Genomic DNA, 121,896 nt, shown 5'->3' on the forward strand with positions numbered 1-121,896 from the left:
CTGATGGCTCATTCTCTGTCTCTGTCTCTGTCTCTGTCTCCATCTCTGTCTCGTACTCACCTGGAGCTCGCTGGAGCGCCCGAGGCCCCCTCTCTGCAGGGAGGACGAGGAGCCGGAGCTGAGCTGCAGTGCAAGAGGGTCCCGCCCGGAACTGGAAGCACAGCTCGAGTGTATCTCCATCCCCGACTGTGCCTGGGCTGCCGGAGTCACACCGGTGGACGGGGAGGTAATACTCCCTGCACTGTCGCACTGCTGTGTAGGACACCCCTCGCACACCCAGGTCGTTGCCCTCGGCCCCACCCCTTACTCCAGCCACTGCCGCGGTGACAGTTCCGCGTGGACTCCCATCTGCGGAGCCACTGGCAAGTGCCTTGTTTCCTGCCCCCGGGATGTCCTCGCTCGGTGACACGGGATGCCCACGGGGACCTGCCTGGTGCACACGCATGTGCAACCCGCAAACGCAAACGTGTCCGTGCCCGTGAGGCAACCCTTGGACGGTGGAAGTTGGGAGCCACCAGGCGAAGGCTTCCTTCCTTCCTCGCCTGAGCAGATGGTCTTGAGACACAGCTCACACACTTCTCGGAGGTCCCGAGGAATCAAGCAGCCAGTCATCCGGAGCCGCGACAGATTCAACAAGAAAACTTTTTGTTTTCCAAAGACTCAGTGGCCTAAAACAGTAAACATTTCAGATTCGTTTCTGGAGCCAGAGATTTGGGAGCAGCTTCGCTGGGTGGTTCTGGCTTGGAGCCTCTCAAGCTGTCATCTGGGGCTGTGCTCATCTGAAGGCTTGCAGGGGCTGGAGACTCTGATTCCAGGACGGCAGACTCAGCGCCTTGGCAGAGGGCTCAGTTCCTCACCAAATGGGCCCTCCCATGGGACCGCTTGAGTGTCCTCAGGACATAGCAGCTGGCTACTCCCAGCAAGGTGACCCGAGAGGGCAGGATGGGAGCCCCGGCGTCTCTTGTGACCTAGCCTGGGAAGCCACACGCTATCATTTCTGTAATTATGGTTCAAAAGCTCAGCCCTACTCTACCGTCTGCAGATTTGCTATGTGTCAGCAGATGCCTTCGCACTGCCTACTTCACAGACGTGTGAGGTGATTAGACTTGTTCGTATGGGTCGGCCGCGTAGCGTGGTGTCTGGCGTCGCACGTGCTCAACTAACGTTAGTTAGTTATTATCTTAGGTCAGGTTTTCCAGAAACAGAGCCTGGGATGGGATTTGCATGCAAATGGATTTCTCAGGGGAGAGCTCCCAGGAGAAACCGGCCAGTGGGGGAGGGAAACAGGACAGGAAGGCAGGTTGTGAAGCAAATAGACCTGGTTCAGATGAGGCGCTAGATCCTATGGAGAGTTCGAGAATGTAAACTGCATGGCACAGTTTGTCCCACTCTAAGACAAGGGAGCTGGGTTTCCAGTGCCTACACGCGTGTGTGCACATGCACACACACACACACACACAGCCCAGGTAGTCACTGGCCAATGGCCACCCTTTGGGCAGAGGCATAACCTCCCTGGTACCTCCGAGTTAGTGGCTCTAGTCACCCATGGGCTACCCTCTAGTGAGGAGGTGCTTTCAGCAGCATCAGCCCTCAGCACCCAGGGGACGGGCACACATACCCAGGAAGAGAGGTCCCAGGGCATCTAGGCAGATACCAACAGCATCTCCGAAAACTATCACCAAACCCATGAGGAAGGTGTGATGATGAGCCGCCCTGGACGGATGAGGAAGAGGCAGCGCGGAGAGGTCCAGTCCCTGGTCCAAAGTACGCAGCTGGGATGCGTGGAAATAGAATTCCGAATTCCTGGCCGTGGTTAGCACCTGCTGGCAGAGCTCTGAGTGGACAGCCCCAAACCTGGAGCCAGGAAACGGGATCTGGTCCCAGCACCACCACTGTCTACACGGTTTGTCATCCAACTACTACTGTGAGGTTTATTCATCTACACGATGGAGGAGAAACCCAACCAGGCAGCCACCAGGAGTCCAGAAGACCTGGGCCCTCGGCTCGGGGAAGGAGCAGGATTAGAAAGCACCGCTCCCCAGGAATCGTGTCTTATCCTGTCCAAACTGCTCCCTGCTGCCCACTGGGTGGGAAACGCAAGCAAGCAAGCAAGCAGTTAGGCACCACGCTGGTTGTCCATGGAAAGATCCTCACTGCTGGGTCTCCACTCAGGCCCTGGCCCTGGACAGGGAGGCCCTGGGGCTCAGGGCAATACGCCTGAGTTAGGGGCAGGGGGCCTTGGGGGTGGGGGGGCTCCTCAAGCCTGTCTGGGACTCTGGATCCCAGCACAGCACCTCAGTGGAGCTTGGAAGACAGATTCCCCCCCAAACGCAGGGGAACTACATTTGTTGGCACCTCCTCTGCGTCGAGCTTCAGCCTGGAGCTGGGACTTGGAAGCTGCAAGGATGCATTTCTTCCTCAGGCAAAGTACGTCCATTTCTGTTTCATTATGGAAATTTCCTCTATCAACTTCTGGGAGGCTGTAGAAAACTGTTCTCTGAGGGTTGGAGGAGAATTTGAACCCAAGGAGAGATGTCAATGGTCCCGAAGGGTCCAGCCCAAGATAAAAATGCGTAAAATGGTTTAAGAGCATAAGACAGGCCCTGGGGGAGTGCCAGACACCATTCATGAAGCACGGGCCACGTGCTTTTCCCACGTTGCCCCCCGTAATCCCGATGATCCTAGAGAGAGACGTGCTATCCTCACGTTACATGAAGGGGAAGCGGGGCTCAGCGACAGCTGGTCGCTTGCCCCCCGTCACCCAGCCAGTGAATGGCAGGCCTAGTTGCTGAACCCAGAAGCTTCTGTTTCCAAAGCCTGTGCTCATGACCTGGAGATTCTCCACATGGGGAAGCAGAGTTTGGGGGTGACCTGGGGGCCAAGGTGTTAGGGGGCCTGCAGTTCGCTGGAGGTGCCCAGGATGTGTCCACGCCTCTGTCCTTGTGTAGAGCTGGAAGGGGACAGCCGAGAGCTTCTGGGCCCCATCGGAAGGGTGGTGGGGCTCTCCCCTGGTGGAGGTGGGGGATATCCGGCACCCGTGAAGGCAAACACTATTCACTGCCCTGCTGCGCCCTGATTTCTCTGTGTGGAGAGACTCGGTGGCCAGGGACGGAAGGGGGCCAGGAAGAGGGGCCAGGCTCCGGCCGCTGGCAGAAACGAGACAGGACACCACAAACAACTGAGGACTTCAACCAGCATCTGGCATCTGAGGAGCATGGGAGGTCAGAGCATCTTGGGAGGTGTGAGATGAAGGGGCAAGTCCCAACCCAAGTCCCGACAGCGGAGTCACACCTGGATATACTGAGGCCGCCTGATGGCCTGTGGCCTCCTCCATACCTGGGCCTGCCGCCCACCTGCTGGGACCAGCCTGGCGTGGAAACAGGGGGACGCCGAGAGCCTCCTCCGGGGTGGGCTGTCTGCTAGCTGGAGTCGGGGGCTGGTCCCTGATGTTTACTGGGGCCCCAAACTGTCCTTGGAGAAACTTTCCAATATCACTGCCTCAGCCTGACTCCTCCTATCCTACCACCTACCAGCACCCAGGTCAACCCCTGCCACGTGCCAATGTTCACACACACACACACACACACACACACACACGCACACCCCTCGCGTCATCCCCATGAGCCACCTGGGCACCGTGGACGGGGCGGTTTCGCCTGCCACCGTCACTTCTCCTTCGGGAAACAGCCCCAGGCTTCTCCCCCCGGGCGGGCGGGGCGGGTGGGCTTGTGGCCAGGCCTGGCCGCTCCGCGAATTGCCTCCCACCGGCTCAGCGACTGGCTCGGGGGTGGGCCTACGGAGACGGGTGGCCGAAGGAGGTTGAGGGACTTGTCCCGGGAAACACGGTCAGCAATGCCAGCCCTGGAATTACACTCGCGTGTGCCTCAGCCCCCCAAGCCGACGTGTTTGCCCGCCGCATGTTTCTTCTCCAGATTATGATCTTGAGGGTCGGGCAGCCTCAGAGCCTCGTGACTTTCAGTTGATCTACTTGGTGCAAAGGTGCCGCCGCAAGGGAGGGGTCACCTGGGTGGAGTATCTAACAGCTACGGGCTACCCGTGGGCTTTCTTTAGCACCGAGGGACGGGCGCTGAGTTCGCGGACTGACTTGCAGGGAGCCGTGGCCTCGCTCAGTCCTCACGGAGATACCCCAGTGACTCCACTCCCTGTAACAGGCTGAACGGTGGCCCCGAGGATGCCGGGTCTTAATCCCGGGGAACGACCAACTGTGACCTTATTTGGAAAACGGTACAATGATGCCTGTAATGTTGGTATTTGATGAAAGCTCTTTTTGTTTCATTACTCGTGTTGTCAAACAAAGTGTCTCCCCCTGCACCTGTCTTACATCCTCCAGAGCCCCAGCTCCCAGAGCCCTGCATGGCACCCCAGGCTCCCACAGCTACGCCCAAGCTGACAAAGCCAGGCAAAGCTCATTGCCCAAGAGGCAGGCAGAGGGGCAAGGTATAGAACGTTCTAGCTGGAAGGGACTTTGAAGAATTACTAACTGACCTTGCCACGCTGTAGATAGACAGCAGAGTCCAGAGGGAGACTTGTCCAAGGTCACATAGTGCTTTAGTCAGGACTCGCTTGTCTCTCTTATGACAGAAGCCGGCCCCGCATCAACTTAAATGACCACAGAAATAGCTGGTCCATGTATATGAGAAGCCCAGCATCACACCTTCAGGCTTGGCTTGATCTAGGGGCTCAGGTGCACCGTGAGCTCTGGTCTCTGCAGCCCAGCGCCGCCCTTTCTGCAGGACCAGAATCACCTGGCAGCCTGCTGCAGGCTCACACCCTCCTAGGTTAGCAGCCTGGGCCCCTCATCTGACTGGCTGGGGCCATGTCCTCTCCACCCCAGAGAGTAGATCCTTCTCCATTCACTGATTTGTTCGCCTGGCCCTTGCTGAACACTTACTGTACACCCTGCCCTGAGCCCCGTGCTGGGCGGAAGCCAAGCTGGGCCTCAGATGCACCTCTGCCTTCCGGGTCTCCAGGTCAGCCACCCCCAAAATACATCATCAGCATCGTCATAAGCCTTATGTAGCCCCTACTTTATGGTGGGCCTTGGAGGAGGGGTGCTATTGACTTCCCAGTTTATAAAGACAAAGGTTGGCTGGTCTGCCCGTCACGGGACACATCAGTGGGGGACCTACCAGGTAGCCTGGCTCCAGAGTTAGTGCCTGAAGGAGTGAGCGCATGGCCTGGCCCAAAACTTCAAGTCTCAAGTGTGGGGTATGGGGGGTGGGGGGCAGGGGTGAGAGATGAGTCTGGGGGGGTGTGGCTGCGAGTCCACTTCCCAGCGGAGGCCCATGTCTGCCAAGGGGAAGGGCCTCAAGTTCTTGTCCTGCAGGCCCTGGGGGTGAGGGAGGGGCAGCAGCTGGGCAGGTTTAGAGACCCTCTGACTGCACGGAGGTGGGGGTGAGCCACCCAGGAGGTGGTTCATGGGGTCTCCGTGCCCGGGCCCAGAGCGAGAGGTGGCATAGAGAAGGGATGGGTCCTGGAGAGGCCAGGGGCAGGTGGGCAGCCACGGAGCCGAGCCCCTGTCCCTCCCTCTTGCCCTTGTGGAAGAGAAGGGAGCTACTCGGGCGTGGTGGGGGCAAGCCCCCCAAGTCCTACTCTGGAGTGTTGGGAAGGATGCAGTGCTCACGGCCAGGCCAGGCCCCCTCCGCCCACCCGCTCACCCCAGTGCACGTCCATCTCCCTCACCTACATTCTGCTCGTGCTCCTCACAAACACAGGGCAGGCGGAGGGCTGCTCCCTGGGGCCTGGAGGTTGGGGGGGGGAGCGTGAGGGACGGGAGGTGGGGAGAGGAGAGGAGGTGGGAAGGAGGGGTGGAGGCGGGGAGGAAGAGGGGACGGAGGGAGGAGAGCCCCTATGGATGAGCAGTTGGGGCTGTGCCCGCCCCCCCACCGCCTCCTCCACGGGACCTTGAACAAGTCTCACCTGAACGACACTCCAGCAGAGCCTCTGTTTTGTCATCCGGAAAGAGGCCATCGGGCTGGAGCAGCCCAATCCCAAGGCCACAGCCCTCCACGACACCAGGTCACCCAGTGTCCCCACCCTCCTGGGAGCCCCGGCTCTCCGCCGCAGGGGGTGGGGGCGGCGGGACCACCCCACCCGGTGCCCAGCAGGTGGGAGCAGAGAAGGTGTCAATGAAAGCAAGTGGCCTCCAGCCTCAGGGGACCCTCCTCCCCCAGGTGAAGGCGCCCACCCCTTCCCTGTGCCCTCCCTGGGAGCGGAGCCCCTCTGCCACCTGCTGTTGCAGAAGCGCATGAGGTGCCTTTTACACCCTCCCGTGTACTTCTCTGATTGCCCCACAGTCCTGGGAGTCGAGAAAGTTCCACCCCGGGCCCTGCCTCCTTGAATCTTTGCAGCAGTTTCCCGGAGCTGCAGCCTGTGCTCCCTCAATCCATCTGCTGAAGCCCCCCCCCGCCAAGGTGGTATTTGCAGAGGCGGCCTCGGGGAGGTGAGCGGGGCCAGATGGGTCATGGGGTGGGTCTCCCGTGATGGGATGAGTGCCCTTCGTTGGAGAGACACCCGAGAGCTGGCTGTCGCTCCACTCCCTCGGCCACCAGAGGACACAGGGAAGCTGCATCTGCTCCCATGTCCCGGCTCCAGAGCTGCGAGGAACAAACGTCGGTGGTCTCTGTGCCCCCAGTCCTGGCGTTTTGTGACCAAACTGCATGTGCCCACAAACAGGCCCAGGTCTCCTCTCAGAACCCCCCCCCCCCACCGCCTCGTATCAGACCACCTGTTGCTCCTGGACATGCTGGGCCGAGGCGAGGCCCCCCCAGAGGCCCGCACGTGCTGTGCCCTCTGCCCAGAACACCTGCTCCCTGGTCCCCTCTGCCCCAGCGCCGACCTCGTATGTCAGGACGACAACACAGCCGCCACCTCCCCCCCAAGCTCCTCCTGACCTCTCCCCACTCTGGTCCCCATGAGGCCTCCCAGATGCATCGGGGTGAGGGCAGGTGTCACCAGTCCTCATTAGAACCTGGTAACCTTGGGGGCCTCAGGGTCCCCACCCGGGAAATGGGGTCAGGGCCAGTACACATCCTGTTGGGCTCTTGGGAGGATGACATTACTTGATATACCAAGTGCTGACACATCCTTGGCTTTATTATTATTATTATTTATTATTATTACTCTTTAAAGCCCCATGGTTCATGATTACAGGGGTGAGTCGTTATCCCCATTGTACAGTTGAGGAGAGTGAGACTGGGGGGAGAGGGGACTGGCCCTGGTCCTCCAGCCAGCCGCCAGCACAGCACCGTCCGACCCGTGTCCAGGCCGTGTCCCCAGCTCCTCGCGCCCCCAATCTCGGGAGGAGACCCCGAGGCCCGGACAGGAGCAGGACCTCGCCCGGCATGGAACTGAGGCCACAGGGCAGCCCACGGCAGCCACGCAGGGGTGCTTGTCGGGAGGTGACTCCGTTCGCCTCTCAGGGCCCCCGCGACAGGTGACTGAGCGGGAGGTGATAAACACATCCCCCAACTTCCGTGAACTCCCATCCAATTTGCTGTTCCCGGGCTTGTGCCAAGAGTGTTTGTGTTAATAAACCAAATGGACTTTGCAGAGTCCACCCGGAGTGACGGATGATGGAGGCAGCCAGGCGCCAGCCCGAGGGGCGGGCAGCGTGGGACACAGACTTCCAGTCGAAGCCTTCGGGGGTTTCCCGGTCCCAGGGACCCTTGGGGCCAGGAGGTCACGGGAGGTCACGCGTCTCCCAACACCCTCGGAGCACAGGTGAGAAAGCGGAGGCGGGGGCGTCGGTGGGACTAGAATCCAGGATTACCGGGCCTGGGGCTGGTGCGGTCAGACCTGGGGTCTGGGGTAGGGGGTGGTGTTTCTATGAGCCTGAGACCACAGGGCAGGGACACAGAGTAGAAAGAGGGGTCGCAGTGGGGAACGGACACTTGAGGCTCAAGCATTTATCAGGAGGGGGAGTCGGGTGGAGCAGTGGAGACTGACCACAAACCGAACCCCAAAACAGAGCTGTTACTCCCACTTCCGGGGGGATTTGACTCGTCCTCCAAAATGACCTTTCCCAGAGCATCCCCGGAGGGGCTCTCAGTCTGAAGCCCACCCCCCACCCCCCACCCCACGTCCTGAGACCCTCCTCTCAGAGCCCATGCCCACTTCACTGAACCCTTCATTCTTTTCTGGAACTTGCCCGTCATCTCCGGGACCAAGTGGCAGGGACTCCAGTGGAAGCCCAGGGGAGATCTTGGCCCCCTCCCCACAATCCCCCAGGCCTGGCACCTCCCGAGGCCAGATCCGTAGCTGTGCCACCCCACCCTTTGAGGGCCCACTTCGCCCCCCAGCCCTGGGCACCTCACTCTAGGCCCCCCCAGGCCTCCCTCCGGGCGCACCTGAGTTTACCGTGTGCCTCGAAGGCTCCGGGTGATGAGCCTCAGGGAGGATGGAGAATCAGGACCCCCCACCCCCCGCCACAGTCCCCTCTGCTTCTACCGTCAGAGGGTCAGAGGGCAGGCAGTGACTCCCCACTGCCCCTGCGAGGCCCCTCTGGAGGCGATGGCTGAGGGTCCCCTCCCTGCCTCCATAATCCCCAGGCCCTGGGTGTCCCCACGCAGAGGCAGGTGGTAACCCTCAAGTGTGGCCCGATCCAGGTCCTTCCTGGAAAACCCCGCAGGTTCGGGATCCCCTTCCAGCCCAGGAAGGTGGGTTCCTGACCTCCCAGGTCACCAGGGAGGGGTGACCCTCAGCCCCACGGAGCCCTGGCTGCAGCAGGGTGGGAGCGAGGCGAGTCGGGAAGGGCCCCCCCGCCCCCCACCCCCCCACCGCCTCTCCCCACTCACCCCTCCCCTCCCCAGCTTCAGTCAGACCCACTCTGCTTTTATCTGTTTCCCGTGGAGAATTTCAGCGTAAGATTTTGTTTGAACAAAGCTTCCCTCTACTACAAACACTTTACAAACCTGTGATCCCGCCCGCCCCTCCCGTTGGCAGCGGCAGAGGTTGGCTCAGGCCGCTGGGGCTGCGGCCTATTTATAGCACGCGCTGGCTGGGGGGTCTCTTCCCCCGTCTGAGCCCCAGTTTCTCTGCCTGTAAAATGGAGAACTTTGCAGGCTTGTTCTGAGACTCTGAAACCGCGTAAGGAAGGTGCCTGGGGCACAGGAGGCTCCCAGGGTATCGGGGTCTGGCTGCAAGGCCGCAGGAGGCGGGCAGGGTCCACCCCCCACCCCCACCCACCCCCGGCCCAGGACCCGGCACCCACAGCCCGGCTCCCCCCAGCTGCCGCCTCGGAGATGCTCGCGGGTCCTGACAAAGTGTGAGTACTAAGCGGGCCCGACAGGCCTTCTAGAAGGGCTTCTGCAGCGGCGAGGACGGGAGGCAGGATATGGCCAATAAGCCGGTGCATTGTTCATGGAGCCCATCTCGCCTGTTACTGCTGCTATTTAGCACTTAGATACGGCTCTATATTTCCGCAGGGTTTGCCGCCCGGGCCTCCGCTAAGCAGCCAGGGGGTGGGAGTCGCCGGCTCCCAGCGAGCGGGAGAACCGGGCGAAGCAGCCTGTCTCCCCCGAGCCCCACTCCCGCTCGTGCCTTCATGCATGCATGCATTCAACACACGGGAGCAAAAGCTTCTAGAACATTCCACGTCCTGCCCTGGGCACATGACAGTGAGACCCAACGCCTTCCCTCCAGGAGGGGGACGTTCTAGAGAGGGGGACACCCCGGGCCTGGAAAACCTGGCTCAGCACCCGCCGTCTCTGGGAAGGTCCTGGATCCCCCACACCGTTAAGACAGACACACTCGGGTGTACACACACCTGGGGCCACCCCCTCAGCGCTTCGGGGTGGTCAGAGGGCAAAGCCATCAGCAAGAGGTAAATGTTTTCAACTCGGTCTCCGGGATGTTAACAGACGTGGAAGGCAGCTCCTTGGGTGGTGGGAGCAGATTATGTCGAGGCATAGGCATCCGGACCCTCTTGGGCCCCCCTGGGGGGCCTCTGTGTGCTCCCCCCCGCCCCCCCTGCTAATAAAGTGGCGGTGCCCATGGACTTTGTGGAGGGCAGGATCATGAATGAGCAGCATTGCCAGGCTTCTCTGAGGAGCAGCCTACAGGCCTGCTCTCTGACCAAGCTGGGGGCCAGTCTGTGGCCAGGGTTGGGGTCAATGGAATGGGAGATGTCCATTAAAATAGAAGCTCCACGAGGGTCAAGACGTTGTCTGTCTTGTTCACCTCTGTAATCCCTAGTGTCCTGAACAATGCTCGGGGCTCAATAAGCAGACACGGGAGGGAGGGAGGGAGGGAGGGAGGTGGGGGGAGGGAGGAAGGAAGGAGGGAGGTTCTTTGTGGACCTGGGCCCTGGCTGAGAAGTGGTGGAGCCTTTCTGTAGCGAGCATTAGGCCAGGGAACTGAACAGAAACCAAAGTGGACTCGGTGATGAAGCCACCACCCTGGTCGCTGTCCCACACTGGCTCCCAAATTCCCTGACACCTGCAGCCCCTGAAGCCCCACCGTGGGACAATACCCATGCCTCATGGGTCTCTGGCCATTTTAAGCCTTCCCCTCCCACCCTCACCCTTCTCACCTGCACAAAAGCTGATACCATCAGGTGTCTCTGAACTCGCCCTCATCCCAGCTGTGTGCTCAGTACTTCCCCATCGATGCAAGAACAAGACCAAACTCCTTGGCATGGCATTCGATGCCCTGCGTACCTCTCCAGCCTGTGCCTTACCACCCCAGCCCCAGCCCAGGCTTCGTGCTTAGGGACAGTGAACACCCTGCCATTTCATGCCTCCACACCACGGCACGGGTGGTTTCCCCTCCATGCAATGCCTTTCGTTTTCCTAAAAATAATGTTTTTTAAAATAAGTATTTTCTTGAAGAGTTGACCACTTCAGCCTCATGCTCCTCATAACTGCTCTTGTCACACAAAGTATGGTAATTGCCAATTAGTGCTTATCTCTCCTGCTTCCCTTTTTAAATCTCCATATCACCAGCACCAAATCCCAGGCCTGGAACCACATCACCATTGTCGTCAACACCACCGCCATCATTTCTATCCTCACCACCACCATCACCACCACCACCATCACCACCACCATCACCTCCATCCTTTCCACCACCAACACCATCATCATCACCTCCATCCTCACCACCACCTCCATCCTCACCACCACCATCACCACCATCCTCACCATCATCACCACCATCACCACCATCCTTACCACCACCATCACCACCATCTCCATCATCACCACCATCACCATCATCACCACCACCATCTCCATCATCACCACCATCACCATCATTGCCATCACCTCCAACCTTCCCACCACCATCACCACCATCACCATCATCATCATCAGTATCAGCATCATCACCTCCATCCTCACCGCCAGCATCACCATCATCCTCACCACCATCCTCACCACCACCATCTCTACCATCACCACCACCATCACCATTACCACCATCACCTCCATCCTTCCCACCACCATCACCACCACCACCATCATCATCGCCACTATCAGCATCATCACCTCCATCCGCACCGCCAGCATCACCACCACCGTCCCTGCCATCACTGTCGATACACCTAACACTCACTAAGCACTTACTACGTGCCAGGCAGGGTGCTAACATATTCACATGATTTTTCTGCTCATCTTCATGGCATCCCCGATGAAGAGGACGGCGTTCCATCATTGTCTACATTGTATGGATGAAGAGACCGGGGCTCAGAGAGCTTTAGTAACTAGCTCAAGGACTCAAATTCAAGCTGTTTCCTCCTTATCCAGACCAGGCAGTGCCTGGAGCCCGGATAATCCAAAATTCCTCATAACATAACATCCATTGTGTTTGACCTTAGGCTATCTTGAGAGGTTAACACTCAGAGGGCCACTAATTTCTGTGGATTCCAGTACAGCCCGGGGTGCCATATCCCAGGATGTAGACCTGGGACAGAGCTCTGAGTTGCCATCTGCCCCTCTCCCCGCCCCCACCCCAGGCTCAGGGGCAGCACCAAGCTGGCTGGCCCACAGAACCACTATGAGGGGCCCACCTCCGGCTCTGTGCAGCTGTACCACGAGGCACTCAGACCTGGACGGGTCAGTTCCAGGCAAGATCCAGCTCCTTGAGCAGCGTGATGGATGCTCACAAGAGAAGAAAACCTCCCTCCCAGCCAGCCAGCCAGCCAGCCAGCCAGCATGTCCTCCTTCTCTCCCTTGGTCCAGGCTGGAGAGAGATAGGGAGATGCTTTCCAGGTGATGTCACCCTCCTGCGCAGCATCCCAACATCCCCTGGCACCCACTCCTACACGTCCACAAGCCTGCTGAGGCCTCCTGCCCACCCGTGGCCTACCCACAGCCCAGCTCCAATGCCAGGAGCCTCCTTCACTCCGGGGTTCTCCAAGCCAGGGAGACAGGAGAGGGCCTCGGCCCACAGCTCTCAGGTTTCACAATAACATCAAGGCTCCCTTTACTCAGCACTCTATAGTCTATAACTTACCACAAAGCACATTTTCTCAGAAATCTTGAGGACAAGCGGGGTCGCTATGCCCCACTCCACCCCCTTCCAGAATCGGATTATATTACAGAAGCATCAGGATGGAGTTTAAGTTCCCTTGCCTTTCTACTGATCCTGAGCCTTGCACAGAAGGGATGAGGCGGCTAATAAACATCGGAGACGAGAGTAACTAAGCTTCTGTTCCGAGCACTTGACGGGTATTAAATCTCTCCATTCACACACAGACCTAAGACCGAAGATGTCTCATAATCTCCATTTTACAGGTGAGAAAACAGGCTCAGAGAGGCTAAGGCACTCGCTCCAGGTCTCCCAGCTGGGAGGTGGCAGTTCCAGGATTACCTTTATGTGCTTGTTGGAGGAATGGCCTTGCCGGCTTTCCTGTCTTCTGGTGATTCCCCCTCCGCCAGCCTGGATCCCTGAGTCGGGGATGGCACGGAGCATGTGCAGATACACTCCACCTGCCTCGGCCACCCTGCCTGCAGAGGGCGCCCTCGGGGCCCCGGAAAGGGGTAGGGCCAGAGATGCTGCCTCTGCGGGCGCTGAGCAGCTCTGCAGGCGAGCGGAGCAGTAGGAGGCCGGCTCAAAACCAAGCCCCCTCTCCACACACACACACACACACACACACACACACACACACGGCTGCATCAGGCTCAGGGTGACATCTGACCTCCTTCCGTTGGAATCAGGCATCTGTTTCTCCATTGGTTCCAAACTTGGACTCATAAATACAAGATTGGGTTCACCCCATTGGAATTCATCACCTTCTAAATATGCTCCCTTCTAAACATAAACATTGCCATTCTACATTCACCTCGCATTTCATTTAATAATAGAAATAATAGTAATCGGAAAAATCGCGGCTGTGTTGGGTGTCTGCAGAACACCAGGTGCGGCGGGGTTATTACTACACCTAATTTCAGAATTCTCACATGAGTAGACCCCATTGGCCCCACTTTTGCAAATGAGGAATTTCAGCTCCAACAAGATAAGTGGCTTTCCCCAGGGTGCCCGGCTAGCCTGCGACAGATTAGCATCTCTACCGGGGGGTTCAGCAGTACCTCCCCAAAGTTTAGGTCTACACAGAACCTCAGAATGAGATCTTATTAGTTAATAGGGTCGGTGCAGATATAATGAGGTAAGATAAGATCGTCCTGGACTGGGGTGGGCCCTATCCAGGGCCTAGTTCTTCCAAGGAGACAGAGGCTTGCAGAGACACAGAGAGAAGCAGAGGAGCACCAGAGGAGGAAGGTCGTGTGATGACAGGGGCAGGGATCGCTGGCAACCACCAGCATCTCAGACTTGGAAGACAGGAATCTTCTAGACAAAGAAGGAATTTCCCCTGGACCCTTAAGGGGGAGTATGGCTCTACCAGCACCTCAACTTTGGACTTCTAAACTCCGGAATCATGAGAGAATAAATTTCTGTTGTTTTAAGCCTCTGGGTTTGCAGTACTTGGTTACAGCAGCCCCAGGAACCTAATCTTGAATCCTGGAATGATTATTCTGATCCCTCTCCCAAGGAAGCAAACCCCTTCCCATAGTCAAGGTCACACAAGTGTTTACCAAGAGCCAGCAGGTGCCTGGGAGCTGGGGACACAGAGAAGATACAACCCCTCCTTCAAGGGGCTCACACGCAGGCAATGACAGCACAGTTGTCATCTCTTGTCCTCGTTGCTTTGGCCTCTCTCGGGGACCAGGAGGAGGCCGGGGCTGTGTAGACAAATCCTGCTTTTGAGTCTCAACCCCGTCACTTCCTGACTGTGTGCTCAATGGCAGGTCATAGCTCACCTCTCTGAAACTCAGTTTCTCCATCTGTAAGATGGGTACTTATGCCCACCTGCTTCCCTCAAAGTAGGTAAGGGATACAGAAACACTTTAAGGACTGCCTGGCTGCGTGATGGGAGTGCTTTTGCTGGAACCGACGGGGGCCGGTGTGTGCGTACCTGAGTGTACCCACGTGGAATTACACTTTTGAAATGCAAGATAAACTCCCAGTGGTCAGTAAACAGAACTCAGTTAATGTCATGTGCACCTGTCTGCGCTTGGAAATACCTCACACTCAATTCAAAAGACAAAGACAAAGGACGTGGTGATGGAGGACACCAGGCAGTGCGGTTTTGCACTGGATCTGCTGCTCCCTCTGGGAGCAGAGTCATCCTCAAAGGGCATCTTGACTTGCAAACAGCCTGAGCCACAAAGGGAAGAGAAGGCCCGGGGGAAGAAGGCACATTTGGATGAGTCCCCAGGCCCCGCCACTGCCAGCTGGCCAATTTCGGTTCCTCCTGCCTCAGCTGCCATCATCAGCCATGCCAGACACAGTGCAGTAATCCCGAGATTTGTCAGAGGTGGTGCGGGATGCCTGCCAGTCAAGTAGAGGGGGAGAGAGACCCAAAAGATCAAACAAGACTCCTCTGAAACCCGCTCTGTGCGGGGAAAGCCATGGAGTGGGGGCGTCAGAGTGAGAGCTTGCAGGCTGGCTCCAGGTGGGAGGGTGGGGAGAGTGCGGGGTGCTGCAGGGGCTGGGGGTTCAGCCTGCAGAGAGGGCTTGGCAGAGGCTGGCACCACTAATCCAGGACTCAGCAGAGCATCATGCTTCGAAGCCTCTGGACCACACTGGGCAGGCCGGGCTCCGGGGCTTGGAGCAGCTGGCGGAGGCCGTGCTGCTGGCTCTGCTTGGAACCTTGTCAGGGCCTCCCTCGTGGGAGCGTGACTTCACTCCTGAATCACAGTCCAAGGGAAAGACGGGCATGGTTGCTCAGACCCACAGGGGATCAGGAAAACGTCGCCCCCAGCAGGCCCAGCAGAAATCACTGGGGTGATTCAGTCTGATTCAACCACTATTTATTAAATAAACAGACAGTTGAGCATAATGGCTAAGAGCAGGGACCCTGGAGCCAGGCAGACTGGGTTCGAATTCTAGTTCTATTGCTTGACCTGTCGCTCTGCCTCTCTGAGCTCATTTTCTCATCTGCAAAATAGGGATAACAGTAGCGCTTCCTTCATAGGGGCCATATGAGGCCGAAATGCACGAGTACTTGTCAAGCACTTTGAATCATTTCGGGCATACCGTAAGCGCCAAATAAGAGCTGCATCGAGGGACTGGTAAATGAAGCCGCGTGGAGCAGTGGGATACGCAGAGGCCCTAGACATCCCGCAGTGTCCCCACACAGACGCCTGGGGCAGGAGAGAAGCAGTGCTCCGTCTACAGTGGCACAGCTCAGCTGTCGAGGCAGGATCTGAACTCAGAGCCTGAGCACAGAGACCCCACCCTAAACACTAAGTAACAGAGAACCCGGGTCCACTCGTACTGCCCCCCTCCCCACCTCTCTGCCAGCGGGATCACGGAAGACACAGACTCTGAAGGAATCACAACGCCACGCGTGTGAATTGTCATCCTTTCTCTTCCTCTGCATGTGACCTTGGGCATGTGACACTGTCTGTCTTAAGCGTCAGTTGCTTCGTGCGTGAAAACGTGTGTCCGAAGATCCAATCCACAGGGCTGCTGGTGAGAAGCACACGCCAGCCCCGATGCAAACGCGCCCCGCGGGGTGTCGGACGGTTAGTCCATGTTAAATAAATGTCATCTTGATTCTGTTTCATGTCCTTGACTCTGCGCTCAGTTCCGCCCAAGGACCCGTGGGGAACACAAGAAAAGAGAAAATATATTCTGGTCCTGAAGGACTTTACACAAGATGGAAAAGTAAGAAACCGTTCATTTAAAGGACAGACTACAATTAGGTGCCAAAGTAGAAATCACCTGGGAGTTCAGAGAGCTCTGCATGGACAGGGGCAGTCTGGAGGGCCTCTGGGAGGCGGTGTTTGAAAGAGCCATCCACCTCATTATCTGCCACGCGAAGGGCCTCATGGACCGCGTTCCCATTAGGCGAGGCTAGACCAGCGATGCAGGCAAGGACATGAAAACGCTGCCTCTCAGGGGGAGAGACCGGCTCTGATGAATTCCTTCCCATCAAAGGGTCCAGGATGGCAGTGGAACCAACCAGAGTGCTGGCAGCGGGCGAGACGGAGCGAGTGATGTTCAAAACCACACGCTTTAGGCCTAAACATTGATGTCCTTCCAGAAAGTGCCCTGCATGGATGTGAGGAAGAACAAAAGGAGGGAGGAGATAGAACATGCTCAGCTGGGAGAGTCAACCCAGGGCCCAAAGAAGCCAATTGCACGATGGGAGGAACTTGAGCATCACCAAGTCACAGATTTCAAGGCTGAGCCGCTCTCCAGGCCTTTTCATCCCAAGGACTCCTCTACAGGACCCCCATGTCCAGCATGAACTGGAAGGACATCGAAGCCCAGGTTAGCGGTGATGGGCAATCGCTAGATTGTTGGGCGTGGCACCCAGTCTCCATCCCTAAGGTCAGCCCCCGCGCAATTGACTCCAGGGATGGACACGCACTGAGCTGATGACCAGTCCAAGCCCTGAAACCCCCTGAACACAGTAATTCATTCCAGGAGAATCTCACAGAGTTGAGCAATGAGATACAAGGTCTGAGACTTTGTTCATACCAATAGGAGGGCAGTACACAGCCTTTTATGGGAAGGGGAGCTCTCGAGTTGCTGGCAGCCATATTGCCATCCCATGGGGCCAACAGAGAGGAAGGCAGAGAAGGGAGCTGGAGAGAGGAGGCCCTGGTGGCATCTCCCATGGTTAGGGTAATACTAGCTGCTGTAACAAATAAACCCCCAAATCTCAGTAGCTCGGGCCAATAAAAATGTATTTCTTGCTCACATAACAGCATGACCTGGGTCTTTCAGATCATCTGGGATCCAGGAATCCTTCTACCTTGTGTCCCACCCTCCCCTAGTGCCTTGGGGTTCTCTGCATTCAGCCCTTGGGGGGAGATGGGGTGGAGGAAGCATATCTGTTTCCTAAGCTCCTTGGTCTAGAAGCCACACCTACCACTTCTACCCTCTTCCATTGGTGGTAATCGGTCACATGTCCATGCCTGCGTGCAAGTGGTGTTGGGTTCGTGGCTGGCCTGCTCCTCAGCCACAATTCTGCACTAAGGAAGAAGGAGCTTAAATCTTTAATGACTAGGGAGCCACCTCCATCTCCATATCACTGAGCGCTCAACTCAAGCAGCTCCAAAAGTTTGATCTGCCCTTGATCTTATTCACTTAAACAAGCTATTCGATTTCCTATTTCTGCTAGAGCCAGTTTGGGCTGGAATCTCTGCCATTAGTGCCCAGAGTCATGACCGTTTGATAGAGTCCTGCAGCCCATTTGTGCAGATCAGAATAAACCCAGTCTTCCTTTCCCCAGTCCAGTGCCTGTCCCATGATACCCCAGAACCTCCCCTCCCCAAAGCTCCATGGTCTAGTCCACATCCCATGGAATCAGTTAATAAAACAGTAATGCCCAAGGAAGAAGGGAGCAGGTCCACCTGGAGAGCAGAGGCCAGAGGCTGTCCATCATGCTTTCCACTACATTCCCACATGGGAGATACACATAAGAGAAGAACCAATGGACTTTTTTTTTAAGTGAACTGTTTAGGTAACTGTTCAGTTACCCAAAGAGAAATGTTAGACGTGGTCAGCTTAAGGACAAAACTCCAGAAAGAACATCAGGAACTTTCTACCCCTCTGTGTGCTATCAGCTTCCAGGCCAGGTCTGAATGTAGTGCTACTAAGATATGTCCACAAATTCTTTAACATCCCTTCCTTCTAACATCCTGAGTGTGGGCCATCCTTAGCAACGTGCTTCTAATGTACAGAATATGGAAGAAATGACAGACTGTAGCCTGCAAGGAAGATTATAAAAGGCATCATGATTTCCCTCTTTTTTTCCCTTGGATCACTTGCTCTGGGGGAAGCCAGATTCCATGTTGTGAGCAAACCCAAGCAGCCCTATGAAGAGACCAATGTGAGGGGGCACTAGGTCCCCCTGCTGATAGGCACTTGAATGAACCTTCTTAGAAGCAGACCCCCAGCCCCAGTCAAGCCATCAGATGACTACAGCACTGTCCAACATCTTGACTGCAACTTCATGACAGGCTCTGAGCCAGGACCGCCCCGCTACACTGCTCCTGAATTCCAGACCAACAGAAACTGAAATAATGAATGTGTGTTGTTTTAAGTCACTAAGTTTCAGGGCCATTTGCTATAGAGCAACAGATGCAGAGTGCAGATGAGTAAGGGGATAGTTGAAAGAAGACTTCCTGTCTTGATGAGCCTTAGGAGCCCACAGACACATTGACTGAGCCTAGGTAACTGCCATGACATAGGGACTTATGGAAATGCAAGCCAAACTGACATATCCATGCCCTTCATCAAAACAGAGGCCAAGGGGTTGGTAAATCATCAGTAACAAGGTCAAACTAAAACACAATAGATGGGTTTGCTGTCATTAGATAAAGGGTAAATTATATAAACTGAACCATCTGAAACAGCCGAGAGACAGCCATTTTTTTGATGTACAAAATATTGATTCCATGTAGTGAACACGAGCCTTCACTCTCTGAGCTCAGTTTCCCTTTTTATGAAATAAGAGTAACGACATTCATGGTGATGATTGAGCTGATAACCAAATGGGCCATCCCGGAGCACACAGGATAGCCTATGAGCATTGTGTGACTTGACAACGCCACAGAAATAAAGCTGATGGGACCTAGAGAACAAAAGTGAGTAGTTGCCGGTGGACAGAAATTTGAGATCTGCCCTTGGGTCTCCTAAAGTGAGAGAGAATTGGGACCTGAATGGAAGATCCCGCCTCTGTCTTCGCTTCTGTGTAATGGAGAAGTTGCATGGTGGCCTCCTGAGCCAGACTTGCCCCTTTGGCCCATCTCTGGTCTTTGGGAGGAGGAAGCCAGAAAAGGCAGAAGGCTGTGTCCGGGCAGCCTGCCCTCCATCCCAGCCAGGGGGAGGGGGTGAGGGCCCTCATTGCTAAGGCAGGCCTCATCCCAGAGGCTGGATTTAGCCGGATTGTTCCAGCAAATGGCTCAATTCCCTCTGGTTTTTGTAGTACAAACAATCCCAGACAAGCCTTAGAGGGTGGGAAAAAAAGAGTAATTGTGTGGCATAAAACGTGAAGCATTGAGCATGGCCTTGCAAGGCATTTGCATTTCTAAACAAGAAACACTGTCGCTGAGTGTGGCTTTCTTCCTTATCTTGTTAACTCCCTCCTGACCCAGGCAGGCAAAACAGTAGGCTCCCAGCCCCCTGAGAGCCCAGGATTTAGAAGAAGAGGCAGATGAATGCCCTGAAGACCAGAGCTCAAGTCCAGCATTGCCACAAAGCCTGGAGGTGTCCTTGTGTGGTCTCCTCTTTGGCCCTCAGTTACCCTTCATTCTATAATACAAGGATGTTGGACCAGGTGAACTCTAATGGCCTTTAGAAATGACAGACCCTGGTTACAAAATCTGGGAGTCAGGAAACCTGAATTCGAATTGCGGCTCTGGCACTAACTGACCAAGTGACCCTGAGCTCTGTGCTGGAAGGAATTTCTGGTGTGAACTGGTTCAGCCCTCAGCTCCTTTCAACACCTTCCCAGCATCCCTGAGAGACGACTGTCTAACTTCTGTGCCAATACCTCCAAAGGCAAGGCCCTCACTTGCCCTAATGGAGAGGAGGACACCCATTCTCTTGCTAGACAGCTCCAAAAGTTACAAAGTCCATGCTTAGACTAGCATTTAGATCAACTTTCATGAAACCTCTGCCCAAAGGGAGTCCCTGGAAAGTCGGGTGAGCAGTTGCACATGTTTACAAGTGGGTAACTCTCTGTTCTAACCCCAGCCAGGTGATCTGAAGTGACTTCAACCATCTGTGTCTTGGTTTCCTCTTCTATAAAATGGAGATAATAATTCAGCCCACCTCCTCGGGTCATTGGGAGGATTAATCAAGCTTGGCACTTAGCACAGCATTGGCCAAGTTGCTCGATGAAGCTGTCTAGAGCAGTGACAAGCATATGTCTGTGCTTCTCCACCCTTTTCCCCCTGCTGGCATGCAGAGCACATGATGTTCACAAGTGCAAAAGCACTGTTCAGACCTTCCACTTAGAAAAGATAACATGAAGCTACAGGTAACTCCCAAGAGTCCATGTGATATAAATTGGCCCTCTCTGTCCTCCTCGGAAAGCCCATCGGTACAGCTGACTGCTGAGCATGACCATCCAGGAACAACCTGGCATCCACTCTAACCCTCTTTTTTTTTTTTTTTTCAATTTTTATTTATTTATGATAGTCATAGAGAGAGAGAGAGAGAGAGGCAGAGACACAGGCTGAGGGAGAAGCAGGCTCCATGCACCGGGAGCCCGACGTGGGATTCGATCCGCGGTCTCCAGGATCGCGCCCTGGGCCAAAGGCAGGCACCAAACCGCTGCGCCACCCAGGGATCCCTAACCCTCTTTTTTTTAAAAGACAAATCATTCACATACTTTGGTACGCGTGGTATATTGGACATTATTCACAATCCTTCTTGCCCTCCCCCTGTTAAAATTGCACATCCACACCCTTTCTCATGTGCTCCTACAGAACCACCCACCAGACAGAGCAGAGCGCATTTCCTCCCCCTTGGACGTGTGACCCCATTGGCTGATGGGTTGTGGACAGGAGCAATAGTGGAACAATTGTGGGATCAAGCTTCAATCATGTCCCATGTTTCTACTCACTCCCTGGCACTCCAATAAGCCAACTGGGAAGCTGAGCCCCAGTGGAAACACATGGGGCAGACTTGAGCCCAGCCTGGAGTGCAGCCTGGAGCCCAGCCCACTCAACCTCCAGGTGGAAACAGAGCCATCCGACCAAGCCATCCTGGATCAGCAGAACCGTGGTTCTGTGAGCTTGAGAGGAAATTCTTGCAGTTGTAACCCAGATGAGTTCTCAGATGATTTGTTATGTAGTCCTATTGGGGCAATAGCTGGTACCTTATTATTTACCAGTAGCAACTTACTTATGAGACCCCCAGCTGAGTAAGACACCCAGTGAGTCCAACCACCACTGATAAAACCAAGGCTTAGCCTGACAGCTCTTCAGAGTCAGTCATAAGAAGGCCCCAGTATGATGGGAGAGGACAAAGTCCCCTTGACTTGAACTTAGATGACAGCCTGGCTTAGTGTCATCTCCCAGTTCTGGTGCACCCCCACCCTGTCTCTGGACCCCAACTTCCCCATTTATATCACCAGAAAGATGAGAGAAGAACCTGAGGGAGTTGATGGACACCTTGGAGGGTCAGTGGTAAAGGCCCTCACTAGGCCCCATGAGCATCCGTGTCCATTGGGTTGTAGTCAGGCTCCAGGATGGCCCCTGTGATCTCCCCTCCTGGGACTCATGCCCTTGCATGGACTCCTTCCATACCGTGCCTGGGCTGGTCTGTGTGACCAAAAGAATATGGAACAATTGATGATGAGACACTTTCAAGAATAGGTCTGAAAGACATGAACATCTCCCCTAGATCCCAACAGGCCTTTTTGTTGAAATTGGTAAACCAGTTCCAAAGTCTATATGGAAATGCAATGCAAGTGGAAGAGCCAAAACAATTCTGAAAAAGAAGCACAGAGATGATGGACTTAACACCAGTCAATCTCAAAACTTACTGTGAAGTAAGACACGGTAAACAAGACAGTGTGGTCTCATCACAAGGATCGACATATAGAGCAACAGAACAGAATTAAGAGTCCAGGAATGAATCCTTAAATTTCCGGTCAACTGATGTTCAATGAAGGATCTAAGACACCAATGGAGAAAAAAGTGATCTTTTCACCAATTGGTGCTAGGACAGTTGGATGGCCACATGGGGAAAAAAAAAAATCAGCTTAAGCTTTGGGTTATATCATACACAAAAATTATCAACAAATGGGATCACAGATCTAAACATAAGAATTGAAACAATAAAACTCTCAGAAGAAATTATAAGAGAAAATCTTCAAGACTTCGAGTTGGACAAAGAGTTCTTATGTATCACACCAACGGCATGATTGATAACCTGGACTTTATTATAGTTCAAAACATTCACACTTTAGAAGCCACAACCAAGAGAATAAAAAGACAAACCACAGACTGGGAAGAAATATTTGCAAACCACGGATCTGATAATGGACTCGTAATCAGAATATATAAAGAACTTTTATAACTTAACAATAAGACAGAAAGCCCAATGGGCAAAAGATTGGAATAGACATTTCATCAAAGAAGATGTATGAATGGCTAACAAGCCCAAGAGAAGACGCTCAACACAATTAGTCATTAGGGAAATGCAAATGAAGACCATGACGAGAGAGCACTCCACATCCATCAGAATGGCTTTCATCAAAAAGACAGATCATACCAAGCTTTGACAAGGATGCCAAACAACTGGAACCCTGACACTTAACTGGTGGGAATTTAAAATGGCAGCGCCACCTTGGAAAACAATTTGGCAGCTTCTTGTAATAATAGATAAACGTAAATGTATCGTGACTCAGCAACTCTGCTCCTAGGAATCTACTCCAGAGAAAGGAAAACATTCATCCGGCACGAAGACATGAGCCTCAATGCTCGCGGCTGCACAATGATTCACCCCAGGCAAAAACTGGAAACCATCCAGATGTCCATCAGCTGACGGATGGATAAACAAAAATGTGGTATATCCATACAGTGGAACGCTCCCCGGCCAAAAGGAAGAAGCGAACTCTTGATCCACGCGACCACGTGGATGAACCTTAACCACATTTTGCCAGGAGAGAGGATCCAGGTGGAAAGCACCCATCTCTATGAAATGACTGGCAAGGGCAAACGTATCGAAGCTAGAAAGCAGACTACTGGTTGCCTGCAACTGAGAAGAGGAGCTGGGGTGAACTGTGAATGGGCACAGGGTGACTTCTGGGGTTGATGGAAATGTTCTAGACTGGATTGTGGTGATGATCGTGGAGCTCTGTGAATTTACTGGAACCGCTGGTGGCGGGGAGACAGTGGGGCTTCCATGTGGGTGGGTCTCTTGGTCATTTGCCACACCCCTTATCTCACGGTGCCCCTCCCAGCCAAGTTTGGGGGGAGTTGCCTGCATCCCCATTACGGAGGTCCAGGGACTGAGGCTCGAGAGTCTGGCCCCAGAGTATGCAGCTATCAAGAGGGACAGATGGCGCTTAAACCGGGCTGGCCTGACTCCAGGCCTGCGTCTTAGCATCCTGGACCAGGGACCATGGGAGACACCATGGAAGGAGGAAAAGCCAGACCCCCTGCTCGGCAAGACCTCTCGGTCTCAGGGGGGAGGCAGGGCAGCCGAGCACAAGGCCCTCTTGACCGTGTTCAGTGGCTGCCCCCACCCGCGGCTCCTCGCGGCCCACGGTTCAGCACCACAGCTGCCAAATCCATGCCGTGCAGGTCTGAAGAGAGCTCGGGGCACCCTGAGTGGGGGCTCCTGCCTCCCCCTGGAAGCAGAGAGCAGCAAAATTGGACAGTAATGTGCTGTCGTTCAAACATTTCAACTGGAGCCGGGGTGAATTATGATGCCATCCTGCTTTATTCAGTGCAGCATCTTTCATAAGAGTCTCAGAAACACTTTGGAGAAGGAAATAATAAATAATTGCCCAAAGGGACAAAACAGGAGATGAAAAGCTCCAGGCTGGTGGGGAGGGGGAGGGGGAATTCAGTCTTGAGGAGCTGGTGTGTCCAGGGAGCTCGGGCTGGGCAGCTGGGCCTTGGCGAGCAGAACTTCGGGCTTGAGTGCCAGGTTCCAGATGTTTCTGGGAGAGGAGGCTACGGGACGCTGCACCTGTGCACTGCATCTCTCCACTGGAGACCACGGGTAAGGAGTCCCAGTCCTCCTTCCATGTGACACGGGGCCCTGGATGGGTGACTCTGCCTCTCCTGCATCCACGATCCCTCCACTCAGAGCCCCCCTCACGCCCCCAGGGCCACTCAGAGTCAGGCCCAGGTCCTTCTCTCACCCCGAGCCCTAATCAACCTTGCCCTCGGGGTTTCTCTTGCTCACTGCACTCCAGCCCAGCTGGTCTCCTCGCTCTGCTTTCAACACGCCAAGCACATGCCGGCCTCAGGGCCTTTGCACCGACTTTTCCCTCAGTCCAGAACGCTCTTCTCCCCAAACACCTATGCAGCCAATTCCCTCACCTCCTGCAAGTCTTTGTTAAAATGCTGCCTCCTTGGTGAGGCCCACCCTGACCTCACCATTCAAAACTATTCTTCCCTTTTCCTCACTCCCCATCTCCTCCTCGGCTCTGTGCTCCCTCAGCCTTAGACCCGTCACCTTGCATACGTTCCGTAGGGTGTGTACTATTAAAATTATAATTGTTCCCCTGCTGCTAGATCATAAGAAGCACGGCGGCAATGCCTCTGTCCCCTCGTGGTGCCCAACCACCGCGGTGCTCAGCAAACATCTGCTTCATGAGTGCAAGCATGCTCGCGCGGAGCCTGGAGCCCCCGTGTACAGGTGCACACTTCCATCCTCCTACCCGGGGACCCCTCCCCCCGCAGTCTTGCACACACATGTGCCCTCAGTAAAGCACCTGTGTGTGCAAGAAGCCACCACGAGTTCCTCCTCTGGGAAGAATGGTCTCTGACCCGGGAGACCGTGACACACTATAGGTCAGAGCCTGGGCTCTGGGCCCCAGAATACCTGGGTTTTAATCTCAGCTCTACCACCTGCCACCACGTCACCTCGGATGAGGCACATCGCCTCGTCTGCATAGAGGATTAATTGTGATTCCTGCCACTCTGCTAGGTAGGAACTATTTGTGACGTCCATTGTGTGTCCAGGGAAACTGAGGCATAGAGAGGCCAAGCGAGGATGCAATAACATACTCAGTAACGGAATAACCACCGCGGCCCGGGTGTTTGCCGAGCCTAGAAACTGAAGCTGAGAGGAGGCGAGAGGCAGAAGTCTGTAGCGGAAACATCGAAACACAGACAGTAAGGCTGACCTGGAACCATTTTGCCCCAATCGCTTTACAATGGAAAATGAATTCGCCTGAGCAAAGCAAAGCAAGAGCCGATCCAGTCATCCCGAGTAAAAATAACCCTCAGCCATCAGAGCAGGAAGGTTCTTAGAGACAATCAACCCACATTCCCACTTTCCTGGTGAGGAAGTGGGGTTCGGAGAGGGGAGAGTCACTTACTGACAATCGCATAGCAGATAGAAGTGTGCAATCGGGATCTGAACCTGCTCTGGCTGACACCAAGGCCCCGTTCTTCTCATTGCTCAATTTCTCGTTCATTCATTCAACAGCAGCCGGCTCTGGCCCAACTCCCCGGTCAGCCAGGCACCCGGGGCCCCGCTGGGGAGGCCCCAGAAGCCGTGAGGATTCCAGGTCCTGGGTCTGCACTGAAGGTGCCAGAGGCCACGGAGCCAGGAGACGGGGTCCCTGGGGTACGGGGCAGGGGATCTGCACGCTCAGGTGTGTCTGACTCACAGCTGCAGCAGCCGGAGAGGGGGGAGAGGCCAGCGGGACCCCAGGAACATCTGGCTTGAGGCTTCTCAGAGACATTTTTTTTCTCACTCATTCAGAAGCACAGCTTTCTAGTTGGGGGGCAAGGGACATTTCTCAGCACGGCCTGAATTTAAAATAATTAAAGATAATAAGACGTTCCTCGGGGCCTAATAGGCAGTGTGGGACTAGGTCCTAGAGTGAGCTTCTCATGCCATGGGGCAGGGGGAATGAAGCAGCCTCTGTTCTTTCATTCAGGCTCCATTCAACTGAACGGTCCCAGCAGGCAGGGTACGGGGACACCAGGCCAGGCCCTGGGGGCCCAGGGATGAACCAGATGTGGCCCGAGCTCTCACGGAGCCTGCAATCTGTTTAGTAATAGGATGCCTTCATGTGTTGGTGTCTGATTCCAGGCAGCTGTAGGTCCCTCCAACTCCATGCTTCTCAGCTGGGGTGATTTTACCCCCCCTCCCCCACCCAGGGGACATTTGGCAACATCTGGAGACATTTTTGGCAGGGGGTGGCACGCTTACTGACATCCAGTGAGGCTAAGGATGCTGCTAACTGTCCCATGATACATTGGACAGACTACAAAAAGAATGATCCAACCCAAAACGTTGGTAGTGCCTATACTGCAAAGCTCTGCTTTTAACAAAGAGTCTTTAACCAGGAGTTCTGGGACCCCTAGAAGGCCCGTGGATGTCCTTGCAAAATTCAGGCAACTCCCTGAGATCATAAGCAAAATTTGGGACCTCTGTGTACATGGTAATTGTTCTAGCACTATCTTCCAAAATCCCATCCAGATTGAGGCCAGATATGATGCTGAATTGTTGGACTGTTTTGTGTTCGGGACACAGCGTGGGGCACAACACACGGTAAGTGCTTGGTACATACTGTTGAGACGAATGGCAGGGGGTCCTTAATAGACCCAGAAATAGTTCTCCTCTTCTCCACCCAAGTTCTGAACACATTGGGAAATAAGACAAAAGAGTAGCAGAAGGAGGCCAACATGTCACCTTTGGTATGGATGAAGGCTAATTTGGAGAACAGAACACAGCTCTCTGTGAAAGCCAAATGGGTGTGCTCAGTGAACCCCAGAATTAAGCAGACCAACCCACCTTGTCACAGACATCTTGGGGTGAAGGCAGGCCACCCACCTCCCAGCCCTCATCACAGGAGCAAAGCCTATGTCTGGACTAGCAGCCTCCAACAGAAATAGAATACAAGCCACAAAAGTAATTTTAAATTTATTAACAGACATATTTATTTTTTTACTTTTTTGTTTTTTAGATTTTATTTATTTATTCGTGAGAGACACAGAGAGAGAGAGGCGGAGACATAGGCAGAGGGAGAAGCAGTCTCCATGCAGGGAGCCCAATGCGGGACTCGATCCCAGGACCCCGGGATCATGACCTGAGCTGAAGGCAAACACTAAACCACTGAGCCCTCTGGGCGTCCCCATCAGCCATATTTTAAAAAATAGAGAAGCAGGTGAAAGTACTTGTAATAACTTATTTTATCTAACCTGATATTCCCAACATACGATCATTTTAACATATTATCAGTATAAAAAATTATTAATGAGGCATTTTACATCTTTTTTTTTTCCTACTATGTCGTCAAGTTGCCAAGTGTATTTTATAACAACAGCGCATCTCAATTCGGACTAGCCACGTTTCAAATGCTAATAGCCATATGTGGTGAGTGGCTGACATGTTGGATGAGGAAGGTCTTAGAGGATCAGGGAATGATGCTTGTGCCCTCTGGACGAGCTCCAAGTGGGGAGAAGAGGGGAAGGACCAGGCTCTATGAGCAAATCACTAAGCAGATACATCACTCTACTTCTCCTGGGACAGAGTAGGGAGAGGACACGAATTACACTAATTGAGCTACTTTCACATAGAAGGAAATATTTGAATTGGAGGTGCATTCCTCCTGGATGGATGGATGGATGGATGATCAAGGATCATCATCATGTGAAATCCAGGTAAGACATACAGCACCAGGGCAGGAAGTCAACTTCTATTTTTAAAAAGCTACAAATGTCAAGCCCATGAAAGAAAATGCTGCGGTTTTGGAAGCAATTTATCCTTGTTTTGAAAATCCAGAATCCCATCCACTGTCACCCCATCCAACCTCTGTGAGTGGAAGAAACAATAACATCTGAGTGCTAAGTCTTAATAATATCAATAATAACAATAATAGGGGATCCCTGGGTGGCGCAGCGGTTTAGCGCCTGCCTTTGGCCCAGGGTGCAATCCTGGAGACCCGGGATCGAATCCCACGTCGGGCTCCCGGTGCATGGAGCCTGCTTCTCTCTCTGCCTGTGTCTCTGCCTCTCTCTCTTTCTTTGTGACTATAATAAATAAAAAATTAAAAAAAACAATAATATCTAAAGAATAGTCACCATACCTACTATATGGCAGGTAATTAAATATTCTGGCAAGAACAGAAGCTATATGCAAAGGGGGGTTTTTGTCTAATTGTTTACTGCTCTATTTCTAGTATGTAGCCTACAGTAGGTACGCAATAAATAGTTGTCAAATTAACAAATTATTTGATTTATTTAAGAGGCTCAAAGAGGTTGAGTACCTTACCTGAAGTCGCACTACCATCCAATGGTAAAATTCTACCGCCCGCCCTTCTGAATGATACAGAAAATCACATTTCCCCATCTGTTCTTCATGAACATGACACCTGGTCAGCCCTGCACATTATTCACCCCAAGCACCCCAGCAAAATTTCAAAGCCAAGGTGGTTTTCTCTACTTCTCCAACTCAAACATCCGTATGATACTCTTCCCGTGTCCCCAAACCTGATAGTGTTAGGGAATGTCGAATTCATTTGAACTAAAACTAGGTGGAGCTGGTTCACAATGGCCCAAGAGAGTCGAATGCTACATTTTCAAAAACGTTGTGAGCCAGTTGTTAAACACACCCATCACTAAAGAAGTAAAGTATATAAACTTACAGTTAAATAAATTAGATAGTAAACACCCAAATTCATCACTTCCTAATTATTTTACTTTATTTGATTGCTATCTATGCTCTTTTTGCTCAGTTTTTTAAAAATTTTTATTTATTTATGATAGTCACACAGAGAGAGAGAGAGGCAGAGGCACAGGCAGAGGGAGAAGCAGGCTCCATGCACCGGGAGCCCGACGCGGGATTCGATCCCAGGTCTCCAGGATCGCGTCCTGGGCCAAAGGCAGGCGCTAAACTGCTGCGCCACCCAGGGATCCCATTGCTATCTATGCTCTTAAGGTCATTCATGTCTATCGTATCTATACGGTGGAAATGCTCCTACAACGGTGTCTGATTGAGCATCTCTTCCCAGCCCCACAGTCAATGGCACCTAACCTGAAACCAGCCACAGTGGGAGCATTTACACCACGGAAACTGGCAAATGCTGCAAACCAGGTCCATTTTTTTATTAATGCCCCAGAGAGATTGCTACTCTACGTTTACTAGCGTTCTATGGCTGGTTTACAACCTAGGATGTGATCACAAATCAAAGAACGTGGTTTCAAGATTCTCCACTACACCACTAGATAGCTACGAGAAAGCCATCTTCACTCAAAAAGGACATCTTACTTCAGAAAAGAGCACCAGCTATAGACTTTCTGAGTCTCCCTGTGGGAGGTGGGAAATTCAGTACACATTCCCTCTGGGGTCCAGCTCATCTCAGCAGGGAGCCTCCGGGACCACGGGGTTCAGTTGAGGGGCCTTCTCGCAGACACCCAGCTCCCTTTGGAAATAGCAAAGCTCAGCCCCCTGGAGTCATTACTATGCATGGCAAGCAGGTCTCTTGTCTCTAATGAGCAGTTGGCATGATGCCCATGGTTTGGTCCTGGGCCCCCTCCCGAGATAAAGTTGATTTAACCATATCCTGCTGTCCATACCACCCACCCTCTGTCTCTGCTTTTAATACCTCTGGTGGGTATATCAATGGTTGGAGTGGGAACCATGGGAAGCAGAGAACAAAAGCCTCCGGAAGCGTGTCTGCACAGCCAGGCATCTTAGCTCTACACTCGAGAGTCTAGGAGGTCTTTAATTAGTTTTACATTTCTTCCTCGGAGGAGTGAACATTGTTGAGCATCTCTTGGGTGCCACGTATGTCACTGGGCACCTTCTAGATAATCTTATTTAAAGCTTTAACCACTTTCCAAGTAGGTAACACTAACCCCTTTTACATATGAAGAAAATGAGACCTGGGGAGGTTGAGCCCCCTTCCCAAGGTCAAGCAGCTAGTGAATGGCTAAGCCAGAATTACAACAGCCATCTCTCTGGCTGCAGATTCACATGTTCGCTACTAGGCTTCGTTCACCTGAAATAGATACCCTAGAATAAAACTTGACAAGTGGGTACAGTTTCAAAACTTGGGGCTGAGGAGGAGGACACTAATGGCTGGTGGGGAGTGTACACAAACTAATGGAAGCCCGAGATGCGGGGGTTCATCGGAGAACGCTGGGTGGGCTAACGGTCTCCATAGAAGAAGATGCAATCCATGTGGCTGGAAGGATACGTGGACAGAGGTGGTAAGAAGGAAGGGCGGATGGGTAGAAGAATAGGTGAGTGGATAGTTGTGAGAGCAAACGCGAAGAATGGAGAGATGAGGGATGCAAGGGTGGACAGTGAACAGTAGATGGGTGGGTAGTGAATGGTGGATGGTGGACAGTGAACAGGTGGTGGCAGGTATGAGAAGGAATGGATGTGCAGAGGGTGGAAGAAGGAAGAGGAGGGAAGGAGGAGGGGAAGTGGAGGGACAGACAGGAAGGGAAGGGTGGGAAGAGACACGGGTGAAGGGAGAACTGGTAGGCAAGTGGCTAGGCGGGAGGGTGCACAGTGCAGGGCGGGTGTGCGGATGGGCAGACCGAGAGACTGTGAAAACGCAGACGGGTGGAGGTGGATACACGGTGGGTGCTAGCGTGGGCAGGTAGAAGGGTCACGGATGGACGTGCGGATAGTAGAAGACTAAGGTGGGCAGCCAGGTGATGGAGGAGGGACCATGGATGGGAGGGAGAATGGGGAAGCAGGCAATCGAGTGGGTAGGCGTGTGAGGGAGTGGACAGTGTTGGGCGGGTGGATGGATGGACTGGAAGATTGGATGGATGACAGGTTTGGGCAAGTAGGGAGCATGATGGAGGCGATGATAGAAGAAGGAAGGGACAGAGGGGGAGGGAGAGAGAAGAAAGGAGGGAAAGAAAGGAGGGAACGGCTCATCCCAGCCCATGAGCGCCACAGAGGTGACCCCTGGGGAAGGGGAGTCACCCTCACACGGAGTCCAAGAACCAACCAGAGTCGGGGCTGCCAGGGCAGCACAAGCACCTGACAGCTATGCTTCTTCCCCCCCCCCCCCCGGCAGCCCCTGGGGAGGCTCTGTACCTCTCCTTTCTCCGCCCCTCCCCAACCCCCCCACTCCCCGCCTCCCCACCCCTCCTCCCACTCTCCTTCCTCACCCTGCAGCCTTGTCTTGGCAAGAGGCTCGCTGGAGCCCAGCAGTGGGACCAGATGCTTTGACCTTCTCTGTTCTTGGACATAATTACTGTTATCCCACATAATCGCTTTGAAATAACTCTGTGTCATTACGCACCTTCGTGCTATTTCACCCATTTATCTGCGAGCAGCCCGGTGCTGGGGAGCAGGGACATGGACAGAACAGCCTGCTGGGTTGTTTCTCCTCCTCCTCCTCTCAGGCCCCGTGCTTGACTTAACCCTCAACGTGGGGCTCAAACAATGGCACCGACAGCCCCTCCAGGCCAGCGTCCAGGCACCTCTGGAGGCATGAGGAGCCAGTGGGTCAGGCATGGCCTCGGGCACCATGGTGGGCAGGTTACGTGCTCTGAGAGGCCAGGCGTGGGAAGAGGTAGGAGGGTGAGTCTAACGCCAAAAGCAAGAGCTTTGTGTGCGTGTGTTATCTAAAGGGAAAAGCCACCATCTGGCCCAGGAGAGAACCAGGAGGCAAGTCCAAGATGAGGACCCCGGTGGGGCCTGACCCAGCGAGGCCTGGATGGTGGTTGACATGATGCACGTGCTCACAGGTTCCCGATACGAGCAGGGGGGCTGGCTGTGTCGGGAGCACTGCAGGGCACGCGCCAGGGAGAGTGGACTTGAAGGAGCCCGACCAGGAAGGGACCCGTCCCGGGGGCCCAATCAGCCGGGCCTTTGAGCCAGACAAGCCCCACCTCTGGGTCTGTGGACAGGATGAAGGTGCAGGTGCAGGTAAAGCCTGCCCAGGAAGAGGACTCCAGCTTCCTGTGTCTTGGTTCCGGCTCCTGCACATCATCAATGTTCCCGGGAGGGTTTGACCCCAGCCTGCCCGCGGACTTTCCTTCCAGGTCCGGCCGGCTGGATACCCTGCCTTTGGAATTCTCCAGGCTCATACCTGGATCCCGGCTCCATCGCAGAGTGGCTGTGCGACCTGGGGAAAGGGACTGAACGTCTCTGTGCCTCAGTTTCCTCACCTGTCAAAGAGGGATGACAATGATACCTGCTCGTAGGGTGGTTGGGAGGTTTCCGTGTGATCCTGAACCGAATTGGCATGGTACCCAGAGCATAGCACTTGCTGGATAAATGAAAAAAAAAAAAAAAAAGGAGGAAAGTACCCATGGGTGCCTCCCCAGTTCCCAGCCCCTGTTTCCGCCGAGTCTTCTCTCCTACCATACTGGATGGTGGGTCTCTGGCCCTCCCCCCCAACTTCCCATTGGAGCTCCACCGCCCCAATAACAACAACGCCCATCACCTCCACCTTGGGGACCCAACCCCTCAAGGACTAGGGAGTTTAAATAGACCATAGGGGATGGTGGGTCACCCAGGCCAAGGCCCAAGAAGCCAGCCAAGGAAGCCGGTCAGGCAGCATCCAGCCATGCAGCCTGCTGACCCAGCCACAGAGAGGGAGCTCCCAGGAGCTTTGCACCCAGTCCGGGAGCCTCCCAGCCTCCGCGGCCACCCCAGCTCAGGGTCTCAGCACTCGTCCACGGTGTGTGTGAACGCTCCCGCCTCTGTCGCTGGTGGCGACTCCCGCGCCCTCTGTGTCCTCACTGGACTTTGTCACAGCAGGTGAACACGGGTTACCGATGTGGCCTTCGTGGGACGGATTCATAGGCAGGGGCAAGGGGGGCATTTGACTCAGTGGCTTTTCCAGTGTCAGCGGGCCCCTCTGGTGGGCACCTTCCAGCTCCTTTAATTACCTTCATTGCACTTTTCCTTTGCTACCCCTAAACACGTCCTCTTGCCTTGAATGCATCATCAGTCCTGAGCTGCCTGGCTTAGCTGCCTCAAAGGGGGCAAGGAGAGGCAAAGAGGCCTGGAAAGCCTGGGCGGTCCGGCAGCTGAGATCCTCCAGGGGAACTTGGAAGGGAGCCTGAGTCCTCCAATTCCAGCCTCAGAGCTCTCCTCCTGCAGGAAGCCCTCTAAGATTTAAACTTGCCCAAACAGGGCGCCTTGGTCAGTTAAGCATCAGACTCTTGATTTTGGCTCAGGGTCCTGAAATCCAGCCCCTAGTCTGCTCTGTGCTCAGCGGGGAGTCTGCTTGTCCCTCTCCCTCCCTCTCTGCCCCTCCTTCTGCTCTCTCTCTCTCTAATAAACAAATAAAATCTTTTTTAAAAAAATGAAAAATAGGGCACCTGGGTGGCTCAGTGGTTGAGCGTCTGCCTTCCGCCCAGGCCATGACCCCAGGGTCCTGAAATCGAGCCCCGCCTCGGGCTCCCCTCAGGGAGCCTGCTTCTCCCTCCACCTGTGTCTCTGCCTCTCTCTCTGTGTCTCTCATGAATAAATGGGTAGAAAATCTTTTTTAAAAAATTGAAAAATAAAAAATAAATAAAATAAAATAAGCTTGTCCAAATAAAGTGAATCAGAGTAGCTACTATAATCTGAGGGCTCACGCCAAGCACAGTGCTTGGGGCTAAATGAGTATTAAGTCACTTAAATAATATCCCTGTATTTAGTGAGAACACAGGCTCAGAGAGGAACAGTAACACAATCAGGGTCGCACAGCTCGTCACTGGGTGGGCGGGGATTCCAACCAAGTCCGTGTGACCCCCACCGAGCCACGCTGTCCATCACGTCACCCCTCGATGCAGGTGCCACTCTTCATGTTTTAAAGCCGGGTTCTCGGCAACTGAAAACTGTATTAAGGTTTTCTAATATTTTTCTCTTGTCTTCTCCATACGACTGGGAGGTGTCCAGGGGCCAGTTACCCCCTCACTAGACTGGGAGCCCTTGAGGGTAGAAGTTGTGTCTCTCCTATCAGACTGGGAGCTCCAGCTCTCTCTCCCCCCAACCCCACCCGCAGGCCCCTGCCTTCCCCTGCCCTCCATCTGGCAGGCAGCTCTCCACCCTCCTTTCCCGGCGTGTGGCCCTGGCGCTGTCTCCTCCCTGGGTCCCCCTCCCCTGGCTCCTTCTCTTCAAGGCCTAAAGCACATCCATCATCTCAAAGAGAGTCCTCCCTGCCCCACGAGTACTCCTCAACAGCCCTGCGTTGAAGTCCTCCCCTCTCATCTAATTTATCAGCTGCGTGGCCTCGGGTGATTCCCCTCTTGGCCTCAGCCCTGCCTCCCCTCTCGGCCTCAGCCCTGCCCCTCCTCTCCTCGTCTGCAAGCTTACCCCTCCGTGAAATGGGAATGATGACCTCCGGCCCCTCCCTCACAGGCTGAGAACAGGCCAGGCTGAGCTTCCTGAGGCTCCGGGATGGGCCAGGTTGTGACCACGGCCCATGGGCAGCGGCTCCTGCCAGGTTAGGATGACTGCCGCCCTGCACCCCAGGCAGGATGCTCCAGGAGGGCATCCAGGGGTCATGCCGCCACCTGCTTTCCTGGGTGCTCCCTGTGCTTTGGAGTCCGGGACATATTTGAATTCAAATCCTGCCTCTGGTATCTGTGCAGTCATAAAATGTTATGACCCTTGACCCACGGTCGCACTTCTAGAATCGATCCTTAGACCTATAAACGCCGTCACCCACGGAAGTCCGTTCCAGGTCGGCTACCACGGTAGTGGAGCAGAAGCCTTGAACCGGCGAGGATGCAGATAAAGGGGGGACCGGTTAGATGCGCTCTGCGGTCCGGGCCACTGGCTGCTGCAAAACTACAGACTCAGTATCTTGCACCTGCCACATTGACCCGAGACATGGCACCTGCCACGTTGACCCGAGACATGGCACCTGCCACATTGACCCGAGACGTGCAGAGCACAGCATCAAGCACGCAATATACTGCTAAGGAAAAAGGACATTAAAGAAAACAGAGTTATGGGAGTGGCACAGGCCACAGGATGAGCACCCCTCAACCTCCCCAGCACCCCTGGGCCCCTGCCTACAGGTCAGTGCACATTCATACGTGCGGGAGGGGGATCGGTTACCTCGGGCGGGAGGCAATGGGAGGGAGGGAGACTGAAAGGAGGTTGGGAAAGTCTGATCCTATTTCGGGGACTTTACTGTTGTTTACACCGTTTTGATGAGCCTGTAGTAAAAACAAAAATAAGGCAACAGGAATGTTTAAAACTCCCCTTTCTCGGTCACTGATTGACAGGGGGACTCGGGCATATCACGTCAGTGAGCCTCGGTTGTTTTGTCTGTAAAATGGAAACAACAATGTGTGTCTCACGGACCCACTGTGTGCAGGAGGCGGATCGGGACGCCCGGTAGGTTCTCTTCCCTCACGGGGCAGGTGAGTGGAGGTGGGGAGCCTGCGCCCCAGCAGCCAGCAGCCCAGCTCTTGAGGGGCAACTGCTTTGACTCAGGTGGGGGGGTTCCTGCCTTGACCCCCAGCCCCAGGGGTGCCCGATGCTCCCCACCTTCCAGCGGTTGTGAAAGCCAAGCAGCCTCTGTCCCTCCTGCCGAGTCACGCACCGAGGTCCATCGTCTCTGAGCGCCCGCGGCCCCACTTGGGAAATGGCAGGTGTGTCCCCCCGCAGTCCCGGCCCAGATCCCGGGTGTTGGGGGGGCGTGACCTCCGACGTGGGCAGGCTCCTCTACGCAGCAGCTCCGAGCTCTCCCAGGGCGAGGCTCACCTGAGACGTAGCGGTGAAGAATCTCGAAGTGCTCTGCAAACACAGGCCCAGCCGGCAGCTGCCCCCTGGGAATCGGGTTAAAGTCTGGGCTTCTGCTCCGAGGAGCCCCGCGCCCTGCCGGCGTCCTCCCCTCTTCTCCCCCTCAGGAGCCCCAGCTGAGCCACAGTTCCCGGACTCCTGGAGATCGGGGAGGGGCGTGGACACCGGGGCGGTGGGGGGCAGGCCGGACCCCATCCCCCGGGCGGAGACCCCTGGGGAGGGACCCCGAGGTCGGGGCGCGGCGGGGGCCTGCCGATTCCGATTCCACGAAGGCCTGGAACTTAGCGCCCGGGGAGCAGGCGGGGAGGGCAGTCCCCAGCCCCCCAAGCGGGAGCCTGGGACAGAAATCCCTTCCCGAGAGAGAAACATGAAGTCACACTCCCTGGCACAGCACAGTACCTGGCTTGACCACTCACCTTGCCATGCACGGGGCCCCTAGATTTGAAAATAATGAAAAGCGTCGCTGGAGCAGCCCCGGACCCACCCCCACCCCAACTCGGCCTCCCTCTAGTCCCCCAAGGAGGCTCCTGAAAGCACAGTTTGAAAACTTGGAACCAGACCAAAGAGGGGGTGGCCGCGTGCAACCCATCCCTGCCCTCCGTGCCTCCCTCTCCCCAATCAGAGCAGCCTGGGGGGCCCGGGACCTGTCCTGGGAGCGGACTACGGGAGCACACATCCATCTGGAACCCCGGGGCCCCCCCAGGACTGGCAGAGAAGCAGTGCCCACCCCCCTACCCCCCTGCAAGCTACCTGGGTGCCCCTCGGGACCTGGCTTTGGCCTCCTACCTGCCCCACCTCCGGTTCTGGAGCCACCTTCGACCCTGGGAGATGGGAACCGGGGCAGGAACCCATGGTGTCTCCTTGTCCTTCTCCTCCAGTCCTCCCAACTCCATTTCTCAAACGTCTCCCGGATCCGGGGCTCCCTGCCAGCCCTGCACGAGTACATGCGGCCCCGATGTCGGCGGGCCTCCCGGCCTCCAGGGAGGCCAGGGGGTAGTAGGCACAAGACTGTGGTAGGTTCCAAACCTAGCTTCCCTGTGACTATCAGCTGTAGGATTCTGAGCAAGTTTTCCAACCGTGTCCAAATCTTCTTATCTTTAAAATTAGCACGATGGGGCCCCTGGGTGGCTCAGTCGGGTAAGCGTCTGCCTTCGGCTCATGTCTTGATTCCGGGGTCCTCGGTTTGAGCCCCGGGTCGGGCTCCCTGCTCAGCGGGGAGCCTGCTTCTCCCTCTCCCTCTGCTGCTCCCCCTGCTTGTGCGCGCTTGCTCTCTCTCAAATAACTAAATTCTTTTAAAAAAAATAAAATAAAAACAAAATTAGCATGATAATAGCACCTACCTTATAGCGTTGTTCAGAGGATTAAATGAGTGAATAGTCGGAAGCACTGGAACATAATAAATGAGCCCCAAGTACCAGCTCGTATCATTCCCCCTCCATGCTCCCTGCTGCGGCTGGGCGGTCTTCCTAACCTGCACATGTGACTTCACCTCCCATTACAGGCCCCCCACTAGACCCTTCGCAACTGGGGCTCTGCTAAATGACTCTTTCTTTTTTTTTTTTAAGATTTTATTTATTCATAAGAGACACAGAGAGGGAGTCAGAGACACAGGCAGAGGGAGAAGCAGGCTCCCCCGCTGAGCAGGGGAGCTCAGGGAGCCTGATGCAGGACTCGAACCCAGGACCCCGGGATCACAGCCTGAGCCGAAGGCAGAGGCTCCACCGCTGCGTCACCCAGGTGTCCCTAAATGACTCTTATTATCATTCACTATGTAATAAATTATCCCAACATGTAGTGGCTTAAAAAACAAAAGCTGTTGACCATCTACCTTAGGGTCTGCAGGTTGAGGTCGAGGGTGGCCACCCATGCAGTTGCAGTCCATGTGTCCCCTGGGCTGCAGCCACCCACTGGTTTGGCTGAGGCTGGTGGATCCCTAAGACGGCCCATTTCTGTGGCCATCGTCAGGAGGCCTCAGTTGTCCCCACCTGGGCCTCTCCACAGGACGACAGGAAGTGGCAGCTGGCCTCCCCCAAAGCAACTGAGCCAGAAGCAAGACAGAAGCCATCGACCCTGCCCGAGAGTGACATCGCATCACCCCTGCCGTGTTCCATCGTCACACAGATCAACCCCAGGACGGCGTGGGAGGGGATACGCTAGAGCATGACCGCTTTGGAGGCTGCCTTCCACACCCCTCCAGGCCGCGTCTTTCCCCAGTCCACGACATAGGCAACAGTCCTGGAGCACGCTGGCACTGCCCACACAGCGCCTCTGTGCCTTTGCATGTGCTGTTTCCGCTTCCCTCACATCTCCACCTACTTATGTTTAAAGACTTATCTAAGTCTTTAATTTCCAGTTTTTAAGAATATTTTTAGAAATTTATTTGAGACTGAGAGAGAGAAAGAGAGAGAGCACAAGCAGGGGGAGGGACAGAGGGAGAGGGAGGAGCAGGTTCCCCACTGAGCAGGGAGCCCGACGTGGGGCTCGATCCCAGGACCCCAAGATCATGACCTGAGCTGAAGGCAGATGTTTAACCTCCTGAGCCACCCAGGTGCCCCGGATTTAATTTCCAGAAATGCTTTTCTGTCCTTGCTAGGCCAGGAAAGTCTTTTTCCTGTGACCGTCACAGCAATTGGCCGGCCAGTAGGGATGACCATACTACCACTTGTGGAGCACTTGCTATGTTCCAAGCACGGTACTAAACGCTCCACGTGTCATCACTCGCTGGGTCCCCGACAGCTCCGGGGGCGGTGCTCCTCCACAGAGGAGGGAACTCAGGCGCAGAGAAAACAGGAAACTGTGCCCAAAGTCGCGCTGCGCGTGGGAGGTGGCGTCCAAAGTCAGGCCTGGCTGTCTGGCTCTTGCGTTATGAACACAGTGTTACGTCTCGCTCCTTGATGGACGGAATCCGGACTGACTGACCCTGTGCTTCCAGTGCCCGGCCCACTAGAGAGGAGGAAGGGTTTGAGAAGGAGGAGGGAGGGAAAGGAAGGTTAGAAGAGCAGACAGGTCTGGATCCGGGCCTGTGGGGTGGAGGTCGAGGCAGGCTCCTGAGCAGGAGGGCTTTGGCCATCCAAGTCAGTTCCTCTTCCTCCTCTCCTTCCTCCACCTTCCTCCTCCTCCCCCTCCTCCTCTTCCTCCTCTTCTTCTTCCACCTTCCTCCTCCTACCCCTCCTCCCTCCTCTTCTTCCTCCCACTCCTCCTCCTCCTCCTCTTCTTTCCACCCCTCCTCCTCCTCCTACCTCCTCTTTCTCCCACCCCTCCTCTTCCTCTTCCTCCTCTCCTTCCTCCACCTTCCTCCCCCCCTTCCTCCCTCCTTTTCCTCCTCCCACTCCTCCTCCTCCTCTTCCTCCTCTGAACTGTGAGATTCCCAAGGCCCAGCCCGTTCGTCGAGCCCCTCCCCCTGGCGGGAGAGGGAAGTGCACCCTGCCTCATCCCACCTGGATCCTGCAGACTTTTGTTTCACAGGTTCTTAATTTTTATGTGTGCTTAGCCCCTTGTCCTATTAAAGGAGTGATTTAATTAACTCCGAGAAATGTAATTAATTTTAATTGTTCACGATAATTCATTGTTTAATACTCTATTAATAATTATAAAAAATCCTAATGCCCAGTTACTGTCCTATAATAAGATAATTAAACACTTGTATGGGAGACACTTCATTTTCAAGTGCTCCCACATCACTCCAGTCTCTGGAGCAAAGCTTCCTTGATTCAACCAGCAGCATGGTCACGTGGAGTCTCCCGAAGGTGGTGACTTTACATGGACTTTGGAGAAGGACAGGGTGGCCCAGAAGTTGGTAAAGAGCTTTACAGCAGGCGGAAGAGACCGAGCACTGCTGCGTCAGAGGAGGGAAGTCCCAGGAGTGGTGTCCTGTGCACTCGCCAAAGCCAAGGCAGGCCTGCCCTGACCCGGCCACACCACGTCTTTGTGATGAGCAGGTTAATGAGGCACCAGTTAACACGTGTTATGGAGCAGTTACCATGCCCACTGCCTGCCTGCCATCATTCTTGATGATGGGGCCATGCTAGTGATCAAGACAGACAAAACGATGCTCTAGTGGAGCTCAAATTCCAGAAGGGAGAGTTAGACCATAGATGGATGGATGGATGGATGGATGGATGGATGGATAAAGGAACAAATAAACAAATAAGTAAATTCAAAGAATACCAGTGTCGTGAAGAAAGTAAAACAAGATACAGTTCAAGCAAGACTTGGTGTGTGGGTATGTGGGATGGGGAGTGCTCTTCAGCTAGACTAGTCAGAAAAAGGTTTGCAAGGAGAGGACATTGGCCCCAACATCTGCATTATGACAGGAAGTCAGTCTTACTTAGATCTCGGGGAAGAGTATTCCAGGCAGAGGCAAAGGCCTGGGGTTGGGCTGAGCCTAGAGGATCTGAGCGGCATGAAGGACAGCGTGGGCTGGCAGAGACATTAGGAAGAGAATGGTGAGTCATGAGCGGGGCGAGGACTGGACCATGCAAGACCTTGCAGGTCAGGGGTCAGCAAACCATAGCCGGGGGGGCCAAGTTCAGTCCACCACCTGTTCTTATAAGTAAAGCTTTATTGGAACATAGCCATGCCCGTTCAATTGCGAATCACGGCCACTTTTGCGCCATAAAGGCAGTGTTGAGTAGTTGCGACAGAGACCATATGGCCCACGGAGCCGAAAATATTTACTATCTGGTCCTTTGCAGAAAAGGTTGCCAACTCCTGTTGCAGAGCATTGGATTTTATTTTAACCGTAATGGGAGCCCCTGGAGGGTTTTAAGCAGGCGAATGTCATTATCTAATTTATATTTTTAAACTATCATTCTGGCAGCTGGGTGGAGAGAAGACCGGAGGGGTGGCAGGGAGGGAGTGCAGCCAGAAGAGGCTTTCCAGCCGAGGCTCGGGCTGATGGAGGATCACTGCTGTGCGGAAGTCAGGGTAGAGGAGGTGGAAGGGTAGGCCTCGGAGGAGGCCCAGCAGCCTCCCAGCGTGAGGTGATGGGAGCTTGGACAAGGATCAAGGTTGCCAGGAGGGAGAGAAGTCTGAACTGAGAGGTCTTCAGAAGGCCTGGTTGATGGGTCTCATTGAGGACTGAGATGTCAGGAGTCCAGCCCCCCTGCTGCCTCCCCTGTGCCCCCCCTGCGGTGCTCCCCTTCACGGGGCCTCAATCTCCCCTTTGTGGAAAATCCAGAGGTGGGACCTTCCAATTGGGCCCTCTTGGTTCGCTCAGCCTAGCCTGGAAGCTGAGTCTGGAGCAGTCACTTTACCCCGCAACCCAGTGGTGTCTCCTATGGCCATGCACCTGCTACAGCTGCAGAGGAGGACAGACAGGGGGCAGTCGGGGTGGGGTGGGTGGTTGGGGCTGGCTGCGGTGGGGACTTGCTGGGGCAGCTGGGCCAGAGCCGACCTCAGAGGACCCGCCAGACTTGGCTAGGCAGAGGAGGAAGAGGAGGGGGGCACCCCAGGCCAACCAGAAGATGGGCTGTAGACTCAGGCTAGGGGTTCAGTCCAGTTTCTTGGAGTAAAAGAAGGAGGAAGTAGCAGAAATCCACCTGGACCTCTCAACTCCGAAAACATCTCAGGAGCAGTCATCCATTCATTCCAGAAATATCTGTTGAGAACCTAGAGAACCTAATGTGGATATAGCAGTTAGTAAAACAGACGAGGATCCCCCCCCCTCCTCTTTGTGGGAACTTATATTGCACAAAAACCTAGCAAGCACCTACTGTGTGCCAGGAGCTGGGTGCTGGTGAACGAGACACACTCCGTGCTCATGGGGAAGCCATTGCCCTCGATCGTAAGTACCCACTAACGCCTGAGAAGTAGAATTCGGTGAGTCCAGGAGGACGTGAGGACCCAGAGCAGGTGCCATGTCACCTGGAGACCAGGTGGGCCGATGGCTGATTTCACGTCATAACTTGGCTTGGCTATGGTGTCCAGCTGTTTGGCCAAACACCAGTCTGGGTGCTGCCGTGAAGGTATTTTTTAGATGAGATGAACGTGTAAGTCCGTAGCTTCCGAGTAAAGCAGATCGGCCTCCGTAAGTGGGTGGGTCTCATCTCATCACCTGAAGGCCTGAAGAGAAGCTGAGGTTTCTGGAGAAAGAAGCAATTCTGCCTTTAAAATGCAACACGAAAGCTCGCTCGAGTTTCCAACCTGCTGGCCTGGGCCGTGGATTGCAGACTCCGCAAACCTTACCTGTACGTCTCACCTGCCCTACGAATTTCAGAGCCGTGTGTGTGTGTGTGTGTGTGTGTGTGTGTGTGTGTCCTATCAGTTCGATTTCCCCAGAGATTCCTGATTAATACAGGGTCCTGTGGTCCACCTTCACCTGAGCTGACGACTCCTAGAAGACATCTGGGCCAACGCCCCGGGATACAGGTTGAGAAACTGAGGCCCAGACCCAGTAAGGGACTTTATCAGCATCACCAGGGCAGACCGGACTTGAGCACGGGCCTCTTGGTGCCATCAATGCCCCCACACCTCCTCAGTCTGGAACAGCTCGCATTTCATCTGAGAGTCCGGGATGCCCTGGTAAGAGGGAGATCCGAGAGCCCGGAACATTCCATAAGGAGGCAGAGTCACACTTGCCCCAAGCCTGCCTGCCCCGCCTGCAACCCAGCCTGCCCAGGGTGATGGCTGCAGGGCAGGCCCTAGATTGGGGACCAGGAAAGGGCAGAGGGAGGGATTCGGTGAGGGGACAATAGGGTGACGTGGGTCACTCCCATAGGGGCTGGTGTGGCTGCAGCTGGGAGGAAGGAGGGCACAAGGGGGCTGGGCTGAGGGCTTGTTTCTGAGGCAGCCAAGTGCCCTCTGTGTGCACACCCCCTCCGGATATGGGTGCAGGGGGCATAGAGGCAGAGAGGGACGAAGGTCTCTAGACACCCAGAGGGAGACACAGAGTCAGAGAGCCCCAGAGAAGGACGTCGTGAACACGCACACATGCACGCACACGTGGGGGCCTAACAGCAGCCAACTAGCTTCCCGGAAACTATCCTCCCACGTATCTATCCCAGGCCCTGGAAAGTATGACGTACTTGCACCCTTGAAAGGGACAAGGATGGGGAGGTCTCCGGAGCCCTAGCCCCCATCCCTGCCTCGGAACAAACCAAGACCCTACCCTTTTCAAAGCAGGCAACAGGTTGGAAAGGTGGGGCCAGGGCCACCCCAGGCAGTTGGGCCCCAGCCTCCCCGTCCCCAGGTGGAGTCGGACCTGGGGCCGGAGCTGGGGTATAGGGTGCAGGGAAGGACCTACCGTCCCCATGGCCCCCTGGGTCCAGAGAGCCCACTCCCCACCCTGCCCCAGAGGCCACCTGGGAGACTCAGGGCTGAGAGCATCGAGGGGGCACAGGACCTACCTCCCCCTGAACCCCTACCTGTGCCAGGGGCCGGCCAGCAGTCTACATGACCCACCTCTGTGGATCGCCTTAAAATCCCCTGAGCCAGCCTGACCTACTCCGCCTTCTCTCCATGTCCAGTCAATGTGTACTTAGTGAGCACCTGCTGTATACCTCATGAGCAAGCCAGGTGGGCCCCTGCCCTCTTGGAGTTCCACAAAGCTTGGGGATGCTGCTGTCCCCTGCAGATCCTGGGGTGGTGGGGGAGGCCGGAGCCCAGAGGAGCCCTGGGGAGACTGTCCCTTCCGGGGTCGGGGGTGGTGGAGCACAGGCCCTTGAACCCTCCACTCCTGACCCCGTCTTTGGGGTCAGACACTGCCACCTTGGGGGAGAGCCCGGGGGACCCCGTCCTGCCTCGGAAGTCAATATGGGGGAGGCCACGTGCCCCTGCCTGCCCCCAGCAGAGGCTGAGCACCCCTCCCTGCCCCCGGCAGGCGCTCCGGATACAAGAGCCCAGCATCTTCCTCGGTTCCACATGGAAGCCAGTAAGCGGCTGCATCCCCACCCTAAGCACTTAAATATACAATTTGCTTGAAGGAATTATACACTGCCGGCTGCTTTTAAAATCGAGAAAAGACCCCCCACAGAACTGTTTCCTTTCCTCAAGTGGCATCATCTTCGGCAGAGAAGCTGCCCGATTCTCTAATTGCGCCATCTGTGCTGGGGAGGGCGGGGGCTGGGCTCGGAGTCTGTTCCCTCCAATTCCGTCCTCAATTCCACATCCCCACCTGCTGGGCTCTTGCTGGGTGGCCCTGGGGCTCTGACCCCCAGCTGCCGGCCGCCCCCCAGGGGCTGGACACTTCACCCCCCGACGCTTCTCACTTTGAGATCGAGGGGGGTTAACCCCTCAGCCCCTGCGCGGAGGGATCCCCCCCGCCCAGATTGGGCTCGGTGGTGTCTCTCCTAAATTCTGCTGCTTGCAGAATCTTCTGGAAGCCCAGCTGGGCATGACCCGCAGGGACCTTCTGCTGCCCTGTAACAAGACCCCAGAGTAAGGCTTTGACTCCAGAGAGCCGGCTTCTCTTTCCTCGCCCCATGTTACCTGCCTGGGACTCAGGGACCAACAGAGACCTGGGTTCAGAGCCCGGCTCTTCCCCTTCCCAGCTGGGTGACATGGGGGAAGCCTCTGGACTTCTCTGAACTGGTGTTTCTCCATGAAAACACACACACACACACAGAGACACACACACACACACGCACAACCTGTCTTCTTCTATTCTCCTGACCACATTTCTCAGTTTGGGTTCCCCCCAAAGCAGACAAAGATTTGGCTACAGGTCAATTAGGAAGGAGGTGACCCCAGGACACCACGCTCACGGCAAGAGCCCCAAAGTGACAGAAGGAGGAAGGAAAGCCATAAAGGATGGGCACTGAGCAGTTACTCCTGCAGGCAACCAGGGCCAATCCCGCTGGGACCCTCTGAGAGGCTGGGTGGGGCACAGCTCAGAACCGCCCCCCCACTCCCACCCCCACCCCCAGGTGAGGAAGCTGGGCCTGCGGAGGGTCACTCCTGGAGCATCGGCTCCCAGGCCTGCCCCAGGCGGGGACTGACCGCAGGGCAGGGCTGCAGAGCGCCTGGGGAGTGTCTGCAGGCAACCCCGGGGTGCCTGTGCCCAAACCCTCCTTGCCTTCCTGCAGGGTGGTGACTAGCATAGCACCCAGCACATAGTAGGTGCACGGCTGCCCCCTTCTCCCCTGGCTAAATGGCCTCATTTAAACATCCGATCCCAGTAGGATTAGGACAAAGGAAGACGTCCAGTGCACGAGTCCCAGGCCCCGAGGCCCCATCCTCCACAGGAGCTGGAGCCAAGCCAGCCGAGGGAAGCTGAGACCGGGGCTGTGGCCCCTGAGAAACCGCGTCTCCATCCCTTTCTCCCAGGTCTAAGCTGGCTTCCTCCGCCACACCTCCCCCCACCCCTGCCCCGGGGCCCCGCTGGCACCACCTCCTCCCGGCAATCCCATCCCTGGTCAGGTCAGCACCGCCCGTAGTCCAGCCTCTTGTGGCAGCTGGCTCCCCCTGGTCGAAGCTCCACCTCTCCACGCCCCTGCCCCCACCAGCCCCACTCACAGGGGATTCTCCTGTCACTCCAGAGCCATCTCAGGGACCTGCATGGCCTCTGTCTGGGCAGGGGGAGTGGTCAGCAGCTCACTGTCACCTGCCCAGGTCACCTCCCTGCATCTTCCTGTCTCAATATTCACACTTACCTCCCCTGGCCCTCAGGTTCTCTCTCGAGGTCTGAGCGTCAGTCCTAGTTCAGGACCCGTCAGTGTAGGAGAGGACCCAGGGGAAGCTGGACAGGCCGGCCCATGGCGTTCTGAACAGCAAAGACCTTTGCCACCCGCATCAAATAGGTGCACAGAGCTCTGCAGTCCCTGCTACCTTGGCCCCTTCCAGATGTCCTGGTGCCTTGATCGAATCCTACAGGCCCGACTGTGGACACTGTCTGCTGGGGAGGGGAAGCACATGACAGGGTGACATATGGGAGGTCATTGTGAGGCCTCAGCCATGCAGGGATCTGAGGACAAGATATTCAGACAGAGGAAGAGGGAGCAGTGTATGCAAAGGTCCTGAGGTAGGAATGCTCAAGGGATGTCTGAAGGTAAGTAGATGTGAAGATGGAACTATTTCGGCCTCAGTTTGGACGGGGCTCCAAGACAATAGACACCAATCACACCCACATTTCCAGCTGAGGCATAGAGACCTCCCAAGCATGATTTGCAAAAGAGGCGGTAAGAACTGGCCTTGCCACCCTTCACCAGTTTCCTACTTCCAGCTTAAAAGAGGCTGGAAAAGCCAAGAAAGGGGCTGGAGAAGAGGGGAGTTTGGGGGCGGGGACTGTTGGGAGTTCTGAGAGCTTCCCCCCTGCCAGGGTGGAAGTACCTGCCCTACCCTGGCGCTTGGGGTGGGGGTGGGTGGTGGGTGGGGGGTTCTCCAGCAAGACCACTTGGAGGGGTGGATACGGCTCCCCTGGGTGCTCGGTGGCTGCGCATGCACAACAATGGTACACGACTCACCTGGGAACTGTTAAGACGATAACTTGGGGGAAGGTCAGGGCTAAGTGTCTCCCAGGGACAGGAGGTGGGCCACAGAGGGAGGGGCGGGGAGACCTCCTTGGTTACCGGGCATGGAAGGCTGGCGGGGAAGCCCACGGGCCAGCCCACACGGCACTGCAGGTGGGTGGGGGTGACTAAGGTAAAATGAGGTCCCTGGGGCAGGCCCTAACCCAACCTCACTGACCAGTGTCCTTGTGAAAAGAGGAGCTCAGAACACATGGGGGGCAGAGCTTGCAGAGGCCATGAGGTCTCAGGGACACGGTGTCACCTGCAAGGCAGGGAGGGAGGCCTTCCGCCGGCCTTCTGCTTGGCCCTGGACTTGCAGCCTCCAGGAGGGACAGGAACATCTGTCGTTGACGCCCCCCGGCTGTGCAGCCCGAGCGCACTAAGATACCCCAGCAAGTTGTACCGAATCCCAGAAAGGACACCCAAGGGGCTGTGGGGGCTGCTGCTGCCGAGCCACCTAAGCTCCTAGCAGCTTTGCCACCTGCTGTTCTGGGGTCAGGGACAGAGCCGCAGAAGCTCCGCCCCCTTCGAGGGAAGGCCACGCTCCCCAGTGAGGCATTCAAGGCCCCAGGCCCACACCCACCCACCACCCACCCCCTCCTGGGTCCCTTTGGCTGTTGACAGAACTGCCCGCCAGCCTTCGGACCCCGCCAGGCTGTCCTCTGTGCCTCCACCCAGAGTGCCCTCCCTCGTCTAACACCTCCTCTCAGGCTGGGCCCAACAGCACCTCTTCCAGGCAGCCTCCCTGGGCCCTCCCTTGTGCTTCCAGGGGGCCCTGGGCTGGTCTAGTGTCACCATCAGCTTCCACTGCTGCACCTGAGAGTCTAAAGGGCAGATGCCGGGGCCTTGGGTGCAGGAGGGACGCACAGGAGGAGGAAAGCGGGGCTCCCTGGAGCGGGGGGCATCGTTGCCTGTCGGAGCTGACGGAAGCTCGGGAGACCACCTGCTGCAACCCGCTCACCTGCACACGGGGGGTGGGGGTGGCTCGAGGCCCAAGGTCACAGGGGTCAGACGCCCCAACAGGCCGTCTCCGGCCCAGCGCTCCCCGCGCGCTGGCGAGCCTTCGCCAACCCCCCTCTTGACAAGTGGAGTTTAATTATTTACGACGGCGCTTTATAGCTGCGGGTGAACCCACCAGAACATATTTTGTAAAAGTAATGAAGGCTCAGTAATGCGAGACCTCGCTACAGCTCCCGTCACTAAATCTTGGCCCAGGAGTCGGCCAGACTGCGTAGGTGCTTTTTCCCCCCCTCCTTCTCTCTTTCGGAGAATTACAGGGTTTGCAGATTAGGATTGGCTGTGGCACAAGGCGTAGCCGAGACATTTTTTCTCAATTAGGCGGGGGAGAAGAGCGGGCTTGAAGGAACCAGAGTCTGAGCCCCTTAAGTGGGGATCAGGAGGGGGAGTTGGCCACGGCCCCCCTGCCATGGACACCACCGTGCCAGGTGTCATCTGGGGCAAGCGGGGACCCTGCCGCGGAGCCCCCACTCAAGCCCTGGGGGCAGAGGAGACAGGACATGAGCAGCGAGGGCAGGCCTGGGAGTCTCTGGGCCTCGGTGTCCCCATGTGAAATTAGGAAGACACCGCCTCTTCTGTTTCCTTCTGCAACGTTCCAATCTTTCTCCCTGGCAGTGACAATGGTGAGACGACAGTTGTAATTCAGGGGGCACTTGTGCCATGGGTGAACTTGAGGAGTGCCCCCAAGCCCCCTCAGGCAGGCATTAACTCCAGTTGGCAGAGAAGGGCAAGTGACTCACCCAAGGTCACTGAGCTGAAGGGCTACAGAGGCAAGATTTGAACCCAGGCCCTCTGGCTCCAGAGAGCTTCGCACTGACCACCTACGGGACCAGGTGCTGTAATGGGCTCCTCATGTGCTATGGCTCATTACGTCTTCCTGAGAAAGATGAGGCCTGTGGTCTCCCCTCATTTATAAGTGAGAACACCAAAGCTCCTAGTGAACCCTGACTTGGAACCTGGTCGCCCACCTAACGACACACCCCGGGTCTCTCTACTCAGTGTGGCTGTGGCCCCAGCCCTCTGGGCTAAGTTCCCTGGACTCCAGGAGACACAGTGCAGCCTCCCCAAAATACCAAAGAAGCAAAGATGACGCCCCCCCAACTTGTTGTATGGGAGGGCCGGTGGGGGGGGTGGAGGGGCCCAGATTGAGCTGGCAAGTGATGCTGTTTTGAGCCAGACTGGAGAGAAAGGGAGAGAGGTGGGGGCGAGGCAGGGAGCGTTTACCTGGAGGTTGTGCCTGGAACATTCCAGCGTTTGGGAGGAAGGTTGCAGAGCCTTCAATAATAGAATTTGGGGTGAAAAACTCAGACGGTGAGGTGGAGGGTCTGGACTGTGAGTCCCGCACAGAAAGGAACCATTCACCTGGGAACCTTCGGTGTGTACGGCAGAGAAGGTGCTGATTTGGGCCTCGTTCTGCGACTAACAAGGGGCAGCCTCGAGCATAGCCTCACTTCTCTGGGTTTCCTCCTTCTCTCTCTAATCAGGCCCATCTCCCCACAACAGAAAACCGTAGCAGGCAACTACCTAAACACATCGTCGTGCAGGTGAGAGGCTTTCAAAGCTCCTTGAGAGCCAGTTCAATAAAAGTACTCACAAGACCATGCCAGGAGTTAAGGCAATGCCAGAAAATTCTGCAAGCAGCTCATCCAAGTACATACCGCTGGATATTGGAACCACATGCTTTTGCTTGGTCCTCAGGAGGGAGTGCAGAGCTAGCTGACCATTCGGGGTGTTGATTATAGACCTACTCTCAAGGAAAGAAGATCAAATCATCCGTTCATCCAACACTTACTGAGGAGGGACCATGCGCTTGCCCTGTCGCAGACACTGGGGATATATGGCAGTGAACAAAACACCACAAGTCCTGCCTTCACGGAGCTTACAGCTTAGTGGAGAGACAAGCTTGTATTTTAAAAAGTGAAGCAGGGAAAAAATAAATAAATAAATAAATAAATAAATAAATAAATAAATAAATAAATAAAATAATAAATAAAATAAAATAAAATAAAATAAATAAAAAATGAAGCAGGGAGAGGAAAGAGGCGGGTGGGGGTCAGGGAAGTCCTCTGCAGGAAGGTGGTATTTGAGCAGAGGGGAAGCAGCCGGAGAAGGAGCCGGCGACGTCTGGGCATGTCTGGGGACGGTGCTCCAGGTGGAGGAATCAGCAAGGCCGAAGCCTGGGTGGGAGCACCCTGGCCCGATGGAGGACTGCTGGGGAGGCCAGTGGGCAGGGACGGGGCGGGGGGTCTGAGTGTCACAGGAGCCACACCAGGCAGGGCCTCATGGGACACAGTGGGGACTCTGGCTTTCACTCTGAGCCACATGGGAACCAGTGGAGGGGCTTTCGGGCAGGGTGTGATCGGCCAGGCTGTCGAAGGCTCCCGTCGGCCCGCAGAAGCACGGAGCACAAACCGCACTGAGGCCAAGCCAGGGCGAAGCAGGTGGGAGCCACTCGCAGGAACCCAGGCGAAAGCTGCGGGCCGGGGTGGTCTCTGCGGAGTGGGTGAGAAGCAGCTGCTCAGGGATGATTTTGAAGTCAGAGACAACAGGAAGGCCATTTATGCTGCTCTGATTTACAGTCCAAGGTGAATCTGGCCACCGGGTCAAGAGCTTTGCATACAGGTGTCCTCGGCTGACACCAACATTCTCTCTTCCGATGCTAATCTCCAGAAACTAGAAGGAAAGAGGCTTTTCCACCTGAAAACGGTTACGCACCTCAAGGCAGGTGGGAGCAGGAGAGGGGCTTGCCTGGAGCAGAAGCGGGCCTGCTGTGCTGGTCTAAGATGTACTGTCCTGGGGGACCCAGGTCTTCCCGGAGGCATCCGTCTACCTCTGGCAAGACGCTGGCACGCGGCAGCCAACCCGCAGCCTCCGACACGGCCAGTAACCTCAGGGGAGCAACAGGGGCTGTTGGTGCCAATGACCCCCCGTTAGACTACATGCCAGGCACTGTGCTAAGCCCTTGGCTCACAGTAGCTCACTTAGCCCTCTATACACCAGGGGGTAGGTACTGTTATTACCTTCACTTTACAGATGAGAGTTTGAGGCTCAGAGGCACTAAGTAATCAGCCTAAGGTTGCAGTTAGGACGTGACCGAGCCAGGGTTAAAACTCTGGTTTCTGGAGCTGCCCCTGCAGCCTTCGCATGCAATGCCTGGCCAACCAGCCTGCGGTTGCAAGGCAACTCCTCCCAGGGTTCACCACCCAGACCCTCTGATCACCTGATGGCCCTTGGACCTGGACGGTCCCCCCCCCTTCCTGGGCCTCAACACCCACCAGCTCCATCCACACGCACCCCCACCCCCAGATGCCCTACGGCAAAGGCTCTACAGTCCACTGTTTCCTACCTGCAGTGAGACCACCTCAACGCCAAGGCCGCACGGTTGGAAATGGGCACTATTTTTAGAGAGACGAAAGCCAGGTGGGTTGCATATGGCAAAGACAACAAACTAATACCTTAGCAAGGCCTCCGGGGGATCCTTCTTAATGAAGATGTAATGACTACGGAGTTAAATAAAATAGCACGACCAGAGGGGATCCCCTCACTGCCCCCCCACCCCGGCCGCCGCCACCTGACACTGGACGGACGGACGGCCTCCGATGGGCCGGCCGAGCATTTTGCTGAGTGCATACCCTCAAAACCCTGCAGGAGACGGGGCCTGTGGCCCGTCAGAACCAGCTTCCCCCGGGGAACGGCCTCAGCAAGGTTGAGTAGCCTGCCCAGAGGTGCACGCAGGCAGGAGTCACGCAGAGGTTCACTGCCCCCGTGGCCCTCTCTGGACCACCGTTAGGCAGGCGGGATAGGGGGCAAGAGGCTGAGTCTTCCCTCGGCAAGTTAAACATCACACCTGCAATTTGGCTCTATTTACTTTCAAGGAACCCAGTCTTTCCTCCATAAATCACACAGCAGTCCTGCCCTTGTCAGAATCATCAAAGGTCCAATTAACCCAGAATACCGTGGCCCCTTCCCTGCAAACTCCGCGCGCCCCCCACTCTCCCGCCCCCCAACCCACGGCTTTTCAGGCTGGGAATATTACCAAGCTGGTAGAAAAGCAGCCCAGCAAGCAAGCACTTATTCTATAGCGACCCTGTGGGGGGAGGGGGGAGCCCACATGCACAAGAAAACCACCCACAGCAGCTAAATTCCAACTGCCAAGCCTTTATTAGCGGTGATAAAAGGCAGCAAAAAACAGCACAGGGCTTTCGGCTCCCAGGTGGGGGCTGCAGTCCCAGGAATTAGCCATGTTTTGACTGGTAGAGTTATGGAATTTATAATGGAGGCCCTGGAGAAATTAAACACGGATTACGGCCAGCTCCCTCCCCAGCTGAATGTCTCCGGTGGGAACAGGCCTCCTCGGGCCCCCTCGCCCCCTCCAGGAGCCTGGTTTGTGGGCCCAGGGGGCTGGGTGAGGACGGTGGCCGCCCTCAGCGCGGGGTCACGGAGGAGGTTAGGAGGTGGCTCTCACCTCCCTGGGGTGCTGTCCACCCCCCTGCGGTGCCCTGGGCCTAGGCATCGGGATATGCCGGGCGGTCCCGAGCACCCAGCCGCAGTCCTGCAAGGCTCACCAAAGTGATTCTGTGTCCTCCACCTTCGCAGTGTCTGCCCTTGCTGGGCTCAGCATCGTCGTCTCCCTGGAGGGAGGCAATCGTCGAGGGTCAGCAGAAGCGGCCTGAATCGGGGCAAAGCCGGCGCACTCTGTCTTAATTAACAAAAAGAACTGGACCCACCTCTCACACTCTGATTTTAGGGCCTCTTTAAGAAGCCAAAGATGCCTGGCAGGGGTTGTATATCAAGATCCTAACATCTTAGTGGAAAAGTTCATCAAAAGGACAGGATGAAAAGGAATCTTGGCGAGCAGCACGCCTAGAGCTTCCGGGCAGGCGTGCTTTGTGATGCCGGCGTGTGGCTGATTGCTCCTGGAGTCCTTGGTGTTGCCCACTCAGGGAAAAACTGAACCCTTCCCGAGCACCTACTATGTGCCAGGCACTGTGCGAAGCCACTTGATAAACATTCCTTAATTTAACAGATCCTGGAAAAGAGCTCACAGCACAGGGTAGGTGCCTAGTAAATATTGATTGGATGGGTTAAAATGACTTTAAGCCCAGTGACAGGGCGTCATAATCATCTCTTTACAGGTGAGGCAATAGAACCAGAGAGGGCCAGTTCCTTGCCGCCCCCCCCCCCCCCCAGGCAGCCCAGCACGCAGAGGGAAACAGATTCAGGCCCCTGCCTGACTCCCAAGGGGGAGATCCCTCAGGCCGGCCTGGCCTCCTCCTCTCTGGGCAGGGGTGAGGCGGGAGGGAGGAAGTGAGAAGCCGGGAGCTGTCCAGCATTTGCATTGCTGAGAGGAGAGAGCACGGGAGACCCGCCCCTGTGACAGACTCCCAGGTGAGGCAGGGCAGTCTCCTGGCCCTCCTCAGGAGTTCATCTGGGCGTCTCACCTTGGAGACTACTCTCCCCACGTCCTGCACCACAGGCCACCCCTCCTGCCACCCAGGTCGAGGTGCTCTAAAACACACAGCGACCAGACAGGTGCCAGATGATAGGACGGGAAGGTCTGCTGGTCCCTCAAACCCACGGCCACCCCAAGGGCCACCAATACTAAATCCCTAGTCTGACGCATCAGAGCGGAGCAGGGTCTGGATGGCACAGAACCGGTTTCACCTCGAGTCTAACGGGATGTGTGTTTTCCTGATGTATGTTATTGCTCCACTGGGGTCCCTCTCCAGGCCATTCTCCTGGCTCCACCCAGAGCTCTCCCATGATGTCATGACTCTGCTTACAGCTCTGCAGTCTTCACTCCTTGGTGTGACACTCGACGCCCTTCAAGAGCTGGCTTCACCGACCTCCACCTCCATCTGTCCCCGCTCCCAACGCCTTCATTGTCCAGCCATTCTAAGTGCCCCGCCTCTATTTAACCCCTGACGCCAAGTTGTCAAAGACAGCTCTGGGGCCGGTAGCAGGGACAAGCATTCCAAACAAAGGGAACAGCGTGTGCTAAGTCCTGCTCCTCTGCAAGAGTCATCGCAGGAATCCCTTCCTAAGGAAGACCCCCTCTAGCTGACCGCCTCTCCCTGGAGCCCGTCACTCACCATCCCTGTGATACCTCTGTGTACAGAACATGATTCTGCTCTGACACTCAGGCAAGAAAATACCCTGCAAACATGTCCCCCTAGAAGATGAGCTCACACTTTGTGAGGTTTTATCCATTTTGTATCACTAGCACCTGCCTGCATGTGAGCAAGCAAAAATAAACAGAAGAGCCAGGTGTCTTTTTTTTTTTTTTTTTTGCCTGGGGACTTGGTTAATAGAGCCTGGTGTATATAGAAAGAATAACAGTTATAATTATAATGTGTGCTAATAACGGCTAACCCCTCTGTGCCTGGCACCTGCGAAGTGTCATATATATGTGAACTCACCACGCCCATATGATAATCATCAAAACCACCCCGAGGGAAGCATCGTCACCGGGTCCATTTCACAGATGAGAGAAAATGAGGCACAGCAGGTAAGTATCCCTGCCCGGAGGCAACAGAGCCAGAGAGCAGCAGAGCAGGGAGGCCAAGCCAGACAGTCTGGTTCGGAGTCTGGGCCCTTGTCCGTCTCGCCAGCTGCTTCTCTAACGAAAGGGGACCTCAAGGTGGAAGAGGTAAGGACGGTCTCCCCGAGAGCCGGGAGGATCCTGGTGTTTACTCTGTTCTCCACATCAGCAGATCCTAAAGCGCCTACCAGGGTTATCTCAGGGAACGTGGGCATCCACACCAACCCAAGGGTGCCAAGCCCCAGCCTCGGCAGCAGAAACTGGCAGGACTGCACCCTCACAGCTGGGAACAGCCCGCCTTGGGGCCCTTCTCTTTGTCCCCTCCACCAGCCCCCCCAGCACCCCCCTACTCTCCCCAGCTGCCAAGACCCTGCCTCCCACCCCCCTGCACCTGGCTGCCCCTGGCAGGCAGCCCCAGACCCCTCGTGGAGGAGAAGCTTCCCCCAGCTCCGAGCAGCTGCCAGGCCATGCCGGAGCCGGCAGGCATCTTCTGGGCACCACTTGCCGCCCCGCCAAGCCTGGCACGCCAGCGGTTCCACGTTAGGTCGATGGCCCTGCACAGCCCCACGGAGCTGCTATTTTTAATTTAATTGGAGAGTCGGAGGAGAAAGATGGTACCCAGCGAGAGAGTTTTAAAAGCTTTCGGGGTGGGGGAAGGGGGAGAGAACGCGAAGAAAAGTTCGTAATTATACACCAGGCAGCCAGATTTGATGCTTGAACAGAAAGGTTAAATGTTACATTCAGAATAAAATGAGAAAAAGTCCTGATGACAGTTGCCCAGAGCTAAATAAGGAGGAAAAAAAAAATACCCCTTGCCCGTCTCTTCTCCAGCTTCTTCTTCTCCCTCGTACTCATTGCTGAGCATCCCCCCTTCTGCCTTTGAAAGCTCGGGAGCGTACAAATAAACCAGTTTGGAGCACAAAGATCACTACTCAGCATGTCAACACTTGATTGCCACCCAAAAGCAGCTTTCACTCAATGCCTGAAAAAAATCTCACATTTTCATCTCTCAGCCCAATAGGTCTAACGGGGCCCGGAGAATTGGGATGGCCGTCTGGCACTGTGGGGAACCACATGGGCTTTAGTACGGATGCACCCAGGTTCAAATGCCTCCTCTGCCAAGGGACAGATGCGCCAAGCCATAAACAGACGACTGCTGGTTCAGACTTTCCTGTTACAAAGAGATAGACGGCACGCTCCTTTCGTCCTTCCTTTTCCAGCAGGGGATATAGACGAGATGCCTGGAGCTGCTGCCGTCATTTTGTGCTCCCAAGCACCACGCTCAAAGTGCAAAAACTGAAAGACAGAAAGGGTCTTTGATGATGTAGACATGCCACTGTGCCACAGGGCTGCGGGCTTGTCGCCTGGGACAAAGAAATCCCCATTTGTTTTAGCCACTTTTGGTCTAATTTTCTTTTTCTTTTTCTTTTTTTTTTTTAAAGATTTTATTTATTTATTCATGAGAGACACAGAGAGAGGCAGAGACACAGGCAGAGGGAGAAGCAGGCCCCCTGCGGGGACCCTGATGTAGGACTCGATCCCAGGACCTCGGGATCACACCCGGGGCCAAAGGCAGATGCTCAACCACTGAGCCACCCAGGCGTCCCTGGTCTAACTTTCTAGAAATGCTGAATCCATTCCTAACTGTGACAATCCTTTATGAACCTGAGCTTGAGTGTGAGCGTGAGCAAGAACTTCACATCCCGCAGCTTTGGATTTCCTACGTGTAAATGGGGACAAATATCACTCATAGTGTGTGTGTGAGGATTAAATGGGACTCCATTCGTAAAGCACGACGGCTCCGTTGTCATTTATACTCCTGGTTGACAGGAAAGCAATATCGAATTGTAAAATTTACAGTCACCCCTCCTCTCTCAGTCGCACTTTCTAGTTTTCAAAGAGCCTTCTCTTTCTTCATCTCAGCTCACCCTCAACCCCAAATCCCCGAGAGGAAGAAGTATTATTCCCTATTTTACGCCCAGCAGATTCAACGGAGGTTAAGCAACCTGCCCAAGGTAGCTTAGCTGAGGATGAGGCCAGCCTGTAACTCAAATCTGGCTCCGAGTCCCTGGGGCCCAGGCCAGGCCGGCTCTGAACTGTTCTCCTACAGGCCCCACTTCTCCTGGGGACCACCGATGTCTCAAGTTGGGGGATAACGCTGTGGCCGAGCCAGCGTGGCTCATGTGGCAAAGACAATGTGGGCTGGACTCTGGCCTCCAAATTTCCCCTCCTGTCCCTGAAACTTCAGGGTTCCTTGGGCTCCAATCTTCTGCCCACTGCGCTCGTACCTCCACGAACATGAAGAGACCAAGAGCCCTGTTCAGAAGCAGCCGTATAACACAGTGGTTGAGAACACGCACTGGATTTGAACCCCACTTTTGCCACCGACCAGGAAAAAAAAACTTCAGTAAATTATTCTCTCTGTATTAGTCAGGATAAGCAAAACAGCTGCTGTAACAAACAACCCCCAAATCTCAGTGGCTGAACATGGCAGATTTTTCCTCATGTCCCAGGGCAGTGCAGTGGGTGGGGTAGGGTGGGGTGGGGTGGGGGTGTCCACGTGCCACCCAGCCTCCTTCCATATGCAGCTCTGTCCCTCCCATATTAGATCCTCTACATCCTGCAAGCTGATCAGGCTATTTTAAGGGTCAGGCATTCGCTCAACTGTCCAGAACCTATGGTACGGTCACACGCCCCTACCTAACTCTCAGGGACGGGGTGTGTGCTGGGAAGTGTAACCTCATGGTGTGCCAGGGAAGAACGGGGTGGTCATCCATGGTCTCCAGTGGTCTCCTCTCAGGCGACCTCATCAGAAGTAGGCAGCCCCCACCCCCCAGATCACGTGACCTCATTCCATTTGTTTGTCACCTTAAATAGATTTCCTTCTTTACTGCCTATGTACCCCCCCAGAGGACTGCGACCTCCTTGAAATGAGGAACCTCAGGTATCTTTCACCCCAGATTTCCTCCAATACTTATCAAATAGAATATGGCGCTAGTGGAAACTCAAACCTTAACAGAATATTGGGACATCTGGGGTGGAGAGAGAGAATGTAATGTGGTGGAGGAAGAACGGGAGGCTCCAGGCCCTTGTCGATCCCGCTCAGGGGGTCCCCGGAGGCTGCCCCGGCCCCACCCCGGCCCTTGTGTGCACACACTCCCTGCGTCTCCCCCAGAGACTGTCCGCCCCAGAACAGAAGCCAACACAGATTCCAAAGAAGTTGTTTATTTTCATCTGTAAAACGAGACCCTGGCCACAGAAGGGAGGGTCCTCGGGCTCACCGGTGGCAATTCCTCCCTGACCAGAGTGAATGCGTAAAACTAGAAACTTCATCTCTCCCCGTCCCACCTCATCAACTAGTCAAAAATAACTGGGACCCCAGCAGAAGGTCCCATCTCTCTCGCCCCGGTTAAAACCTACCGAACTGAGGACAGGGCGGCCCCAAGGAAGATGCCAATGAAAAGTCAGGGGCTATTACGGAGATGTTAACTGACTGCTCCCCTCCAAATGACAGGCCACCCCTGGAGAAACTGTCCCTGAGGGACTTCCAGGGATGACACCCTGTCCTCCTCTGGGCTGGATCCTACTCTTGAAACAAGATAAAACCCTAGAACCTAAAACACCCCTCATGACCTCAGAATTCCAAAGCCAGCTAACCCTACCTCTGCCTGCCCAGCCCCATCACTGAAAACTAATCCACCTGAGCCCCTGGGATGGGGACAGGGTCCCAGGAGCCGCCGCCAGGTCACGGCCTCTGGCTCTCTTCGTACTCCTCTTTGCTCATCCACTCGGACTTGTAGGAAGACAGATGGGCCACAACAGACGCTCCTAGCCAGACGCTAAAGTTTCTGTTGGAACCCACCCACATGGTGGCCTTGGCGGAGGAGAAGTGATCTGCGGTCAGCTCCTTGTACAGGCGCTTGGTGAAGCCGGGGTACAGGGTGTTGCCCCCGCAGGCCATCACGTGGGAGGTGAGCAGCGGGTGCAAGGCGGCGTCGCAGCCCAGGATGGCATCCACCGCAACCTGAGAGATGCTGGGCCCCTGCAGGTCAAACACCTGGGGGCTGAAGAACATCTCGGGGGCCAGCCGCTGCATGGGGGTCAGCTCCACCGGGGTGCCGTCGGGGAGCTGGTAGGTGTTGTTCTCATCCGAGCCACTGGGCAGACTCTGGCGGAAGTCTAGCGCCTCCCCCAAATTCTGCGGCACGTAGCACTTGCTCATCTGGGTGGTGGCCACCGTTTCCAGCTGAAACAGGTTGTGGCGATTGCAATCCTCCTTAAAGAGGCTCCTGAAGAGATAGGCCGACAGATCCTGGCCCGCGAACTCCAGCGTCTTGCGGCTGGACCGTAAGGGGCGGCCCAGGTGGAAGGGCTGCACGCGGGTCAGGCCGTAGCCCGAATCAACCACCACGCCCGTCAGGAGGCCGGAGGCGTACAGGGACATCTCCAGCTGGTCGGCCAGGAGTATGGACGGCACGTCCAGCAGCTCAAACATAATCTGTAAGAAGGGAGAAGAGCCACTAGGGTATTTTGCCCCAAACCAAAGGCCTTGATATATCTTTTAAAGATTTTATTTATTTATTCTTGACACAGAGAGACAGGCAGAGACACAGGCAGAGGGAGAAGCAGGCTCCCTGCAGGCAGCCTGATGCAAGACTCAATCCCAGGACCCCGGGATCACGACCTGAGCTGAAGGCAGATGCTCAACCCCTGACCCACCCAGGTGTCCTGGCCCACCCAGGTGTCCTGGCCCCGATGCATTTCTGTTTTCTGTTTTCTCCAAGACCCAGCTACATGCTTAGCTCTCAGAACTGCAGTCGGTGCACACCTGTGTCCCCAAGGGACTGGGGAGCTGCCCTGAGGAGATGGGGCACAGGGCTCCTGGAGCTCATGCTATGGGAACAAAGGAGGCTCTAGAGGATTAGCAGTCGGATTTGGGATTTGCCCTCGGAAGTTTGTTTGAGGACCACCACCGTCCAGAAGATTGTTTTGGTGGCAAGGTGGGAAGAGCTGTCAGCTGCATGTACGAGATGGTCCCAAGATGCCTCATTGTGCAGGCAGTGGGGGGACCAGCGGGGGCCATGGCCAAGGGACAGACCTGCAGCCTGACCCATTTCTTTAAAAGAGGGAAGAAGAAATCAGACAAGAAACAAGTGCATCATTATCCACCACTGCCTCCAAAAGTCGGGGTGGGAGGAGGGAGGGAAGGAGGGAGGGAGCCTGGGAGGGAGAGAGGGAGGAGGGAGATACATATTCTCACCTCCTGGTAAGTGAAGCCTTTTTCTCCCCCCACACATCATGACAAAACTGGAATTCTGACATTTAGGTTTTGGCAAAGTCCCTAGGCTGATTTTTCTCCCACACCCATCACCCCCCCAGATCTTCACTGAGCACCCCCACCACCTTCCTAATTCCCCAGCTCTGACTGCATCCCCATATCTCTGACGCTATAGACACAGAAAGGCAGCACTAGTCCGCCCTTCTGTGGGGGCCACCTCTTCGGACCCCACAAGGCCCATCTTCCCCACTGAGCGGGGAAAGGAGCTCCCCATCCCCCCCCCAATGCAGAATATTGTCCCACCACTAGCCACTTCCCAAATAGAAGCCAAGGCCCTCTTTTTCAAATAGGAAATGAAATATGAATCCCACTTAAAACTCTCCAGGATCTTCCGATTTATTTAGAGCAGGGGTTGGCAAGCATTTTCTACAAAAGCTAGACAGTTGGGGTGGCCAAATTTAGCAAATAAAAATACAGGCTGCCCAATTAAATTTGACTCTTTGACAAACAACAAATAACATTTTCATAAACGTGTGTCTCATGAGATACTCGGGACCTGCTTATACTAAAGTATTATTTGTTGCTTATCTGAAATTCAGCTCTAACCGGGCACCATGCGTTCTGTCAAGCAAACCTACAGTAAGTAAGTTTTTTAGCCCTTACACAGTATATACGCAGTCTCTGCCGCAACCACCCAGCTCTGCTGCTGTGGTGTGAAAGTAGCCAAAGACGATATGGAAATGGGTGGACACGGCTATGTTCCAATAAAACTTTATTTATAAAAACAGATGGTGGGCCAATGTGGCCCACTGGCCGTAGTTTGCCAAACCTTGATTTAGAGTAACTTCTAAGCACTCCCACTGCCTCCGGGGCCTGCAAGACCCAACCCCCGAGACTTCACCTTCCGGTCCCCCTCTTCCCAGCCTCCCTGGCCCCTGAAACCACCTCCTCAGAGCAGCCCTCCCTAATTGCTCCCCACCAGCCAGTCACTGCCCCATTTCGCTTCTAGAACCGGTCGCTCTCTGGAATTATTCCCGGTCAAGTCTTCCCCGACAACACGAGCTCTTTAAGGTGGAATATGATCTCTGAACATTTATGGAACCTGCAAACAAAGTATCCCGTGTCCTCCCTTCTCCGTCTGTTGGAGGAAAGGCCGGGAACCCCATTCTTGCCGAGAACAGGTGCCCGGCATACACTAGGTACTCAGCAAACCTCCAGGGGGCAAATTATTTAGGAAGCAGAGTCCCCAACACTCAGTCACATCTGAACACCAAGTGCCGAGCTATGTCCTGTGGCCTTACCTCCAGTGTCTTCTGTCGGTCTATGGGCTCTCTCATGGGGGACTCTGTGACCATCACCGGGAAGTCCTCATGCTCCCGCCTGTGTCTCTCCAGCACAAACGACCAGATGTGCTCCACGCCCTCCCAGTTGAGGATGCGGCCACGCTGGATGGGGTAGCTAAAGGTATCGGGATGGCAAATGTCAATACCCAGACTCACGCGCCTTTGGGCATAGCTGGGCCCAGGGTTCTCTCTGCACGGGATATAGTTCACGATGCTCGGGAAGACCATCTGGGGCTCATTCCACCCAGAAAAGCCAGCCTTCAGAAAGCCAGACCCGTGGTCGATGATAATGGTTCTTGCGGCCATGGTGAAGACAGAGGTGGGCGAGGGCTTCTGGACTTGGCTGTGGAGGGAGAAGACGAGGCCAGTTATTTCCCATTCTCCACCCAAGAATCAAACCGCATGTTCCCCTAGAGTGTGTCCATCGCCCCCTCCCCAAGCCTTTGTGCAAGCTGTGCCTGCAGTGTTCCCCCCATCCCGAACTCCTCATCATCCTACAAGACCCTTTGGAAGTCGTGCCAAGCCCTCCTTCCCACCGACTTCACACAGGAAGTACTTGATGGCTCTGGCTGCTCGACCTGAGAACTCGGGGACATCAGTCTCGGGAGCCACCACCCTCTGCAATAATAGCATAGGAGCAACAGCAGCATGAGCAGTGGCAACCACAGTGACAATGATGATGACAATGAGGACCAGCGGAGCTACCATTTCCGAGGCACATGCCCTCCGTCTAGTGCTAGGAGGAACACCTTGCACGGGAGGCTGAACTATGTAACACTGCCATTCGTGCCGGCCAAAAAAAAATTGATTCAACAGCAGTTTAATATGGCTTGAGCTGGTGATCGTTTCATCTTTACCACAACCTGTAAGGCAGGTCCCACTGCTGTCCCCATGTTGCAGGTGGAGAAACTGAGGCATGGGGGGGCGGTGGCTTGAAGTTACTTTCCCAGGGCCACACAACTGACAAGCAGGGCTGACAATTATACCCAAAGTAGATTCCAAAGACTCTGAGCATCAGGCTAAGCATGAGGAGTGGGTTTTGAGCAGGTGCTAGGCAGCTAGGTTATTACATAAGGGAGACTGTACGTGGGACATCTGAGCACAACCACGGTTGGTTTCAACCCCTGTAAAGTGGGTAGAATCATAACCACCATGCTGGGAAGGTAGGTGTGGTCCCTACCTGGTTTCCAGACCTTCTACAAAACTACAGTAGCCAAGACAATGGGGCATTGGTGAAAGATTAGTCACAGAGACACGGGACAGAATGAAGAGTCCAGGAGTCCAGACACAGACCCTCACAAAGTCTGACAAGGTGCAAGAACACAGAAAGGGAGGATGAACCGTCTTTACGATAAATGGTAGGGAACAACTGGTATCTACATGCAAAACAAAACAAAACAAAACAAAAAACAAAAGAACCTCAACCCATACCTCAAAAAACTCGAAATGGATCATAGATCTAAACATAAAACCTAAAAGTATGATACAGCTCTGAAAAGAAACAGAGGAGAAGTTCACTGTGACCTTAGACAAAGTAGAATCTCCGTACGTAGAATATCATTAGCCTGGTTCGCAAAATACAAAATGATAAGCTGGACTTTGCCAAAATTTAAGAAATTTGCCCTTTGAAAGACACGGTGATGGGAACAAAAAGACAAGCCACGGACTGGGTGGAAAGTATTTGCAAATCATATACCTGAGAAGCAGCTTGCGTTCGAAAAATATAACACACTCACAAGGTGCGGCATAAGAAAAACGATCCAATCGTTCCAGCGGGCAAAGATGCAAACATGTCACAAAAGAAGATATACGGATGGCACGTAAACATAGGAAAAGATGCCGAACTCATGAGTCATTAGGAAAATGAACATTAAAACCACAGTGAGACGGCGCCGCACGGCTCCGAGAACACCCAAGGCCAGAGGCGGCCCCGACGCTGGCGAGGAGGAGGCGCGCCTGGAGTCCCCGCGTGCTCCCGGTGGGAAGGCAAAATAACATACTTTGGAAAACAGTTTGGCAGCTTCTTATATAAAGGTAAATATCCACCCACCGGACCTAGGATTGCCACTCCTAGGGATTCCCCAAGGGAAACGAAAACTTACGTTCACCCCCAAAACCCTTATGTCCACGTTTATAGTCGCTTTATTCATAATCGTCAAAACCTGGCAGCCACCTGAAGGCCCTCCGGCTGGAGAATGGATACACAAGTCTCCATCCGATGGCGTAATAGCCACAAACAGGAACGAACAAGTGATACCTGTAATAACATGAATAAATCTCAAATGTACCAAGGGAAGGAAGCCAGACTGACAAGGCAGCGACTGTACGATTCAATTCCCATAACGATTCTGGAAAAGGCAAACGTATAAAGACAGGAAACAGATCCGTGGGTGCCAGCGGCTGGAAGCGGAGAGATGGGGGTAGGGGTGGCCATGAGGGGTCATGGCGGGATTTGGGGTGATGACGGCTCTGTGCTAGGTCTGGGTTGTGAGGGTGAGCACGTGACTGTGTGAGCGACTATACACTAAGAAGAATGACTTTTACTCTAAGTAAAAAATGTTAAGGGGAAAAAAACCCCGTGGGTGTGGGGACACATGAAAGTTGATGAAGTCACCCTGCAGAATACGAACTGTCACACAGACAGCAGACTCGGTGCCTAGAAGGCACGTGGGCGTTTCCTGTAAGAGACATCCAGGAAGGCGGTTGGGCCTGAAGGTTATTTCTGGGGCTGTCATCCCACCGGCTCTAGACTCTGCCTCAGTCCTGGGCAGCAGCTGTACTGCACATCTCTATGGAGCAGGACGGCCACTGCCTGGCCCCCGGCCAGTGGTTCCCCACCACCACCAACCTTGGGGCAGTGACGAGGCTCCACCACCTTGAAATAGCTCTGACATCAGATGGGGGAAAGCAAAAAGGAGGAGAGATGGAGCTGGGGTGTTGGCCTCCCTGGCACGCTGGCGGGCTGAGTGACGGATTCCTCACACCGAATCACCCAGTGATGCAGAACCAGGTGCACTGACCTCCCCGTGTCACAAGAGCGGGCTAGCTGATGAAGGCTTCACTGGTCCTGAAATTCGGAGTCAGAGGACAGGCTGGTAGGATGACCTCCACTGTGGTTGTGCATCTACTGAGGGGCAACTCCAGGCTGGTAGCCCCCGTGACCTGGCCTGGGAGCAGAAGGCGGGGAGGCAGTGTACCATTCCTCTCCTGGGTCATGAAGTGGGAAGAAAGTCTGGGTGACATCCAGGAGCCCAGCTCCGAGGACAGAGATAGAACATATGTCTTCAAAAGCATTTTTACTGAGTCACCTGTTCTACGAATTTGGACAAAGTACCAAGAACGATTCTAGACTGAGAAAGATTGTCAGTAAGCGCCAGATCGACTGTCTCATGCCAGGGAAGGAGAGGGAGGATTCGTGCAGTGAAGAAAAATAAAATCAGGTGAGAGGGACAGGGAATTAGGAGCACAGAGGTGTGCTGGTGTTCTAGGTGGGGCAGTCAGGAGAGGCCTCTCTATCAGGTGACATTTGAGCAGAGAACAAGCGTGAGAGAATAAAGCATGTGATTACCTGGAAAAGTGTCTAAGCCAAAAGAAGAGCAAGTGCAAAGGCCCTGGGGAAGAAACTGGTGCATGTGTTCTAGGAATAACCAGGAGGCCAGTAGACTGGGGATGGATGCAGCGGGTGGAAAAGGGTGCTGAAGATCGTGGGCCTTCATATTATTTAGAGACATGGGAAACCACTGCAGGGGTTGAACAGAGGAATGACATGATCTGACTTGAGTTGTATACATACCACTTGGGCTGATATGAAGAATAGACTGCAGAGGTCAAGGTAGAGGCAGGGGATGGAAAGGACAGATGATGGTGGCCTGCATGACGGTGGCAGGAGGAAAGAGGGTGGGACATGGTCGAACCCTAGATGTATTTAGGAAAGACGGTTACAGTGGAGCATGAGACCAGGAGAAGAATGAAGGGGAACACCCAGATCTGAGGCCTGAAAAGCTGGAAGAATGAAGCACCCTCTTACTGAGATGGAGAAGACCGGAGAATGAGCAGGTTTGGGGCAGGGAAGAAATCGGGACTTGTATGTTGGACGTGATAAAGTTTGCAATGCCTATTAGGTACGCATGACGATATCTGGAGGCAGAGTCTGCAGATGTCTGAGCTGAAGATATAATTGGAACTTACTGAGTGGATGAAATTACAAGTTTTGGGGATGGAGGAACTCATGAAGAGACTCGGGGTAGATCAAGCCCGACGGCTGTGGGTAATTTAAGGTCTAGAGGCTGGGCATTGAGAAGGAACCAGTAAAGGGGATGAAAAGGAGTGGCTAAGGGGTAGGAGGGCATCTCAGAGCCCAAGCGGAAAAATTCGTCAAGAAGAGAGAAATTAGATGAAGACTGAGAAATGTCCGTGGAATTTAGCAACACAGAAATCACCAGTAGCTTTGGCAAAAGAGTTTCTTCAGAGTGTTACTAATGGAGAAAAGCCTGAGGGATGGGAGACAGAGATTCTACAAAACTAGCCCCCACTCTGCAAAAACATCAGCAGTGTCCATAACAAAAAGGAACATTAAGTGTTCAAAATTCACAGACAGGGTCACCAACACGATGTACATTTTCTGATCCTGGATCAGAGAAATAAAATTACAAAAAAAAAACGTTATTGTGGGCTTCTTCTGGTGCCGGTCAGCAGAGAGTACCGCAGCCCTGCCTCCCGCCGAATATAACTAATGATGTCAGACAAAATGCAAAAAGCAAAAGAAAAAGCAGAACAAGCAGATTAAGGAGAAGAATCAAAAACTTAGAGAAGCAACCCACAGAGGGGTGAGGTTCTCGTCTATTTCCCTTTTTCTTTTGCAGGGTAGGCCTGAGGCAGGTTCCCAGCAGACCTTCAGGAGTGGGTAGCTGAAAAATAAGAGCAAGGAAGACCTGTCTTTCTGGACAGAACATCAGGAAAGGGGGCCCTTGTAAGTCAAAGAGCATGGAAAGAAGAAAGCAGAGAAGGGGCTCCCCTCATTCTGTGTAAGAACCGGCTCAAGGCCCAGACTCGCCTGTGCCTAGGAGGGATTGACCCAAAGCAGTAAAGTGAACATTGGAACCACCACCCACGGAGGAAAACCAAGTAAGTACAGTGTGAGCTGAGCTGCTGCACGCTAAAACAGAACCAATGAAAACAAGTGTTCCCCAGAGGGATTTCGCTGCAGAATATTCAGGATATCCAGCATAGAAACCAAAATTACTGAATTACACAGAGAATCAGAGAAACCTAACTAATCCTTCAGGGAAAAAGATAAACATGCCAACCCTGAGATGACCCAGATGCTGGAATTACTGAAGACGTCTGAGCAGCTGTTGTAACGGACATAAAGGTAGACACACTGGAAGTGAATGAAAAGACAGGTGTTCTCAGCGAGAAGTAGATACTATAAAAAGAACCAAGAGGTATGCATAATATCTGAAGTTTTTGTAAAAAATCTTTTCAGTAGTTGAATGGAGGTGGTGGAGCAATGAATAAAATAAATTAAGATAGTAACAGAAATTATCCAATCTGAAAAACAGGAAGGAAATGATAAAGAGAGCCTCGGAGACCCGTGGGACAATATTAAAATGTCTAATATTCATGCCATTGACGTCTTACAAGAAGAGAAGGAAGTATTAGCACAGTACAAGATATTTGAAGCAATAATGGTTAAAAATTTCCCAGATTTGGTGAAAGACGTAAGTCTGACAACTAAGGAGGCTCTGCACATCCCAAAGAGAATACATTTAAGAAACAAAACACATAAACACACATGAAGACAGTGTAGTCAACTATCGAATACTGAAGTTTTTTTCTCTTGCTTAATTTTGAAAGCCTTCGGAGAAAAATGAAAGCATTATAAAGATGGGGTTGAGCAGCAGGGACAAAAATCAGGCTGACTGCAGACTTTACACCAGACAGAAATATTGACCCAGAATTCTATACCCTCCAAGAGTATCCTTCAGGAATGAAGACAAAGTTGGACATTCTTAGTTGAAGGAAAATCAAAAAAATTCACCTGCAGCAGCACTGCTTTCAGAAATGCAACTGTAAGGTCTTCATGTTGAAGGACAATTATACCAGAATCTGGATCTCCAGGAGTGAAGAAACAAGAGCAGATTTAGTAAATATCTCGGTAATAATAAAAGGATTTTTTTTCCTCTTAAAAATAGATATGGCCAGTGAAAGCAAAATGTTATAACAACATATGGTGGCATTTCCAGGGTACACAGATGTAATGCATGTAAGTCCTATGAGAAAGGTGGTGGGGGAAGGGACCTATGTGGTTGCACTAAGTGAAGCATGAATATTAACTCTAACTAGATCATTAAAGGCTAGGTATGTCCGTGGCAATCCCAAGAGCAAGCAATAAAAAAAAAAGTACAAAGAGATAAACCCAAAAAATCCAATAGATAAAGTAAAACAATACCACTAAATAACTAATACTAAATAGTATTAAATAGTATTTTGTATTAATACTAAAATTTAATATTAAAATGTAGTATTAAATACTAAAAAAACATTCAAATAATCTGAAACATGGCAAGAAAGAAAGAACAGAGAAACAAAAGAACAGAGCAGGGAAGGAGAGACACAAATAGTAACCCTATATCATATCAACAATTATACTAAAATAACGTGTCTCAAGCCACACCAATTGAAAGACAGAGATTGTCAGTTTGGAATAACAACAAAAAGACCTAACTGTAGACTGTCTACAAGACATCCACTTTAAATACAATGAGAAAGATTAGCCAAACAGTAGAAGAATAGAAAAAAACTAAAGCAAGTAAGAATTAATCAAATAAAAGCAGGAGTAGCTACCTTAATATCAGACAAAGTTGGCTTTTGAACAAAGAATATTGCCAGGAACAAAGACAGGTGTTGCATAATGGTAAAAGGTCGGTTCACCAAAATGACATAATAGTCCTAAAATATATATGCATCGAACAGGTATTCAAACCTCTTTAAGCAAAAACTTAAAAAGGTGCATAAAGAGAAAAATCCACCATTCAAACCTGTAGGCCTTGACTCCAGTAATTGAGAGAAAAAGTAGATAAGCCAAGCTGGCTATTTAGGAATTCTATATCTTTGCTAATTTTCCAACTGACATTTATAAAGCATTCCATTAAACAAGAGCAGAATGAACATTCTTTTTCCAAAGCGCATGGGACACTCACCAAGATAAGCCACCTTATGAGCCACAAAACAAACCTTAACAAATACAGAATTGAAATCATATAAAAAATGTTCCCTCATCACAAAGGAATTAGGCCAGAAGTCAAAAGCAGAATGATAACACGAAAATCTCCAAACTTTTGGAAATTAAATAATGCGAGTTTAGATAACTCATGAATCAAAGTAAAAAGTTGGAAAAGATTTTGAAATGAATAGAAATAAAAATACAGCTTATCAGAATGGGTGGAGTGCAGCTAAAGCAGTGCTCAGAGGGAATTTATAGCATTAAATGTTCATATTAGGAAAAGAAGAATGGTGTCAAGCCAATAATCTAACCATCCACCTCAGGAAACCAGAAAAGGAAGCATGCATTAAACCTAAAGCAAGCAGAGGGTAGAAGTGATAAGGAGCAAAATCACTGAAACTGAAAACAGGAAACCAATAGAGAAAACTCAATAAAACCAAAAGTCAGTCCTTTGAAAAGATCAATAAATTAATAAACCACCAGTCAGACCAAGAAAAAAAAAAAGAGGAAAGACACAAAGGGTTGATATCAGGAATGAGGTGACATTACTTGGAACTCAACAGACATGAAAAGAGAATATTATGAACAGCTTCCTGCCTATCAATTTGACAGCGTAGGTGAAATGAACAAAGTCCTTCAAAGACAGAAGCTACCATGGTTCACTCAAAAAGAAATATATAAGCTGAATAGCCCTAGAACCATGAAAGAGATGAATTTTCAGTTTAAGAGCCTTCCAACAAAGAAAATGACAGTCCCAAATGGCTTTGCTGGTAAATTTAACCAAACACTGAAGGAAGAAGCAAAGCTCATTACACACAATGTCTTCACGAAAACAGAAGAAAAGGGAATGCATCCCAGATTTTTTTGCGAGGGCAGCATTACCCTGATACCCAAATCAAAAATTAAAAAAAAAAAAAAAAAAACTACAAACCAAAATCCCTCGTGAACATAAACACAAAAAAATTCTCAATAAAATATTAGCAAGCCCAGCAATATATAAAAAGGATAATTCACGTCAACTGAATGGGGTATATTTCAGAGATGTAAGGCTGGCTCAATACTTTAATGTCGATATACTTGACCTACCAACAGACCAAGAAGAAAACCATGACTATCGCAATGTAAAAAAAAAAAAAAAAAAAAAAAAAAAACCCGGATAAGGTTCAGTGTCCATTCATAATAAGAAGTTTCAATAGCTAGGACTACAAGTGAATTTCCTTAACCTGATAAGGGACATCTAGGAAAAAACCTACAGATAATGGTGAAAGACTGGCACTTTCCCCCTAAGGGGGTAAGTGGAAGAGGAAGGATGTCATCTCTCACCACTCCCATTCAACAATGAACCAGACATCCTACCCACTTCAATGAGGCAAGAACAAGAAAGAAAAGACATATACAAATTGCAAAGGAAGAAATATAACTGCCCCTATTTACAGAAGGCATAATTAGCTATATAGAACATCTCAAAGAACCTACAAAAAAAAAAATCCTACAACTAATAAATGAGCTTGGCCAACTTATATCATTCAAGTTCCATATTTTAGAAATCAGTTTTATTTTACATACAACAACAAATAGTTAGAAGTCAAAATTTTAAAAAACAGTGCCATTCATAATAGCATCAAAAAGCGTAAAAGACTTTGGCATAAATCTAACAAAATGTGTCATAAAATATGCTGAAAACTACAAACATCGATGCAAGAAACCAAAGAAAATCTAAGTAAATAGAGAGATGCTGTGTTCATGGATGAGAAGATGCGATATCATTAAGATGTCAATTCTCCCCAAACTGATTTATTGATTCAATCTCAATCAAAATCCCTGAAGAATTTTTTTTAAGGTATCAACAATCTGACCCGCAAAGGTATATAGGAAGACAAAGGAACGAGAATGGCCGAAAAAAAACATTTTGAAAAAGAACAAAGTTGGAAGACTCACACTATCTAATTTCAAGACCCACTATAAATCCACAGTCATCAAGATGCTATGATATTGGTGTATGGGTGGCCACACAGACGGTGGGAAAGAACAGGGTGAGGGAGCAGTCTCTGACAAGTATGGCCAGGGTTCTGACAAAGGGGCCACGTAGGACATTGTAGTAATGAAAAGTCATCTTTTCAATGAACACTGCTGGAATCAAATTAAACCTCTCCGCGGAAACCAAAACTACCTTGCTCCATTCCTCACTTGTTACACAAAAAATTAATTCAAAGTAGATCATGCAGGGATCTCTGGGTGGCGCAGCGGTTTGGCGCCTGCCTTTGGCCCAGGGCGCGATCCCGGAGACCCGGGATCGAATCCCACATCGGGTTCCCGGTGCATGGAGCCTGCTTCTCCCTCTGCCTGTGTCTCTGCCTCTCTCTCTGTCTCTGTGTGTGACTATCATAAATAAATAAAAATTAAAAAAAAAAAAAAAAAAAAACAAAGTAGATCATGCAACAAATTGTAATTATAAAACCCCAAACTGGGGGTGCCTGGGTGGTGCAGGTGGTTAAGCATCTGACTCTTGATCTCCACTCAGGTCTTGATCTCAGGGATGTGAGATCAAGCTCCATGTTGGGTTCCATGCGGGCATGGAGCCTACTTAAAAAAGCAAAACGGGATTTCTGGGCGGCTCAGCAGTTTAGTGCCTGCCTTCGGCCCATGGCGTGATCCTGGAATCCCAGGATCGAGTCCCACATCAGGGTCCCTGCATGGGGCCTGCTTCTCCCTCTGCCTGTGTCTCTGCCTCTCTCTCTCTCTCTCTCTCTCTCTGTGTGTGTCTCTCATGAATAAATAAATAAAATCTAAAACAAATAAAAATAAAAAAGCAAAACAAAACAAAACAAAAAAGAAGCAAGAGAACAAAACCCCCAAACTGGAAGGCTTATAGGAGACACTGTAAGAGAAAGTCATGTGACCTCATCAAGAACATCTAGGTGTTCTTAGATACAACACCCCAATCCATAAAAGGAAAGATTTTAAAAGAATTTATTTATTTATTTATTTTTAATCTTTTTTTAAAAAATTGTATTTATTTATTAGAGACAGACAGAGAGAGAGAGAGAGAGAGAGAGATACAGCCAGAGGGAGAAACAGGCTCCATGCAGGGAGCCTGACGTGGGACTCGATCCCGGGTCTCCAGGATCACACCCTCGGCTGAAGGCAGCGCTAAACCACTGAGCCACCGGGGCTGCCCTAAAAGAATTTATTTTAAAAGATTTTAAAAGAATTTTGTCAAGATTAAAAATTCTGCTCTTTAAAAGACACTACTATGGGAATGAAAAACATTAGCCACAGGACTGGTAGAAAATATCTGTAAATCACATCTCTTTTTTTAAAAAAATATTTTATTTATTTATTAATGAGAGAGAGAGGCAGAGACACAGGCAGAGGGAGAAGCAGGCACCATACAGGGAGCCCGACGTGGGACTCGATCCCAGGACTCCAGGATCACCCCCTGAGCTGAAGGCAGATGCTCAACCACTGAGCCATCCAGGCATCCCTGTAAATCACATTTCTGATGTAGGACTTATATCCAGAATATATAAAGGACGATCACAAATCAATAATAAAAAATGAGCATTTAAAAAAATGGACAAGCTGACACGTTGTGTTTCGGCGACAGGCAGACAGACAGACAGGCAGACGCAAAAAAATGGACAAAAATTTGGATGCTTCACCACAGAAGCTATATAGATGACAAATAAGCACATGAGACGATGTTAAACATCATTAGTCATTAAGGAAATGCCAAGTAAAACCACAATGACATACTACTACATATTAGAAAGGCTAAAAAAAATTTTTTTTAAAAGAAGAATACCAATCACTGGCAAGGATGTGAAAAAACTGAAACTCTCATATACCACTGATAGGAACATAAAAGTTTCAATCAGGAAAACAGCTTGGTTTCTTATAAAGTTAAACATCCACCTACCAGTCAACCCAGCAACATGACTCTTAAGAGAAATAAAAAGTTAATGTTCACACGAAAGCCTTTACCCCACAACGTAAATCACCCACGACTGGAACCGACCCTAAAGATTCTCCAACCGGGGAATGGATAAACTGTGGTATATCCATCCAACGGCGCACCACTCAGTAGTAAAAAGCCACAAACTGTGGATCCATAGTTTGTACAACAGTATGGTGACTTCCGAAATCAGCCTGCGAAGTGCCTATGGCTGTATGTTTGCATTTCTAGGACATTCTGGAAAAAGGCAAAAACTATAAACAACAGAGAACTGACCGGTGGTCGCCAGAGGCTGGAGGTGGTAGGAAGGGTTGATGACGTAGCGGCATAGGGGAATTTTGGGGGAACAACAGAACCAGATTATATCTTGGTCACGTGTAGAATCAAACATAGCAAAGGGTGATCTTATTTGCATGCAAATCTTTTGAGTGAATTCTTAAAAAGAATATTCGGGGAACTATCGGTGATATTTGAACATGGGTTGTATCCTCAACATCTAATTTCCTGCGCTCGATCACTAAATTGTGCTTTCAAAGGAGAATAGCCTGGATACTAAAGGGATGCATGAAATGGTATTTCAAGTAAAACGTCATACAATTTACCTCCAAGCAGACGGGGAAATAACCCAGCACGTGTCTATAGAAGAATCCTCAAAGCAGATGTGGTCAGAAGATACCGGCTACCGTAGGGAGGTGACGCGCTTTTGAGAGTGCATTGAACCATTCTCGCACCTTCTCTAAGTATGAACAGTTCTTAAAATTAATAGCTTTCAGGAAAAGAAAGGATGGGAGGACAGAAATCGGAGACGGTGCGTATAGACGATCCTGATGAGTTCTGCTATGAAAAGAAGCAAAGAAATACAACAATAGATGTGGAGAGATATGGGGCCCCAGGGGGCTTGGGCTTCTTTTTTTTTTAAGAGATGAGAAATAATATGCTAAGGTTTTGTGTGCTGATGAGAATAATCCAGTGGAGAAAAAGTTGAATGGAATCAGAACAAACCACAGTTAAGTCTAGATCCTGTATTATGAAAATTTTGCCTGCGTTTCCAACATCATATCGGACCATCTCCCTCGGCGCATGGGCCTCCGGCCTCACTGACCTTGTTCTGTTCTTTCCTTCCCTGGGCCACAGCCTACGCCGTCCTCCCCGGGAGCCTTGCATTCCCTTTGCCTTCTGTCTGGAACACCTGTTCCGACTCTTCTGGAAACGGCTGCTTCCCGTCGTGACGGGCTGAGCTCAGGGGTTGCCGCAGAAGAAGGCTTCCCTGGCCACTCGCTCGGCTCCCAGCCACTGTCAGAGCGGCGACCTCTACTAGTTCCATAGCACTTATCCCAATACACGGGGACGCCACGTGTCTTCTAGCCTGTTGTCTGTCTTCCGACTGTCACCAAAATCTAGGCTCCAAGGAGGACAAGTTTTTATCTTTCACATCCATGGTCCCACCACATAACTGGCCTGTTTTTGTTAAATCAATTTGTGTTGAATGGATACGGTTTTTAAAACACATGGGCTCGGGGCACCCGGGTGGCTCAGTGGTGGAGCATCTGCCTTTGGCTCAGGGCGTGACCCCGGGGTCCTGGAATCGAGTCCCGCATCGGGCTCCCCACAGGGAGCCTGCTTCTCCCTCTGCCTGTGTCTCTGCCTCTCTCCCTGTGTCTCTCGTGAATAAAGGAAGTTTATAAATCAATCGATCAATCAATCACATGGGCTTGCTGGCAGCGTGATGGTTCCATAGGGACTCCATTCCCATGTGCCTTAAACATTAGTTTCTTTCTGTCAGCCTCTGGTGACTTCCTGCCCCAAACCCTGCACCAGCTCCACTGTGAACAAAAGGGAGTGTGAACTCTGCTTGACCTGGGAAGGCAGCAGGCTCTGGCCGCTGGCCGGCCTCTCCTCTCCTCCCCCCTCCTCCCCTCTCCATGCACTTAAAGCGAGAGCCGCAGTGTAGTAGTTGCTTCTTGAGAAATCTGTCCGTTCCACATCTCTTCTCCACCCGAAATTCCCTTTCTCGACACTTCTCTGACCTTGAAGATCCAAATCAAGCCTTTACTCCAGAAAGCTTCTAGCATCAGACAACTTCCATGTGGGACCTCATTCCTCCAGGGGATGAGCAGGACCCAGAACACCTGCTGGGGCTTACCCCAGGCCAGGCCAGGCTCCAGGCAAGGCACTTCCCATGTATCATCTCATTTAAACGGCACAACAAGCCAATGACAAGGGCCTAGGACCATCTCCGGTGTACGGAGGCAGGGATTATGGTCTATAGAGGTGAGGGCATTGGCTTTAAGACACCCAGTCCACAGGGCTATCAGGATTCATATCCAGGCCCGTGGCTTCCAGAGCCCAGGGTAACTACTGCCATGGCTAACCAGGGGGCTTGGGTTAACTAGTTCTCTAACCCTTCATTCTCAAATGAGAACAATTACCTTTCACGGATGCTGAAAGGACGAGCAATACCATTTAAAGGAAGTGGCGTGAAATGATGCTGCTTCAGCTCCCATTAGTTGGTGGAGCCTCTCACTGCTAATTGTCTACCAGGGGTCTTCGCTCCCCCTGGGTCTGCACGGCAAGTGCACACACGGGCACCCTGGCTCCCCCAGGGACCCTTACAAAATGCTTTATGTTTGGTTGCAAGCATTTTGTAAGGACCTCGGCACCTTTATCTGCATTCTCGCTGGACCCTAGGAGCCCTCGTGACATAGGGAACCTCACTCCGTGTTTGGATATTACCACTTGACCTCTGCTCACCTCCCCTGAGCATAGGTCCCACGATCCCCACGCTACACGAGCATCTCACTCCCCATCTCATGAGCACAGCCACCCTGTGGGCTACACACCATCATTGGCCTCCGGTGTTTAGGTAAGGAAACTGAGGCACAGGTAGGAAACTTACCAAGTCCCCACAGCTGTTGAGCACTCAACTAGGATATGAACCCAAAGTCTCTGGCTCCAGAGTCCGTGCGTCTAACCCGACCGTCACATGGTTCTCAGCCTCTCGATGCTGTGATCGGCACAGTACAAAGATGTCCGTGTCCCAATCCCCAAACCTGCGAACAGGCTAGGTTATGTGGCAAAGGGGAATTAAGGTTCCAGGTGGAATTCAGGCTGCTGAACATCTGATCTTGGAATAGGGAACATATCTGGGATTATCCAGGGGAGCCCAAGGGAATCATAAGGATCCTTGAAATGCAGAGGAGAGAGGAAGAAGGCCAGAGTCAGAGAATGATCTGAAGAGGTAGCGATACTGCTGGCTCCGGGGCAGGAGACGGGGCCGCGAGCCCAGGAGCGCAGGTGGCCTCTAGAAGCTGGGACGGCAGGGAGGTGGATCCTTCTCGAGGGCATCCGAGAAGAGCGCAGCGCGTAGCCCTGCCAACACCCTGATTGGAGCCCGTGAGACTCCCTTTGTGCTTCAGACCTCCAGAACCATAAGGTACTAAATCTGCCTCATTTTAAGCACTAAGTTTGCAGTCATTTGTCACAGCCGCCGTAGGGAACCCATACAGACGCAAAAGCAGCTCGCGTTTCTTTCCTGTTCGTGGCTGACCAGGCCACGGGGCATCCCATCCCAAACATCCTCCCCTTGCCTCCTGGAGGGAGATCCCACCTGCTGGGCTACCAGGTGAGACCAGATGTGTTATCATGAGGCTCTCAGCTTCCCCGGGGAACACAAGCCAGGGGCCCTGCAACAGGCCTCATCAGCTCCCGAGACCCCTTCCTGGGGAGCAGGGAGCTGAGTAGATCCCACCTCTGGAGGCAGGTGGGCTGAACCTCATCATAGGAAGTCTAAGCTCAGGGTAGACTTGCTCCTCCCGAAGAGCAGCTGGGTTCAGGGAGCTCAGGGAGCGCCTTCCCTGAGGAGGGGGAGGGGAGGTGGAGGAGAGAGAGACAGAGACAGAGAGAGACATCAAATTTGCATGAGGGGAAGACAGGGTTTTAATTACTCCTTTTCTTAACTCCATTGTACCTTGAGGTATTTTAACATTACTCTCCCTGGCAGGGAGGATTGATTGATTGTCTCTTGGCATTCAGAAACCCTGATTAATGTAAAACTAACCAGTCGTTCTGAACTCTGGGGAATTAATCACTTAAATGTGGGAATTACTCAATAAACCATTCAAACATGCAATAAACCAAGCCATTAAAAATTAATCGCTCGACATCCTGGCCGTGTAAACAGGGCTAATAAGATCCTGGCAGCCTAGAGTGAGAGGGAAGGGAGGGGGCGAGCATTGCCTTCAACCAGGTGCCCCCAAGGACCAGAGGGGACACACGGATGTCCAGGCCGCATGTCACAGATCATCAGGGCACGTGCCATCTGGTCCCTGGGCCTCCTCCCTCCCCTCTGCCCTAGGACAAGACCGGCGAGAGAGAGAGGCGTGCTCATGGGCTGGTAAGAGGAGGTGGCAGGGTTAGAGCTACAATCTTTGACAGATAATTTATTGAGCACCTACTGTGTGCCAGGCATGGTGCTGGGCTCTTCAGACAGAGCAGTGAACTGGAAGACCACGGAGCTGTCACTGGAGGGTGCCTATGCATTAGAGGAGGTAGAAAACACTCGTTTTATAAAACACTCACTATAATGAAAAAGAAAGCAAGGGACAAGGGTAGATATGTGGGAAGAAATTCCTATTATAAACAGGCTGATCAGAAAAGGCCCCTCTGAGGAGGTGCCGTGTGACCAAGATGCGAACAGGTGGTGAGGGCACAAGGCCTACAGATGTCTGGCAAAGACGGGCGTAAAGACCCCGAGGTGTACACAGCATGGTTGGACAGGAGTGACCCAGACGTGTGGGGTGCTTTTTAGTGGGGAGCACGGGGTGCAGAGCATCGAAGGCCTTGTCGGGAAATCCTAAAGGAAGACGTTGCCACTAAGGCTTCTGAGCAGGATGAGAGGGGTCGTCCCCCTGGCACGTTAGAAGAAGAACCACGCTGGCGGTTGGCTTCAGGTTGGGTGGGAGACACGGGCAGAAGCGGAAAGGCCAGTTGGGAGGTGGCCGCCGTCATCAGGGCGCCACGGTGGCCTCTCTGTTGTGTATGCATCACCCTACTTGGTCAACAGCACCTGCATCTGGCCTTGGGGCTGCCCTCTACTTAACCCTCAGCTCAGGGCTGTGTCCCGAACCCCTGACTACTGGTTCAGGGAGGGACATGCGACCCGATCTAAGCCAATGATGAGGAGACGTCAACTCAGGGCCTCTGGGAAAGAACCTTTTTTCCTCTTCTCCCAGAGGCCTCCGCCCATGTTAGCCTGAGCATGTCAGATCTGAAACTCCCACGGTCCTGAGTGTGACACAGCTACCCCCTGAGGGTAAAGTGGGCCCGTGGAGAAGGCAAAGCCAAGAATGGCCCAGAGAAATGGGGCAACGAAATGAACTTTTGGATCAAACTGCTCCTGAAGCCAGACCCCCACTGGGGTTTTCAGTTCTTTGAGCCAATCCATCTCCTTGTTTTGTTTGAGCCGCTTCAGGTAGGTTAGAATCCTAACTGACACAGAGTTCTTGTGCTGTGGGAATCGTTTCACCGAGGCTTACACATACCCTATGACGTAAGGATTATATCCAACTTTCCAATTTGTAGTAAGAAAATGGGCGTCCAGAAAAATTGCCCAATGGCAGACTGCTGGAATTCAAACACAAGTCTTGTTGGCTTTAAAATCCTTGCCTTGAACTTCTAGTCTATCTCTAAAATCACAGGGACCTTCAACTGGGCCGAATGACTTAATTTGGGAACACGGAGGCAGCATACACCGCCCCCTGCTCACACCCTCAGCAGACGTCATCGCTGACGGGCATCGCTCAGCATCTGAAGGATGCTTTCCTGCAGGGTCTCGATGCAGTGTGGACTCTTTCCATCTGCTTCCAGCCACCTGGAGGCCCCACGTGGCATAATAAGTGAACACAGTCCTGACAAGATCGAGAACTAACCCTGGCTGCTGAGCCATGGCTCCCAAGCCCATAAGAGCCACCCTTTCCCCGGCCCCGTCCTGAGGAGGCCACAGAAGGACACTGACATCAATGCCGAAAACCAGGAGATGCCACCAGGAGCTGGCAGTGGCCAGGACTCTTGGGGAAACCACAGCCCTCAGGGCAACTCTGGAGCACCACTCACAGGGGAGGCCAGGGGACCACACTTGTGTCCCACGTTGCCCTGGGCAGGTCGCAAATTTGAAAACCAACAGAAGCTCCCAGAAAAATAGAAAATCCCAACATAGGTAAAAGAAGAAACAAAAAATTTGAGCAGACCAATCTATTAAATAAATCGAAATGGTAATCAAAGATACTTCCTCAAAGGGCCATCAGCGCACATGAGCACAGAGGTGAGCACGGAGGAGAGCACAGAGGTGAGCACAGAGGAGAGCACCGAGGTGAGCATGGAGGAAAGCATGGAAGTGAGCACAGAGGTGAGCACGGAGGTGAGCATGGAGGAGAGCACGGAGGTGAGCATGGAGGAGAGCACCGAGGTGAGCACAAAGGAGAGCACTGAGGTGAGCACAGAGGAGAGCACGGAAGTGAGCATGGAGGTGAGCACGGAGGAGAGCGCACGGAGGTGACCAGGGAGGAGAGCATGGAAGTGAGCACGGAGGTGAGCACGGAGGAGAGCATAGAAGTGAGCACGGAGGTGAGCATGGAGGAGAGCATAGAAGTGAGCACGGAGGTGAGCACGGAGGAGAGCATGGAGGTGAGCACGGAAGTGAGCATGGAGGAGAGCACGGAGGTGAGCACGGAGGAGAGCACAGAGGAGAGCACCGAGGTGAGCACAGAGGAGGGCACAGAGGTGAGCACGGAGATCATCAAAGTGAGCATGGAGGAGAGCACCGAGGTGAGCACAGAGGAGAGCACCGAGGTGAGCACAGACAAGGGCACAGAGGTGATCACGGAGAGCATCAAAGTGAGCACAGAGGTGAGCACGGAGGAGAGCACGGAGGAGAGCACAGAGGTGAGCACAGAGGAGAGCACCGAGGTGAGCGTGGAGGAAAGCATGGAAGTGAGCACAGAGGTGAGCACGGAGGTGAGCATGGAGGAGAGCACGGAGGAGAGCACCGAGGTGAGCACAGAGGAGAGCACGGAAGTGAGCACGGAGGAGAGCACAGAGGTGAGCACGGGGGAGGGCACGGAGGAGAGCACCAAAGTGAGCACAGAGGAGAGCACAGAGATGAGCATGGAGGAGGGCACCGAGGTGAGCACAGAGGAGAGCACGGAAGTGAGCATGGAGGAGAGCAGAGGTGAGCATGGAGGAGAGCACCGAAGTGAGCACAGAGGAGAGCACAGAGGTGAGCACGGAGGAGAGCATCGAAGTGAGCATGGAGGAGAGCACGGAAGTGAGCACGGAGGTGAGCACAGAAGAGAGCACCGAGGTGAGCACGGAGGAAAGCACAGAGGTGAGCTCTGCCAAGTGGATTATCCCTCCGTTACAGAACAGAGGAGAAAAGGAAAGCACGATCTCTTTTTATGAACTGAGTATAACCTGAATTCCACAGTGACTAAGGATACTGTGAGCAAGGGAACCCATAAGCGCATCCACTTATGAACAGAAGTGATAAAGCCCCGACATAAAGGGTCAGCGAACCAGGGTAAGAGTCGAGTTAAAGAAACCCAGTAGACCGGCAGCCCAGGTCAGTCAGGTGGCACAGCTTGCCTTCGAATGCCAACCCCTCCACTGCTTGCTACTAGCTGCGTAACTCCCTTGAACCCTGCCCGGGGCCCTGGACTCCACCCCCGATGACTATGTGCCACACACGTGGGTGTGCACACACACACACACACACACACATCCTCGGCCATTCGGCCACACGAGCCAACATCCACTCTCATGACTAAGGCCATTCGGGTCCCAGAGACGAAGCACATGCGGAAACTCCTACTTAACATCACAGACACAAGAGGCCACCGGAGTGCAAAGGCTGGGGACTCAGAGGACCCCGCGCTGAGCTGCAGGAGGCACGGGGCAGCAGAGGTACTTTGCAAAGAGGAAAGAGGAACCACTGTCTCAAACCTCCCTCCCAGCTCCCCTGCAACAGACTCTCGCAGAAGGAAGGAGCATTTATTTCCTCGCTTCCCGCAGGCTCCCATTTGCGGGAGTAGAGGCACCTGTGAATTAGCCGGACTGGAACCGCATTCCCAGCCGCCTCGGGTGGCAGCTCGGGGACATCTGAACATTGAACAATTCACATGACCTTTAACATTTATATGGACCTGGGTCTAGAGGCAATTATTTACATTGGCGACTACATGGACAGTGAATGCTAGAATCATGTCTTCAAAGGACAGGCGCGTTCAGTCTTCAAATAATTTTGCATTTAAAATTTTTATTGATGCATACTTTGCCTTGTAATGTTTACAGACCATTTTGAATTTTAGATGAAAAACTTTGGAAAGCTTAAGAAATTCTTCTTATTTTCTTTTTACATTTAATTTATAGTTCATAAAAGTTTAATTTTGTATACTTCGTACGTAATTATGTTTTATTTTTTTCATCTCTTATCTCACTGCTATCAATAGAACACAAATTATGGGAAAGCCTTGATTACAACAAAATTTAGTTATTTCACTGAATCGGAGGCCAGATAAGTCAGTTTTGTGGAATAAATATGTAATTTATGAATTATGTATGACTTCATTACTCATCCAAAAACTTCTGGCTTATTAACAGAATAATGAAATGTGTGGTAATAATTAAATTCGGTGATCTTGGTATCTTGTAGATTTGATCTTTATCAAGGTAGATTTCTGAGACTGGAGGATAGAATATATTTTATTTAACAGTTTGTTAACTTGTTTTATAACTTTATTTTTAAATCGAAATGAAATTTAAGGTATAAATGGGTAGGGGATTTTTGCTTGTTTTAGAAGAGTTTTTCAATTTTTTTATTGAAGTATAGCTAACATACAGCGTTATGTTAGTTTCAGGTGTAAAATGTAGTGACTTGACAGTTCTACACGTTTCTCAGTCCTCATCATAAATGTACTCTTAATCCTCATCACCTATTTAACATCCCTCCCACCCACCTCTCCTCTGGTAACCACCAGTTTGTCCCCCATAGTTAAGACTATTTGTTTGGCTCTTTTTTTTCTTTGTTCATTTGCTTTGTTTCTTAAATTCCACATTGAGTGAAATCATATGATAATTTGTCTTTCTCAGACTTATTTCACTTAGCATTATACTCTCTGGATCCATCCATGTTGCTGCAAGGGGCAAGATTTCATTCTTTTTTATGGTTTAGTAATATTCCATTGTCTATATATTTAGAATTGATATAGGACTATTCTTTTATACTCTTTCCCTGGCCCTACAAATGCTACAATAGGGCCTGATTAGCTGTGTGATTCTGGGCAAGTTAATTAGCCTCTCTACGTCTTCCTTTGTCTCGTCCAAGGAAGGGATAAAAAAATACTGCCTCATTCAGAGCTTTTGCAAGGATTGAGTTAATGCCTATAAGGCACCTATAACACTGGCACATAGAAACTTTATAATCACTTTTAGACAGTAGTGTTTAGCACAGAAGTGCAAGAATTTTAACAATAGACTGATAAAACGTCTTTGATCAAATTTAACATCCATTTTTAAAAACTCAACAAGGAATTGAAGAGAATTTCCTCAACTGGATCAATGCTACATCATAAAACCTACAGCAAATCCTTCCTTAGGTGAAAATCTTAGCCCTGTTCCTCTTTATATTGGGAATAAGGCAAAGAGCCTGCCGTCATTGCTACTATACTATTCAATATGGCACTAAAAGTGCTGGCCCACGCAGTCGGACAAGAATAAATAAAACATAAAATAATCGGAAGAAGAGAGAAAAAACTAACACTGTTCACATTTAAGATAATAATGTCAGCATCGACAGAAAAAATGTCAACCAGAATGGAAACATGTTCAGAACAATGAACAGCATCCTTCTATACTGGCAATAACCAAAGAGAGACACCACTCGTGTCATCAATTAAAAGATATATCCTGTTTTAGAATCGACCCAAATGCCCAGGAATTGGATGAGGAAAAGTTTTAAGTTATCAAATGACCAAAAAGGAAAAAAATAATAATAAAGGAATTCTAAATGTCATGTGAACATTGTTAAGATGTTAACTCCCCAAATTAATCCAGAAATTTTAATGCAATGTCAGTAAAAATTACAGCCAGAATTCGATCAAGCAATTCTAAAATAATCTGGACAAAGAAAATCGCTCCATCCTGAAGAGAAGAACAAAGGCTCCATCCAGCCTCCGAGAAAGGAAGGACTCTCCCAGACGTAGGGCAATAAAAACAGCTATAATGCTCATATAAAAACAGATGAACAGCAGGACAGCTAAGAGAGATCAGACATGGGAACCTCCTTTGTGTGCCAAGGTGAAGCCTGATAAAGGTGGTCCCTAAACCGGAGGAAAAAGGATAAAATGTGGTGGTTGGGGGCAGGGGGTGGGACTGATTTATACTGGCCTGCTCGCCAGATGGAGAACACAGGACAGGATCCAGACGGATCAAAGTCCTAAATTTAAAAAGTGCCACTATAAAGCTAAGGGAGAAGTCATAGGAGAGTCTTTTTGGCCTTGGCATCGGGAAGGGCTTTTAAAACGCACACACACATACACACAATTTCTAAGGCCAACTGCAGAAAAAAAAAAAAAAACAGGAGCGAGAGATGTAACAACATAAAAGTGATCGATTCCTGTTCCGTGAAAGCACAGACGCATTTAACAGATACATATCACTACACCAGAAGAACCCAGCAACGTCGAACAGTGACAAGTAAGGAAATCCTACAAACCAACAAGAGAAAAAAAGACCAACAAATGGAGGAATGGGCAAAGTGTAAGACTGGCCAGTTCAGGGGCCGGTAATCCAAACAGCCCGCAAGCATGCAGAGGTGTCCACCACACCTGGGTCCGCACCACACGTAGTAGAGCAAGGAGGTGTTCTATATGCACCAGCTTAGCGACACTAAAAATTACCGACAGGGGAAAAAAAAAAAAATTACCGACAGGGGCAGGGGAGGATACAGGGAGGCAGGGTGGGGTACCTCTCGGCCCCAGTTGTGGGAGCGAACCCAGCAGGACCACCGCTGCGACCTGGTGCCTGGGCTTCCCCACTCCTTGGTCTGCACCCCCAGAGAAACATCCCCCTCCAGGCCTCCGATGGGGCTTTACGAGGACATTCCCCGAAGCCTTGTTTGTGGAGCAAGAACTGGAGATGCCACCAATGTGGGTTCCACTCAAGGGGAGACGGAGACCCGGACGCATCCATGGAGAGCTGGCCTGTCCCTGGACATCCAGGCCACAGACATAACTTTGCAAGAGCGTTGGGTTGAAACGATTAACAAAGATAAACCGAGCTCCTCGGTAGCACGAGACCGGTGGCATAAGTTAACACAAAAGCCTACATATTTTATATGGATGCACACGTATCGCAGGACAGGCAACAGGCACGTGCGTCCCCGTGGGGAGGGGACGGCCGCAAGGTTGGGAATGAAAGATTTGCAAAAAGTGAAGCCAGAGAAGGGTCTTGACCAGACAAACGGTAGGATGATGTGAACTTGCTTTACCTGGGGAACAAAAATAGAAGATTTTTTTTTTTTAAAGCTAACCTAGTTTTGGCACGTGAAAAGCGTGTGAGGAATGAGTGCAAGGCAATCACACGAGATTCAATCGTCCTGGTAGAAATTAGGGCACGACTCAGACTAACAAATCTTGAAACTAGAGCTTCAAGAAAACTCGATGGGCCTTTCAGATCTCGATCTCCCTCCCTCCCTCCCCTCCTCTCTCTCTCTCCCTCTCTCTCTCTCTCTCTCTCTGCCCCTTTTTGCTGGTTTAATGTCCTTTCCTGTGCTCGGTACCTCCCAGGTAAACTGTTAATCTTCCCCCGAGAGCCCACACCCCCACCAAGAGGCTGTCCAGTCCTGCCTCCCAGGATCAGAGCGTCCCCTTGCCCCTGCAGACCCCCCGGGGCTGCCTATCCTAACCACACACGTTCGTTCGCTGGGGCTACCCCACCTGTCGGTGAGCTCTGTGGGCACCCCGCCTTCCCCGCAGGTGGCACGAGGGTGGAGGGACGCGGGGCCGTGGGCTCCATCCTGCAGCACCACGTCTGTGCCGCTTAGGACGAGGCGGAAGGCAGAGCCAGGGCTGATTAAGGCGGCTTAGCTCCACTGCACATTTCACAGAATTACAAACCGACAAACTGCCTTCTAGGCAGAACCGGCCTAATTAGCTAATTCTTTGAGATCCAGAGAGAACCCAGGTGCCCCTAAAGCAAAGTCGTGGTGGGGGATGAGCTGGACCGTGAATCCATTCCAGGGTTTGGCTACACAAAAAGCGTCTTTGGAGAAGGAACTGCCCCCTTTCTGTCCTCTCCTTGCTCAGATCTGATAGCATTTCGGTCTCTAAATTATTCCAGGTCCCGCCTTGTCTCCCATGGGGCCAAATCCTCGGCTTCTTGCCTCCCACCCCCCTTTCTGCTGGTAATCATAGTTCCTGTTTGCTGGGCACCCACTGTATGCTCGGAGTGTTTGTACCAACAGCTCTACCTACCATCGCAGCTACCCAGGAGCGGGGGTCCCTCTCTCACCTTCACAGGTATAAGCACGCTGAGGTTCAGAGAGGTCACAGACAACCAGCAAGAAGGGAACGCTGCTAGACCCCTGCCCAGGCCCCAGGTGTCCAGAATGTTCTCTCGGGCCATGCACCACATGGCGTTCTATGGAAGGGATGAGAGGAAGCTCCTATTCTCCAACAGGTTTGTTCCCTACCTCACCTTGTCCCTCTTGGAGACTCAAGGCTCTTTGGCATATGGAAGACCCCGGGGGAGCCTGTGTAGTGCGGCATCTCCTGCACAGGTTGGTTTCAGACCCCTCCTTTCCTGGGACACGGCCCAGGAAATGCCAGCGTGGCACTAGGTCAGCTTGGCAGCGAATGGGCCCACTCAGCTGCCAGCACACGATCCCCAGGAGAGACAGGGGGCCCAGCACTACGCCAACGGCTACTGTACCAAGCACCTATCCCAGCAGGGCGACGGCAGGTGGCCACAGCCATCCTTGCCCATAGAGGTGCCGTAACAGGACTTGCCCTGGGCCACTGGCGAGGCAGGAGAGATGCCGGTCTCAACCCAGTCTGGTTGGAAGTTTGTTCTTTCTGCTAAACCAAGTGCTTCTTCGAGACAGGTGCCCCCGACCTGGGCTCTAAGCCTGGGTGGTGGGCATGTGGGGCCTGCAGTATGGCTACTGGGGAAGGCCCCCCTTGGCTGCAATCTGGAGAGGCCCATGCAGAGAGGCACCTGGGCAGGGGCCAAAATGGGCTCCCCTCCCCCTCTCCGCCCCCCTTCCCCGCAACCTCGGTCCTCAGGGCTGGTGGGCTCCCACTGGGGTGCTGGAGACGTGCCAGTTCTCTCATTCTGGAAATTCAGCAAGGTTGGGAATGAAAGATTTGCAAAAAGTGAAACCAGAGAAGGGCCTTGACCTTGGAAACTAGCGAGCGAACTCTAGGAGCATGAGTTAATACTCCAAAAAGCTGGCACCTAAACCTCCGTGCCCAGTAGGCTAAATCTAGAGCATCTTATCAGCTGCAGAAGGGTCCACCTGGAAGAATTTAGGAGACAAGGTCAAGAAGCACACCATCCGTGTGTGAAGCCAAGTGCATCTGGGATTTGAATCCTGGGCCAGCCACATGGTGGCTGTGCGCGCCTGGAGGTTGGAAAGTTCTAGCATCTCTTGTGCCAGGATCTGCGCACACACACACACACACACACACACAGCCATCCCCACCCCTCCATCAAGTTAAAGCCCACCCAGGCCACTTCTGGTTCCTCCCCCTTCACCCTCCAGGGAACCAAACCATCCGCTGCTGAGTCGGTCTGGGCATGCTCAGGACCCGCGGCAGCTGGGGTCTGCAGGATGTGCTGCCCCACTGCTGACTTCATCTCCGCCCTGATGAGAGACCCCTGGAGAGCCGCACGCCCAGCAGCCTCCCCTGCGCAGAGCCAGCTGCCTGCTGGGCTCCCGCACTCACCAGCTCAGCTCCTAAAGGCCCCGGAGGGGCTCCTGGGGGCTCAGCCCCCACAGGAAGCAGGTGTCAGGGGAATGAGAGGCTGCACAGTGCTGCACCCCGTGCCAGTTTGCATCGTGGGCAGTCCTGGCATTGCCCAAGCTCATCTCAAGGAGGAATAGAGCCACACATGCACACCCAGCCCGCCCTGCACAAGCAGTGTGCACATCGGAAAGGCAATCACAGCCGCGTTCGGGAAGCAAAGGGGACGTACCACCCTTCCCAGCTCACTGGCTCCACACCCTGTGTCTACACCTATCTAACCTCTAGTGCTCAACCCGGGACCTTGGCGGTGCTTTTTTGGTTTCCACTTTACAGCCTTGCAGCGAGGAGCCAACGGGAATCTGTTCCCCCAGCAGTTCTGGTGTGTGTTGCAACATCGTCTCCCAAAGAGTGCTCTTTTTTTTTTTTTTTTTTTTTTATTGCTCCTATATCTTTCCTGGTGTAGCTAAAGCTTCCCTCTTCCTCCCAAGTAAAGGAGGGAAGAGAAACCTAAAAATAGAAGGAAATTTACATTTGCAGAGCACCTGTTATATTTTACTACATTCTTACTTAATCCTCCTAAGAACCCTGGGAGGTGGTTGGAGTGTTTGCAGCAAAGGAAAGGAGCTCAGAGGAAGCCAGGTTTGCAGGGATGAACCCTCCCTAGAAGCTGGGCATGGCCCTAAAGCTGGTGAGCCAGGGGTGGGGGGGGGGGGGGTTTCTATCTGCAGCTTCTAGGTAGTGACCTTCATGGGAAGAAGGGTGCCCTTCTTCATCCTTCCTCCTCTGCTGGCTGAAATGCAGACCTGCTGGCGAGCTCCAGGAACCATCTGGGAGCATGAGCAACTTGGAGAATGGAAGCTACACACAGCAGCAACGGAGAGAAGATGGGGCCACATGCCAGGCCAGGGCGGACCCCACCTCTACACTACCTGAAGGAGGGAGTGAATCAACTTCTCTCTTGCTTAGGCCTCTACTGTGGCTTTTCTGCAACAACCTTAAGCTGACACAGGGCCCTACGCGGTAATCTTCCCTTTGCAGACCTTATCAGCGCATTGTCCTGCTGTCTCAGCATTCGAAGGGTTAAAGGGAATTTCTAGTATTGCTCACACACCAGAGTGGTTGGTTTTCAAATATGCTTTTCCCTGACTAGGCACCATCTGCAAGAACAAGTCTCTAGGATCTCTACATTGTCCTCAACGTCCCCTGTGATGGCGATATCAGTCTGTGACAACCAGGAAAATGCCCTATAACTTCATACAGTAGGTAGTAAGACACAATGACGTTTAAAAAAAAAAAATTCCAGGAAAAAAAGAAAAGTAGAAAAAATAAGATGAGACCAGGAAGGCCTTACATACTGGCAGCCGTCTGATTGAGCTTCCTAGCAGCCAAAGCAATGAGGGGAACACAACTTATGGTGAGTTTTGGTTGCTTCCTATCTATTTTCTGGGCTTTGAGGCCTGAAAGCCACCTCTCCTGTGGGACCTAGAACGGCCAGTGCAGTCAGTGGACAATGCCAGCAACAGTCCTGGTGGCAAATGGAATAATGAGTCTAGGGTATAATATATCTAATCCTCCCAACAACGCTGGGTGTTGTTCACTGTCAACTGTGTTTTACCGATGAGGAAACTAGGGCAAAGGAAGTAAGTCACTCTGCCCAAGGCCACACAGCTAGGAAACGGCAGACCTGAGATCCCAGTCCAGGGAGCTGGACTCCGTAATCCAGGCTCTCAGGCAAGGGTCTCATTTTTATTTTTTAAAGATTTATTTATTAGGGAGAGAGAGAGCGAGTGAGCATGTGGTGGGGAGGGGCAGAGACAGAGGGAGAGAGAGAGAGTCAAGCTCACTCCACGCTGAGCATGGAGCCCGACACGGGGCTCCACCTCACGACCCTGAGTTCATGACCTGAGCTGAAACCAAGGCTGAGCCACCCAGGTGCCCCAGCCAGACCTGGGTTCAAATTTCATCTGCTGTCCACTGCTGAGCAGCCTTGGACAAGGGACTGCACCTCTCTGAACTTCTGTTTCCTTACCTGAGATGGGACTAATCCCATAAACCAAATGGGGTGGTTTTGAGAAGACAACAAGAGAAATCTGCAGGTAACCAATGTGGATGAGACTTTTCCGGCTGCCCTGGGATTACACCTGCGGCCAAATGAGAGATGAGGAGGGTCAAGGACTCTCAGAGTCCATAGGGCACTGACAAGTTATGGCTCCAAATTGGGGTCAGACTACCCCCTCTTGTCCCCTGCCAGGATTTACCAGGAGGCACCAGAACCAGCCCTAAATACCGACTCTCCCCCCACATATTGTGCACAGAAGGTTGGCCTCACAGAGAACAGAGTGTTGGCCATGGAGAGGTGATGCACGCAGAGATGGGAGCTTTATCAAAAAGCAGGAACCTGGAGGTGCCATCAGAGCAGCAGGACCCCCAGAATGCACAGAGTAGAAGCCCCCCACCCTCTGCCACCTGCCCAGTCCACTCAGGAGTGAGCCCCCCACCCTCTGCCCCTCCTGAGGACCTGGGGAAGCTTGGGGGTGGTTGTTGAGTAGAGAGCTTTAGACGGGATAGAAGAGCTGAGGTCCTAATACAGATTGGACCATGTTCTATAACGGGAAGGGGCCAGAAAATACTGAAAACTGCCTGAAGACATTAAGGTCCAAGAAAGGAGAATTCCAAGAAATCCTGTTAAAGGCAACCAGTGGAAAAATCAAAACCGTTTCCGGTCTTTACCCACGTAGTAATAATACTCTACGGATAGAGACCTTTGCACAGGGTCTGTGCACACGGCAGGTGGTCACATGCGTCGCGCACACCAGGGTGAGAGAGCCCCAGTCGGCCACTGCAAGCCTCCCCCCAACTGGGGACCCCTCAGGGCCAGCCCCTCTCCAGGGAAGCTGCTGGATTTGAACATTCCTACAGCAGAAGACACGGAGTCCTCTGGTGGCACCTGTCCCTTGGGTGCGTCTCCCCTCCCCCCGCCCTCTGCTGACCTCTGTTTGACTCTCCTTGACCTTTAGGCTGCCGCCACCTAGGTGACTAGTGATGGCAGGACAGGGTCCTCAGTCCTCACTTTCTCTTCCCTGGTGTCTCCCGTCTTCTAAGGCACTGGGCGGGGACATCTGCCTACAGTAGGAGCCTAATAAGTGCTCAGGGGGCCCTTCCTTGCACTCAGACTGAGGCAGCAGCGGTCCTCGCTTGGCTGAGCCACCCAGTCCCTGATGCAAAGAGGAGGGGGCGCTGAGGGGGCCCGCGGGGGGGGGCAGGCCCAGGGCTGGAGGTGTGGGAGTCACGCACCCCCCAGATGGCGGAGAGGAGGGCGCGGCGAACACGCATCCCAGCTCCAGTTAGGAAGAACCGGGCGGAGGGGGGAGCTCTTATTTTTTCCCCCTCTCTCCCTCGTGTGATGTGCTTCTGACACTAATCAGGGATCCATCCCCCTGGGAGCCAACAATAATGATTAATGGTGTTAAATATAGCCAGGGACCGCCAGGGCAAAATTAGGCGCCATGCATAAAACATCAGTCGCCTCGTCAGGCAGGCGGATCAGCCGGGCCTGGTGGCCGTGGACCAGCACCCGCCACCGGGTGGCCCGAGCCAGCCGCCCCCTGCCCGTGGGGTGTCTGCCGGGGGAGCCTACCGTGCAGCGAGCGGCCTTACGTGCCCCCTGTGGACGGAGCCACCACCGGGCCCCGGAGTTAACCCAGAATGAAGGGACTGGTACTGAGGCGCTGGAAAGAAACTGTGCTCAGGACCCACGTGGACCTGGGTTCAAATCCCAGCTCCTCCATCTCCTAGCTGAGTGGCCTCGGGCAAGTCCCTTGCCACTCCTGAGCCTCGGTTCGCTTTTCGCAGCCAATAGGGAGCGTCGAGGTACAGGGAGTCCAGACATCTACGTGGCGGGCACTCAGAAAATGTTGGCGCCCGTATCCCACTGGCTGTGGGACTTCGAGCAAATTACTCAGCCTCTCTGAATCCAAGTTTCTCACCTACAAAACGACGTCTCCCGCCGTGGGGCCTGGAAGACACCTAGAATGTGCTCCCGCGTGCACCGACTGCGCAGGGGCCAGGTGGCAGCGCCGATCCTGTGCAGGCGCCGTCCTGGGTGCTGGGGAGAGTCCAGTGCAGGAGACGTCCAGCCCCTGCCCCCGGGGACCTTACAGTCCGAGGGCGAAACAGGCGGTAGGTTAAACAGACGAAGTAACTACACATTATTAAGTATTTTCTAAAGGGAATGAAAGAGGCTGAAATAAAAGCTAAGTGGGACCGGAAGGGGCTGCTCCACGGGGGGACGTGGGAGGAGGCCCCGGCGCGTCTAGGAGCATGGGGGCGGTCACTCCCGCCCGGCGACCACCCTGCCTGGGCCGCGCCACCCACACCAGCGTCCCTGCCTCCCTTGACACGGGTCCCCGCCCTCCCGGGGTGGGGGGGGGGGCTGGCATTGCTTGTGCCCTGGGATCCATGGTCTCCCAACTCCTCGGTGTGCACACGTCCCAGGAGGCGTTTGTTGATCATTATAAATGCGCGCTGCCTCCCAGACTTCGTGGTCTTCGGTGAACACACACCAAAACAGGACCTTAGCGGAGGACGTGAGGTTCTGCTGCTGTCGCAGGTGCTCCACGGCTTTCCACACCCGCCTGGGGACCCACGGAGCCCACTCTGGTGGCCACTGGTCCAGAGCTGCCCGCAGCCCGGAGGTGGCCCGCCGCTCGCCTCCCTTCCCCCCACAGGGGCACCGCTGCCAGGGCGCATCAGCTCTGGGGGCCCCTGCTCCTGCCCCCTCAGCTCTCCCTATGGCCCAGGTGGGGACTCCTCAGGAGGACAAGCCTGCCGCCCCTCCCTGCGGCTGTCTTCCTCCGGGAACTCCCCTGACCCGACCCCGTGGCCTCACCCGGCCAAATCAGCCAGCACCCCCGACGCAGGCAGCCCCACGACTTGCAGGGGGTACGTGGGTGAGGATGCCCGTGGCCAGCAGCGACCTCCCAGGCCACATTTTTTTCTGTGCTCAGGGGTTCGGCCTTGACACCCCTGTGGCTGTGTCCTGACTAGCCCCCTGACCACGGCCACCTGCTCCCTGCTGCGCTGGTTATAATGGTCTCCTCTGAGCTCCCCGAGGGTGGGACCGCTTCTTATTGGTCCCACGTCTCGGGTGTCTGGCCCAGGGCCTGGCACAGGTCCTACGGCGTGGCAAACGTCGGTTAGACTGAGTTGTGGCAAAAGTAACGCGAACAGGCAAGGGCGAGAAAGCCTTCTAACTGCGGAGACCCAGCAACCACGGAAGAAAAGGTGGGAATTTCTAACCACATCACAATTCAGAGCCACGAACAGGTAAGAGACGGCGGAGGATCTTGGGCAAGGGGACCGCTCTGCAGAGGCCAGAAGAGGCTCCGTATCTACACGGTGCAGAAGGCTGACAGGCCCACGAGGCGGGGACGAATGATGCTCCGGACAAATGAACAGGTGCACGGTTCTCAGAGCTCATTCACAGGCGACAGCGTCCAAGGAGCCAAACAGATCCAGAGCTGCTCGGACCCGCGGCTGGTCGGGGAGATGCAAGTTCAACGTTAAGGATGCGATTTCACTTGATACCTCTCAACGTGGCCAAAACTAACTGGACCAGCAATGACTCTTGCTGGCAGGGTACAGGGAAAGGACAGGTCTCACACTTCTAGGGTTTATAAACGTGACCTGTTAGGCCTCCGGGGAAATCAAGCCGGAGACGGCTATTAAAATTAAAAGCACATAAACCTTCCGGCCCATTGCAGGATTCGACTCCTGGAATCATACCCCGGAGAAATAAAATCTAAGGATTCGCCTAAGGATGTAGGTGTGCACGGAGGTTTATCCTCATGCCGCTGATGACGGTAACAAATGGACGAGGAACAACATCCGACCGGGGAATGGCTGGTCAATGACGGTACATCCGCACTCTGGAATACTATATGGTCGTTAAAAAGAATGTGCTAGAACTACAGCTCTAGCTGTTTCCATAGGGGCAGGGCTTCCGCAGGGCACGGGTGAAAGAGAGATGACTCAGGAATGGGAAAACATCAACATAGGTCTGTGTGTGACTCTAAGAATGTGGGGAAAATATGAAAAGATCTACTAGAGGGTCTCAGAGTGGGGGTGGGAGGGGATGATGTCACTGAAGGAGGGTTAGGGGATAAACACACTGCAGGAAAAGTATGCTAAAATGTATAAGAGTCATGCATTTCTATAAAACTGCCTAGAAAGGCGTTGACATAGGGGCACCTGGTGGCTCCACGGGTTAAGCATCCGACTCTTGGTTTTGGCTCAGGTCGTGATCTCAGGGTCATGCGATCCACCCCTACATCAAGCTCCGTACTCGGGGGGGGGGGGGGTCTGCTGAAAATTCTCTCTCTCCCCCTATCTCTGCCCTTCCCCTCACCCCGCTCATGCTCCCTCTCTAGAAAGTAAATAAATAAAAGAAAAATAATAAAATAAAAAGGACACTGACAGGTATATGCAGAGGAAGCCCACATACATGTTCCTCTCCCTCCTTTATCGCCCTTGACCTCGTGCGCACTTTGAATCTTTCACTCTTCTTCCCGCCTCACATAATTCAGGCAACAAAAAAAAAAAAAAAAAGAAAGAAAAAAAAAAGGAAAAAAAAACGTTTCAAAATAAGAAGCTAAACACCTTATTTTGCTGGCACCCGTAATGCTCCAGAACACAGCCCACGACTACAAAGCAAAACAGATCTGATAGCCAAAACGGATTATATATTCTTCACTCCGAGGAGAGAAGTGCTTTGAGCTAATTACTCTTATTTTATACAATTTAAATAAGCTTATTAAGCTCATTGTGGCAGACAAGCCTGAAGGTGACCCTGACGATCTACGTCGTTGTATAATCCCCCCCACCCTTGCACGGGGGTGGGGCCCGTGGCTTGCTTCCACCCAACAAAACACTGCAAAGGTGATGGGACTCCCTACGATCCTGTTCCACTCCCTGAGACTCTGCCCTCGAAGGCTGAAGACAGAGGCCCTGCTGCCGGCCTTGAAGAAGTAATCCGCTGTGTCGCCAGCTGCCTCCAGAGAGAGCCACGAGGCAGAGGTCAGTGTGCAGCCGCTAGGAGCCGGTGGTGGCCGACAGAGCCCGAGCACAGTCCCGGCCACCAGCCAGGAGACAGCGTATGTCCTGGGTCACACAGCCACAGGGAAATGAATGCTGTCAACAGCCTGAGTGAGCCTGGAGGAGATGCTTCCCTGATGGAGCTTCCCACTGAGCACACAGCCCAGCCCACACTTTGACCGCAGCCTTGTCCGATCCTGGAGCGGAGGGCACAGCCCAGCTGTGTGGCCCCAGGCCCGCAAAAATGGTGAGATAGTAAACGTGTGCTGCTTCTGCTTCGACGTCTGTCGTAATGTGGTAAGCAGCAAGAGAAAACAAATACGCTCGTCAAATTAAGAAATAAAAGGTTTAGGGGCACCTGGGAGGCTCAGCGGTTGAGCGTCTGCCTTTGGCTCAGGGCGTGATCCCAGGGTCCTGGGATCGAGTCCCGCATCGGGCTCCCTGCATGGAGCCTGCTTCCCCCTCTGCCTGTGTCTCTGCCTCCCTCTCTCTGTGTCTCATGAATAAATAAATAAAATCTTAAGAAAGAAAAAGAAAAGAAAAGGTTGAGTTGAGAAGAACATACCAAGAACCCTAAGACGTGGCCATTGGGATAAAGAATGGAGATCCGAACCCGCAAAAGGTGTCTGGGGCCCTGGAGTATCAGGGCCAAGGACCCTGCAGGCAACCCGGCGCAGGAGGGGTCTGATATCTGAGAGCCCGAAGGACCAGGAAGGAGGTGAGGACGGGGATGTTCGAGCTCCCAACTACGCCCGTGACAACCTGCGGGATGGGTGCTTTCACCGCCCCCTGGAACGGAAGGGGCCCGTGCAGATCCTCTCATCCACAATCAACGAGACCTTTCCAGGGAGCCTGCCCGGCCCCATGTTTGCTGCACACACTGAGCCCTCAGGGCCAGCGCTGCCATGGAACGGACAGGACCCCCCCCCACACACACACACCCCGAGTGCAGGGATTACCTCCACTTCGCAGATGAGAGAACAGGTTCAGAGGTCACACAGCCAGCAGGTCGCTCACACCGGGCTGCATCCCCTCTAACTCCACAGCCCACACTCTTGTAACACACCACACGGCTCCTCTGGGCCTCAGCTTTCCCGTCCATAAAATGGGAAGAAGCATGGTGCCTGTCTCCCGGGGAGTAAATCAGCTAATGTGTGCCCGGCAGGACAGGGGAGGTGCCGACTCTTTGCTATTGTTCTATACTTTGTCAAAATAATGCCGACAGAGGGGCGCTGGGGTGGCTCAGTCGGTTGAGCATCCAACTTTTGATTTTGGCTCAGGTCGTGATCTCAAGGTGATGGGATAGAGCCCCTCATTGGGCTCCATGCGCAGGGAAGAGTCTACTCGAGATTCTCTCTCTGTCTCTCTCTCTCTCTCTGCCCCTCCTCCCCCCTAAAATAAATAAATAAATCTTTTTAAAACTTCAGACAAGAACAAAAGTCTAATTTCTGAATAGTAACAACTCCTGGGGAAACAGGTTTTTAAACTCATTCTTCCAAACACATGGTACCTTTTCTTCACCCGCAGGGGTCAATAGAACCAATTTTCTAGGGTCCCTAATGAGACACGTAAGTAGGGGGCCACCTCCCCATATCAAGGACAACAGGTCCTGACACGTTCAGCGTTTGACCCGTCTGCACAGTTAGAGGCAGGCAGGCTGATTGGTGGAGGACAGACCCCTGTTCAGACCCACACGGGGACCCGGGCCTGCCGCAGACACCCCAAGCTCCAGCCGACGGGCCAGGACATCATCTCCTTGGACCAGCCCAGGCCAAGAGCTTTGTCATTCCAGAATTCCAGGCCAGCGGGGCCTGAGAGATGCTTCCCCCAGAAAACAGGGCTCCTCTTAGAATGGAGGTGAACACTTGCCCGCCGCGGCCCCCAGGAGATGACACCTCCGGGTCATGGCTGTGCAATTCTGGGTTCCCCTGGAGCTCACCAGAGACAGAGAGCTCATCTCTAGGACACGTCCGAGGGCCAGGGGTGCAGGGGCTGCAGAGAGCCGATGGGCAGAGGAGCAGGATTCCTTCCCCTCAATTCCAAGCCAATTCAGTCCAGGGCGCAGCATGAAGTAGTGAATGTCTTCACTAACGAGCTCCACCTTCACAGAGAGCCCCGGGCATTATCTGACACCGGGACCCAGCCAGGATCACAGGAAAGCACGAAAGCAGGTGCATCACACTCCGCTCCAGGCGCCCCGCACCCGAGGCCCAAGCCTGGCATCAGCGGAAGGCTCTGCGCCTTAGGCTGTACGACACTCCCCCCACGGAAGGAGGACAGCAGGTGTACAGCAGGAGCGGCAAGGATGTCCACAGCACAATTGTTTACAAAGAAGGAAAGGAAACGGCCCTTTGTCCAAAACACAGAAGATTGGTTAAGTTAGGGAGCTTCCGCACGACCGGCCTCCGTGCAGCCAGCACAGACGCTTCGTGAGCGCTTCTGCGCACGAGAAGGTATTAAACACTTTAGGTTAAAATGTGAGCTTCACTGTTTCGTGTATGATCATCCCTTTCGTGTCAAGTAAAATACGGAGGAGAAGGTTCAGAAGGTCATAGATCGAGGCGGTCACCGTGGCCGTCTGCGTAAGGAGATTAAAGGGATTTTTCCCTTTTGCTTATCTGCATTCCTCATTTTCTCTCCCACGAACAGATACTGCTTTGTACAGTTTAATAATAATGGAAAAAAAAAAAAAAGACGAAGTAAGTACTTTAGCTTTCACAACCAGGGCGCACTTTCACCCGCATGATCTCTTGTAATCCTCATACCAGAAGCAGATGCAGCAGCTCCAGCCCCGCCTAAGTGCCGCATCCGAGCCAAACCTTGGGTGCCATCCACGGCGCCATCCACGGCGTTTCCAGCTATTTCTTCCCATTTGTATTTCTGAAATCCTTCTCTTCTGGCAGGGGTACCAACTGGAGCCTCTGGGGGTCCAGAGGCGGGCTTTGGGGACACAGGAGGCACATGCCCCCAGAGTTGTCCACCAAAGGTGTGTGTGTTCATAATGCACATTTTTCTGGGGAAGAATCTGGAAGATTTTATATTCTTTTTTTTTTTAAGATTTTATTTATTTATTCGTGAGAGACCCAGAGAGAGAGAGGCAGAGACACAGGCAGAGGGAGAAGCAGGTTTCATGCAGGAAGCCCGATGTGGGACTCGATCCCGGATCTCCTGGATCATGCCCAATTGGGCCAAAGGCAGGTGCTTAACCGCTGAGCCACCGGGGCTGCCCAGATTTTATATTCTTAAAGATGGCTAGGGCACCTGGGTGACTCAGTCGGTTAAGCATCTGCCTTCGGCTCAGATCATGATCCCAGGTCCTGGGATGGAGCCCCACATCGGGCTCCCCGCTCAGTGGGGAACTTGCTTCTCCCTCTCCCTCTACCCCTCCCCACTCAAAAAAAAAATGGCTGTGACCCCTGAGAGGTGCGACCCTCCAGAACAGCCCTCTGCCCACCTTCTCTTTGTTCCAGCCAGCTCCTTCATTGGTGCTCGTTTTCCAGATCCTGTCCCCCCTTCTATCTGGGCTCCCCATGACCAATCTGCTGCCCGAACAGTCCCACCTGCCAGCGATGTGTCCTGCAAGAGTGCTGTCCCTTACCTCGGGGTCTCTGACAAATCAGAGCAAGCTCTGTGTCTTTGTGGGGGGGAAATGCACAAGGTGAGTCCTGTTACAGACCTGGGTGGTGGGTGCCTACCTGAATCCCACCCAGCGGTGGCCTCTGTAGTAGCCTGAATAGGGTCCCCTAAAAATTCACATCCACCCAGAACCTCAGAATACGACCTGATTGGGACATAGGGTCTTTATAGACGTAATTCATTAAGGATCCCGAGATGAACTCATCCTGGGTTTCGGGGAGGGCCTAAATCTAATGACTTATAAGTTCCTGGTGTCCTAAGAGAAGATGCAGAGCCACATGGGAAGGATGATGGGGGCAGAGAGGGGAGGGATGGAGCCTCAGGGGGAGCCAGTACCTACATCCCCCTGCAGAGCCTTTGGCGGGAGCGTGGCCCTGCCCGCACCTGATTCCACTACAGTGATACATACTTCTGGCCTCTGGAACTGTGAGAGGATACCCTCCTGTTGTTGAAGCCACCAAGTTTGTGGTCATTTGTCCAGCAACCCTGGGAAATGGACCCAGCCCCCAACCCCAGAGAGACTGGAGACGCCCGTTTAGAGCCTCTTTGGTACGAGCAATAATCCCCAGGTGTGCGTGTGCTCCCTGGACATCCTTCACCCTTCATCTTCAGGGCACCCCCACCCCTACTTTTCTCCAACATTCCGGATTCGAGACCAGTTCCATCAAGCCAGGCTCGGCAGCCAGCACCCTCCGCCACATCTCACACCCTCCACTCACCTCCCACGTCCTATTAATAAAACAAAGTAAAAATTAAATTACTTCTAACACACCCCCGGTCTGCTTTCAAGAGGGCTAGATGGCTTGAAATTCTAATTTTCTTTCCAAGGTCTTAAAATAATTTCACAAGAGCCCGGGCGATGCCACCCCCACCCCCGCCTGCATCGCACAGCGGGATTAGACAGCAGGAGTTCGGGCTGCAGCATCAGAAAGAGAAGGAAGGAAGGACGGTGCCTGGATGGTGGGAGAAGTGGGGTCCGCTTCCGGCCCCCCTGCAGACTGGGAGGTGTCTCTGGGGAGACCCAGCCCTCCCCGACCTCCGTTCTGCTGTCTGCAATACCCCCGGGAGGCATTCCAAGGTCCGTCCAGGCTGATGCCACCTCTTGGATACAGCCAGTCTCGAAACCAGAGGTTCTAGTCCTTTTTCAAAAGGTTTCAGCTCAGGTCATGATCTTAGGGTCATAAGATTGAGTCCCATGTTAGGCTCTGCACTCAGTGGGGAGTCTGCTTGAGATTCTCTCCCTCTGCCCCTCTCAAATAAATAAATAAATAAAATCTTTTTTTTTTTTTTTTTAAATTAAGGGGCATCTGGGTGGCTCAGCAGTTGAGCATCTGCCTTTGGCTCAAGGTGTGATCTCGGGGTCCTGGGATCGAGTCCCACATCGGGTTCCCTGCATGGAGCCTGCTTCTCTCTCTGCCTGCGCCTCTGATTCTCTCTGTGTGTCTCTCATGAATAAATAAATAAATAAAATCTTTTAAAACAATAAAAAAATAAAAGGCATAGGGTCCATCTCCATGGGCTGCCCCTCTAGCAGTAACCATGGGGGCCCCACAGAAAGGTGGGGGAGCCACAGATCCACCCTGGAGTGGAGTCACGACGTAGAAGGGAGCCATCCTGGAGAGACGCCCCCCTCATCTCAGACTCTGCATGGGCAAGAGCTAGACTTGCCTGTTTTAAGCCACTGAGATTTCAAGACATATTCGTTAGTGCAGCACAGCCCGGCCTAGCCTGACTAGCACAGTACAATTTCCTTCTAAGGATGTGACGATGAGGAATCAGGGCAGAAGGTACATGGGATGTTCCTGAACTCACAAGTGGACTCAGCAGTCAAGCCCAGAGAGCTTGGCAAAGAATTTAATGGACACGACAGGTGCGGTGCAGGGCAGGAGGGATGGTCTGGGCCTGCCTCTGATGCCAGCCAGGTGCAGGGCACAGGGCACAGGGCAGAGACCGCTTTCCGCAGAGATCCACCCAGGCTGACGTTGAAGGAGGAGAGAGGGCAGAGGAAGGAAACGGATCCATGAGAGGGGTCAGCAGGTGCAGATGCCCAGAGGAGGAATCCCACAGGATGCCCTGCATGGAACTGTTCGGTGTGGCTGCATCTCAGGGCATGTAGGGGCTGGAGAGGCAGGAAACGGAACACCGGGGATGGGGAGCGACTGGAGGCGCTCCTTGAGGCCACCCCACCCCTCGCACAACCAGCCCTGGGAAGAGGTGGGTCTACAGCCAGGGCCGGAAACACACCCAGCTTCTCCCGGCCCCGAGGAGGCAGCGGTCAGCAGGCCCCCTATCATCGTACACCAGCACGTCTTCTAGGGCAGCCCACGTGCCACCGCATGCACGAGCAGGACCCGGGAGGGGGGCCCCAGACGCACAGCCCTGGGGTGCCTTCGACCCTCAGACGCTCCCTGCCCAAGGCTCCTCAGACACATGGTGGCTCCCAGGACAGCCCATTTCCACAGTTAGACAAGAAAAGACCAGTCATCCCCCTTCCTTGTACCGAGAACATGGGCACGGAATAGGGAAGCAACTTGCCTAAAGCCCCACAACAAACCCACAGCACAGTTCTGTGCCCAGAATGCACACCAGGCCTCAAGCATGCTGCTCTTTCTCCCACTCCTCTGCTTTGGAAGATCCCAGGGCCCTTGGGATTTCCGTCTCACCGGAAACCGGCCCTTCCCTGAATCGGCAGGCTCACCCAACCATAAACCTCCAGCCAACCAGACGTCCCTTCTACTTTTTCTGCAGGAAGGAAGGGAAAGGACTCAGGGTCTCCCTGGGAACAGCTGTGCTTGGTACCTTTCATGGATTCTGGTGAGACCCCAGCCCTGTGTCCCTCCCCCTCCATCCCCCTCCCTCCTAGGGTACGGCCCCAAAATGCTCCAGCCTTGCAGCCCCTCAGCCCAGTGAGACTCCAATGAAGGAAGAGCGAGCCCTCTGCACCACAGCTAGAATCTCGAGGTTGGTGCCCAGATAAGCCCTCCCTGCGCATCCGCAACCTCCCAGAGCTGCCTCAGCCCACCTTGGCGTAGGGGGCACGTCCTGGCTTGCTGTGGGCAAGGCACGTGCCCTTGGAAAAGCACATGCCTCCAGATGGAGCAGTTCTAACTGTTCCCCGGACCCGGTGGGACCACCCTGTCACCCACTCAGCCCTCCAGGCAACCAGCGGGCACCTCCACCCACTCCGCCAGCTTCCAAGCACACGGTGCAGCAAGCGGGGGGGGGGGGGGGGGAGGCAAGAGGCAAGTCGGCAGGCCTCAGATGGAATGTTCTAGCACAGATGCCACCACCCTGCTCCCTCGCCGTCGCAGCAGACATCACTAATCAATCACCAGATTCCTTCCCACCGAGTCCAAGCGCAGCCCGGGATAGGTGTGCGCCCCACTCTGGCTGCCCACGCCGCCTATCAGGGCTGGTGCCCGGGGCGAGAGCGCCTCCCCGCACCTGCTGTCGCCGGCCAAGGATCTCGACACGGGGCCGCCTTCCACCTCCTGGCGCGCGTTTATCTGGTGGCATCAGTGAAAGAATCAGGACACGCTGAGGAGCAGGAACGCCGCATGCCGGGGGCCCGGGGATCACGAATTTCAAGAGGCATTTTATGGAGCAAGGGATGCTGGGCACACAGAAGTCGCTTGGGGGGGGTGGGGTGGGGGACTAGGATGTAAACAACCGGTCGGTGCTCTGGAGAGGCCAAGAGGTTCCTGGAGAACCAGGACGCGGTAGCTTAGATTTCCTGAAAGTTCTGACCCAGCACAACATGCACCGTATTTGCTTTTTCTTTCTTTCTTTCTTTCTTTCTTTTTTTTTTTTTTTAAGGAGCTGGGCTTGCTTGCTCTAAGTCAGTGAGTTCCCGACTTAGGAATAGAAAGCAAAGGAAAAGGACAGATAGGTCCCTCTGGAAGGAAAAGCCTCAAGAGTGAGGCCACCCAGGGACTGGTGCTAGAACCAGTCTTATTTTAAAATCCTTTCAAGGGAGCTGAGCGGAAGAACGTAGGTGAGACTGTCAAGCTTGCAGATGGCACTGGGTGCCTGGGAGGGAATATGAGGCCGGCAGGGACATGCGGCAGGGACAGGGGCACAGGGACAGGGACAAGGGGACAAGCGGAGCGGGGAGCGTAGAAGGGAAGCCGAGTGGGCTCGGGAGAACGCAGCTGCCCAAGCCCCCAGGAGTGGGGGTTCGCAGGGAGCCTCCCTCCCACCTCCGGGAGCTGCCCGTGCACCAAGGGAAGCAGAAGGGTCCAGAACAGGAGCAAGAAGAGCTCAGAACCAGCACATGAGCCCGGCCGCCCACTCCAGGCACCTTAGACTCCCATGCTCCTCTTCCAGTCATTCATGGAGTGATGCCTCCTCCAGGAAGCCCTCCTTGATTCTCCCTGCCCCCCGATATCTCCTCTCCTAGCTCTAAGACCTCCCCTCCGCGACCACGCTGGGTGCATGAGCCCTGGTCTGTCCACCCACCAGACTGAGGGCACCGGGAACGGGTGAGTGTCAGGAAGGAAGGAGGAAGGGAGAGGAAGGGAGAAGCCTCAGGGAGCTCCAGGCATAAACAGAGACGTGGAACCGAGGCAAGCCGGAGATGGAGGCTGTACCTTTGGTGTTGCATCAGGATGAGGGCCCAGCTGGCCCTCAGATTTAGCTCTCACTGGGGTGGGTGACCTCGGCAGCAAACAGCACACACCCCCGGTCCAGGCCTGCAGAGGTTTCCCTTTGGATGTCACTTCTGCGTCCACCTGATGGCACAGCCCTGGCCAGCGGCACCTGCAGGCCTCTGGCACCTATCAACTTCCCTCTAGAACCTCCTGCCTCCCCAGTCCAGGGCTTGTAATGACCCCCTCGGTCACTCTCATCCCCAGAGCCAACTCTTTCCTCCACCACCAGGCAGAGCTAAGTCAGGCCACGGAAGCCAATCCAAGGGGTGGACAGGGGTACACATGGGGTGGGCAGGGGTCCACAGGGTGGATGGGGGTCCATGGGTGGGAGGGGATCCCTGGGTGGGCGGGGATCCATGGGTGGACAGGGTCCCACAGGGTGGGCAGGGGCCCACAAGGTGGACAGGGGCCCACAGGGTGGGCGGGGGCAGCCTCTGTCGGCTTCTCCCAGGACCCCCATTCCTGCCCCGTCCACCTGGACACCTTGGGCCCCAGACCTCCTCCCTGATGTCAGTCCCCAGTCTCTACCCCACTTGGGGGGGGGGCCTTGGCCGCTGCCTGCCCTTCTGGCCTCAGTGTGACCCCCGTATTTTGAGAGTCAGACTTAATTCCGCTCTGACCTGACAGGTCACCTCTGAGGAGCCAGCAGGGCCGCCCCCCCGACTTCAGAGAGAAGCACCTCCCAGGAACCTCCAGGCCTCGCACCTTACGGCCAGGCTCCCGGGCCAGGCGCCCTGCCCAGGAACAGGACCTGAGGAGGCCTACAGGCCATGTCCCAGGGGGAGGCAGATGCACCCAAATAAGTGAGAGGGGACATAGACAGTGGCACCGAGATCCCAAAGACGGTCTCCCTCAGCTTCCCCCCGGCTGCCTCCATCTGGCCTAGAGCCTGGTGCCCTCAGTGGATGTCGGAACAGGGTGGCTCTGGCCTCACCCTCTATCCCCCCTGCTCAGGGACCCCAGGACCTCGAGCTCCCTGCTGTTCCTCAAACACTCCAGCCATGCACCTACCTCAGGGCCTTTGCACTTGCTGTTCCTGCTGCTGGAACACCGTCCCCTGGACAGCGGCCCGGCTTGCTCCTTCACCGCCTTAGGGTCTCTACTCGGACGGCACTTTCCCGTCCATGGGCCTTCCTTGGCCCCTGGGGAGTTGAAATTGCAAACCTCCCTGACTATTCTGCAGTCTCCCTATCCCCGTTCCTTGCTGTATTTACCCCCGTCCTGCGTAGCGCCATCTGCGTGCCACAAGCCCCCCGCGGGCAGAGGCGTTCACGTGATACTCACGGAGCACCTACTACGTGCCAGGCGCCACGTCTGGCCCTGAGGACGCAGCCGTGGACCAGGCAGCTCGCAGTACCCTCGAAGGGACCCTGCGGAGGTGGCATCAGGTCCCCCGCCTTATAAAGTAGAAAGCGGGGCCCCCTGACGTCCTGTCCACCCCACGGTAAGCAGCGTCTGTCGGCACGGGCCAGGCCCTGCCCTGTGCACTTTGCAGGGATCCCCTCAGTGAATCCTCTCGCTAACCCCCACCCCCACTTTATAGACGGGGGGTGGGGGGGGGTGGGGGGTGGTGTCGGGGGACTTGAGTGCAGAGAGGCCAAGAAGGGCGCCAAAGCCACACAGCCGATGTGACGCTTCCACAAGGAAGCAAGCGCTTCCCAGGCCTTGTCACCCCTCCGACGTGACCACAACAGGAGGGACCGGAGAGGCGAGGCGGCTTGCCCGAGCGCCCGCAGCAAGGTGGGGTGGGCGCTGACCCCGGCTCCCAGCCCAGTGCTCCCCTGACTTGCAAGCCCGTGCGGGGTGCTCGGCTGGTGGCCCGGAGCCGCCCGAACAAAGAAAGCCTCCGCGTCTCCTAAACACATAAAACAAGCCCCTAATCCGTGTTATTAATGTAAATAATATTGCGGCAAAGAAAGCGCGCTCCCTGCCTCCCCGAGGGGCTCCGGGGATTACGTCTACAGTGTCCGACGCAGCAAGGACAATAACCAATTGACTCTTATTAAAACTCCAATAATGTTGGCGTGATTGCGGCTTTGATAAGAGCCCTGCTGTGAGCGGGGGTCAACCACATTAGGAAAATGTAATTAGACTAATAAATTCCAGGCAATCTTTTTTCCCCCCCTCACTCTCTCTCTTTACTCCAAGGAGGAGCCCCACACAAGACCTCATTACTCCCAGGGAGGCCCCGCCGTGGGCGGGACTGCAAAGGAAAGCGGATTCTCAGACCCCCCCAGGTCTGGCCGCACAAAGGCCCCCTGGGCTCCCGCAGCGGAGCATTTGGGACCTAAGGCCAAGGCCAAGCAGCAGACAGCCCAGGCGGCTGCAGATGCATGGGAGTGCATGGGAGCGGGGCTCATAATAGCGCCCCGGGCGGTGCCTTGAGATTCTAAAAGACCAGCTTGGGGGGCTCAGCAAGGGGGACAGGCCTCAGAGAAGGCGCAGCTTCACCCAGGCCCCAGAGGCCACCCTAGCCACCACACTGCAGGGCATAAGCCCATCTCCCAGGGTGAGGCCAACCCTACAAGAAGGAGCCCCTGTTTAGAAAGGACCCTGCCCCCCCTCCTGACCCCTGACCTTCCTCAGTGGAGTCCATCCTGCTGTCACACGGGCTTTGAAATTGCAAACACACTCTGCTGGGATCCCTTCCTCAGGGAACAGTGTGAGCGCTGCAGGAACAGAAACGGCGGGTGCACAGAAAACCACAGCGGCCGGGCCGGGCCGGGCAGCCAAGGGACCCTCGAAGCACACCCGCCACCTAGGACGACGGCCCCCCCCCCCCACCTGCACCCGCTGTCACAACGCTCCACCCTGTGTCCCAGGACTTTCCCTCCTGCCACTGCACCAGCAACCTAACCCCCCACCCTATTCCCCTCTGCCACCCCCACCTCCAGCCTATTCTATATATATATTTTTTTTTTCTCTCCACCCACCAGACTTTTACTCTCTTTACGTCTCTTTTCTTCTTCTGGGTCACAGGGCAGCAGGTGCAGGAACCGGGCAGGCAGCCGGCAGGTAGGGGGAGCGTAACTCCCACGTGCACACTTCAGGTCTTTTTAGTAGGTGTGTATTTCTTAGCCTTAAACACAGAGAGCACTCGGCCACCCTTCAGTGTGTGTGTCCCTGACAAAGTGCGTGACTGCGGTACCTAACCCCATCTTCCCACAAGCCTGGGGGATTTTATTGAGCAATATCGACAGGCACACATACTGTCGGGTGATAGAAGGGGCTGTTGCTCACACGCAAAAGCCTCACACACGCGAACCACACTACAAGGCAAGGGTGCTGGGAGGATCACGTCCCCATTGCACAGAAGGGAACGTCAAGTCCAGAGTGATTCCAGACTCGCCAATCCCCTCACTAAGTCACGCTGGCCCCCTGGCCTTGGATTTCCGTGTTTGTTGCACATCTGTTCTGTGTCTGATACTATGCAGAGCGCTTTGTGGTCAAGTCCGAGGCAAGAGGACAGAGTGAGAACAGGCTTCGGAGTTAAAAGTTCCCGAGTTCAGATCCTAGCTCTACAGTTTAGCTCTGTGACCTCAAGCACATTGTGTAACCTCTCTGCGCCTCGTTTTCTTGCCTGTGAAATGGGAATAGCTCATAGAGAGGTTGTAAGGATTACAAAATTTAAAAACCTAAGGGGGCACCTGCTGTTTTACACTGCGACCTGGAACAGGGCCTGGGGCAGAGTAACCACCCCCAAAATGTTGGCTACTCTCCTTATTGGGGCTTACCCCACACAGCGTGGACTCCAGTGCTGGCTGAAAGGGGGCAGGGGGTGGGGATGTTGGGTTGGGGGGTGAGGCTCTTGCAGTCAGACCCAGCTTCCTCCTCTGGGGCCTCGGACAGGTGATCTGGGCTCTGAGCCTCAGGCTGCTCATCCATAAAGTGGGGTAGCAGTTGCATGCCCTCTCCTGGGGTGGCTGTGAGGATTCATGGGGTGCCCCGTGCAAGTCACTCGCACAGAGGGCCCAGCACACAGAGCAGGGGCAAGGGGGGAGGTGTGACCCTGGGCTGCCCTATTCTCCCAGTTACTGTCCCTGGCACCGTCCCTGCCCCGGGCCCCAGAGTACAGTAGCCCCACAGGTGCAGAGAGAGCTCACTCTGCTTTCTGGGCCTTCTGGACGTCATTCCCAGGGCAACGACTCCCTGACCAGCGTGGATGTCTCTCTATCTCGGTGGAGAAGGTCCCCGGCCCATGGGCAGCCCAGACTCTTCCTCCCCGGAGATGCCGGCACCACGGGTTCAGGAGAGGGCTCCCCTACTGCAAACTGCCCGTGGCCAAGCCACATCGCAGAGGCCAGGCTCCTTCCTGACCCTCCTGGGCCACACACCAGTCCCGGGACGGGAGGCCGGGATCCCAGGGGACACCAATGAGCACTGCTTGAAAACCTACCTTCCACCAGGTACCACTTTATATACCTCTGCTTTACAGATGGGGAAACTGAGGCTCAGAGAGGGTAAATACCCTCTAAACCCTGGAGCACAAAAGACGAAAGCAGCAGAGCTGGGACGGGGACCAGATGCAGGACCACCGAGCACGCCTCCCCGCCTAGCCAGCAGGTGTATCCAAGTGTCCCGCTCATCCTCTCTCCCCCCAGCTCACACGCCGGGTAAATGGGGGCAATGCTGGCCCCGTGCACATCACTGGATTATTCGAGAAGGAAGAGGGCAAGGGGCTTTGAGTATGAGGAACAGGGACTGTGGGAAAATAGGAACTGCCTGCCCCCCCCCGCTCCCCCCACTAGCTGGAGCTGGAGGAACCCAGCTCAGACCCCAGCAGTCTGTTCCTCCAGCGAGCCGGTGTCCCCCAGCAGTGCGTCGGGGGCATCTGGCCTCTGCTCGAGCCCTTCTAGTGACAGGAGCTCACTCCGCCCGAGGCAGTCTGTTCCAACGAGCTGCAAGACCTCAGCCAAAAATCCCTCTCCCTGTCAATTCTACCCACAAATACCGGAGGGTACCCCAGCTGGGATAAGATCTTCCCTTCTTGAGCATGGTTATTATGCACGCTCCCTCCCCCGGCCCGGCCCAAGTCATCTCTTTCTGGGCCAAATATTTTACGGCCTCCAATCCACCCTCTTAGGATGAAAAGAATCATGGCGAAGATAAAGGTAGTATCAGTGACTAACACTTAATGAACACGTAACCGGCATCATCCTCCACCAGGACTCAGCAAACCGTGGCCCAAGGGCCAAATCTGGCTCACTGCCGGCTTTTACACGGCCTACGAGCCAAGAGTGGCTTTTGCACTTTTAAAGGGTTGGCGGGGGGGTGGGAGTGAAAAATCAGAAAAAGACGACTCTTTTGTGGCACATGAAAAGTATATGAAATTCAAATTGCAGGACCTATAAATAAAGTTTTATTGGCACACCGCCACGTCCATCATTTACATATTGTGTGTGGCTGCTTTCAAGTCACTGCGGCAGACTCGATGACTTTGGCAAACGACACGGCCCACAAAGCCCGAAATGTTTCCTATCTGGTCCTTTACAGAAGAAGTTTGCTGACTTACAGTCTGCACGTTCTGCACGTACCATCGCTATCCTACTAGCCTACGAGGAAGTTAGTACTACAGTCATTTCACAGACAAGGATGCAGGAGCTCAGAGATGTTAAGTAAATTGTCCGTGTCCCCCAGCCTCACCGGGTGGAATCAGGATTCGAACTCAAGCAGTTGGACTCCAATGTCTGCGCCTTACCCACTGCCCTATTCTTGTCACTGCCTGGGGCTGACAGCACCAGGGCAGTCACCCTTCTTCCCTGGGCCCTCTGGCTTCACCGTGCATGGTGGGAATGGCCAGAGCACCTGCTCGGCTATCACCGCCATAGCCCCTGCCAACCCTGTTGGCTCTTCTAGGCCTTTCCCAAGCACGCCCTAAAGAGGGCCAATAGACCCATTGCTCTCTGAAGACTACAGAACTGATCCACCAGCACCCTCCAAACCGGGAACCAGGAGCAGATGTGACGACGTCAACAGCTCTAACCAGAGGTCCCTACAAATTCCTGAGAGCCCACGGGCTTCAAAGTCCCGCCCGTGATCTTGCAAAGGTAGAAAGGAGAAGTCCCCGGGTCTGCGCCCCAGGTTAGAGAAATCTCAAGGCCACCCGCCCTCCTTTCCTCTCTCTCAAGGTAGCATGCCCCGTTGCCATGGAAACTAGGCTAGGCTGTGTCTGCACCAGGAAGGATTACAGACAGACGCAAGTCGGGCGCGGGGACTCCTATTCTGTGATTAAAGTTTCTCCAAGAGGTTTCTACTCCGCTGTTATTCCTCAGCTCAGATGCACATTATAAACCTCGGGCTCATCAATAAATACAAATCAATACATCTAGAAAGCAAATATTTGACTTTTATTTATATGCATATGAAACGTAGCTCTGTCTCACCCCGGCCAGAAGAAACCCAAACGAGCCAGTCAGCCCCTGGCGTTGCCGGCGGGTGACCCATTGCCGGTTTCGGCCCAGGACGCTGCTTTCATGGGTCCGCACGACGTTTTTCCCAAAAATGTATCAATGAGTTGCTAACCTTTACACTTTGAAAGATTTTGGAGCACAGCTCAGATTTCAGGCTTTTCTTAAAATAATCCAAAAATCGGGCAATAGCAGCCCTACGTAGTGACAGCTGCTTAGCCCGAAGCAGAAACTGCCACCGTAGGCAGGGCAGGGCCCCCCCATCCCAGTCCCCTCTACTCCCAGCATCCTCTTCCCTCCCGCACCTCACCCATTCACCCCTTTGTCTTCCCCGGAGGGTGGAGGGCCCCTGTAGGCGTCTGCATCCGTGACACCCCACCCCGAGTACCTCCACTCCCATTTTACTGATAGAAACACTGAGGCCTACGGAAAAGAAACACCTTGCCTCAGCTGCAACAGTGAATTCATGACAGGGCTGGCCTCCCAACGTCCAGGGCAGGACTCAGCTCAGACCTGTCTGGAAGGAAAGTCTAGAGCTTGGGTTAATATCTGTCAGCTACAAACGTGTCCAAGGTGAAAATTAGATTTTTCTGCTGACTCTAGTTTTGCCGGCTTTGTTCTAGCACTTCGCAGGAGGGAGGGAGGGTGGAAAAAAAGGAGAAAGTCTCCTCGGGCCGCTGCAGCCCCCTCCCCTCCCTGTAGTGGCCACGCCTGCCTGCCCACAGCCATGCTCCACGGTGCCCGAGAATACGGAGGGAGCAAACCAAGTGGGCTAAAGCGCAGAGAAGGTCAGCGGGCTGCCCGGCTTCACAGCTGATGATCCTGTAACCCGGACGAGTAGAGAATGGCAGCCGGGCCTGGGACCCAGCTCCCTGTCGGCTACTTGCTGGCTGTGTGACCTTGACCAAGTCACGTAACCTCTCGGACCCCTGTCTCTTTCTCTGTGCAGGAGGGGTGAGCAGCAGTACTACCGAGTAGGATTGCTGTGCAGGTCAGATAAGACCGCAACGAAACACTCAGTGGAGCGTAGGTACACAGTGGGTGCTCCCCCCATGCACTCCTCCCACCCCTCTTCCAGCCCAGCCAGACGCAGCCACCCTCCTAAGTCTGAACCCCTCTGACCCGGGTTCAGCACCACACTCGGCCTGTGGCTCCAGCAGCACTCCCCACTCCCTACCAGTGACTCACCAGCAGCTGTCCACCTCCACGAAAGCCAGCAGGCCCGCCCCAGCCTCCCTCCGTGACTCTCCTCGAGCAGGGAGCCTCACACGGAGTAGCCCTCCCCTCCCACCTCAAGACCCCCGGCCCTCGGGGCCCAGCCGGACCGGACCTAGCGCCGCTGCAACCTCCCCTGGGCCCGGAAGCCACTCCGAACTCCGCTCCGCCAATCACTTGGAGGACTCTAACATTCTGGGTGGGTAGACTCTGCCCTTGGCACCTCGAAGGTCAGGACAGCTCACACAGCTTTGAGGTCCTTGCAGGGGACAGCCCAGCACCCGTCCCCTCCTCCTTGGACACTGGCATACCCAAATGCCTTTGCAGGACCGACCTCCCCTCCAAAATGCACTCTTGGCGGGACTCTTGATCATGAGGCCCCACACACCTCCAAACCAGGGCTGGTCAAGTGGCCAAAACCCCGTCCATTAGATGCCTTCTCTCCCGGGACCCGGACTTCCAGACCTGCAGAATCACCCCAAGCCGGCTGGGGCCACCCATCCCCATGGGGTCTCAGACGACTTTTGGTTCCTGCTCTTTCCAGGCCAGTCCCCCAGCCAAGCCTCAGATTCTGCGAGCTGCCTCCTAATCACTTCCTTCCCTGCTGATGTCGGCCTTCTCTGCATCCCTATTCCCACGGTTTGCTCCCCCACCGCCCCCCCCAAAGAAACGAGCCCTCCCAGAATCTCTAAGCCTCACATCACATCCACGTGCACACCCAGCTCCCAGAACCAACCCCACAGACACCCGGTCTTGTTAGAGGGACTTTGGCACAGCCAGACACGCCACGACCCTCACGCCTTCAGGAAAAGGCCAAGCTGCCAGCTGATTAAGTAACAGGGCTTAGCTCCTCCCGGTGTCGGCCCACAGAATCCGAGTGAGCCCCCCACCCCCCCGAGAAGCCCCACGGGGCAGGGGTGGCTCTTGTCTGGGGAAAAAAAATAAAATAAAGGTAACAGATGGAACCGAGCAGATCACATAGAAAGCAGGTATTTCTGCAGATGCCAAAAATAGACAGTGAGCACCTGAGTCGGGTAAACACGGCGTGCGCGGGTCTCCATTCAACACGCCAAGAGCAGAGGGCCTCCGAAGCACCCGGGGGCTGGTGAACAAGGGCAGCGCCCCGGGGCCGGGGCACAGAAGCAGCCGAGCCCACGCCAGCACAAGCGCAGGCAAGGTCCAGCGGCCAGGGAAGGACACGCAGAAGTCAGCCGGACAAGGAAGGGTCAAGAGGAGAGATTTCCAAGAAGAGGCTCCCTACAACCACCCTGGTCAAAGCAGCCGGTATCATCTCTCCCCTAGACCACCTCGATGGCCTCTGCACTGTCCCTCTGCCTCTGCCTCACCCCAACAGCCTGTCCTCAACAGGGGGAGCCAGATCATGTCATTCCCTCGGGGAGCAGGGTGCAGGGGGAGGGATGCACTCAAATACACCCCCCACCATCACCACCACCAGCAACTCTCCATCCAGCTTTCTGACCTTACCTCCTACCACCCTCCGCACAGGTCCTCAAGCGTGCCTTACACAGACCTACCGCAGGGCCTTTGCACACGCCGCTCCCTGCGCCTGGACTCTCTTCCCCATGTTGCTCTCACGCTTCCCTCCCGTCTCTGCTTAGCCCATCCCTGACCCCACTGGCTATCACTCGACATCCCCTTTCCGTTCATTTTCCTCCCGAGCTCTCCCAATCTGAATCTGCAGCATTTGTCTGCTTGTGATTTGTCTCCCTCAACTGGAACCGGAACTCCACGGGGGTGGGAAATTTGTTCTGTTCAGGACTGAATCCCTAACACCCAGAACAATGCTTGGCAACGACCGGGGGCCCGTAAATAAGGCTGAGTGAGCGAATGAGTGAGGAACGAATGAGTGAATGCGTGAGGGAACCAATGGGCTAATGAGCAAGAAACGCACGTCCAGGATGCTGGCTGGTTAGGAGCTCGGCGCTGCAGACCGCCTGGGCTCCAGGCTAGGCTCTATCACCTCCCGGCTCCCTGCCCCCTGGCAGCACCCCCTCCCTGGGCTGCAGGTCCCTCGTCTGTAAGTTGGGGGCCGTGGCGGGTGGCCAGGAGGTACAATGCGCCCCCACTTACAAGGCGAGACCACAGCACCTGTAGGCCGTGAGTGCCCGAGGTCATGATTTTCCCTTTTATTACTGTTCTTGCGTGACAGGCTTGAGCCAGGTGGCAGGGTCGTCAGGAGGGCCCCTGCGGCAGGGCCGCTGAGCGGGGGGATGGGGACGGCGAGAGAACACGGGGGTCCACGCGGCACAGCCTCCCCGCACGTGCAGCCACTCCACCTGACCGGGCCGGGTCCCGGGGGGCTGCCGCGAGGCTCCAGGCCGGACCAGGGATGCGAACACAACCCCGGGGAGGACGGTGAGCAACGCGTCCCGCTCGTGAGTCCTCGCTGCGTGTGTGAGCAAGCCCAGGAGTCAAAAAGCCAGAGTTCAAAGGTGACGCCGCCGACACACGCGGCGAAGCACCAGCTCCCTTCGGAGATGTCAGCGATGCCTCCGAACCCTCAATTACAAGGGCAGGGAGCGTTCCCGCTGCTCACACTTCGGTCACAATATCACCCGAGAGCTGTGGGTTGTGCAGGGAAATTATAGTAATTACTCCGCAGGAGGGCTGGCTGCGCGAACTCGGGCGGATCTCAAACCTGGGGTGAGCTCCAGCGCCCTGGGAGCTGAGGGAGCAAGCCCGGGGGGACCTCTGCCTCGCCCCGGGGCCCCGGGGAGCGACGCCCGTGTCACTTCGAGAGCTCACAACTGCTGCTAAGCCAGGCGGGCAGGAGGAGAGCCTCACGGCTGAGGACACAGGCATCATGTTGGGGGCAGCTGCACCCACCACGAGCCAGACCTCACCTGGCAGGGCAGGAGACACAGGACATTTACACATGCTGTGAGGTAAGCAGGGACGACGGGGTGCGTAGAGGTGGCCCTTGGCTCAGGGCAGAGCCTCCAAAGGGGCGAAACTAGGGCTGGTGGTGGGGAGCCGGCCACGGAGAGGGGCAGATCCATCGCGTGAGCCCTGCCTCCTGCCAGCCCCTGCCCTGGCCACTGGGAGACCACCGTGAACTAAAGGGGATGAGAACCCCCAGCCCCAGGGACCAGGACCGACCAGGACAGGCGGCTGTCACCTGTCACACCCTCTGCACAGCCCCGGGCTCGCTGCCCTTTACCTGCTGCTTTTCACAGCCGGTGCTCAAGGGAAGGTAAGTGCTTAGCAGAGCGAGTGGAGAAATATTTAACTAGATCAAAGCCCTTCTCCATCCCCAAGTCACCCATGGGCCACCGTGCTGCCACCGAGCAAGACACAGAGGTGACCTGCTCTGAACCTGGCCACCTGGGCTAAGTGGAAGAAGGGGGAGGACCGGAGATCCAGGCACTGAAATGCCTGCTTCTGATTCCATCTCCTGTAAGGAGCAGAGAATTCAAGGCTCAAGGGATCGTGATCTGATAGGTGGAAGCCCCTCAGAGGCCTCCCAGGCCAGCCCCTCCCACCTGACAACGGTCCTCTCTGTCCACCAGAACAATGGCCATCGGCCCCTGCTTGAATACTCCCCACAACGGGATGCTCACCACCTCACTAGAAAGCCCATCACGCCATGAGGCAGGCTGGCCCACTCCTGCTGCAAAGTTCTCACTTGGGAACCCAGTCCTGCCCTTTGACCCCACAGAATAAGGCTGATCCTTGCATCATCTGACTGAAGGGGCGTCACGGGAGGAACGTCCCGTCAGGTTACCGTAAGGATTAAATGAAATAAGGCGCACACAGGGGCCGTGCCCAGAGCCAGCAAACGTCAAGGGCTTGAGGCATTTAGCTGCATCAACCAGAGGCCACGGGAGTGGAGGGCAGGGCGTAGGCAGGTCACGAGGCCTTGGAAGCTGGGGGCAAGTCTGACGGTTGGTCCTCAGAACCGCTGTGGGGGGCGTCCCTCCACTTCTCTCACGGAGGTGGCAGGGCTTCGGGGTGCAGGTGGCCCCACAAATAAATGGCCACGCCCTAGAACAGACCAGAACTCAGCAGCCCCCATCCCACCGCTCACAGCGACACCAAAGTCTCCACGGGGCGGCTCTTCCCCGGTGCGATCTGCACACCATCCAGCGCCGTCCTGGGCTGCGGACGGGGCCACAGAGCGTGAGCAGAGCGGCCACAGCCGTCCCCAGGAGCCCAAGACAAAAGCCAGGAAGGGAGAGGAGGCTGCGGCCTCACGTGGGTGAGACAAGGAGGGGAGGCCGCCCGGGGCCTCGGGCTGGGTGCACAGGGGGCCGTCAGGAGGCCGAGCCCCTGGAAAGCCAGAGGGACCTTCAGGAAGGAGGACCTCAGGGTCACCCCCAAGGCCTGGCCCAGAGCCACCCACCAAGGGGAGGCCCAGCCAGAGGCCTGAGCACATGTCGAGGGGCCAGTCCTTCCGCGAGCCCTGCCCTTGGCTCCCCCACCTTACGCAGCCGCACCCACGTGGCTGTTTCCATCCTCTGCCCTCTGGGTCTGGGACACGTCATCAAAAACGGTGACGGCCACGATGGGAGGCACAGAGGACCCCCTGTCTCATTTAACCCTGGTGGCCACACTGAGGTTACCCTCTGCGCTTAGCAATGGGGAAACTGAGTCTCAGACTGACCATCAGCCGGCGAGGCGTGGAGCTCGGGCTCAAAGTTCCCCCAGGGCAGACACCCACCTCTGCACACACTATACGTTGTCAGCTCCAAGGCTCCCAGCCCCTCATTCTTGGTGGGGTTGGGGGACGAGGGGACATTAAGGATCATTTTGCCCTAAGCCCTCTTGTGCCCAGGGCATGCGCACGAACCCATAAGTCTTAGGAACCCTCCCGTGGAGAAGGCCTCTGGCTAATGAAGCAGGCAGAGGAAAATGTAACCAGCCCCTTAGGATACCTCTCCAGGCAGCAGAGGGATTCACGGCTCCCCCCTCCTTCCGGGAGGGAAGTCACCAGACCCCCTTCTTCGCAGGTTGGAAGCAAGAGACCCTGGAAGGCACAGAGAGGGGTCCAGGTCCTTCATCCAGGGTTCAGCGCTAGGGAAGGGAGGGCAGCGTGGGGCACTGGTGGGGGGGCCCTCCGAGCTCCCTGGGGCTCCCCATGCCTGGGCCGGGGGGAGCCCGGGCGCACAGGACCCAAGCCTCCCTGGGTTTGAAATAGGAAAAGCATGGGATGGGGGCATAGACATGTGACCAGGAGGGAACCAGCGATGTCATCTGCTCAGGGGGCCCTCCCGAAGACCCCCGCACCCCCTCCCCAGCCCCACATAACACCTAGTGCTTCTACGGCCCAGCCTCAGGGCGCTGAGCGCTGAGAAATCTTTCTGTGCCTGGGTTTGCTTGCCGATCGTCTGTCTCCCCGCCCAAGCAGAGGCGCCAGGAGGGCTGGCTTCTGGCCGTCCTCGGGTCTCCTGCCCCTGGCACGGCATCTGGCGGGAGAGGGCACGGTTCGATGAGGAAGTGCTGACTGCGGCACAATGACAGGAAGTGTGAGCGCTGCGGCCCGACACCAGCTGGACCTGCTGCACCAGCCCAGACTCCTAAACCCGGTTCATCACGGGTAAAATCAGGACAGCTGACGGCTATGTCTCCATCCTGCCCCCCAAGGAGGTGGGACCTGGGGAAGGGTTCGGGGGAACAGAGGATCGGGGAGCACCAGTGACCGGGGGCCGTGCCCAGGCCCGCCGCCGACGTCATGCTACCCAGGCAGGAACGAAACCGGCCCAAATCCCACTGTTGTCCCGGAGCCCACAGGCACCTTTCCTGGGTACCCACCCCATCACGGGGCAGGGGAGGCTTCCAGGACCTCAGCTGGCTCCAGCCCCAAAAGCCTCCCCTCCGCAGAGGTCTCGGTCTTCAGACACAGGAGCCTGAAGCAAGGCACATGCCTCCCAGCCCTTCTCCTCTTCTGACCCGAAGAGGCGAGCGAGGGGCCAGCCCCATGCTCATTCCATTGTCACCGGACCCTGCGAGTCAGCCTTATCAACCCCACTCACAGGGAGGGAAACTGAGTCCCCAGAGGTCAGGGTCCTGCCCAGGCCACACGGCCAGCAGCACAGCCGGAAGCCCGCTGGTCCCCTCCGCAGCTGATGGAGTGAGCAGGTTGTCAGGGAGGACCCAGAGGCCAGGGACACTCCAGGAGGCCTCCCCCAGGGGTGCCACTGGGCCAGGGGGCTCAGCTCCTCGTGCAAACCTAGCCCCCCGGCTCGGCCAGCCCCCTGCCCACCTCCCCTCAGCCCCAGGCCTGTGGCTCCAGAGTCAGACACCAGGGACCTCCAGGCCCCAGTGCAAACCACCGCTGGTGGTCACGCCTGGACCTCCTGGCCGGGAGAAGGGGTCTCGGGAGCATTCCCTACCCCGGGCACAGCCATCCCAGGAAATTCGGACGGCCCCGGCCATACATGTGGGCTGTTCATTCTGGGGAATGAACGTGTGGCCAGCTGTGGGGGCCCAGGCACACGCTGTGGTTTTAAAGGGTCCGAGGGGTTGGGGGGACTGGTTTGTGTTTGCCGGGCAGGTGGACAGGGCAGCTGAGGAGGGACAGAGCAGCCATGAGAGGACCCCCCCCTCCCGCCCAGCAGCTAGGAGACTGGTGCCTCCAGGCGCTCAGGCCGCAGAGCCCCACGATCGAGGGTCTGGACCCTGAGAACCCCTCTCTCCGGGGAGGCGTAGTTCACCTCCACCCTCAGTCCTGGGAACTCAGTTATGTCTGAGTCCCTTCCAGCAAGACCGCCCACCTCACTGGCCCTCTGCAGCCCCCGGAACCCCGGGAGTCACCCCCAAAGTACAGTCTTGTGTTAAGCATCAGAAATAAGATGAAGAGGGATGCCAGGGTGGCTCAGTTGGTTGAGCATCTGCCTTCAGCTCAGGTCATGATCCCGGGGTCCTGGGATTGAGCCCTGCATGGGCTCCCTGGTCGGAGGGGAGTCTGCTTCTCCCTCTCTCTCTGCCCATCCCCGCTGCTCATGTGCTCGCGCGCTCTCTCTCTCTCTCCAAATAAATTTTTTTTTAATCTTTTTTTTTTTAAAAAAAGAGAAAGAAGATGAAAAAGGGAGTAGACTTCTAAGTCTGTCCCTTCCACGAAAGCAGGAGTACCTGGGATCCAGGTGACCTCACATGAGCCCCTCAGCCCTGCCCCCCAAGTCCTCCTGCCCACAAGGTCACCTCCGTCCCCAGATGTTGAGGGGATTGAAACAAGCCAAGCACTAGAGGAAAGCTGTATATTGGTAGCAGAAGGATGCCAGGCCCACATTTCCAAAAATCTTCCCGCCCAGTGTTCCTTTGGGCTGGACCCCTGGTAATGAACTGTCCCATGTGAAAGACAAGCAATGGAGGCTCAGACCTTACGTGAACTGGTCCCCCCAAGACAGCAAGAACCTGGCCCAGAGCGCTCGCTGCTCTGTCCGGAAGCCTGGTTCGGCCCCCAGAGGAAGAAAGGAGAGGAGCAGAGAAAGCAGAAACGCATCCATCAAACGCCTGCAGTGTGCCAGACACCGTCCCAGGCCCTTTGCCTCCAGGATCTTCCTAAATGCCACGATGATCCCCGCGCTGCAAATACAACGCCCCTCCTCTTCCTCCCTCTGCAGAGAAGGGCCCACTCTCAGGGGCCCGACCCCCTCCCTTTCAGACCCCACGGGGCCGGGCCCACTCTGATCAGGACATCTGCAATCTTACTTAAAAGTCACCACTCCACATAATTAGAGGCACTTACCCCCTCAGATCCATCCTTCTCTTCCGATCACTTTTATAGCCAGTAATAACTCTTGAAAATTCCTCAACAGATGGAAATTTTATTTGACTAATCATGGCTGTTTGACTAGCTGAGGTGCAGTGGCTCAGGGCTCCGTCTGGTAGGGCGCCCACCGAGGTGACTGTCAGGGGGCTGGGCAGAGAGCCCCGAACCCAGGGCCACCTGGAGGGTCCACTTCTCAGAGGGAAGGCAGAGGAGGGCATCCGAAAGTGCCAGGTGCTGGGCAGCACCGGGCAGCACTGGGCAGATGGGCCCCACCCCTCTAGGCCCTCGGGCTCTAGATACATGATGGTTGGAGCCAGGGAGAAACTGGGACATCCTGGCTTAAGCACCCAATAATGCATGTCGGCTGCTACCCACCATGCACTGACTCCACGCCAGCCCTGTGCCAAGTGCCCACACGCATTATCCCACCCGGTCCTGCCAACAATCCTATGGACGCATGAGAACGTTCCCATTTCACAGATTCGCAGATGATGGAGCAAAGTCACAGGCCCAGAGTCACTAGGCTGAGCTGGCACTTCCATGTGGGGAGTTGAGAGCTGCTGCCCCTCCCCCCGCTCACCCAGGGCCAAGAGATCCTTCTAGAACCCACACAGAATTTTGCCACTGCTATAATAAAAATAAAAAATAAATAATAAATAAGTAAAAATTAAAAAATAAAAAATCAGGCCCACAAAACTCCCAGTAACCCTGCAGCACCCGCCAGGTAAAATGAAAGCCCCTTGGCCTGGCCTTCACAAAGAAACCCCATTCCAAGTATCTATGCAAGAAATATAAACATATTACACCGAAAGGCTGGTCCACTGGAGAATATGCAGAGCAAATTATTCATAACAGCCCCAAACTGGAAATACCATCGTGAAAATGGATGAACAAACGATGATTTATCACACGCAAGGTGAATCCCTTTGCAACCAATCGGGAAGAGAAGCCACATGGTAATTTGGTTTTTTTTTTTAATTCTTTTTTTTAAATAGATTTTATTTATTTATGAAAGACACACACAGAGAGAGAGAGAGAGAGAGGCAGAGACACAGGCAGAGGGAGAAGCAGGCTCCATGCAGGGAGCCCGAGGTGGGACTCGATCCCGGGTCTCCAGGATCACACCCTGGGCTGAAGGTGGTGCTAAACCGCTGAGCCACCGGGGCTGCCCCACATGGTAATTTGAATGGGAAAAGTTCCATATAAAGAATATAGCTATAATCCAAGACTCGATTAACAAAGGACTGGCTAGGAAAAGGATTAAAGAAAAGTCTAGAGAATAGTATCAAGGAGGAATCCCTCTGGGCCTGACATGGAGCCACTAGGGAGCCACTCTTCTCCTCTCCAACCTGGGCTGAAGAGAGCCCCCCAAGGAAGCATCCCGCAGGCCCAGGCTGAGAGGAGCCCCTCAAGGCAGAGCTAGAACCCCCAAGGCAGTGCACACGCATGCACACGCACACGCACACGCACACGCACACACACACTCCCTCCAGGACGGCCATCCAGACGTTGCTGAACAAGACCTGGCTGCGGCCCACCACATGGCAAGCATTTGGCCTCGTGCCACACCTGCGGAACTTGCTAGAAACCCACCCTGAGGCACTTACCAGAGATCTGCCCGTGCACCGGGGGGAGGGCGATACCACAAAAGCCACCTCTGGTGAGACACCTCACGACAGAACCGCCTCCAGAGCGGTGCCAGGGGAGCTGCGGGCCCCGGGGAGCTGCAGGAGCCTGGGAGCAGCCCAGCCAGGAAGCAGGGCCCTGAGCTGCCGCATGGGCTCCGGGGCGCCCTCTACTGACCCAGCCCAGCAGGCTGGCGGGGGAGGAAGCTTAAAGGGCCCAGATCCATTTCCATGCAGCAGGCAGGAAGGGTGGTCTGGAGCTCCCGCACACCACAACTCCGTGGTTCTCCCCAGGAAGACACAGCTCCCATCCGTATAGCTTCCCTTAAATGAAACTAACAGCCCCAGAAGTCACCACTGACTGTATTTATTACTCCTCGGACCCCGTCACAGTTCCACGGGATTTTCTGTCACCTAACGACAAAATCATAAAATCCGCTTCCCAAAACTTGTGTGTAAAATAAAAATGGAAAGGGGAGAGAACGGTTCATCGTTAAATACATTTAGGTATTGTCATTACTCGTTCGGGAACTGGGGGGGGCGGTGACCTGGGAGTGGGGTCCATGGGCCGACTGGACCCCTGTGTGTCAGGCTCCACCTTCTATTATCTGACTCCCATAAACCCCAATTTGAGTCCTGGGCCAGAGTGGCACTGTGGGTCCCTGACCCGTCTGCCTATTTCCTTTGCCCCAGTCCACAGTCACTTGGATAAATGACCCCAGGTCCCTTTGGGGAGTTTGGAGGGATATTTAAACTAAGGACTTGCAACAACGATAAGGCTTCTTCCTCAAGGGGACCTGGCCTCCCAAGGGCCTCCTAAGGTCGTGAGCTGCCTTAGACGTGGAAACTGCAGGAGAGGCAGAGGCTGTCTTGGCGATGCACGTCAGGCGTTGGCTACCAGACCCAGACCTTTTTATGTCATATACATCAAGCAGCACTGCAGTGGGCTGTAATTCATTTCATTCCCGGGACACTGTGACTTACTAGCCACTATCAAAATCCCTATGGGCCCAGGCGTTCTGATTGCCCATCCATCCTTGCTGCCTTGCAGGAGACGTGCCCACCTTGCCCTTGGCAGTGACATGCTGCCCCTTGGTCTCTGCAACTCCAGCCTGCCCTTATGCCCACTGCAATCAGGGAGCCCATCTCAGTGGAGGCAGCCTCTCAAGTCATGTCCCGCCTGCAAAAGAGAGAAGCCATGGAGCGTTTCGTGGATGCTCCCCTCACTCATCTCCATGCCGCCGTCTTCTGCTGCTTTTTATGGAACATAGTGGGCAGGGGGGTGAGGGGGTGCAGATCGCACGTAATACGTCCAGCCCAGCAATCCTGTCTCCCCACACCTTTGGACTCCCTCTTCCCCATCATGACGTCACGGCTTCATTAACCTTAGGCCACTATTGGGTCCAAATGTCAGTTAATCAACCAAGTAAGCTGTTAGAGCCACCGCCAGCGGCACATGCTAATAACCGAATCCAAAATCTCCAGGAAGTGCATCCGTGACAATTAATTCTACCCAACACAGTGTTATTATCCTGCCCTCTTTGGTCTAAAATCCTTAAAATCCACTCCTACACGGGGCCCCCAGAATTCTGTTGACCTGTATTAGCGAAGCCCTGCAGTGCTTTGGATTCTTCCTCTCGTGTCCTAGTGTGTCACTGCCACCATGCGGAGATTTGGCCCTTGTCAGAGGTTAGTGACAATAGAGGCAGTTTTGGTTAAGTCTCGAGGAGAATGAGCAACCCCTCTCAAGATACCTGCCCCCGCTGAGGTCATCACAGGGTTTTTACACAGAGGGGAAACAGCTTCCTCAGACATGGGTGGAAAGGCCACCACCTCCAATAAGGGGGGGTGGTTGGCTTGGAGCCACGTGGGGTTTATGATGGTCAGTTTCACCAGGAGCCAACAGATGTCCCCGTTCTGTGTTTCAGGGTCCCTTTCTTTCCCAACCAATGCCCTAATTTTCACACGAGAGTTCTGTCAAGATGTGAATTCCATTGTGGTTGTAATTCAGCAACCAACACAATTCAATTTTATGTTTGATTTCCAGAAAATACCAGCCCTGCAGCTGTAAAAATAATAATAATAATAAGACCTGTAAAGACTGTCATGACAGCTCTCTAGTCCTGGGACTGTGACTATGAGCTGAGCCAACGGACCTGCACTTGTCATCTCCTCTCTGCAAGCTCTAGAGCCCTCAAAAGGATCCATCTCACCCCTGCAGTCCTTATGGTCATCACCACTGCCATTAGCAGCCAAGGGAAGCATCACTCTGGCTCCCAAGGGACGTGCCTTGGTGGCACTCCAGCTCAATCACCTGGGGGTGATAGCCTGGTTAATTACAGGGCCACTGCATACCTTGGGGGACGCGCACCCTGCCTCCCATCGGCAAGTCGCTCAGCACCGTGTTCCAGCCCACGGAAAACCAGTCCACAAATCTCATCTCTGCAGACCAATCTCCTGGTACCACTGCTGACACCAATTCTACGCTAGTTTGGGTATAATCAAGAAAAAGGAACCACACAGTAATTCCAACAGGGAAAGTTCCACATGAAAAATTAGCTTCTAACAGGGGATTAAATGAATGTGGCCTTGGCTAATAAAGAATAAAGAGAACTGTAATTAATGTAAGAATAGCAGCTAAGGGAGCGGCTACAACCCACAGAGCTGAGGTAGAGCCCCCTGAGGAAGAGACCCCACCCAGGGCTGGGGTAGAGCCCCTAAGAATGCCACCCTCCACTCCAGGAACAGCTCCTGGGGGCTTTGGTAAGACCCTCAAAGATGAGTGAGGGTCCCCCCCCCAACAGAGGTGAAATATCAAGAAAGAGTCCCCTAGGGCTGAGGTAAAGACCCCAAGAAAAATCCCCCCTATTCAGGGGCCAAGAGAGACCCCCCCCGCAAAGAAGAGTCTCTCAGGAAGAGACCCTCCCCCACATCAGGCTGAGATAGAGTCCTCAAGAAGGATTCCCCTACCCTGGGCTGAAATTGAGCATAAAACCACCCAAAAAGAGGTTTTATGGGGGGTGAGATAGACCCCCCTCAAAGAGGAGCTCCTCCCCCCCAGAGCTGAGGAAGAGCCCCCCTCACCCAGGACTGATATAGAGCCTCAAAGAAGAGAGCCCTAGGGCCGATAGAGACCTCCACACACAAAAAGAGACCCCCCCCCACCATGAGACTGAGCTACCTCCCCCTCAAGGAGAAACTCCCACCGGGGCTGACACAGGCCCCCAATAGAGTCCCCTCCTCAGGCTGAAGAAAACTTCGCAAGGAAAAGCCCGTGAGCTAAGGAAGGGTCCCCCAAAGTACACACACTCCCTCCAGGACGGCCATCCAGACGTTGCTGAACAAGACCTGGCTGCGGCCCACCACATGGCAAGCATTTGGCCTCGTGCCACACCTGCGGAACTTGCTAGAAACCCACCCTGAGGCACTTACCAGAGATCTGCCCGTGCACCGGGGGGAAGGCGATACCACAAAAGCCACCTCTGGTGAGACACCTCACGACAGAACCGCCTCCAGAGCGGTGCCAGGGGAGCTGCGGGCCCCGGGGAGCTGCAGGAGCCTGGGAGCAGCCCAGCCAGGAAGCAGGGCCCTGAGCTGCCGCATGGGCTCCGGGGCGCCCTCTACTGACCCAGCCCAGCAGGCTGGCGGGGGAGGAAGCTTAAAGGGCCCAGATCCATTTCCATGCAGCAGGCAGGAAGGGTGGTCTGGAGCCTGATGGTGATCGAGGAGAAGCAGCATCCAAAGAAATACGGCTCAGCAATGAAAAAGAAGGAACCACTGATACGTGGACTCATCTTCTAGATGATTAGGTCGAATG

The 121,896-nt window shown here is 54.1% G+C and overlaps 1 protein-coding gene and 1 long non-coding RNA gene across 5 annotated transcripts; both read right to left on the reverse strand.

The window, feature by feature from the left end:
• Positions 1-41,057: 41,057 nt before the first annotated feature.
• LOC144313535 (uncharacterized) lies at positions 41,058-45,681 on the reverse strand. Its single transcript, XR_013379173.1, has 3 exons — positions 45,492-45,681; positions 41,616-41,984; positions 41,058-41,520 (listed from the first exon to the last, which is right to left on the reverse strand). It is a non-coding gene; the product is annotated as an uncharacterized LOC144313535 (long non-coding RNA).
• Positions 45,682-57,113: 11,432 nt separating this feature from the next.
• ACTL8 (actin like 8) lies at positions 57,114-121,684 on the reverse strand. Of its 4 annotated transcripts, none has more exons than XM_077899410.1 (3): positions 121,512-121,684; positions 60,484-60,868; positions 57,114-58,402 (listed from the first exon to the last, which is right to left on the reverse strand). In XM_077899410.1, the coding sequence occupies exons 2-3, from the start codon at positions 60,829-60,831 to the stop codon at positions 57,650-57,652; spliced, it is 1,101 nt and encodes a 366-aa protein (XP_077755536.1). In that variant the 5' UTR covers positions 60,832-60,868; positions 121,512-121,684; the 3' UTR covers positions 57,114-57,649. The 4 variants fall into 4 exon arrangements, with proteins under 4 accessions (XP_077755536.1, XP_077755535.1, XP_077755538.1 ...); XM_077899409.1 differs by lacking the exon at positions 121,512-121,684 and adding an exon at positions 118,062-118,242; XM_077899412.1 differs by lacking the exon at positions 121,512-121,684 and adding an exon at positions 85,703-85,810.
• Between the last annotated feature and the right edge of the window lie 212 nt (positions 121,685-121,896).

This window comes from Canis aureus, chromosome 5 (genome assembly GCF_053574225.1).
Source record: "Canis aureus isolate CA01 chromosome 5, VMU_Caureus_v.1.0, whole genome shotgun sequence".
NCBI classification, from domain to species: Eukaryota; Metazoa; Chordata; class Mammalia; order Carnivora; family Canidae; genus Canis; species Canis aureus.

Coding starts and splice junctions, on each gene's coding strand:
- ACTL8 (XM_077899410.1), bottom strand. CDS start 60,831: ATGGCCGCAAGAACCATTATCATCGACCACGGGTCTGGCTTTCTGAAG. Junction 58,403..60,483: donor ACCGACAGAAGACACTGGAG/GTAAGGCCACAG, acceptor CCCTTCTTACAG/ATTATGTTTGAGCTGCTGGA.